The sequence below is a fragment of the Electrona antarctica genome, assembly GCF_951216825.1.
Source record: "Electrona antarctica genome assembly, chromosome: 8".
NCBI lineage: Eukaryota > Metazoa > Chordata > Actinopteri > Myctophiformes > Myctophidae > Electrona > Electrona antarctica.
In genome coordinates, this window is record NC_136789.1 from 2,717,612 (window position 1) to 2,836,297 (window position 118,686).

Here is a 118,686-nt window from a genome sequence, read left to right on the forward strand (position 1 = left end):
CTTCAAAAATGATGCAAAACGGCATGCTATAGTATGCCGTTCGAGACCATGGGCTATAGCCCATCGCCATGGTCATAAATGATGAAAAACAATGGCGATGGGCTATAGCCCATGGTCATCAAAACGGCATGCTATAGTATGCAGTTCGAGACCATGGGCTATAGCCCATCGCCATGGTCATAAATGATGAAAAACGAGGATTTGAAAAAAAGACGAAAATGACTCCGAGACGATGGGCTATAGCCCATGGTCTCGGGGTGATTTTCGTATTTTTTTCAAATCCTCAAAAATTATGGGAAACGGCATGCTATAGTATGCCGTTCGAGACCATGGGCTATAGCCCATCGCCATGGTCATAAATGATGAAAAACAAGGATTTGAAAAAAAGACGAAAATGACTCCGAGACGATGGGCTATAGCCCATGGTCTCGGAGTGATTTTCGTCTTTTTTTCAAATCCTCAAAAATGATGGAAAACGGCATGCTATAGTATGCCGTTCGAGACCATGGGCTATAGCCCATCGCCATGGTCATACATTATGAAAAACAACGATTTGAAAAAAAGACGAAAATGACTCCGAGACGATGGGCTATAGCCCATGGTCTCGAAGTGATTTTCGTCTTTTTTTCAAATCCTCAAAAATGATGCAAAACGGCATGCTATAGTATGCCGTTCGAGACCATGGGCTATAGCCCATCGCCATGGTCATAAATGATGAAAAACAAGGATTTGAAAATGACTCCGAGACGATGGGCTATAGCCCATGGTCTCGGAGTGATTTTCGTCTTTTTTTCAAATCCTCAAAAATGATGCAAAACGGCATGCTATAGTATGCTTTTCGAGACCATGGGCTATAGCCCATCGCCATGGTCATGAATGATGAAAAACAAGGATTTGAAAAAAAGACGAAAATGACTCTGAGACGATGGGCTATAGCCCATGGTCTCGGAGGGATTTTCGTCTTTTTTTCAAATCCTCAAAAATGATGGAAAACGGCATGCTATAGTATGCCGTTCGAGACCATGGGCTATAGCCCATCGCCATGGTGATAAATGATGAAAAACGAGGATTTGAAAAAAATACGAAAATGACTCCGAGACGATGGGCTATAGCCCATGGTCTCGGAGTGATTTTCGTATTTTTTTCAAATCCTCAAAAATGATGCAAATCGGCATGCTATAGTATGCCGTTCGAGACCATGGGCTATAGCCCATCGCCATGGTCATGAATGATGAAAAACAAGGATTTGAAAAAAAGACGAAAATGACTCTGAGACGATGGGCTATAGCCCATGGTCTTGGGGTGATTTTCGTGTTTTTTTCAAATCCTCAGAAATTATGGAAAACGGCATGCTATAGTATGCCGTTCGAGACCATGGGCTATAGCCCAACGCCATGGTCATAAATGATGAAAAACAAGGATTTGAAAAAAAGACGAAAATGACTCCGAGACGATGGGCTATAGCCCATGGTCTCGGAGTGATTTTCGTCTTTTTTTCAAATCCTCAAAAATGATGCAAAACGGCATGCTATAGTATGCCGTTCGAGACCATGGGCTATAGCCCATCGCCATGGTCATAAATTATGAAAAACAAGGATTTGAAAAAAAGACGAAAATGACTCCGAGACCATGGGCTATATAGCCCATGGTCTCGGAGTGATTTTCGTCTTTTTTTCAAATCCTCAAAAATGATGCAAAACGGCATGCTATAGTATGCCGTTCGAGACCATGGGCTATAGCCCATCGCCATGGTCATAAATGATGAAAAACAAGGATTTGAAAAAAAGACGAAAATGACTCCGAGACGATGGGCTATAGCCCATGGTCTCGGAGTGATTTTCGTCTTTTTTTCAAATCCTCAAAAATGATGCAAAACGGCATGCTATAGTATGCCGTTCGAGACCATGGGCTATAGCCCATCGCCATGGTCATGAATGATGAAAAACAAGGATTTGAAAATGACTCCGAGACGATGGGCTATAGCCCATGGTCTCGGAGTGATTTTCGTCTTTTTTTCAAATCCTCAAAAATGATGGAAAACGGCATGCTATAGTATGCCGTTCGAGACCATGGGCTATAGCCCAACGCCATGGTCATAAATGATGAAAAACGAGGATTTGAAAAAAAGACGAAAATGACTCCGAGACGATGGGCTATAGCCCATGGTCTCGGAGTGATTTTCGTCTTTTTTTCAAATCCTCAAAAATGATGGAAAACGGCATGCTGTAGTATGCCGTTCGAGACCATGGGCTATAGCCCATCGCCATGGTCATAAATGATGAAAAACGAGGATTTGAAAAAAAGACGAAAATGACTCCGAGACGATGGGCTATAGCCCATGGTCTCGGAGTGATTTTCGTCTTTTTTTCAAATCCTCAAAAATGATGGAAAACGGCATGCTATAGTATGCCGTTCGAGACCATGGGCTATAGCCCATCGCCATGGTCATAAATGATGAAAAACGAGGATTTTGTGAAAAATGGCACCCTATAGCATGCGCTCCGAGACCATGGAATCTAGCTTGTCGCTTTTCCGATATTTTCACCTTTTTTTAAATCCTCTGAAATGTGAAAAATGGCAGCCTATAGCATGCGATCCGTGACGATGGACTATAGCCTTTCGCTTTCTGTGATTTTCACCTATTTTTCAAATCCTCTGAAATCGTGAAAAATGGCACCCTATAGCATGCGCTCCGAGACGATGGACTATAGCCTGTCGCTTTTCCGATATTTTCACCTTTTTCTTAATCCTCTGAAATCGTGAAAAATGGCACCCTATAGCATGCGCTCTGAGACCATGGACTATAGCCTGTCGCTTTTCCGATATTTTCACCTTTTTTTAAATCCTCTGAAATGTGAAAAAATGGCACCCTATAGCATGCGCTCCGAGGCGATGGACTATAGCCTGTCGCTTTTCCGATATTTTCACCTTTTTTTTAATCCTCTGAAATGTGAAAAAATGGCACCCTATAGCATGCGCTCCGAGACGATTGACTATAGCCTGTCGCTTTTCCGATATTTTCACCTTTTTTTTAATCCTCTGAAATGTGAAAAAATGGCACCCTATAGCATGCGCTCCGAGACGATGGACTATAGCCTGTCGCTTTCCGTGATTTTCACCTTTTTTTCAAATCCTCCGAAATGTGAAAAAATGGCACCCTATAGCATGCGCTCCGAGACGATGGACTATAGCCTGTCGCTTTCCGTGATTTTCACCTTTTTTTTCATAAGACTAGTAAATGACCTTGACCAATATCAATGACCTTGAGCAGTATGAAAATATCAATGACCTTGAGCAGTATAAATGACCTTCATAAGACTAGTAAATGACCTTGACCAGTATAAATGACCTTGACAAGTATAATTTACGTCACGCTTTTTCGTCACGCTTCTTCGTCACGTTTTTTCGTCACGCTTTTTTTTCAAATCCTTGTTTTTCATCATTTTTGACCATGGGCTGTAGCCCTAGCCTGGCTAATAAGCCAGACTCAAATCACACTGTCGTGTGGTATTTGAGTCTGGAGATGCTGTGTATGGATCTTGTTTCCCGGGGGGCGGGTTCAAACATTTTCTCTTTGACGCAATTGGTAAGAGCTACTGTCAGTCAAAGGTCTCAAGCATTGAACGTCGCTGTACCAAAGCCCGCCCATATTGCATACCGTGTCCCGATTGGCCACACCAGTTCTCTGGTGTAGGAAATGGGCGTACAATTGAGCCTCTCCAGACCAAAATCCGCCGGCAGGCAATTCTTTTTTTGCCAACGGCTGTTTGGTCTGGCTTATTAGCCAGGCTACTGTAGCCCATCTCAGACAGCATACTATAGCATGCAGTTTTTCATCATTTTTGAGGATTTGAAAAAATTATGTAAATCACTCGAGACAATGGACTATAGCCCATGGTCTCGGAGTGATTTTTGTCTTTTTTTCAAATCCTCGTTTTTCATATTTTTTGACGGCGCCGCTCAATGACCTTGACCAATATCAATGACCTTGAGCAGTATAAATGACCTTCATAAGACTAGTAAATGACCATGACCAGTATAAATGACCATGACAAGTATAAATGACCTTGACCAGTATAAATGACCTTCACCAGTATAAATGACCTTGACCAGTATAAATTACCTTCATACGACTAGTAAATGACCTTCACCAGTATGCGGTCCGTGACCATGGACTATAACCTTTCGCTTTCCCGCGATTTTCACCTTTTTTTCAAATCCTCCGAAATCGTAAAAAACGACATACTATTGTATGCCCTCTGAGACCATGGATTATAGCCTTTCGCTTTTCCACAATTTTCACCTTTTTTTCCTCAACAATGATGAAGAATCACGCACTATAGCGCGCCGCTCAATGACCTTGACCAATATCAATGACCTTGAGCAGTATAAATGACCTTCATAAGACTAGTAAATTACCTTGACCAGTATAAATGACCTTGACCAGTATAAATGACCTTCATAAGACTCGTACATGACCTTCACTGGTATAAATGACCTTGACCAGTATAAATGACCTTCACCAGTATAGATTACCTTGACCAGTATAAATTACCTTGACCAGAATAGATGACCTTCATAAGACTAGTAAATGACCTTCACCAGTATCAGTGGATTTGTATGAAACAAACACTTTGCAGATAGTAAGATGATAATTCAAGCTTTTCGTACAGCTGCAATGTTGGTGAATTAAATAGGACTTCTGTTTGGATGAATGGGCTGTCTATGGGAAGTTGCACCTAGGTAGCACCTTGCTGGCAAGATGGCAGCCGTGTGCATATCATCAATTGGTTCTAGTTCTAGTGAACAGAAATAATAAATAAATAGACTTGGTAACCTAACTGTAGGGAGTACAAACACAGTAAAGAACCTGGGAGCTATCTATGAAAATGCAACACAATGAGCAGAAAATAAAAATGAACCATGTAAATACAACAAATTAAGCAGAGCACTGCAGGGAGTTGAACCCCATTCCGGTAAACCAGAAGTACCACACCAGTGCCTTAGTTTTTGTTTTGTTGTACAGGTCCATTGGTTGAAATGTAAATTTTACATTTCAATGGTAAAGTAATTTCACAATTTACATTGTAGGCAATAATGAATAAGAAAAACACAAAACGAACATTTTTTAATTATTGTCTCCACCAGGCCAAACGCATGGGGAGAGAGTATGTTTTGCACTCCGTCCGTGTGTGTGTGTGTGTGTGTGTGTGTCTGTTTGTTAACAGCTAATCTCCGGCACCATTAACCCGGTCGATGCCAAATTTTGCACACACACTCCCTGGATGCCAACGATGAACCTCTGCCCCACATTTTCCAGAACGGCCTGTTATAGCACCACCAGGAGGCCGACTTTTGAAAAACACATTCTTGGATATTACTCCTCCAGATTGTGTCCAAAAATCCCACAAATCGTTTCATGTGTTCAAGAGAGATCTGTCCCATATTTCTTATTCCATCCTAATTGGCTAACATTGGCTTTCAAAGTTTAAAGGATTTGCCCGTTTTGAACAAAAAGCCTCAAATCATGAACGCAGCGTGCAATTTACGTGAAATCTTTCACAGACTTTCCTACTAGGCTGAGGAATATATCCCACCCTTTTCACATTGGCCTGTTATAGCACCACCAACAGGTGGATTTTTGCAAAACACATTTTTGGAACAAAATGCCTCAAATCATCCAATTGGCATCCAAGGCGTAAGAAGAAATGGCACCCTTTTCACATTGGCCTATAATAGAGCTCAACCTCACCCAACACATTGAGGATGGGTTTGAGGGCAAACAAATAACTGGAGCAGCATTCAGAGATCTCTCTGCTGCCTATGACACTGTCCAACACAGCACAATGGTCAGGAAAAGCCTCCTCAACAACAGGCGCTTCTATGTCCAGTTAAATGACCAGAGGAGTAAATGGAAAGCCCAAAAGAACGGCCTCACACAAGGTAGCGTGCTCACCCCCCTCCTTTTCAATATCTACAAAAACGACCAGCCACTACCCACAGAATGCCAGCGCTTCATCTACGCCGGCGACCTCTGCATTACCACTCAACAAGCAGACTTCCAGATGATTGAGTCTGTCCTTGAAAGTGCCCTCCAAGAAATATCAAGCTACTACAATACAACCACCTGAAACCCAACGCATCAAAAACCCAACTATGCAGCTTCCACCTGAGGAACCGAGACGCAAAAAAAGAACTGAGCGTCACTTGGGATGGTCACAAACTCTCCAACCATACACACACCATGTAACTTGGAGTTACACTGGACAAGACTCTCCTTCAAAAAACACCTGGAGAACACAAAAGCCAAGGTCAACACCCATACCTGTGAAATAAATGTTTACACACCTCATTCAAGTTGCAGGCAGGCAGGCAGGCAGGCAGGCAGGCAGGCAGGCAGGCAGGCAGATCCATCCCAAAGCTTCCCTCAGGGAGCCCAGCTAGCCAGCAAGCCCGCCCAGTCAGCCAACACAGCCAGCCAGCCCCGCCAGTCAGCCAGTGTAGAAAGTCAGGCTGCCAAGCCAGCGCACATCAGCCCTTGCAACCAGCCATTGCAGCCAGCCTTGCTCAGTCAGCTCAGCCAGGCCTCTCTCACAGCCTGGCTCTCTGTCTGCCTGGCCCGGTCTGACCCCCCTGGCCTTGCAGCAACAGAACCAGCCGGCCTGGCAAGCCAGCCAGCTCAGAATGCGAGCCCAGAGAACGCAGGCAGGCAAGCACGCAGTCAGGCGAGCCAGTTTCAGACAGGCAGGCCAGGACAGACAGTTTGTGGCAGACCGAGGCAAGCAGGCAAGGCACAGTTAAGCAACAAAGTGCAGACAGGGGGACTATCCGGCCTAAGGCTGCGCTGCAAGGGTTGGATCCTGGCTTGCTGCAAATGCTGGTCTGGGCTGGCTGGCTGTTGGCTGCACAGTATGTCTGGGCACCCTGAGTCTGGGCTTGTAAAGGTTTTCGCTGCGCTGGCTTGCTGGGCTCGCATTCTGAGCTGGCTGGCTTGCCAGGCCGGCTGGTTCTGTTGCTGCAAGGCAAGGCGGGGCAGACCGGGCCAGGCAGACAGAGAGCCAGGCCGCGAGAGAGGCCTGGCTGAGCTGACTGAGCAAGGCTGGCTGCAATGGCTGGTTGCAAGGGCTGATGTGCACTGGCTTGGCAGCCTGACTTTCTACACTGGCTGATTGGCGGGGCTGGCTGGCTGCGTTGGCTGACTGGGCGGGCTTGCTGGTCGGTGGTGAACACTAACCTATGGATATGCATTCAGACGACTCAATGTCACTCAATCTACCAAAGAAGGGGTTAAAGATTTCACATATTAATATCTGCAGTCTACGCAACAAAGTATATGAAATTGAGAGTCTGCTGATGTCTAACAATGTTCACATACTTGCCATATCTGAGACACATTTAGATGAAACATGTGATAAGGAATTAATGGTACATGGGTATAATATCTACAGGCGAGACAGAAATATTCATGGTGGGGGTGTGGCTTTTTATATTTTAAATGATATTCCAGTAAAGAGGAGAGATGACCTTATGGCAGATCTACTGTAAATCAAGAAAAAGAAATGTTATTATCAAACAAGGATAAATGAAATAAAATCGGACAGTAAGATGCTGTGGAAAACATTGAACAATGCTCTGGGTAGGGGCTCTAATAGGGCTTCCTCCTTCATTGAGGTGGATGGGGCTTTTATCACTAAGCCATATGACATAGCTCAATACTTTAACAACTTCTTCACCAGTAAAGTAGAAAGGTTAAGAAAGGATATGTCTTGTAATGATGTGCATTGTGTTTCCTCTATATTAGACACAATTATGAATAATAAGTCCTGTATGTTTAGTTTTGAACCCATCAGCTCTGAGGTGGTGGAGAAACTGTTACTTTCAATACACAGTGAGAAGTCTGCAGGCCTGGATAACCTTGATGGCAAGTTACTGAAGCTCGCTGTACACCTGGTAACTAATCCAATTACTCACATTTTTAACCAAAGCTTGATGTGGGGGGTGTGTCCACAAATATGGAAGGAAGCTAAAGTTATTCCAATACCAAAAGATTCTAAAACAAACATCACAGGGGTTAACAGCCGCCCTATTAGCATTCTGCCAGTTCTTGCTAAATTAATGGAAAAATATGTCTTTAACCAAATTCAATCATATTTCTCTGAGATTGTATTGAATACTGACTTTCAACACGCCTATAGAGATGGGCTTTCTACATGTACAGCAATGACACAGTTAATAGATGACTGTCTAATGAATGTGGATTCCAAGAGACTAGTGGGGTCTGTATTGTTAGATTGTAGTGCCGCGTTCGACATTATTGATCACAATCTATTGCTTGACAAACTTTCATGTTATGGTTTTACCTTATCTGCACTAAGGTGGATAAAAAGCTATTTATCCAGCAGATCACAGAGAGTATACTATAATGGGAGTCTCTCAGACACTAAACATATTCACTGTGGAATTCCACAAGGAAGTTGCTTAGGTCCTTTGTTGTTCACTATATTTACAAATGACATGCCACTGGTCTTAGACAGGGCCAATATAGCCATGTATTCTGATGACACTACTTTGTATATGTCTGCCACTAATGTGGAAGATCTGTCTGTAGCTCTCAACAAGGAACTACAGAACATATCAGAGTGGGTGGTGAACAATAGGATGGTCCTGAACATCTCAAAGACTAAATCCATTGTATTTGGATCACAGCATATGCTCAAGTCAAAACCCAAATTGAATCTGAATCTGAGCGATTTAGCAATTGAGCAGGTAGATGAAACAAAACTACTTGGGGTTACATTAGACAGTCATCTAACATGGTCTACTCATATTCAAAACATAACTAAGAAAATGGGAGGGGGTTTGTCCATGATTAGGAGATGTGCTGAGTTTTTAACTCCAACATCTGCTGTCCAGGTCATCCAGGCACTAGTGATATCCCACCTTGACTATTGTCCAGTTGTGTGGTCCAATGCAGCTAAAAAGGATCTGTGTAAATTACAAATAGCCCAGAATAAGGCAGCTCGCCTTGCCCTGAACTGCAATACTAGATCTAGTACACTGTTAAATCATCAGAAGCTGTCATGGCTGTTGGTGGAGCAGAGATTAGCTGCTAGTCTGGCTGGATTTTTTAGGAACATTTGTTCAAATAAAAAACCAAAATGCTTATATAAAAATATTCATTATACCAGTGATAGACACAGACATAATACCAGACATGTTGCAATGGGTCGATTCACAGTGCCTAAGCCAAGAACTGATGCAATGAAGAATACAGTCATGTACAGGGCAATGACTTTCTGGAACTCTCTACCAGTATGCATCACAGAAATTAAGGGTAAAAGGCACTTTAAGAAAAGACTGAAGGATTTTCTTATATATATGGCGAAATTGTAATTCTGTTTATGTCAATATACCAGTTAATGTAATCTAGAGTGAATGCACTAACCGTAGTTATGCTTTAATGTATTTATTTTTTTGTTTTCTTTCTTTTTTTTGGTGATATCTGTAATGTTGTAATGTTTTTTTGTATGTATATTATTCTGTGAGGACCCCAGGAAGAATAGCTGTTGCCAGGTGCAACAGCTAATGGGGATCCTAAATAAACTAAACTAAACTAAACTAGCTGGGCTCCCTGAGGGAAGCTTTGGGATGGATCTCTAGGGGCCTCGGCTTGTGTTGAGCCTTCCAACGGCGTCTACCTTGATCTCCGTCCTAAGAAAGAAAGACAGAAAAAGAAAGACACACACAAACCCAACTATGCAGCTTCCACATGAGGAACCGAGACGCGAAAAAAGAACTGAGCGTCACTTGGGATGGTCACAAACTCTCCAACCATACCCACCCCATGTATCTTGGAGTTACACTGGACAGGACACTCCTTCAAAAAACACCTGGAGAACACAAAAGCCACGGTCAACACCCACAATAACATCCTGTGAAAACTAGTGAACTCCAAGTGGGGCGCAGACCCACAAACAATCCGTGCAACTGCCATGGCCCTGTCTTTCTCTACAGCAGAGTATGCCTGCTCAAGCTGGAGCCGATCATGTCACACCAAATTGGTCGACACAGCCCTAAATGACACCTGTCGCATCATCACGGGATGGGTCAAGACAACACCTGTCCCGTGACTTTATGCGCTAGCCGGCACCTCCCCCCGCACATCAGACGACTGTGTATCGCTCAAGATGAATGGAGAATACAGGAGATAGACAGTGAAGTTGGGGATGAACGAAGGAAAGTCTGGAATTAAATGATAGAGAACACCTCACACACAGTTTTCCTTTCGTGGCTGTTTACATTCGAGGGTCGCCAGTCCTCTCGAACGGAACAGTTTAACGTCATGCCCAGGACGAAAAGATATAGAGAACACCAACATGACAAATAACAGCAGGAAGGCATGGGCCACAATCCACCGTCTTGGCAAAGACCACACAACCCATAATTCACAACGGTCACAGCAAACTCTGTTGCATCACAACTGGTGGCCAACAGTCATAACCAACACCGCCGCCGACCCACAGGAGAATACCATCACACAGTGGTATTAGACGAACCACAATCAGCCAGCCCTCAAACCAAACCCTTCGACCTAGAAGAACTCGAAACTGCAATGGGAAAGTTGAAACCCGGAAAAGCAGCAGGGATTGATGACATACTGGCAGACATTATACAGCACCTGGGACCTAATGCAAAGACCTGGCTCGTGGGGATGCTGAACACATGCATGGCATAGAAAACCATGCCTTCTGTCTGGAGAAAGCCACAAACCTGGCAAAGACCCATCATCCCCAAAGAGCTACCGACCCATTTCCCTCCTCTGCATCACCTACACGCTCTATGAGAGGCTGCTACTCCAACGCCTCATGCCACTCAGACAACAAACTGACTAAAGACCAAGCTGGTTTCCGTCCCGGCCGCTCCTGTGCTGGACAGAGCTCAACCTCACCCAACACATTGAGGATGGGTTTGAGGGAAAACAAATAACTGGAGCAGCATTCAGAGATCTCTCTGCTGCCTATGACACTGTCCAACACAGCACAATGGTCAGGAAAAGCCTCCTCAACAACAGGCGCTTCTATGTCCAGTTAAATGAGCAGAGGAGTAAATGGAAAGCCCAAAAGAACGGCCTCACACAAGGTAGCGTGCTCGCCCCCCTCCTTTTCAATATCTACACAAACGACCAGCCACTACCCACAGAATGCCAGCGCTTCATCTACGCCGGCGACCTCTGCATTACCACTCAACAAGCAGACTTCCAGATGATTGAGTCTGTCCTTGAAAGTGCCCTCCAAGAAATGTCAAGCTACTACAATACAACCACCTGAAACCCAACCCATCAAAAACCCAACTATGCAGCTTCCACCAAAACCGAGATGCGAAAAAAGAACTGAGCGTCACTTGGGATGGTCACAAACACTCCAACCATACACACACCATGTAACTTGGAGTTACACTGGACAGGACTCTCCTTCAAAAAACACCTGGAGAACACAAAAGCCAAGGTCAACACCCATACCTGTGAAATAAATGTTTACACACCTCATTCAAGTTGCAGGCAGGCAGGCAGGCAGGCAGGCAGGCAGATCCATCCCAAAGTTTCCCTCAGGGAGCCCAGCTAGCCTGCAGCAAGCCCGCCCAGTCAGCCAACACAGCCAGCCAGCCCCGCCAGCCAGTCTACCTTGATCTCCGTCCTAAGAAAGAAAGACAGAAAAAGAAACGCACATAAATTCAGAACGACTTAAACCCTCTATATTTAATAAAACAATTCTGGACAGGAATCCTGTATTGCAGGGGTGCCCAAAAGGTACATCGTGATCTACCAGTAGATCACAAAGGCTGTGCAGGTAGACCACATGGCATGCCCCTGTATATAATCTATCACTTGAATTAAGGTGACTTGATGGATTGACATAAAAAAGGCCTGTGAGCTCAAATGTTGCACACAAACATCAGTAGCATTACAAAGTTATTGAGACAGTAATAATTGCTATAGTGTGTGTTCAGCAACAGTGTTAAATAGTTCTATATTGTGCAGTAATGATTGCTATAGAGTATAGTGTGTGTTCAGTAACAGTGTTAAATAGTTCTATATTGTGACAGTAATCATTGCTATAGAGTGTGTGTTCAGTAACAGGAATATTCCTGTCTCTCCAGCTCTTTAATAAATAGAAAAGGGTTTTAAAAAATAATTTTCGGGTAGGTGACACATTTTCAGCCAATCAGGAGAAAGTAGCTATTTATGAGCTTAATTAAGGGACCAAGAAGTCACGCAGTGACTTTGGTCACTTATTGTTTTTGTGTTTATTTTTCTTCTCCTTCTTCTTCTTCAACTTCCGCCAAAAATTGCAGTTCTGACTGACCAGTGCAAACGCGGTAATCTGGTAGAGGACCATGCCAAACGGTGACTATGCAAAGCCCATGACAATTGGCCAAAGGGTGGCGCTATAGCACTCAATTGAAAATGCAAACTTTGAACGTGCATATCTCATGAACCGTTTGACCGTGTCTCCTCATGCTGAACAACTTTCGTGTTCTGGCTTTTGACCTCTGACCTTTAGATCACCCGCCATTTTGAATGATATGAAAAACATTTAAAATGTATCACCTCCCAGGATCTTTGATCAATATGTACGAAAACTTCTACACATGCACTTTGGACCTATACGGACAAAAATTCGTAGTACATTTTATTTAAGTGAAAAAATGAAGTTTTTATGAGCCAATGAAAATTGCTGGTTTGTGAAGATTCTTCTCCTGCCTCTAATTCATACATGCAGCGTCATATGCTTATGTCACTTTACAGTATAGTAGAGGGTCATGCCAAATAGCACTGAAAGCAGTCTTACTCCAATTGGCCAAAGGGGGGCGCTATAGCATTTTTTTGAAAATGAAACCTTTGAACAGTCATAAATCATGCTTTGTTTGGTCAAAATGCATGGCACTTGTTTCCACATGTTCCTTGACTCATGGGGAACACACCTGTCACATTGACAAGTAAGGTCCGCCATCAGATTTTCCGCCATTTTGAGCAGTTTGAAAAATGCTTATACCCGACTTCCTGCCTGTTTTTTTTTAGCAATTTGCGTGAAACGTTTTACACACAATGTATGGACCATTATCTGAAATACCAGTTGAAGAGAAGTTTGTACGTGAAAAGAATTGCAGCAAAACACACTGTAGTAATGGATAATGACATGCCCAAAATGAGGACACACACTTTACGTTATACCAAAACACTGAATGATGTTACAGTTATGATGAAACAACTGACTGTCCAGATAGCTCAGTCGGTTGAGCTCTCACCTTCAGACCACAAGGTTGTGTGTTCAAATCCGGGTAACGACAACTCAGCTTGTGATTCTTATTTGTGCATATTGTTCTTATTGCGTATCGTCTTCTTTCTTGGTCCCGCCTTATCGCTGCTTGCAGCTATATTGTTCCAGTTCTACTTGTGTCTGTTACATTACAATCTCAGTTGTTTAATCTGTATCCTGACTGTGTTCCTGATACAATATTTTGAGGACAACTGCTTTGAATTGCTATTATTGTTCAAACACAACAGAAACCAATGGATTATATATTTCAAGGGCGAGAGATCACAATAAAAATCCTAATCATTCTTCCTCCACACTGGGAGAAAAACAGCATCTGAAAGTTTGATGGTGCATTTTGTACACTAAGTGCAGTTACAACTTTTCTATTGCATCTTATGAGAGGCACGGTTCTTCTTGTGCTGCTGGTATGCGCTTGCATGCTGTTGCTTATCAGTGTGACGTTGTCTGTTAAGGCGTCTATACAACATCCACACAGTACAACATCCACACAGTACAACATCCACACAGTACAACATCCACACAGTACAACATGCACACAGTACAACATGCACACAGTACAACATCCACACAGTACAACATGCACACAGTACAACATGCACACAGTACAACAACATCCACACAGTACAACATGCCTCAACACAGTACACCATCCACACAGTACAACATGCACACAGTACAACATGCCTCAACACAGTACACCATCCACACAGTACAACATCCACACAGTACAACATCCACACAGTACAACATCCACACAGTACAACATGCCTCAACACAGTACACCATCCACACAGTACACCATCCACACAGTACAACATCCACACAGTACTACATCCACACAGTACAACATCCACACAGTACAACATCCACACAGTACAACACCCACACAGTACAACATCCACACAGTACAACATGCCTCAACACAGTACACCATCCACACAGTACAACATCCACACAGTACAACATGCCTCAACACAGTACACCATCCACACAGTACACCATCCACACAGTACAACATCCACAGAGTACAACATCCACACAGTACAACATGCCTCAACACAGTACAACATCCACACAGTACAACATCCACACAGTAGGCTACAACATCCACACAGTACAGCATCCACACAGTACACCATCCACACAGTACAACATCCACACAGTACAACATCCACACAGTACAACATCCACACAGTACACCATCCACACAGTACAACATGCACACAGTACAACATGCACAGAGTACAACATCCACACAGTACAACATCCACACAGTACAACATCCACACAGTACACCATCCACACAGTACACCATCCACACAGTACAACATCCACACAGTACAACATGCCTCAACACAGTACACCATCCACACAGTACAACATCCACACAGTACAACATCCACATGGTTTTAAAAAGTAGTAGTAACATATATAAACATTATAACAAGTAAGCGAACATGTTTGAACAAAAACAACAGCGTTAAGCATGAAATAACATTTCCTTCTTTACCTGCTGCCTGCCTGCAGACGACGACGGACACGATGTGTGACGTGGCACTCTCAAACAAACACTGACCAAACCTACCTCAACGCTTCTGCGCTGTATTTGAGGGGGCGTCACTTCCTTCCGGTGTGAGGCCACGCCCGCGAGTTTTTTCCCGCGAGTTTCTTGTAGTCATATTGTAGTGGAAACCCCGTGCAGCTGGGCTTTAACATTGAGCGCTCGGTTGCACTTCCGCATTTGACCACCAAAATTTGGTGGTCAAATGCGGAAGTAGACGTTCTGAGACGGTACTTCCGGCAGTCTTCCGGGTGCTTCAAAACGCCACTGAGCAACTTCCACTGACATGAATAGCTGGGGGGGCGGAGCTTCGCGCCAGTTCAGTCTCTATCCTTTTATATACTCTATGTATTGTAGTCCTCCTCCGTTACATCCGGGTACTAGTAGGCACCAGCTCCGGTCCTCTTCTCATTGTAAACAACAACGCTTGAATCTTTTTACAATGACGTAATTTTTCAGAATGGAAGCCATTGAGGGTTAAAATGGGCCTTAATGCTTCCAACACGAGTAGAATTATTAACGTAACTGTACAAGTGTCTATGACAAAGAAAAGATATGATGTGGAAGCGTCCTTAAGAAAGACCCGGAAGTGGCTCTGGAAAAGCGGGTTACGTCACGGCTTAAATAGTCAATACAGACACTGATCCTTACAGTGTCCTCAGTGGTCTAGTGGGTTAGATATCCGACTTTCAGTCCTAACTTCATAACTTAGTTGGTTCGAACCATACTAATGTTTTTCCAACAACCACGGATTAGCCTACTTGTTTTTGTGAGGTTACGGTTAGGGCGAATTTGACATGAATTAGTCCACGGTCCACGGACCCCCATTTAATGGCATTTCTATCTCTGGGACCCCCAATTTATATTGTGAAATCAAGGTTAATTTAACTCTGAGGGTGTACAAATGGAACATTCTGGCGGATTCTTTAGCTCAACGGCTCAACTGCTGATGAACCACTACGGATCAATGATATTTCTCAACGCGCTGTGGCGCTGTTCTGTATTTCACTGCCAACTGACTTTTGTGTTTTTTTCCTCTGCTGTTCTTCTTCGTCACCTTTTAGTTCCTTTATCACAGCGAACAATCAAACCATTAAATACATTAACTGACTTTAAACAACATTAAATTCACTTCGTCATTAACTTTGCCACTCGATCTGCCATTCACTTTATGCATGCGCATAACGTCTATACAGACATAGATGCGTGTTATGGTAGCTATTTCAGTGGCATAGTGGACTGAACATTAGCCTTGAAAACCATGCTAGATACCAGTCCCGCTCATATGAATATTTTTTTTTCTCCAAACAACTCCAGATTACTTTTTTGTGAGAGTTAGGGTTAGTTTGACATTTATTCTATACGGACTCCCCATTTAATGGAGTTGGAACAATAGATGTTCAGGAGGTGGAGGAACACACCTTGACCATACCTCCACGCCAATCTACCTGAGCTACTTATACCTGCCCAATACAACCCAGAATCCTCTATGCTTTTCGTATGTTCCACGTACACGCCAAACACGCACGTACAGTACAATACCTAAAGCCAAAGAAACCTACCGTCTTACCGTCCCCATGGACTCCGACTCCGTCGACCTGTTCGACCTGTTCAACGAACTATCTCCCGGGAGCACCCAGGCGAGCCAGACGCCCGCCGGCGCCGGGAGCTCGCCCACCATCTTCTCCGACACTTCCAGTGCTGCCGTCGCCGCCAACCCAGCCACCGCCGCCCGGGTTCGAAGCGTCGTCACGCGCGCCACTAACGCCGACCGCTCAACCACCGCCGCCCGGGTCCGAAGCATCATCACCACCGCTTCCCAGGCCGGCGCCGTCCCGCTATCCAACGCTTCCCACCACTCGGACTCCAGCTGCTCCACCACCTCCAGCAGATTTTCAGCCATCGGCGCTTCATCAGGTCGGTCCAGTACCCACCATCAAAGCAGCAGCAGCAGCACTTCGCGCTCCCACCACCACCGCCATTCCAAGAGGAAGAAACGCCACCATTCACCCACCACCCAGCACTCCAGGCGCAAGCACCACGCTCCTCACGATCACAGCCCCGTCGCCTCGCGCCTCCGCACCAGTCCCAGCCAGCCACAACCCGCCATCGCAGACTGGACCGTAGCGGGTCTCCACAAACAACTCAGCGCTCTCAACGTCCCTTTCGCTCGCTCCACCAACAAGGCTGGCCTCTTCACGCTGCTCTGCAACACCACCGCGACGACGACAACAACAACAACACCGGGGCCTTCCTCGAGCCCGGCGCCTGCCGATGACGTCACGAGGCGTGCTACCGCCGCGGCAACCGCCGATGACGTCACCCGCCGTTCCAGGCGGTCCAGATTCAGCCAGCTCATGCCCGACCAAAACAACCCAGCTTCTCTCCCTCCCCCCCCCTCTACCTCCTCTTTCCCCCCCTCTACCTCCTCTTTCCCCCCCACTTCTGCCACATTTCTTTCCAGCTTTCTTCCACCTAACAGCTCAATTCTTTCAAACAGCACAATCCCTCCAACCAGTGCCATCCCTCCAAACCCCCCCACCTCCGTGCCTGCCCCCCACACCCTCTCGTCCCTCATGTCCCTTGTCCTCCCTTGTCCCGCAGGCTGCTACCACCCCCACCCCCCCCCCCCCCCCTCCGGCACTCGCCGCCCTCGTGGCTGCACTGACCACCGGCACCTCCCAGGCTCTGCCCGCCTTCTCTCAGGCCCCGCCCACATTCCATCAGGCCCCGCCCACTTTCCCTCAGGCCCCGCCCACTTTCCCTCAGGCGCTGTCCGCCTTCCCTCAGGCTCCGTCCGCCTTCCCTCAGGCTCTGTCCGCCTTCCCTCAGGCTCTGTCCGCCTTCCCTCAGGCTCTGTCCGCCTTCCCTCAGGCTCTGTCCGCCTTCCCTCAGGCTCTGTCCGCCTTCCCTCAGGCTCCGTCCGCCTTCCCTCAGGCTCTGTCCGCCTTCCCTCAGGCTCTGCCCGCCTCCGCCCCCTCCCACCCAACGCTGGCGCTCCCCAGCGTCCTTTCTGACCCCTCCTACCCCCTTCCCCCCCGTCCCCCCTCCTTCTCTTTTTCCACAGCTACCCCGGCCGTCGCCCCGCCGAACGCCCCCGCCAGGAACCCTCAGAACATCAGCGCCGCCCTCCGCAACCAGATCCTCCTAGGCAACTACATCGACCTCGCCACCCTCCTCCGCCCCTCCACCACCAACTCCGACTCCCGCTTCATCGAATGCGGAGACATCTCCATACAGCTCCGCAACCCCACCCCCACCCCCTCACGCTCCGCCATCCTAACCGTCGCCGAGTTCGGCCTGGCGTTCTCCATATATCGTGACGTCATATGCTCCGCCTACCCAGCTCGGCGCCAGGAGCTGGACGACTACTTCACGGTAATACTCGACCTAGCCGTGAGGTTCGGCGGCTCCCTCTTCCAGGAGTACCACCGCCAATTCGCCAACACAGCCGCAGCCAGACTCCATCAGCTCAACACTGCCACTTACTGGGGCCAACTGGACCTCGAGCTCTACTGCCGCATTTTTGCAGGAAGGCTAGCCACCGCCTGCAACTTATGCGGCAACCCCGCCCACCCCGCCAGCTTGTGCGTCCACGCCGCCCCCCGCACCCCCGATGCCAAACCCATCACCAACCAACCCACCCCCTCCCTCATCGGCACCGCCCGCTTGCCCCCGCCACGCCCCCAACCCTACCCAACTTCCCAAAATCCCACCGACAGACGTGGCCGCCCCGTCCTGTACTGCGGATCCTCGGCCATCTGCAACAACTTTAATGAAATAGGTTGCGCCATGGCCACCTGCACTTTTTTACATGTCTGCACCCACTGCGGGGGCGCCCATGCCCGCTCCACCTGCCCCCAACACCCCACCAAAGCAGCACCCCCTTCCCCCCGCAGTACACCACTCTAGACGGCACCACCAACTCCATCCGTCTCGCCGGCGAAGGCCCTCCCCCTCCACCCTGACTGCCGGCTCTTCTTTGGGGTCTCCGCCAGCTCCTCCTCAACCTCCGCCAATTCCCCGGCCACTCCTTCCGCCTCCACCGCCGCCAGCCGAGGCCTCCAGGACCACCCGACCTACTTCCACTCCTCCTTCCACGACATCAACAGTCCCAACTCCCTAGCCTAGTGGTCGTAACCCGTTCTTCCTTTTGGGGATTCATTCTTCGCGTGTGCCGCGGACTGACCGCCACACGACCCCTTCCCCAAAGACTCCAGGGTCGGCGACCCCCCCGGAACCCACACTCCTCCCCTTCATTCATTCATTCATTCATTCAATAAAATCTTTAAACCCTCCACAATGGTGTGTTCATTCCAACTAGTGAAATGGAGTTGGAACAATAGATGTTCAGGAGGTGGAGGAACACACCTTGACCATACCTCCACGCCAATCTACCTGAGCTACTTATACCTGCCCAATACAACCCAGAATCCTCTATGCTTTTCGTATCCCGCCTCCAGCCCCATCACCACCTCAGGCCAGCAGCATCTCCACTGCTCCACCTCCTCCCTTCCTCGCAGTTCCCGGGGGGGGATTCATTCTTCGCGTGTGCCGCGGACTGACCGCCACACGACCCCTTCCCCAAAGACTCCAGGGTCGGCGACCCCCCCGGAACCCACACTCCTCCCCTTCATTCATTCATTCATTCATTCAATAAAATCTTTAAACCCTCCACAATGGTGTGTTCATTCCAACTAGTGAAATGGCATTTCTGTTTCTGGGGACCCCCAATTAATATTGTAAAATCAATGTTAATTTAACTCTGAGAGGGTACAAAGAGTGTACAAATGGAACAGATCAACAAATGGAACAAATTGTACATTTGTACACTCTCAGAGTTACAGACCCATAAGGGTTGGTTCCCAACTATCATTTAGCTGGGGACCCCCTGGAACTCCCGGCCTAAAGGGCCCCTGGGGGTCCCCGGACCCCTTTTTGGGAGCCACTGCATTATTATGCCATATGAAACGGAACCACGGTGAAACTTTTAGCAGTGCACATTTTTGTTGATTTTATATTGAATCAACGTTAGGAATCAACTTGTATTCAATCGTCAACCTGTAACCATCTAAATGGTAATTTACATCATGTACATTTTACATTAAAATATCCAACTTTTCTGAACACATTTATTACTATGAGAAGTCCACTAGAAAAGGTTAGTTTTTCCACCAATGAGTAGGTCAGGGGCGTCCACACTTTTTTGACTTGAGAGCTGATTGATTGATTGATTGAAATATTTATTAACAGTTTGCAGAATTACAGTAGGTACATTTCAAGCACAAACTCAATACAAAGACAAAGCTACCTTCAAAATGCCCAGCTAAATGAGATCTACCCACCCAAAAAAATGCTATCTTGCTGAAAATAGTTTAAAACAAAATGTACCTTTGGAATAGTTGCGTGGCGTTGATATAATAGAAGGGTGAAAATGGTAGGCCTATATAACTTTGTAATGCTACTGAGGTAGCCTACTGCTACAGGCCCTTTTTGATGTCAAAAGTCAAGTCGCCTTAATTCAAGTGGCAGATGCCTATTTTAAATTCAAATTATATATTTTTAGGGGCATCATGATTGTGATCTACCTGCACAGCCTTTGTGATCTACTACCTTTTGGGCACCCCTGCTGTAGGTCTACACCTAACATCATCTTAGCATTATTACAAGTTTCTTGATTCAGTTCCGATTCTGTTAAAACACACCACCAAATTATTGTTGACAGACGATCGGTATTAGCTGTTCAAAATTCTTCCATCTTCAACCGCTTATCCGTATTCTGGTCACGGGGGCAACAGCTCCACCAGAGTGTTCCAGACTCCCCTCTCCAGAGCAACATTAATTCAGAATTCAAAAGTTCAAAATTCTTACATTACCATATTTCCCCAAATGTGTGAAAAACAAACTTAACGCATGGTATTCCCGAGACACAAACCAAGTAGAGAAAAACAATGACACCATTTATCATCATGAATTATTATAGACTTTAGAGCGGACCAATTATATGAAGATAGGTATAATAACATAATGAAAATAAGCACATCAGCTAAGGATCAACATGGCATCATATCATATCCTAATTCTAATTGGCTAATGGGAGGATCGGCCAGCTGGTGGACCACATCACTATAGAGCAGTGGTTCCCAAACCTTTTTCATGTCAAGGACCCCCAGATTGACACTAATTAGCCCACGGACCCCCATTTGAAAATAATATGCCAGGGAACCCCCCCATAAGAGAAGATTTGTACGGCTCTAGCAGTGATTCTCAACCCCGGGGCAGCTGTGGCTCAGGAGGTAGAGCAGGTCGGCGGTTCGAATCCCGGCTCCTCCTCCTGTCTACATGTCGAAGTGTCCTTGGGCAAGACACTGAACCCCAAATTGCTCCCGGTGTGCTGGTTGGTACCTTGCATGGCTTCCGCCGCAATCGGTGTATGAATGTGTGTGCGAATGGGTGAATGTAATGCACAATCTATGTAAAGCGCCTTGGATAAAGGCGCTATATAAATGCACCATTTACCGTTTAATTTCAAGGACCCCCCACCCCCAGTTTGACATGCATTAGTCTACGGTTGCCTCCCTCGCTCTCTGGCGGTTCCTTGGGATGCCTCCCTCGCACATAACAGAGCCACACTTCTTTACAGTTTGTCTAAAGTCCGTGTGGGTCAGTTTGCAGTCCAACAGTCGAGCAGCAGCTGAAAGACAGATCACACAAACAACAGTGAGGAAGATAGAGTGTATATCCCTTATCCCATACAATTTATTGTTTTTGTATTTATTATAATCACTAACTAACTCTATAGACCAATTATTTGTTTACAAACATTGGGACTGGGCACACGGGTGACTGTTTCATGTAATCAATTCCCAACAGATCTCCAAACCTGTTGTTTTGGGGAGTGCTGGTTTCAGTCCATTCAACCTCCTCTTGTGTGTTGGCTAGTGAGGTGCACCCTAGGAGACATTTATACTTCATTGTGTGTTGGCTAGTGAGATGCACCCTAGGAGACATTTATACTTCATTGTGTGTTGGCTAGTGAGGTGCACCCTAGGAGACATTTATACTTCATTGTGTGTTGGCTAGTGAGATGCACCCTAGGAGACATTTATACTTCATTGTGTGTTGGCTAGTGAGATGCACCCTAGGAGACATTTATACTTCATTGTGTGTTGGCTAGTGAGATGCACCCTAGGAGACATTTATACTTCTATGGTCCTCATTCACAACGGGGTTTACGCTCATACCGTTACGTAACGTGAGCGGAGCGTGAGCGGACAGGCATTTACGTCGATTCCCACATTACGTGGGAATTCATGAACTTCAACGTGAACTTGACGGTGACGTCGGATGGTCGGAATCTCCGCTATAAACTGCGCCACCTCAGAGGGTCGTGTACTGCTTGCGTAGATTTATTCAGAAGGCTTTAGTCTTCATTCTGAATCAATTAAAAGTCCCCAAATCTCAGATAAAATATGTAGGCATGTGTCCAAAGAATTGGTCAGCACATAAAAAAATGATAGCTTATATAAAAGTCAAGTATCACTTGGATGCCTAAATGCATGCATTCTAGAGGCAGGTTAGCCTAGAGTCCCATACAGAAACTGCCCCTGCAAACCCGACACCTTTTTATTTATTTATTAGGATATTTCTAGCATGCGCGATTGCGCTGCACTTGACAGCTTTCTATTCGCAGTGCAACGCGTTGTGAGCTTGTAGATCGGCTCTCGCGGACTCGCGCTGCATGTTAAAAAACAAACTCACAATTATAATAAGAACATACACTTATCTGCATTCTGCACTGTACGAATTCATTGGAAAATGAATATAACGGTGCGGTGAGCCCGGCCCGGACAGAACAGATTATTTCTATGGTTCACAGACATGCCGGTCTGACAGACAGACAGCAGTCACAAGGGCTAATTAGCCCTATAAAAAAATAGAAGTCCACATTATTGCATCAGCGCGTGCAATTCGGCCAGTCATAGTTTTAAGCCAGTGCACCTTAATTAATTATAATATGGGGAACTTATAGCTAGGCTGTAGGCTACTACATTGATCAATCAAGTTTGGTGCCAAATGTCCCGCGAAATTCGCGAATCATTTTAATATGACGAAATCATCATAAATGAACCTGCACTTAGATCTGACAAAGAGGAGGCTACCCGCCGTATATGGTTGAAAATTTAAATAGCTATAGGCCTATGCCTACGTGTCCATGATCAGAACAAATCCATTCTCCACATGGCATTCAGACAGATGACAGTGAGATGATATTAATCTATTCCCCGCATGAATCAATGCAGCTCTGATAAAAATATCGGATATATGTTTTACCTCTGCAAAGGTGTGAGTGAGCAATTGTTCAATAGAAAAGAAAAGGCTTTATAATATAATTGCCAAGCTAGCTTGCTGCCTTGGTCCCGAACTTAAATAAATAAATGACCAAGCTGCATTTTATACCGTAAATCAGCTTGACATTGCTGCAGCGGTGCGGAGCAGCGTTCACCGTTTTGTAAGCTTGGGAAAATGATTTATATAGTTTAATGGTACGCTATAGACAATATAAAGAATCACGCACACATGTAATGGTATATGGATGTAAAAAAAGAGACTGCAGGTGGTGGTCGTCGCTCCGGCGCTTGACATGGTCAGATCATTTTCTTTTAATTTCCTAATATAGCCTAATTTCTTTCCAGCAATCATTTTTATTTTAATTTGTGAAGCCACTATACTGGAAAATATCATTATTTTGTTGCATTCCGTCAGGAGGACCTCTATTTCGTTTGAGCTGTAAGGCCTATAGTTTTTTTTTTTTTTTTTACTGCTGTCTGCTGAGTCATGCTTGACGCCTTTTATGGTGTGAAATGGGGCGTGGATCAATGCAAATGAAGTTATCCGCTGATTTTCCGATCATTTGGCACCCGCTCGCATTCACCTGCGTACCTCACAACATACACCTGCGTACCTGTGGTACACACCGCTCTTTGAATTGCACGGCAAAACAACGTTGCGTGATCGGAAGGAATTTCCCGCATCTGTTTACGCTTCCGTTACGCTTCCGTTACACTCTTGCGTATTTCTCCTTTGTGAATGAGGACCATTGTGTGTTGGCTAGTGAGATGCACCCTATAGACATTTATACTGCATTGTGTGTTGGCTAGTGAGATGCACCCTAGGAGACATTTATACTTAATTGTGTGTTGGCTAGTGAGATGCACCCTAGGAGACATTTATACTTCATTGCGTGTTGGCTAGTGAGGTGCACCCTAGGAGACATTTATACTTCATTGTGTGTTGGCTAGTGAGATGCACCCTAGGAGACATTTATACTTCATTGTGTGTTGGCTAGTGAGATGCACCCTAGGAGACATTTATACTTCATTGTGTGTTGGCTAGTGAGATGCACCCTAGGAGACATTTATACTTCATTGTGTGTTGGCTAGTGAGATGCACCCTAGGAGACATTTATACTTCATTGTGTGTTGGCTAGTGAGATGCACCCTAGGATACATTTATACTTCATTGTGTGTTGGCTAGTGAGATGCACCCTAGGAGACATTTATACTTCATTGTGTGTTGGCTAGTGAGATGCACCCTAGGAGACATTTATACTTCATTGTGTGTTGGCTAGTGAGATGCACCCTAGGAGACATTTATACTTCATTGTGTGTTGGCTAGTGAGATGCACCCTAGGAGACATTTATACTTCATTGTGTGTTGGCTAGTGAGATGCACCCTAGGAGACATTTATACTTCATTGTGTGTTGGCTAGTGAGATGCACCCTAGGAGACATTTATACTTCATTGTGTGTTGGCTAGTGAGATGCACCCTAGGAGACATTTATACTTCATTGTGTGTTGGCTAGTGAGATGCACCCTAGGAGACATTTATACTTCATTGTGTGTTGGCTAGTGAGATGCACCCTAGGAGACATTTATACTTCATTGTGTGTTGGCTAGTGAGATGCACCCTAGGAGACATTTATACTTCATTGTGTGTTGGCTAGTCAGATGCACCCTAGGAGACATTTATACTTCATTGTGTGTTGGCTAGTGAGATGCACCCTAGGAGACATTTATACTTCATTGTGTGTTGGCTAGTGAGATGCACCCTAGGAGACATTTATACTTCATTGTGTGTTGGCTAGTGAGATGCACCCTAGGAGACATTTATACTTCATTGTGTGTTGGCTAGTGAGATGCACCCTAGGAGACATTTATACTTCATTGTGTGTTGGCTAGTGAGATGCACCCTAGGAGACATTTATACTTCATTGTTTGTTGGCTAGTGAGATGCACCCTAGGAGACATTTATACTTCATTGTGTGTTGGCTAGTGAGATGCACCCTAGGAGACATTTATACTTCATTGTGTGTTGGCTAGTGAGATGCACCCTAGGAGACATTTATACTGCATTGTGTGTTGGCTAGTGAGATGCACCCTAGGAGACATTTATACTTCATTGTGTGTTGGCTAGTGAGATGCACCCTAGGAGACATTTGCCCACTTTTTGAAACCGCCTCCTCGCCACTCGCCCTACACACTTGCCCTCGATATGCGCGTTCACGCGAGGCTGCGCCCTATTAAATGTCGTCCGAAACCAAGCAGCCTTGAGTGGAAGTGGCTTATAAAGCCCCCAAGAGCGAGTCTGCGCCGATCTAGACTCCATTGCCTTGTGCTGATAAATAAACTGCTCCTAAACAATCTTCATCTGATGCAGAATAGACAACACTCCAACTGATGTTCGCAAGGGCACTTTATTTACCCCACTGTGAAAAACTATAAATGAAACCACACAAACAAAACAACTTTTAACACAATGATTTATAAACACCATGGATGTATATGACATGTCCTTTTTGACAGTCACGCTGTATTTCCTTTTAAATGTCCATATTAATGAAATCCACATGACACACAATCATACACGATGCAATGCAATATAACTGTACAAACAAAATAACAGGTACAATTGCATGAAAAAAAAAAAACCCTTACGGTCCTTATTTACTCAGTGCTTAGAGGTAACAGTGAAAAGGTGTAGGCTGAAGCGAAGGCTTTATTATGCCAACCCAAGAGTAACTTTCTTACTTACAAAACAAAACCAGGGGGTCCCTATATAGCCAAGATTGGTGGGAACCAAATGGACCCTTAATGTTAATACATTTGAATTGAATTGAATTGAATTGAAACTCAGCGTACAAAAGGAACCCATATGCTGGCATATATGCACACATGGCATCAATGCATGGTGTTGTGTGCTGGCACACTATACACTCTGTCTTTCTTTTATCTGTATTGTATTACTTACTTACTTATGCCTATCGCTCCTTTTCATGGAGCATAGGCCGTTGACTACAGTTCGCCAGACTCCTCTATCCTGGGCCTTCTTTTCCAGCTGTTTCCATGTCAGTCCACACTGCTTGATGTCAGTCTCAAGGTCCCTGCGCCAGGTGTTCTTCGGCCTCCCTCTCTTTCTTGTGCCTTGCGGGTTCCATCTAAGGGATTGTCTTGTGATGCTGGTATTGGGCTTGTGTGTGGCCGATCCATCCCCACCTTCTTCTCTTAATCTCCTCTTCCACTGGTGGTAGCCTCGCTCTCTGCCAGAGGTCCTTATTGCTGATGGTGTCTGGCCAGCGGATGCTCAGAATTCTCCTCAGGCAGCTGTTGATGAAAGTTTGCACCTTCATTGTTGCCTTTGTTGTCCTCCACGTCTCTGATCCGTACAATAGTACTGGCTTGACGTTTGAGCTGAAGAGTCTGAGCTTTGTCCGCTGGCTGATTTGTTTCGAGCTCCAAATGGTCTTGAGTTGGATGAATGCGGCTCTTGCCTTGCCGATTCTGGCTCTGACGTCTGCATCCGTGCCGCCCTGACTGTCTATGACACTGCCTAAGTATGTGAAGGCTTTTACTTCCTCAAGCGCTGTTCCCTCTAGTGTCACTGGATCTCTGTGTGTTGTGTTGACCTTGAGGACTTTTGTCTTTCCTTTATGGATGGTAAGGCCAATTTGTGATGAGGTGTCTGCCAGCACTCTTGTCTTCTCTTGCATCTGCTTTTGAGTATGTGAGAGCAGAGCGATGTCGTCCGCAAAATCTAGGTCATCGAGCTGTGATGTCATGGTCCACTGGATCCCGTTTCTCCTGTGTGTTGTTGTGACCTTCATTATCCAATCGATGGATAGGAGGAAGAGGAAAGGGGACAGTAGACAGCCCTGTCTGACTCCAGTCTTCACGTGGAAGCTTCGAGTGAGCTGACCTCCATGGATGACTCTGCATGTCGTCCCTTCGTAGGAGTTCCTTATCAGGTTGACCAGTTTTTCTGGGATGCCATAGTGTCTGAGCAGTTTCCAGAGGGTGTCTCTGTCAACACTATCAAACGCCTTCTCATAATCTATAAAGTTTATGTAGAGTGGAGAGTTCCATTCCACTGCTTGCTCAACTATGATACGGAGAGTTGTAATTTGGTCAACACAGGATCTATTCTGCCGGAAGCCTGCTTGATGGTCTCTTAGTAGCGGGTCCGCCGCTTTCTTTATTCGGTCCAGGAGAATCCTGTTAAAGATCTTTCCTGGCACTGACAGCAGCATGATTCCTCTGTAGTTATGGCACTGACTGAGGTCTCCTTTCTTGGGGAGCTTGACCAGGTATCCTTCCTTCCAGTCTGTTGGAATTTCCCCTTTCTCCCAGATCTCCTTGAACAGTGGGTGTAACATCTCTACAGAAGCATGCATCTGTGTCCGCCCTCAGTGCCTCTGCTGGGATGTTGTCTGGTCCTGTCGCCTTCCCGTTCTTCAGTTGAGTGATGGCCTTCTTTATTTCCAGCTTGGTTGGGATTCCACAGTTGATGAGGAGGTTTGTCTCTGCTGCTTGTATATCCGGAGGGTTAGGTGGTGTCGGTCGATTTAGAAGCTCCTCAAAGTACTCTGCCCATCTTTCCTGTTGTTGTTGTGGTTCTTTGCTTGTATTTCCCTCCTTGTCTTTCACTGGTCGCTCTGGTTGGCTCCTCTTTCCTGACAGTTTCTTGGTGGTGTTGTACAGCTCCGCCATGTTTCCTTTCGCAGCTGCCTCTTCAGCTTCTTTTGCCAGGCTGTCGATGTAGACCCTCTTGTCTTTTCTGGCACTTTTCTTCACCTGTTTGTTGGTCTCCGTGTACTCTTTCTGGGCTTTCGTCTTGCTTGACCGTGTTCGGCAGTTGTTGATGTCGGACTTCTTCTGTCTCCTCTCCAGGACCTTTAGTAGTGTTTCTGGTGATATCCATTCTTTCTGCTGGTTCTTCTTTGGTCCAAGCACTTCCTGGCAGGTTGATGTTATGGCCTCTTTTATCTTTCCCCATCTATCTAGTGGTGTATGCTCTTCACTGTTCAGTTCTTGTAGGGCTTGAAATCTGTTATTTAGAGTCAGTGTGTACTCCAACCTTTTCTCCGTGTCTTTCAAGAGGCAGATGTTGTACTTCTTTCGCGTTGTTGTCGTTTGTGTCCAGTGTTTCTTCAGTTTCAGCTTTAGTGTGGCAACTACAAGGTGGTGATCTGATGCTACATCTGCTCCCCTCCTTGTTCGCACGTCCTGCAGTGATCTTCTGAATTTCCTGTTTATGCAGAAGTGGTCAATCTGGTTCTCGGTCACTCCGTCTGGAGAAACCCAGGTGGCCTTGTGTATCCTCTTGTGGGGAAAGACACTTCCTCCAATTACTTGGTTGTTTAGGGCACAGGTGTCCAGGAACCTCTCTCCATTTTTACTCATCTCTCCTAATCCTTGCTTTCCCATCACCTCTTCGTATCCTGTGTTGTCTCCTCCAATTTTCGCATTGAAGTCTCCCATGAGTATGTTGATGTCTGTAAGTTTAAGTTGTTCCAGGATGCTTTGCAGTCTGTTGTAGTTGTCCTTATGCTCGTCGTCGCTGTCATTTGTTGGCGCATAGCACTGTACCACATTCATCTGGATCTTCTTTTGCTTGGTTCTGAAGGAGGCTGTTATAATTCGTGATCCATGTGGTTCCCATCCCATCAGTGCCCCCTGAGCTGTTTTGGATAGCAGCAGACCTACCCCCTCTGTATGCGGGGATTTTTCTTCTTCGTGTCCTGAGTATAGCAAGAGTTCTCCTGTCGTCAGTCTTTGTTGTCCGGATTGGGTCCACCGTGTTTCGCTGATTCCTAGCAGATCTAAGCTATATCTCCTCATTTCTCCTGCTACTTGCATGGTCTTACCTGTCTCGTGCATGGTCCGAACATTCCATGTTCCTATTCTAATACTTTCTCTGTTTAAGAGAAGGGGTTTCGGCTCTGTGGCTTCCTTGCGGCTTTCATCACACAGCGTCATGATTCTTCTTGATGAAGAACCTTCCTCCACCAGGGTTTGGGTCTGTCTTTCTGTATTCAACGTTTCTGTAGCATATGTGGGTTTTTTACAGTTTGGGGTTGCTGGCCCCAAGCCCAACCTTCCCCCATTTCTGGGTTCAGGATTGTTTGGGGTCAGTTTGTTAGTCCTCTTCCCTAACCTGTTGTCTTCCAGGCAATGGATTACAGTCTCATACCACGTGAGACCAGACAGGCTTTGGGTCGTGTACAAGCTGTCTCGGCACGGCAAGCCCAACCAACCCCAGCTACTGTGTAATGAAAGCCTGCGTCCATGCAGGCATTTCATACCAGCAGCACGAGACATGTATTGTATTGCATTGTATTATACTGTATGTGTCATTGTATGTTTAGTTTTACTACCTTTTTAAGAGCCTGCTCAGGGACTACAGATGAAAATTAGCTTATGGCTAACTCTGGCACATTTACATGGAAGTGAAAACTGAAATGTTGATTAATGAGCATTGTCCCTGTCAAATAAATAAATAAATAAAAATAAAAAACCAAATGGACCGGAGTTACGGGTCCATTTGGTTTCTGTTTGCACACTCGATACTACAGCATACATCATGTAGGGGGTCTTCGAAATCAAAACGGTATCAAATGAGGGTCCGTGGGCGCCACAGCCTATGGCCTGACTCACACCTTCGCATCTAGCATACAACATTGTTGGCATGAGACTTGTTTACTGATGCAAGCTCGCAATGCATTTCCAATGGAAGTCACATGGTTTGACCCAACATTTGTGTTGTACGGCTTTCGGCTGTGTTTCGACTTCCCCTCATACAACACAAATGTTGTGTCAAACCATGTGACTCCCATTGGAAATGCATTGTGAGCTTGCATCAGTCAATAAGTCTCATGCATCAGCTATACATCAATCTGTTGCGAAGGTGTGAGTCAGGCCTATGGCCTCTGTCTGTCTGTCTGTCTGTCTGTCTGTCTGTCTGTCTGTCTGTCTGTCTGTCTTAATGCCCTCATTTTAATGCAAACAAAAGTGAAAAGACAGAACCCATCTTAAAAGATAAAAAAATAGAAAAAGTGCCCTTCTGGGCACAGGTCTCCACCAGGAGGATAGGACTGTGTGAGATGTTTGGCAAAATGTTTAGGAGTAATATAAACATGTTTGCCTTTGATGGCAATTGGATGACTTGAGGCATTTTGTTCCAAAAATGTGTTTTCAAAAATCAACCTGTTGGTGGCGCTATAACAGGCCAATGTGAAAAGGGTGGGATATATTCCTCAGCCTAGTAAGAAAATGTGTGAAAGATTTCAAGTAAATTGCATGCTGCATTCATGATTTGAGGCTTTTGTTCAAAACGGGGCAATCATGCAAACTGTGAAAGCCAATTATAGCCAATTAGGATGGAATATGAAATATGGGACAGATCCGACTTCAGCACATGACCATAGAGATACTGTGTAACGATTTGTGAGATTTTTGGACAGAATCTGGAGGAGTAATATCAAAAAAATTGTTTTACAAAAGTCGGCCTCCTGGTGGCGCTATAAAAGGCAGATGCGGAAAATGCAGGTCAAAGGTTTGTCCTTGGCCTCTAGGGAGTGTGCATGCAACGTTTCACGCAGATCGGTGCAGTTTTAGGTAAAACATTTGAAAAGCTGCCTCATGGTGGCGCTATAACAGGCCGTTCTGGAAAATGTGGGGCAGAGGTTCATCGTTGGCATCCAGGGAGTGTGTGTGCAAAGTTTGGCATCGACCAGGTTAACGGTGCCGGAGATTAGCTGGTAACAGACGGACGGAAGGACGGACACACACGGACGGACACACACACACGGACGGAGTGCAAAACATACTCTCTCCCCATGCCTTCGGCCTGGTGGAGACAATAAAGAACAGCATACATAGTATGTCAAAAAGTGGAGTGATAGAATATTGTGTGCAGAGTAGCCGCATGGCCTCTAGGTGGTGCTATAGTGAGGGATTTTACACAAACATTGAAGCCCCAATTAAATAGCCCCAAGCCCAAAGCATCAGGCTTTACAGAACCCGTTATCTCTGCATTGGAACGGCGAAATCATCTGTTATCAGCACGTTTGAATGGTGCCAAAATGTCCATACTGGCATCCTCACCACATAGCCTGGTCAAGGTTTCCCCCTGGTGGACGTGTCATTTCCAACTATTGTTGGTGCATGGAACTAGGAGCTACTATACTATTCTCTGCCTATCAGGACGTAACTCGGACGGCGCTGAGTCGGGTCTGGTGGCCTTCGCAACGCTCGGCACGGCGACTCGCTCGGCTAGCGCCTCGCTCGGCGGTGCCTCACGTAGCTCATGGCCACCAGACACGGCGCGCCTCCGTCAGGACATCAGTGATAATGACAATGCTACAATCGCAGATAATGACATACTGAACAGTGAGGATGCCAGTATGGACATTTTGGCACCATTCAAACGTGCTGATAACGGATGATTTCGCCGATTCAATACATGATACCAGTCGAATGGGGTGGGCAGACAGACATGCAGACATACAAATAGGCAGACATAAAGACAAGCAACTAGTAGGCAGGACAGGGTAACTAGGAGGGCTAGTAGACTGGGCAAAGTGAGAGCTAGCAACTTTAGTAACAGGGGGACTGACAAATGGAGGAACACCAAAGAGAACACCAGGGCTAGGCACTGGGTTAACATGAGGGCTAGGAACAGATTGTGGGTCAGGGAAAACGAACAGACCTCTGTGGTGCGACCTGTGGCGGTTCAGAATGTTCCAGAAGGGTGCCAGCAAATAAAGCTGACCGCCATGGCGTCGCTCTGTGGCGGCGGCAACGTGTCGCTGTATGGCGGCGGCAGCATCTGGGCGTCACTGTGCGGCAGCATCTCAGCGTCGCTATACTGCGGCGGCGGTGGCCGCATCTCTGCGTCGCTGGCCGCATCTCTGCGGGTCTCTGAGGCGGGACCTGCTCTTGCAGGCGGGGTTCGAGATATTCCACCCATACCGACGGAACCTGGACCTGTGGGCCTGGCCCGTGAGAGGTTGAACCTTCATGCTGAAGGGCTGCCCGCGAATGTGTTTGCCACAATTCAGGGCGCTAGGGCCCCGTCCACCAGGAAGGTGTACGACGTTGCATGGGCGGTGTTTGAGCGGTGGTGTGCCGAACAGCCTGGTCAGGTGGTGCCATTCCAGGCCTCGAAAAGAAGAGAAAGCTCAGACCCAACATGCTGATTGGCCACTGCTACAGAGCACAGGAGTGCTGTTCTGTCCATGTATACACATGTGTTATTGGTCTGTTGTTTCTATTTTATATGCATACAGTATAATGTGCTTTTTGTGTTCATGTCGACACTTCCCTACATATATTGCATTTCTTGCTTCGATTGGTCAACCTCGGTTGTTTTAAATGTGCTCTATATAAATAAAGTTTGATTTGATTGGTTGTATGAAAAATAAAACATAAACTATTAGCCTATTGGAACAAGTGGGTCGTGCATCACTAGGGGGCACTGTTAGTATGGCTTGGGGTCCAGCATTATCAACATACACATGATACAGTATAAGTCTGCATGATCAGAATAGATGATACAGTAGCAAGTGACATGAGAAGAGAAGGAAGTGAGAAATTAATAATTGAAATTCATGAGGTTCATAATTCTTTCTTTAAATGATGGATGACCAACTATTTATGTTATAATGTAGACATATCGGAGGGTTTTTGTTTTTAAGTTATTATTATTATTATTATTATTATTATTATTATTGCAAGAGATTGAGAGAGAATAAGAGAGAGAAGAGAGAGAGAGAGAGAGACAGAGAGAGGGGGGGAGCTGAGAGAGAGAGACCAAGACAGAGGGAGAGGGAGGGGGAAGGGGGAGAGAGAGAGAGAGAGGGGGGGGGGGAGCTGAGAGAGAGAGAGACCAAGACAGAGGGAGAGGGAGGGGGAAGGGGGAGAGAGAGAGAGAGAGACAGAGAGACAGAGAGAGGTAGAGCGGTAGAGAAAGAAAAGAGAGAAAATGAGACATGCTATTGGCTGGCTCATTAGAACATCTGGCGTGACAGAACATATTGGTGCTGGAGTCAGAGAAAAAAGGGGAACAGGCAGAGATAGACAGAGTCCCCTTTCGAAATCCCCTTTTCCCTTTTTGAAATCCCTGCTGTGCTTTCTTTTTCTTTTTCTTTTTTTTCTTTTCTTTTTAAGAGCGAGAGACCCAAAATAAGGCGAAGGATGTTTGGAAGATAAAGGAGGAGAGAAGGGACGAGAGATACAGTATACAGTAGGTGCATTTGTTGGAACTTCAACACGTTGTGGAGATTTCATTTCAGAGAACACATCCCTTGTCAGTATGTAGACAATTTCCTACATCCAGCGAAGAATATATTTAGTTGTATTAAAATCTTGGGTAGAGGTAAAAACAATAACTAAAACAAACAGCAAGCGATACGGCTGAGGGAGAGAGGGGGAGAGAGATGTAAATCAGAGCGATCAGACATGGTGTCGACCCAGATTGACAGAGCCAGAGTTTGGCAGGAAGAGCGTGGAATATCTGATTTGAATGACACATTTACAACCAAATGCAAGTATTCTCTCCTTGTTATTAAGGTCAGCTGAAATATTGATCCATACTATTGGAGACGTTGTTAAGATGACTATAGTCTGTGTAAAATACGATTTAATTTAATTTAATGTAAATTGAATATTTTACTCCTTGGCAATCTATACTTTGCTTGTTTAGTTGCACAATTGGGTGTCAGTGACTTGGTAAATACCAAGTTGTTATACCAAGTTGTTTACCGGTATACAAAATCAGCTGTCAATGTCTAGAATTCTTTATTATTGTTTAATAGAAGTGCAATCATATGTGCACAGTCTTGATGCTCATTCTTTGCATACTGAAACCTACATAAATAACCACATAGTAGAAACCTATAATCATAATGCAAATGCTTTTCACCAAAAGATGGAAAGGGAAACAATGCCATTTCCTCTTATTTCTAAAATAGGTCTTGCAATAGCTATAATATAATAGTGCGTTTTATAAGTATTGCATATGTCTTAACAGACTTCTTAACAGACCTCACATAGGCATACTCAATTGTACAACAAAATAAGTAAATTAAAAAGCCATAAACACAACTCGACCACCGATATACGTAAAAGACAACATCACGGATTGTGACGTTTTGGGAAGAGGAATGCCGTTGAATCCCACTGAGAGAGAGAGCATTAGAGGAAGCTCTGTTTTGGTTTTTGTCAGGGTGTCAGTGAGACACCTTTGGTTGTTGTGTCCCTGTGAAGAAAGATGTGTTGGCTTTGTGTAGAGAGAAACTCTAGGGAGGGGGAAGAGGAGGGGACAGACATTAAACCTGTCAGAAATTGAAAAAAGGTGTGCATCTCCAGAGCTGTAGCTGTGAAGGCAGAGCCTTCAAAAGCTTTCTGTACAGCCTTTTCTTCGTTTACTTTTTTTTTTGAGGGAGAGAGAAATGCCCCCGCTTCCCCCCCACCCCCTTCCTCCCAACTGATACGTGAAAAGGGGAGGATGTGACAATCGTAAAATGTAGATCAAAATCAAGATCAAGACATTGAGCATACAATAATGCAGAATACGTTGTCATGTTGAGGATTCTCTGGCTTTTTCTCAGCGGCTGATTCACCATTGGCCAGACACTACAGACTCTCATCACAACCTGTCCTATACAGTATGTCTGGGTCAGGGTGAGGAGAAAGAGGACAAAGCAAGATATTGGGGCAAGGTGGGAGAACAAGCTATATCAGGAGAGAGAGGGAGAGATCCCCCAGACAGTAGAGAGAGGGAGAGTGGGGCAAAGTTCCCTCTCTCTCTCTTTCGCTCATCCCGTCTTCAAGCTGGCTAGCTCCGCCATGGCGTTCACCTTTGCGGCCTTTTGCTACATGCTGACCCTGGTACTGTGCGCCGCACTCATCTTCTTCGTCATCTGGCAGGTGAGTTCTGCACACACACACACACACACACACACACACACACACACACACACACACACACACACACACACACCTAGAAATTAAACAGGTGTGCCTGTACTTTAATAGTCCGGAAAAGTTTATTTATTTCAGAGTGGCTCTGAACCCGAGCAGTATCTTACCTTTACGATGCATTGAATAGCCTAAGGCGAGTGGAGACAATCTAAGTTTGGGGTATAATGTTCAAATATATAGATTCACTTTATACCTTCCTCGGGGGCACAGGTCTCCACCAGGCCAGGTCAGGTTGTGGCCTCCTGGTGGCGCTATAATAGGCCAATGTGAAAAGGGTGCCATCGGTTCATCGTTGGCATCCAGAATTTGGCATCGACCAGGTTAACGGTGCCGGAGATTAGCTGTTCACAGACGGACGGACACACGGACGGACGGACACACAGACGGACGGACGGAGTGCAAAACATACTCTCTCCCCATGCCTTCGGCCTGGTGGAGACAAATATCAGTGTTGAGAGACATTAAATTACAGATGAAGGTATATAAGGTATATTATGATAGTACAGTATAAGGTATAAGGTCAAAAGTGGTTGTGTCTAACCATTTTATGCGAGAGATGCTGTAGGGCAGAGGACAGGGTTCCCAAACTGTGGTGCGTGCATCCCTTATAGTGCGCGAACGCCCTCTAGGGGGGGTGTGGCATAAAAAGGGTAATGGCGGTTTTATGGTGTTATTTAACACAAACGGCAAAATCTAGTAAAACACTGTTGTAAGGAGATGTATAGAGAAGCTGTGGGAGTATAGAGCGTCGCAGTCCCGCCCCCTACCATGGACCATTATCGGATTCTCCGTTCATTTTCCTCATAGACATTTCAGAAAGTATTTATTTAAAGACGTTTACGCCACGGACAAAGTCAACTCGAGTCGTGACAAACGACTTTTGGGGCCGAAAAAATAATTAGAAAGAAGAAAAAAACGGCAGGTTACAACACTTTTTTTGTTGTTTTTCTTCTTTGTAATTATTTGTTTGGTCCAAAATATTGTTTGTGTTGTCATGAGTTGTCACGACTCGAGTTGGCTTTGTCCGCGGCGTAACCGTCTTTAAATAAATACTTTTTGAAATGTCTATGGGAAAAATGCATTGGGTTTCATTTCCTGGTCCATGGTAGGGGGCGGGACTGCGACGCTCTATACAGCAGCTGCATGTCTCAGTGCAGTGACATTCTGTGATTATTTGCCATAATCATATTTAAAAAATCACACCCGTGTGAAGTGAGGGGCACTCTTATCATCATTCAGGCCAATCACAATTTGCGTCCTCACTTTTGTTTTTGTCTTCAATGTTTGTGTTTACACACACCCGGAAAGCTGGGCATAGGAGTGCCCCTCAAAACTGTATCATTTTCGGGACTGAGCGTTGGGGGATGCGTCAGCTAGGTCAGGAGGTAACAGGGGGGTGCACGGCCAAAAACGTTTGCGGACCGCTGCTGTAGGGAGTGATCTGGGATGTGGTAGGGTGGTTTGCCAACGAGATTCAGTTACCTCAATCTCCAACAACCTTTTTAGTTTTAGGCATTTAGGCTGATTACAATTTAACCCAGAGCGACAAATGCAACCGTTATAAGCTTCAGTTCATTCAACAACATTACAAGCATTTGCTGGTAAACAGCACAATGTCAGACTCACAGGGGCCGGCCGAGACAGGTTTCTTTGATGCTAAAGGATGAGAGGGAAGTGCCAATATGAGATTTTCTTTTATTATTGTATTATTTCTTATATATTTGTTACTGTGCACTCTGGCACAAACATGCAAAAATGAGGTGCATTCTAGCCCTGCAAGAGTTCTGCATGTTCTCTCTTGAACACAGGGAAATGAACCCACGCATTTGCAATTGAAAGGTACAGAAGAGCTGGCCAAAAATCTGATTTAAAGATGCAACATTGGTTGATTTTCTGACCCTGATTCCTCTTATGCCAAGATGCTTGCGTGCGCCCTTTCAAATGTAAAGCCATGACAGCCATGCTGTAACTGTATATTTGTGTGATAATGAATCACAGATTGAGACATACAGTACAGTAGGCCTATATGCTTTCACCGCCAGTGTTGGGTAACTAACACTACGTAACTTAATATATTACGTAATATATTACCGGAATACGGTAACTTGTAATATAATACATTACTTAACAAAAGAATTGTAATATATTCTAAAAATCTTTCTGTATTACTGCATTACTTTCTGTATTACTTTCTGTCTGTCTGTCTCGTTGCCCGTGGCTCTGTCTTGTGACATTATGTGACAACTGCAGAAGTTAAAGAATTACGTATTTCCGCTCCCCACTAATAGTTCTCAGGTCTGGTGTTTGTCCTCTTTTTTTTTTGTTTTCAAATGGATTTGGCTAGGCGGCCGTTTGGCCTCGCCTTATTGTAGATACGCCACTGGTCTACGTAATGTATAATTTATAATTATACTAAATATTTAATTGTTCGATTTGAGCATTTAAAAAAAGTAATATGTAATAGTAATATTAATATATTACTCTTGCTCAGACAGTAATATGTAATACAATATATTACTTGACAAATTAAGGTAATAAGTAATAAGAAATATATTCCAAATATAAAGTAATATACCCAACACTGTTCACCGCACACATGAATCATGGCAACACAGTGGTGCAGGTATTACTGGAAGTGCTGGGGCTATACTATAATTACTTGTCTAATGAATTCTCATCTGACAAGAAGGGCGAGCTGAGACAGCATCAAGCCCACTTTTTTGTGTGAAAGAATTGTGAGAAACCGTGTACAGTACAGCAGGCATGTCCAAAGTCCAGCCCAGGAAGCAATTGTGGCCCACGGGTACATTTTATATGACCCGCCTTCCTAAAATGCATTACGGTATTTATGACCGACCAGAGCATATGGGAAAGTGTGTGGGAAATGCATACATTTAAATGTCTGTGTTTTTAAATTAACCTGCACAGATAGGCCATTTCTATTTTATTTAACTTTTGAAGAGAGACGTTTTATTTGAACAAAATACGATTTATTCCTACTGTTCATATAATAGCAATACAGTGTAATAAAAAATAAAAAAGCAGAATTGTTTTTGTTTTGTTCACTGGCTTACATTTTGGTATGCTGTCAACAAATATATATAGCATACATACATATATAGTATACACGCAGTGTAAGGTGGCAACCCATTTACCCATTAACATGTTATAAGAAGGGATATACCGATCTCAGGGACAGAGTATATGCACCTGTCAGTCTGTCTGCAGGACTGGAATTTGCACAGGCGTCACTGGAGATATGCACGTTCAGTATTCAATACACAACCCTCACCTCCACACAGGCAGTTCCTACAAATGCCAAATGCCACACAACTCCAGCATCAGCTGTCAATACGATGAGACGCTGTTAGTGTGAAACACAAATGAACACAAAAAGTAACAGCCTTGAAATGACTAGATGCTTTGACTCATGAATCGAGCGAGTGGGTTAGACTGAGTATGAGTCAGTCACCGTGAGAGAGATGCTAACGAGACTGCATGTGTGGGCGTGTCTCGGCAATGAACCATGTGATTGAAAAAGCTTATCAAACTATGTGGTCTAAACCCCCCCCACACACACACACACACACACACACACACACACACACACACACACACACACACACACACACACACACACACACACACACACACACACACACACACACACACACACACACACACACACACACACACACACACCACCTGCTTTCATCCATAGTTAGAGCTCCCCCTTTTCCATGTGGGGTATCGACCAATACCATCGCTTGTTCACTGCTATAGTAACCATGGTGCCAGTTGAGGGGTCTGACCATGTCACCATGGAAACTGCATCTGTTTACAACAGAGACGAGTGTGAAATAGACCACTATATATTCATGCTATTAGGGGTAAGACCCTTCCTCAGAGCAGTGGTTCACACATTGGGGGTCTGGAGACCCTCAGGGGTCCTTGGGGGGGTCCCCGGCAAAATGTGTTAATATAGCATCACAATCAGATGAACCACTTTAAACCTATATACCGTTGACTCTTTGAAAATAGAAGATCTACAAGCTCACAACACGGTACGATGCGATGCATTGTGAGCTTGTAGATCTGCTATTTTCTAAATAAGAACAAAATTGACTATTTTGGAAACATTTTAACTACATAAATATTGTGTGATTTCAGATGGCTGTCTGTGGCCAGATTCATATTAATTTGGGGGTCGTTTTTGAGAACCACTGGCTTAGAGATAGGGTTTGTTGCTCACATCAGACATTGCTGATGTAATACAGACACATATTATCTTGTTGTAGTGCACATACTGTACAATCAGTGTCTGCCTCTGGTTATGGGTAGGCGGGCGGTCCCCTCACTCTTGTATGTTATTTACGCGCCATAGAAAACTGGGAGGGAGATGGTGAGTGGGAGGCAAATGGCTGATCCTAGACCTGCCGGGGAGCACTTGTGTAGGGGTCCAGAGGCAGAGGAGGCTTAATCACTTAATCTGTCGATCGTCACCTTTTCATCAGCTCATTCTGCTCTTCAGCAAAGCGTAAACATTAAGCTCCATTGTTTGAAAGTTGAACTGACAACTGGTGAACAGCAGTGAATAATTAGGATTCAATTTAGAGCTTCACTGGCAGATGAAGTACTACTGATGAAAAGAGAGGAGAAAAAAAGTATAACGATAAAGAAAGCTAACATTTTGTGATTAAATTGCTGGCAGATCAAAGCACCTTGAATGTTTCTATTGCGCTTCATCACAGACCTGCAAACAGTCCTGTCTGATGCTCACCTCACCTTACATGGAGCAGCCAATTATACATCAATTTCAGAGGACTTACTGTATCTCCCTGACATAAAACAATACCTTCCTTTGCTTTAACCACTTCAATGCCCTTTCCGGGCATGTCATAATTATGCTAACATTCAGGGCAAATAGGCAAACATTTAATACAGTGCACAATGTGCCATGTTGTGAGCTTTTAGATTGTCTGTTTACAGTGCAGATATTTCGCCTAGAGGGGGAAAATGGAGGGCTAGGGGCCCTCCATTAGAGATCTGGGGGGACTCCAGTCAACTAAGGATATAGAGTTTTACTGTTTTTCTGTCCTCACCTCAATATCTCCTCAGACATTTCAATAAAGGACCACAGAGAACAGCACGCACACACACACTCACACTCACACACACACACACACACACTCACACTCACACTCACACTCACACACACACACACACACACACACACACACACACACACACACACACACACACACACACACACACACACACACACACACACACACACACACACACACACACACACACACAGGTATATATATATTATTCAAATTGACAATTATCTTACACAAAAGCTCAGAAGCATCCATTTGTCCTTCATACTGTCCAGATAACAATCTGTTATTCTGAGCATGTATATGGCAAGCTCGGATATCGATTATTGTTCATACTGCAGGACTGAAGAATGCTGCTGTGGTCTCTAGACATACAGTATGTCTAGACGGCTTATGTCTTCCATATTTGCATCTGTATAATACAAACATAAATATATACAAGAGTACTGTACTGTACTGTACCATACCAGTTACTTGTATTTTTAAAGGTCAGTCATTCAAAGCGTATCCATGTCACCTTGTTTCAGATCACTGCATTTGATGAGCTCTGCACGGACTTCAAGAACCCCATTGATCAGAGTAACCCCACAAGAGCAGTAAGAAATCCTTTTGACAAATATAATTGAAGATTACTCACTCATCTAACTTTGGTGTAACATTATAAATATTGTTATTAGAATTATCACTACTTCTATACTTCTAATAGTAAGAATGATAACTATAACTATGGTGATTGAATGTGAAGAAAAATATATAAATAGAGGGAACGTCCTACATGTGAACACTTGAATATTCCACTGTGGATATTCAAGAATGGATATTCCAGAGAGGTCATTCCAGAGGTAATTGAAATAGTGTGGTGAACATGCAATTATTTAGCTTGCTTGTTTGTTTTGTCCACAGACTGACTGGCCATGTTGCCAGTGTCTAGAGCCAAAAACATTGGCTATAGATCATGGAATTAATTTATTATTCGCAAGAACATTTCTGTTTGTTGTGTGACACCCCATTATTGTGCCCGATTGTGTGCTAATAAATAATTCTAATGTAATTTGATGATTTATATTCTGTGTTCCTCAGAGGGAGAGAATTCTCAACATTGAGAGAATCTGCAACCTGCTTCGAAAGGTGAGTACCGTAATTATACCTGGGGTGAGAGGTGGTGGGAGTGACATAAGAGCACTCTAATCTTGCTAACATTTGCCTCTCTATGATGAATCAGAGCAACACTATATACTGTATACAATATAGCTGAACTCCCTTTTCCATGCTATTTGCAAAACCTGATGATTTACTTTATCTTTCAAACTATATTGCATTCTTGCTTGTTTTGTGCCATAATAACCCAAAACCTTCTCTCAGTGCAGTGTTTAGTTCAAAATGTACTGTGATAGTCACAATAACTAATAACTAATAACATTCATCGACTCACACACATTGTTACATGAAATCTTTCAATTATGCATGTGTGTGGTCACAGACAGACAGACAGACAGACAGACAGACGGACGGACGGACGGACGGACGGACGGACGGACGGACGGACGGACGATAAAGAGAAAGAAAGATCATTGTCTATATTTTAGCACCTGACATCCTGTGTGCTCTCAGTTGGTGGTACCAGAGTATTCCATACACGGGCTCTTCTGCCTAATGTTCATGTGCGCTGGAGAGTGGGTCACACTGGGCCTAAACATCCCCCTGCTGTTCTACCATCTGTGGAGGTACGCACACAAGCTCCACACAGCTCTAATGCTTCATTTATATATATATATATATATATATATATATATATATATATATATATATATATATTTATATGTACTTACTGGTGGCACACAGGTGTTGCTTGACCAAAATGACTCATTTCAAGTGTTTTTCTGTTTGAACATGAAAAATAAGAATACCTATTATTTTATTTGTATTTGGTTATAACTTTTTGTAATTGATTATTTTCTCCTTCAGGCCAGAATGTGCTAAATACAATAAATGTCACTGTTTCGTGCAAAAACATAATCACCAGTGAGCATCAAATAAATATTCCATACTGTAGTTACTTTCCAATTACAGGCAAACATTTCTAACAAAATACGGTATACATATATGATGAACGCAACACATTGGACTCACATGAGGGGCTTCTATACAGTGAGTGCACTAGTTGCCAAAGAGGCTTTCACTCCTGCCGATAGGAGGTGCCACAAATGTGAAAACTATATGTCGTAGAACAGCCATTTCCCCCCATAGCTTCATAGGGTTCTGACGGCCGCAACCCATTACTTGTGTTTGAACCAAAGATGGAAACAAACAAAAAAGATAAAATAAGTTCCGTAGTAGCTCTCTTACTTTCGGTGCAGGTGGTGGACCTTCCTTTGTCTTTTATCGACCGAGTAATAAAAACCTAACTATAGACTATCCTGTGTCTCTTGAAGATATTTCCATCGGCCAGCAGATGGTTCAGAGGTGATGTATGATCCTGTCAGTGTGATGAATGCAGATATTCTCAACTACTGCCAGAAGGAGTCCTGGTGTAAGCTGGGTTTCTACCTGGTGTCTTTCTTCTACTATCTATACAGGTACGTATTAGACAAGACTAAGGAACTGATAGCAAATCATTTAAAGTTAAATTGACATTTTATACTATTATAAATTAAATCAATGAAAACTGTTAGTCTGATACATGTACAGTATGTTATCCTAACGAATAATGTTTTAGAATTATTATCTTCCCGTTTTATTTTCCTTATTTTTTCTTCTAGTATGGTGTACAACTTGGTGAGCTTCTAACAGCAGAGAGAAGACCAAGAGACAAACACAATATGGCCTAAAAGAGATGACAAAAGAACCACTCTTGCCTCATCCTGTGTCTTAGATGCATCATTGGCCCTGGTTCAGCCCATAATGAACGCAGAAAGTTAACCAGGGAGGACATTTGATGCTGTGAATGTAAACTCTTTTGTACAGCTGTAGCCATTGAATACGCCCCACTTCTTAACACTCTGACCTGCAGAACCCTACGGACTACGCACTTCTTACCACTCTGACCTGCAGAACCCTACGGACTACGCACTTCTTACCACTCTGACCTGCAGAACCCTACGGACTACGCACTTCTTAACACTCTGACCTGCAGAACCCTACGGACTACGCACTTCTTAACACTCTGACCTGCAGAACCCTACGGCCTACGCACTTCTTACCACTCTGACCTGCAGAACCCTACAGCCTACGCACTTCTTACCACTCTGACCTGCAGAACCCTACGGACTACGCACTTCTTAACACTCTGACCTGAAGAACCCTACGGACTACGCACTTCTTACCACTCTGACCTGCAGAACCCTACGGCCTACGCACTTCTTACCACTCTGACCTGCAGAACCCTACGGACTACGCACTTCTTACCACTCTGACCTGCAGAACCCTCCGGCCTAAGCACTTCTTAACACTCTGACCTGAAGAACCCTACGGACTACGCACTTCTTACCACTCTGACCTTCAGAACCCTACGGATTACGCACTTCTTACCACTCTGACCTGCAGAACCCTCCGGCCTACGCACTTCTTAACACTCTGACCTGAAGAACCCTACGGACTACGCACTTCTTACCACTCTGACCTTCAGAACCCTACGGACTACGCACTTCTTAACACTCTGACCTGCAGAACCCTACGGACTACGCACTTCTTAACACTCTGACCTGCAGAACCCTACGGACTACGCACTTCTTAACACTCTGACCTGCAGAACCCTACGGACTACGCACTTCTTACCACTCTGACCTGCAGAACCCTACGGCCTACGCACTTCTTACCACTCTGACCTGCAGAACCCTACAGCCTACGCACTTCTTACCACTCTGACCTGCAGAACCCTACGGACTACGCACTTCTTAACACTCTGACCTGCAGAACCCTACGGACTACGCACTTCTTAACACTCTGACCTGCAGAACCCTACGGACTACGCACTTCTTACCACTCTGACCTGCAGAACCCTACGGCCTACGCACTTCTTACCACTCTGACCTGCAGAACCCTACGGACTACGCACTTCTTACCACTCTGACCTGCAGAACCCTCCGGCCTACGCACTTCTTAACACTCTGACCTGCAGAACCCTACGGACTACGCACTTCTTAACACTCTGACCTGCAGAACCCTACGGACTACGCACTTCTTAACACTCTGACCTGCAGAACCCTACGGACTACGCACTTCTTAACACTCTGACCTGCAGAACCCTACGGACTACGCACTACTTACCACTCTGACCTGCAGAACCCTACGGACTACGCACTTCTTACCACTCTGACCTGCAGAACCCTACGGCCTACGCACTTCTTACCACTCTGACCTGCAGAACCCTACGGACTACGCACTTCTTACCACTCTGACCTGCAGAACCCTACGGACTACGCACTTCTTAACACTCTGACCTGCAGAACCCTACGGCCTACGCACTTCTTACCACTCTGACCTGCAGAACCCTACGGCCTACGCACTTCTTACCACTCTGACCTGCAGAACCCTACGGACTACGCACTTCTTACCACTCTGACCTGCAGAACCCTACGGACTACGCACTTCTTACCACTCTGACCTGCAGAACCCTACGGACTACGCACTTCTTACCACTCTGACCTGCAGAACCCTATACGGCCTACGCACTTCTTACCACTCTGACCTGCAGAACCCTACGGCATACGCACTTCTTACCACTCTGACCTGCAGAACCCTACGGACTACGCACTTCTTAACACTCTGACCTGCAGAACCCTACGGACTACGCACTTCTTACCACTCTGACCTGCAGAACCCTACAGCCTACGCACTTCTTACCACTCTGACCTGCAGAACCCTACGGACTACGCACTTCTTACCACTCTGACCTGCAGAACCCTACGGCCTACGCACTTCTTACCACTCTGACCTGCAGAACCCTACGGACTACGCACTTTGGCACCCCTATGAGGAATCACGTGGATGGATCTTTTGTAATGTTTTCCAGAAGTTACAAGGATTGATCCGGTCAGTAGAAGTCATCGTAGAACGATAGGTATACAAGTGCTTTGTGTGTAGAAATATACTGTGTGTCATTGTGTACCATTCAAGAATAGATGAATCCTGCCGAATTGCAGAACAAAGCAGGAACGTTGCACAGAGGGGGACATTACAATGTCTATTGTTGTGTTGCTTTAGACCAGACACTGCCACCGGATGGCAGGATGTGTGATGTTTTGAAGGTGTGAAATGTAAAAAGAAAAAAAAAGGGAAAAGGAGAAAAAAGTGCTTGTGTTGCCTTTGACCCATTATATGATTTGACAATATTTCTGAAGGGCTGAAGTTTATCCCACACTGCTCTCAGATCTAGTGCGGTCACGTATTCACTGTGAGTCTCCAAACTTGTACAGTACAGTAAACATTAGGGGCAATAATGAACGTAATCAAAAGACTAATAGTAGTATTCATTGGTTAAAAACAGGCAAGATGATTTTGCCATACTTCCATATTGGGAAGGGGGAAATCATAAAATAATATAATAATATATATTCATAAGTTAAATGTGATTGAATTTCAAAGTGTTTTTAGACAATAGACATCTATAAAATCAAATGGTGGTGGATTTTTTAATTGTAGGTATCAAGCATTTAGGAGCTTTTACGAATCAAGTCAGTATCATTACAGAACATCTCTGTTTGGGCACCTTTGAGAAGAGTCTACAAATCGAAGTCAAGGCACTGATGCCCTGGCACCAAACTGTTCTGATGCCCTGGCACCAAACTGTTCTGATGCCCTGGCACCAAACTGCTCTGATGCCCTGGCACCAAAATGTTCTGATGCTCTGGCACCAAACTGTTCTGATGCCCTGGCACCAAACTGTTCTGATGCCCTGGCACCAAACTGTTCTCATGCCCTGGCACCAAACTGTTCTGATGCCCTGGCACCAAACTGTTCTGATGCCCTGGCACCAAACTGTTCTGATGCCCTGGCACCAAACTGTTCTGATGCTCTGACACCAAACTGTTCTGATGCCCTGGCACCAAACTGTTCTGATGCCCTGGCACCAAACTGTTCTGATGCCCTGGCACCAAACTGTTCGGCAGGAAGAACTTATAGTATAGCTGGACTATTGTAGCCAAAATTGATCAATTTGTGTAAAAAACATAATAATTGAGTGCTAAATGACAAGGCGGATTTCTAGCTACATGGGGCTTCGTGGACTTGTTTACATTTTGTAAAAAAAAAAAAAAAAAAAGAAAGAAAAACGTTTTTGAATTTTTTTTTTGAAAAGTTATCCCATTTGTCATTTTTTCAAATGTATTTTTTTATTCGCAATATAAAATAAAAAATAGGTGAGAAAGGAACCCATATAGGTTAATACAGGTACAAGGTTCTCACCTAAAATAATTAGTACTAAGTTAAACATAGTAATCAAACATAAGGCATGACAAACAACAAATACCTGTTGTGCAGTTGAATGGGTGTCTGTGTGTGAGTGTGCGTGTGTGTGTGTGTGTGTGTGTGTGTGTGTGTGTGTGTGTGTGTGTGTGTGTGTGTGTGTGTGTGTGTGTGTGTGTGTGTGTGTACGCCACGTGTCTTCATATGTGTGTCTTGTGTATGTTTATGCAGAAGTAAGGCTAGTGTGCAAAGAACGCCTTATTCACTTTTTCAGTAACGTTTACTGAGCACACCTGTCTGTAACTATAATCATATGAGTACAGCAGCCTTTTTCTGATCAGTTATACCAGATTATACTTAGTTGTGGTCGGTGTGGTGCATCAGAAATAGCAGATCTGAGAGCTCACAAATTGCAGCACGATGCGTTGTGAACATGTACTGTAGATGCATCTCTAAGTATAAATCAGGCCTTAGAATATATAAGTCTTGTCATGCAGGAAAAGCAATGTAATGCCACTCATAAGTCATATCACATTATTATCCAGTATATGTAATAAGTCAGTGTGCGTGCGTGCGTGCGTGCGTGCGTGCGTGCGTGCGTGCGTGCGTGCGTGCGTGCGTGCGTGCGGCATACCAGACCAGTTTTAAAGACAGTCTTTCAATAATAGAATTATGTCTATAGGGCCAGGGTATGTTTACTAAACTGGGAAGAGTGAAGTTAAACAGCAGAAACACATGTGATTGTCCAATTGAGAAACATTGGGAAGTGATGAACTAACTCAATCTTCCAATGTTGACCTCAAGATATTAGCTAAAAGCTAAATCAATTTGCTCATGCTGGTTTTGGATTTGCTATCTGTTCCATATAGTCTGATCTATGTGTAGCTAAAGTGATGGTTCAAATGTGCTATTCAGTAGAAACAGCGGTTACACTGTTATTACATGTCTATTATATAAAGCTGGTTCCATGAAGCTATTTATACATTGTTACATGAGCCTTTGAGAGAGATACAGTACTGTAAATGAGAGAAAGTGTTGCGTGACAAAGTATGAATTATCTTTATGGTAACTGATGATATCTCATATTGAAAATAATCATATGTGATTATTGCCAGCCTAGCCTAATGAATAAGTGTGTTGTCTTTTAAAATGTTTTAGGGTTGGATTGTCCATTCATCATTTGTATGGTTAATTGAGAACCCCAGTAGGAAAGTTGAGAATGGAGACACTGAGTAGCGAATACTCTTAAGGTAGAGACAGTTTAAGAGTTTAGAGAATTTAAGTTGGCTTTGGGGATTTTTGAATGAATTAAATTGTGGAATTTTCTTCCAGCAGCTTTTATGGTCTGTCAGTATTCTTTATATATGTATTTGTACCATAGGCTACTTAGACCAGGGGTTCTCAACGTTTTTGACTGGGGACCCCCAAAAATGCTTTGGCCATGTCTCCCCACCACCAATACAAATTGGCCGCTACAATAACCTTAATAATAGAGATAATACATCATACATTAATACTGAAACCAGATATAATCATTAAGGAAAGTTTATAAATGTTTTCTTTTTGTTTGTTTTGAAAATAATTTCGGGACCCCCCGTGGGGTCGCGACCCCCAGGTTGAGAACCCCTGACTTAGACAGTGTGTGTTGTGCTAAAAGATGTTCCCATGAAAGTAGTCACAGTCACTGAAACCTCATAATGCTGCCAACAATGTTAAGTGTGTTCTGGACAATCACTTCTTTAAGCACAGAAACCGTGAACGCGGAGGAGAAACTACAGTACAGCTGAGGTTGAACGCCATTATAGTTGATCAAAATAAGAGTTTTAGAAAATAAATATAATATTTAAATATGTCTATTTGTATCTTGTCTTTTATACATTGATCATCTCTGTATGCTAAATGGTCTATTTGGTGGATTATTTTATATGAATTTCTACACTGCTGTATAGTTCACAATTCATTCTGTATTCTAATAAAATAGCAATGCCAAAATGAGTGTTTCCTATGTTCCACTGGATACCATATGTACCTCTTCAACTCATTCTAACCAGTGTTAAATAACAGCAACTCCAAGGACCCTAAATCGGTCCATTTTGTACAGTAGGTTAATTCAACACTATGGTTCTCACTGTGCCTTATTTTGAATAATAATAATACAAAACATTTCCTTCATTATTAATGTATAAGTCTTTGTCCAGGGGTCCTAAAAGGCTAAAACATAGCTGTAGCCTGTAGTCACTGGTAACTGGTAATTTATTTGAAAAGTATTTCCCATAGTGCTTCTCAGTGACGCTTTAGGGCAGCCCTTTTCAAACTTTTCAGGCCACGACCCCACAAAATGAATCATACTGAAACTGGGGACTGAAATATGTAGTACATTTTGCAATACATTTCTGGTTCCACAGATAAATATTGTGAACAACGTCATATATTTTCTTATATTAGTTGAGAATTTGGCCAATGTTTGACCAGTTTTTATATTCTTTTGTTGATTACTTTTTTATGCAATATGGTCTCTTTTTTCTCTTTTGTTAAGTATTTAAAATGTCCTAAAAGTAATCTGGGGACCCCCAAAAAATCATGCGGGACCCGACCCGCGCAGGTTGAAAACCATTGCGTTAGGGTACATGCACATTCAACATTAATTCACACTACACAAAACACATGCCCTCCAGACTAACACCCCAGAGAGGACAAATTAAAAGTCACTGACTGTGGGAAAAAACTGATCATAGTTTTGGTGAGATTACACAGGCGCTTATTAGGTGTACATAAATTAGATTTGTAACTGATGAAAGCAAACTAAATTCATAAATATTTCATCAGTGTTATAGCAGCACAGTTACGCATCACTGAGTCACTCCAGCTGAATTACTTGACTTTCAGCCTATGAAACTGAAATTGAACGATTGAACTATATGATCATAATCAGCCATGTTGTGTTGCCTTGGTTTGTGTGGAAAAAGTGTGAAACAATATAACAAGTTCAAGAATTCAGGTCACATACCAGTGAAACCAGTGGGCATCATGCCTGCTTCGTGACATGGCACTGCAAAATGCAGTGCGAGGCGTTGTGAGCTTGTAGATCGGCTAACTTCACGATATTTATCTGTGGAACTGAGTGAAACTAAATGTAATGCTGCAACGGAGGTCCTCTTAATCTCTGTTATGTTACAGGACTTTGGAAAGATATATACATAGTCATCATGTGCAATATCATATAATGTGTTATGGTGTATCCCTATCCCCCTAGCTGACGTAAGTATGAGACAAGTAATTGTTTATCATGATGGTCTCTCTTTGGCATGTAGGTGGGTTCCAGACGTCGAGGGAAGGGGAGAAGTGGAAACACCACCTGTGAAAGACAAACATCTGAGTTTGGAGAGCTGAGTTAAGCTATGGGTTTGTTTTGTGTCACTTTACTGACAGAGTGGAAGAGTGACACAAAGTGAAACACGTGAATATGGCAGTTGTAGTTATGAATGATAATGGTAACCTAAGTTCTAAGAATGTAAATTTCATGGATATGTTTCTCAACACTTACTTGTTCTGAATGTTCTCTCCTGTCTGGCTGTCTCCTACTCCCAGGGCGCTATGTGAAATAATAATGTATGTGATAGAGCACCGCTGTTGCTGGTAGCACCTGAGGGTGGGGAGTATAAAAGGCTACCTACTATCTATGCCAGTCTGTAACGAGAGTTGGTCGTTGGTCAGGGTAACATGTGCCTTGAAGGCATGCTTTTATTGTTCGGATATTATATTATGGACCCAGTTTTGTGGAATAAAGGGATTAAAGGCCCACCAGTGGGATTTAATATATCTACTGCCTCTGCCTCCTCACTTCACTTTTGGTCGTGACCGCTCGGTCAATCCAACAAATGCCTACAATTCCAAGTGCTTGTCAGGGTGGGAGGGTCCCCAATTCAAATATGATTGAAAAGTTTGGGAACTCTTGATCTAGACCACAAACAAAAAGGTATACAGCTTCCAGCTGGCTCGCTTCCTTTTGTTTGAACAGGGCTGATATGGATGACATACAGTACCATTCCCCACTGTCACCACGGCAACACAATTGTGTTCGAGGTTTCCCAGCCGCTGTCTCACCCGAACGCTCTCACTCAAAAACGCATCAGTATGAAATACATGGACAGAGCAGCACTCCTGTGCTCTATAGCAGTGGCCAATCAGCACGTAATTGGGTCCGAGCCTTTCTATTCTTTTGCAAGACAGATACAGTGTATGTATGATTGACAGATAGACAGACCTAGATGGTGTATAAATGGCAATCGTGTGACATTAAAAGGCTGCTGCTCCTGCCACTGTTTGACATCTAAATGTGAATGCAATTCTCTCTCTCTCTCTCTCTCTCTCTCTCTCTCGCACACACACACACCTCTTGCTCTTATCCTGTGTCATCCCACAGTCTTTCGCACCAACCGTGCTGTCTTTTTCCTTTCCAGCAAACCTCCATAATTGTCTCCTCTCATTGCCCCTCCCTCCTACGCCTGTGCTTTCAGAGCGACGTTGCCATGGAAACTGGTAAAAGTTACAACTGATGGATTTGGAACCTTGGAATTGCATGCTCAATTGGCACGCGCGCGCGCACGCACATGCACATGCGCACTCGCGCGCACACGCACACACACACACACACACACACACACACACACACACACACACACACACACACACACACACACACACGTACATTTGAACATTGGTATTCAATGGATCAACAAGTGCAATTTGTGTAGGTTTAGGTTCACAGAATGCAATGACAAAGGCACTTAGCAGCAAAATCCCCAGGCTGTATGTATGATAAGGGACAGAAAAGGGAGAGCGTATAATACATATTTCAACATACGCATTAAAATCAATAATACAAAGCACTATGCAGATGCTAATATGCACAGCTACTAAGACAAAAAATAAGACTGTGCTAAATATTATTAGCCCAGTAATGTGATATGTTGCCTGGCTACTTAAACAGAGCGGACATAGAATATCTATAATCTTGTGACATGTTGTGAGCCTCTAGATCTGCTCTGCTATTTTGGGGGGAAATTGATTTTCTTTGCCAGGAGACCGTTTTCTCTCCTGTCCGTCCATCCATGTGTGTCTGTGAACAGCTAATCTCCAGCAACGTTGGACCGATCAGCGTGAAAAGTTGCTAGAACAGTTCCAGTATATGATAACTCTTGATTCACACTGTACAATCAGAATCGTAATTTGCTTAGATCTTAGATATAACGTTCCCATATAAGCCCTGGCCATTTGTGCCATACTAGATTTTCTGTGTTTTATTCTAAACACACTTTTTGCTACTCCACATCCAAATTTGGTCCAAAACTAACACAAATTGGTATGAGAAAATGTGACTTCAGACAACCGGGACAGAAATTGTATATCAGTTCACAACTCATATTTCTCGCATCGGAGTTATGGCAATGACCCATAAATGGTCAAACAAGCCAGGCAACTGTCAGTATACTGGTCAGTATAGAGGGTATGCGCGTGACATCATCATCAAACCAGGAAGTTATGCAGGAATGCCTACTGAGTGGCAAAAAACGACTTTCTGGCCTTGACAGCCCATTCATCCACACAGAAAAGTCCTATCTGATTGCATTAAACAACGTTAAACAATGTTAAACTCACTTTGCATGTTGCTTTGCCACTCGATGTGCCATTCACTTTAAGCATGCGCATACCCTCTATTCTAGTGTCAGTATCCTGGTGTCATTATTCTGGTGTTAGTATCCTGGTGTGGTGTCAGTACCTGGTAACATTACATTACATTACATTACAGTCATTTAGCAGACGCTTTTATCCAAAGCGACTTACAATAAGTGTATTCAACATAGGTAGGGAACAAAAACTACTAATCACCAGAAGTCTTTAGTGCATTTTCTGCAAAAACAAGCAACCAAGAGTATACCTAGTGCTAAGGTAAAAGTGCAATATATCAGCTACCTATTTCCTTAAACAGATGAGACAAAATAGCTAAATCAAATGAGCATGAGCTAAAACAATTAAGTGTATCGACTAAACAAGATCCAATAAACAATACAACAATAGAAAACAAGCGTTCGTACAACTAGTTAACAACAAGTTAAGTATTCTGGTCAGTATCCTGCTGTCCATATGCTGGTAAGTTAAAGTATCCTGGTCAGTATGCTGGTGTCGTCAGTATACTCATCAGTATCTTGGTGTCAGTACCTGGTCAGTATGCTGGTGTTGTCAGTATCCTGTGGTCATAATACAGCACTGTTTGAGAAATTAGTTGAAAACTTTATAGCCACCTTTTTGTAAGCAAAAGTACTCGAAACATCGAACATCCATGGTTTTGAACTACAAACCTTCACATTAGTTCCTTAAGGTGGTTAACAATTAGGATCTACAAGCACATAGATAGCACAGCACGAAATGACGCACTATGAGCTTGTATATCTGCTACTTTTGAATAGCCAAAGTATTACATAATGCTTTTTAGCTCAAATCTAAAATGACAGATGCTTTGGGTTAAAAAAAAGAGAAATCTTGATATATGTTATGACATATCTGTCTTTCTCTTCTATTCAGTCCAGGTGTCTTCCAGAATGACAGTATTTAGAAAGTATGGTGCTTTCTATACGAGTTGGATTTTATAACCTAATGTAGCCATTAGATCTGATGAACGTATTAAATGCCACCTGAAACAATCATTTTTTTAACAGCAATATATCACCATACCATCTTGAGGGTCTGTGATGAGCCACAGGTAATGTTGAATTGAAAAGGTTTGGCTGACAAGCAGACTTCTTCCTTCTTATGAACATTGCAAAATTGCTGAATAACCTTTTTAACAGAAGTACATTGTTGTTGCAGGCAGCTAATATTAGCTGCACGTTATGCAAGCTACTGACGTCTGAACTGAACGAACCACCGCAGTGACATCACTTAGGTTAAATTATCTTTTACAACATTTCAATACAATACAGCTGTTGCTACAGCAACAGGTCTTCATTTCCCAGGGTATCCATGGATAGATCAAAACCTTATGGTTGCTACCTTTTCTGTACCGTATACTGTACATTCTCAGGATTTCCCAAAGTGTTTCAGCTCGAGACCCAAAAGAGAAATTTGTCTCCCAATATTACAAAAATGCATTACGGAATTAATAACTTAGCCTTATTCATTAATTCCCCCCCCCCCCCCCACCTACCCCTGTATTCCCCTATCAAAATATTATTTACTTTTTGCATGACCCAAAATTAGGTCCCGACCCAGTGTTTGGGAAACTGTTCTATGTGTCCAGGTTTATTTTTTGTATCAGTTTGTGAATATCAGTAGCTGACAGGAAATGAACTTGGACCCAAGCTGTTCCCTAGCAACACAATTCCACTGGCAAGGTATATTGCAGTGCCTATTACAGTACATGCCAATTTTCTTTGAGATAACTTTTACGTCTTGTACTGTTGCCACTAACTTAACATTTTTCCTTCCCTTTTTTTATTTATTTTTAGCTCTGTACTTGTTGTTTGTTGAATGTTTTGTTGAATGTTTTAATTGCTGCACAGGGTATTTATGAATGTAAAAATTGATTGAACTGAGACTTTGAGAATGTATCAAACCATGTTTATTCTAAGTGCATTCGACAGGATTACAGTACAGTACACTTTACAAAATGGAATATAACAATAGTTCTTAAGTATTGCAAAAAATATTTACCGATAGTTTCCGGTAAAACAATGATATTCTAACTTGACCCTTAAGTATAATTTCCTAGTACAACTTCCCAGGAACTAATATTGATTTACTTGATGGCTGCTGATAAACTGTTTCAAATTTACCAATGTTTGAATGTGCTTTTTTTTCTGCAGAATGAAGCTTATAGTGATTCTGGCTGAACTAAGGTTGAGAATGCGGAGTCCCTATAATACCCAGTGGACTTGGCTAAAGTACATTCAAACAGGGTCTGTCAAAGCACAGTATCAAGTTCACACACCAGGATTTATCAGAAATTAGACACAAGTGAAGAAATGGCCAAGAAGTAATAAACATATTTGTGTGGCATGTATGTTATAATAGAGGTATGTATCCAGTATACCATTGTCTCCTGTAGAGGATCAGAGATGTCCAGTCCTACTGAAACCTCTGGTGACATACATTCAGTTAAAACAATGCAAAGCCTTTAGGGGAGTCCTGGTATCAGGATTGATTTTTAAAGCCCACTGATAGATCAATTATTGTGTGAAAACATTTAGACTGCATGAGCTTGCACACTAGTTCTGTGTAACTGTTAAGTGATTCCCAACAGATTTCCACACCTGTTGTTTTGAGAAGCTGCTTGTTTCGGGCCACTCAACATCCTGTGTATGAGGCTCGTTAGATGCACCCTAGTCTCTGGAGTCAGAGTGTTGACTCACACACAGATCTCAAATGCTTCCGTCATATATTCTATGCAACGGAAGCGCTGAAAATGATTCAGGGCTAAAATGGTTATGACTAAAAGTTAAAGTCATACTGTGTAACATTTTCAATTAAACAAAAGTTATCATGTTCATGTTTTGTATCCCTCTGGATCCAGGAGCACCACCGATAGTTTAACTTTTAAATCACTTTTTTCACCATGAGCACCTGGTAATTCTGCTTTTATAGTAAACTAAAGTTAGATTTGATATAACTGGTATATTTCTCCCAGTAACCATTTCACATAAATGTGTTTCTTGCCAACATCACTAAACACTATTTGTAGTCACACCATAATGATGCAGGCACCGTAAATATATTTTTATAAAAGTGAATAAATACCATTTCTGACAATATTGTTGTTCTGGGAATCCCAGTTCTAGCATAACACTTCTGTGTTATCAAAAGGACTGCTAATGGATGTTACACACAGTATGACTTTAACTTACTGTATCTTTATGGTGTCACCTTATGTACATTATTATCCATTAACCACTTAAACCCGTTGACATGGGGTCCTCCAGTGGTCTTGCTCTTGGCCCTGTCATTTTTGCCCTGTATACTAAATATTTTAGCTAAAACTAGCAGATAAAGCTCACAATATTGTAAGTTGTAGGCCTGCTATTTTCACAGAATGTTAGCATATTATTATTAAATGAGGCTGGTTAAAAGCTGGACTTGGACAGGGTCAAAACAACAATAAATGAAGATAGGCATTGTTTACTGTATATCCTGTTACCCAACAAGGTTTGGGTAACAGGTTTATTGTACTAGCAGCACTGAAGCCATGAAATGTCTTGGCTTGGACTAACGTAGGCTTTTATTTGATTTCATGAATGAATAAAAACAAAAACAAATATCTAAAAGTACCATAAACAGATTTAAAACAAGATTAAGTGTAAATAGTGATGCATCGTGAATAATCCTATGAATGAACCTTAATCTTAACGCCCTGACACTGAACGCAGCAGGCATCAACCACACTCACTGAACGCAGCAGGCATCAACCACACTCACTTTTAACAACAGCTGTAGCCACACTGGAGGTGTCAAGTGGATGATTCAAAGCACAATTCTATTTTGGAGCATCAATGCAGGGCACAGGCCACCTTGTCTGTTAAAGTACAGTTGATCAAATTGAATGATGAGTGAATCATGACTCGCACAAAATGCTGTTACTTACATTACTTATGATTGAAAATTGAGTAACTTTCAGGTTATTGTCGTTGTTTAAATTGCTTCAGGAAGTCACAGTTTCGCTCCCTGAATTTGGTCTTATGATTTAGTTCAACTCAGAATTGACTGAGCACTTACTTTCCTCCTCAGTATATGTAAGGGAAGATCCTGTAAGGTACACGTCCACAGTATGTCTCCCACGCCAGACCATATTTGGTCCGACATTGTCTTTCATCCCGTGCTTCTCGGTGGATCAGCAAGATGGTAAAATACACAACGTAAAAGTAAGGCAGAAGATGGGAGAATCCTACAAACCAAATCAGAGAATCAGTGAACAGGGATTAATGGTTTATGGAAACGGCACAGTGGGTTAAAATTCAGGGACAATAAAATAGATACAATATAATGGATTATTTTTTAAATGCGATCTTTGAAATAATATATTATAGGATAACATAGCCCATGTTATCCTATAATATAATATTCTAGTGTCAAGTTCTAGCTCTAGTTTCAGAGCTAAATTAAGCCTAAACATGTGCAAGTATTGATACATTCAAATAGGTATATGCATGTGTGATGGACAAAATGTGATTTTTGAATTGTTATCTAGGCCTGTCAAAATTATTACATAATCACCTAAATCACAATTATTTGAGATTTGTTTAAGTAAAGGTATTACTTTAAGTATAAAGTAATGTTATTTGTCATATCTGACCTGTGCAAGTTTTGTTTACAAAGCCTAAGAGCCAAACAATCTTTATTTGTAATGTTCCAATGTTCAATGACAGAAACACAATTAAATCATTAATCGCAATTATTTAAGTGACAATCAATCATCAAGTAAATTTGTGTCACATGCTTGTACAGTAGCAAATCTATGTAGTGTCCCTGCAGCATGGTTTTGTGCTGACTCACCACAGGGTAGAGTCCACGCCAAGGCCATCAGAAGGTCACCCAGGTAGTTAGGATGACGAACCAGGCCCCACCAGCCAGACACCAACAGTCTCTTCCCTGTTGCCGTGGCGATTGTTTCCAACTCTACAAGGACAACATTGAGAGGCTGACCATCTGAATCGCAATCCGTGTACCAGGAGCTACTGTACACTTGGCGGTGTACAGTAAGCACAAATTGCACAATATCTGCTCACAGAAACCTCCTGTCTCTACGTTTTAACTTGTTTTGTTTTTTTGTTAAGTTAAGGCCCTACTTGATCATACTACAGCGTCACAAAAGCATCAAAAGTAGCAGATATGCAAGGCTCGAAACGCAGTGCGAAGCGGCATGTTTTGAGGTTGTAGATCTTCTGATTTTGATTTTAAATTTTACTCCTCATCTTCTTTATATAGTATAATTTTTTTGTAATTTATTTTGTACAGTTTTAACAAACTGTAAATGCATTTTCTACCATGCTACCATGCATCTTTCTACCATGTTTGATTCCCAGCCCCACCAATGTGTCTAGGTAGGTTTGAACAGTTTGAACAGTTTATAGAATGGGTACGGTTCAACGAAAGTACAGATCAATACAAAATCTTCTAAGAGGATAAAACCAGAAAAAGCACTAAGACCTGTTTACATAAGGGTCCTCTATGTTCAACACATCAGCACATTTAAAGACATACAAATAAAATATAAACTTCTATGTGAAAAAAAGAAAAGAAAAAGCATCACATTTATGTGAAACTTTATGTGAAAGAACCTATAGCGCGCGTGACATCATCATACCCGGAAGTTATGTGGGGACACCTGAGTGGCAAAAAAAAACTACTTTCTCGCCTTGACTGGCCATACATCCAAACAGAAAAGTCCTATCTGATTGACAGCCCATACAGTACGTCCAAACAGGAAAGTCTCTGAATAGCAGAGGATCCGCATCTGAATATGTTCAGTGTGAATGTATGAATGTGGATTCAAAACCTGCATAAAGCAGTCTTCATGTAGAGAGGAAAGAAAAGAGGCATTGAGAAAGAGACTATAAAGATTCACTCACTAGAAACACTCGGGTGTGTGGGGTCCCGACGAAATTGGTTCTTCTGCGAGTTGGATTTTCTGAAAATATAATACCCGACACCTAGCAACAGGAAGGAAATATACTGAACGTTAACATGATTCTAATTTATGTATAAAAAAAGAAATGCTGTCATGATAAAATGGTAGACCACTCACTGATTACCATTCAAACCAATTATGACTGCGGCTCCAAGTGCGCTGAGGGACTGCGGGTGCACGACTAGAAAAGCAGCCTGGAGGCTGTAGGTAAAGGGAACCCAAGCCAAGTCCCCAAAGGCCAGCATGAAGCCAAAGCCATCGTGTACAATGTCCATGGTAGTGAGAACAGCTTCCTGTTGAACACAGAGGTGCATGAGAGTGGAGCATGTCCTACATGTACCTGTATCAACACTGCAATGTAGAAATACTCGGTTACAATTAAAAGTCTGGTATTACAAATGTTTGAGTAAAAGGTATAAAACTATTGGCATCAAAATATAATTCAAGTACTAAAAGTAGAAGTACTACTCATTATGCAGAATGTCCCATTTCACAAAATGTATAAAAATCATTTGAAAATAGTAGATCTACAAGCTCAGGTATTTTCAAATAGCCAAAGCCATCATGTGCCCAATTGGCCATGTCATTATAGGTGAAAATGTTGTGAGCTTGTAGATCAGCTATTTTCAAATAGCCAAAGTATTAAATAGCTGTTAAAGGAAAACATAAATTAGACTTGGATGGGCCTCTCACCTCATTCCATAAAGCATCAGCCACATACAGCAGCTGGAACAAATTTATCAGTATCATGGCCAGGGAGGGGGAATCCCTTAGCTCAACCTCCTTCATCAGCATCCCGAAGTTTACGACCACCTGATTGGAATAAAGTACAAGAGAATACTGTTCAATAGAAGTTAAGTTAATCAAACTTATCGATATTCAAAAATAGCAAACCTTCAAGCTCACAATGTGCCGCATCGCAATGAGAAATATACAAAAAAGTAAAAAAAAATAGGGCATAAATGATTAAGCATACTATGTTTTTGCATTGATTTGCACTGGTTGATTATTTGATTGATCAAAAAAGTAATTGATAGAATTATTGCAAGAAAATAATCGATAGTTGCAGCCTTACGAACAGTAAGGCTGCAACTATCGATTATTTTCTTGTAGGAAAAAAAAACAATACATAGACTTGATTGACAAGTGGACTTCTCTAGAAGACTGGTGGACAAAATGTTTGGAATACTTTTCAAAACTACAACAAGCGATTGCACCGTTTTAAAGTGGATTTTCATGACAAGCAACTCAGCGGTCGGTGCAGTGGCTGTTCAAAGGTAACGTTAAACATAGGCAGGCAAGCCTGAAAGACCATCCGACCATCTCGGCGATGAACCTGTTAATAGCAGTTAAACGGAGAAGCACTACTTGATGCTATCCAGTGGTGGACAAAGTACAAAGATAAAGGTAGATACTCCTGGTCAAATATTACTCCACTGTCTACAAGTGAAGGTTGCTCAATCAAATTAAAGTACAGGAATATTTGTATTTTTCATGTGACGATCACAGTCTGTCACAGTCACCAAGAGTTCAGGCTAGTTGAGGAGCTTGGGACCATTCAGGTATCACACTTCTTGATTGTCTGATAGGTTGGCCATTCTTTCTTCATGTTCTATTATCTCTGTTGATGGCAGGACATCTTTATTGCGACCATAGGTCGCAGATTACTATGAAAAACCGCAAAAACGAAAATTAAGGCCCGGCCCTAAGACACTGCCCCCCGCTGCCACCCTTAGATCTCCATATATGGCGCTGACCTGTTCTGACATTCCATATGTTGATCTGACCTCATCAAACCCTGTGCACTCAAGACACACTCCATAAATGGCAAGAACAGAATTCATTCTATATGTTGATCTGACCTCAGATGCCAAAGCGCCAGCGCTCGCCAAGCAGTCTGCCGTCACCCAGGCTGATGCATGCACGCGACCTTGCCCTTTAGGGCGAGTTCGCTTCTCGCCCTCAGGGCTGGTTAAAAGAAGAGATTTAGAGTACATAATATTCACGCTCTTAACACCTTCCTGGCAATAGACAGATGGAACTAGCCCAGGCAGGGGTGAAGAGCTGGCCATCAAACTCTATGATGACATGGTCAAGAAAAGGCCAGACTAGGCATTTGTGTCTGAAATACTATTCTACAGTTTCTACAGGAGCACTTGTCCTTCGCATGTACTGTATCTCCCAGGTACCCTCAAGGGCAACATGGAAGAATCCACATATTCATTATTGTCTTCAGCAGAAAGCAGAACTATTTGCTGGTAGATTCTGCCATCAGCAGGGATTCCTGAACAGGAGCAGATGTCACAGGAAGAAAGGCCAAGCTCACAAGCAACCAAGAAGTGTGATCCTTGAATGTTCACAAGCTTCTCAATTAGCCTGAATAATATCAGTTAATAGTCTGATGTATAATAGTATGTACATTAATATACATTATATAAACCAAGACATGGGATGTGTGGAATTGGTCATTAAGACATTATTCATTTCCGAGTTAGTACGGGGAAGACAACCGTGAAACAGGGAATGACATGCATCATGAATCTTGCTCGCGTTTCAAACCAAGCGCCACATTTAAGGTCAACACACTAATAAAGGCTTGCTTCAGGCTGCAGGCAAATCTGATTTGCTTCTCAAATCTTATCTTTAGGACTGAATATTCAGTTATTTGCAATTGATTAGGACTGAATATCCACAGTTATTTGCAATTGAGCAGATTTTTGTATTCAGGCATCATTGACCTATCTGCTACGGTTGCTGTGGTAACGAAGTAACGACAGGCGTGAGTAAGGCTTAACTTATACCCTGCAGCACAACTGTGTGGCTCGCTGGAAATATCAATCTACAACCAGCTTCATCTGCCATGTTCAGAAAGCGACAGATTTTCAGCATTTCAGAATTTCCTGCATTTTTACTCACCCAGCCAATCAGACCAGGTCTTAGCTCACAGAAGTATTTAAGGTCAAAGTTTCCAATGCGGGGGTTTAGCTCTCGTCCCATAAAGAAATCATACAAGGGGTTTCCTAGACAGGACAGGACACGACACAGGGAATAGGAACAACAACAGAGAAGCCACATGCTGTAAATAACTAGTAATTTCCATTCTATATTTCCAAACCATTACTTTCAAGACATATATAGTATTAATTTAAAACACCTCAAAAATGATTAGTCTGCTATCAACTTGCATGAATGTTTGCCTTTATTTAACCCATTTAGACCATATAGAAGAAATTATCAGCAATTATCATTGCTGTCGGCAGAAACCTCTTATCATATGTTTTTATATGTTTTAACTTTTCATAAATTAACGACCTACTTGATGATAAAACCTATTCACACAAAAGTATCCAAAGTAGCAGATCTACAAACTCGAAACGCAGCATGCTGCGTTTTGAGCTTGTCGATCAGCTACTTTTGCTATTTTTTTATTTGAATCCCGAAAAGGTCTCCACCCGACACAGACGATATATACATATACTGTATACTGTATATATTCAACTAAAATGACACAGAGGCTTGAAGGTACAACAACGTATAGGTGTAAGTGTAACAGGCCTAAATGGAATAAGTGTGTGGTCAGTGGTTTTCAAAGTATTCTCACCTGTGTTTCCACCAACAGCGAGTGCATGGTTAGGTGCCCAAAAGGAACGTATGTAGAGGTAGAAGGAGAGAAGGTAGGATGTTCCAATTGAACACACTGCCAGGGGCACCAGAAGCTCAAATAGATAACCCAGAGGTGCTCCCAACGACAGCAACAGCATCAGCAACAACACAGTGATGCACAGGGCATGGAAGCCTGAGGGAGAGAGACAACATGTAACGCTAATGTCTATTATATTAAACAAATGCTAACGTCCTTATATATGGTGTATTACATACCCTGAAAATGACACTGAAGACGACTGTCAAAATGTTGGTGTTTAATAAACCCTCATTGCATTGTGGCTACGAGTTGTGCGACTGATTTTTTTTTTTAATGTTTTTTTTTGTTGTGGCTTTCGCCTTTATTTTATATTTTTAATGGAGGGACAGACAGTAGGCTGACAGGAAATAGGGAGCGAGATGGTGGGGTGACATGCAGTAAAGGCCGTCGGGATCGGGAGTCGAACCCGCGGCACACTGCCAGACTGGATTACCAGCCAAGGTGCCTGGACCGCTGAGCCACGGCCCAGGCCTGTGCGACTGATTTTTGGCTTAAGAATAGTACTTAAAGGACCACTTCACCACTTTTCAACTCCTTCCTATAATTGGTCCTCACTAATGTTCATGATAAAATACCACAATATTTTTCTACTCAGTCTGTGTCTCATAGGAGGGCTGTGGGCAGTTCAGAAACCTGTCCACCAGTGACATCATCAATGGGGAATCCATGCTAATAGAAACTGCAGGATTTCTTTTCCTGAAAAGTTGCAAAACAAATCTTGTTTAAAAAAAAAACTGCCTAACGATGATGTCACTGGTGGACGGGTGTCTGAACTGCCCACAGCCCTCCTATGAGACACAGACTGAGTAGAAAACTAGAAAAAGTGCCCTTCCGGGCACAGGTCTCCACCAGGAGGATAGGAGTGTGTGTGATGTTTGGCAAAATGTTTAGGAGGATGTTTTTTTGTATTTGTTTTTGCAACAATTTGCTTCATTTTGTTGAGGAAATGCAGAGCCAGATCACTCATAGCATCTCTGAGGATAGAATTCTGGATGAGCAAGACATGTGCAGCATTTTGTACAAAACGGGCCACTCCTGAAAACTTTGGAAGGCAATCTTAGCCAATCAGTGTACAATCTGAGAAATCCAACAGACTCGTCTTGATCACATGACTACAGAGATCATGTGTACCGATTGCCATTTCTTCATACGCCTTTGATGGCAATTGGATGATTTGAGGCATTTTGTCCAAAAATGTGTTTTGCAAAAATCAACCTGTTGGTGGCGCTATAACAGGCCAATGTGAAAAGGGTGGGATATATTCCTCAGCCTAGTAAGAAAATGTGTGAAAGATTTCACGTAAATTGCATGCTGCGTTCATGATTTGAGGCTATTGTTCAAAACGGGGCAATCTTGCAAACTGTGAAAGCCAATTATAGCCAATTAGGATGGAATATGAAATATCAGACAGATCCGACTTGAGCACATGACCATAGAGATACTGTGTAACGATTTGTGAGATTTTTGGACAGAATCTGGAGGAGTAATATCAAAAAATGTGTTTTACAAAAGTCGGCCTCCTGGTGGCGCTATAAAAGGCAGATGCGGAAAATGCAGGTCAAAGGTTTGTCCTTGGCCTCTAGGGAGTGTGCATGCAACGTTTCACGCAGATCTGTGCAGTTTTAGGTAAAAAATGTGAAAAGCTGCCTCATGGTGGCGCTATAACAGGCCGTTCTGGAAAATGTGGGGCAGAGGTTCATCGTTGGCATCCAGGGAGTGTGTGTGCAAAGTTTGGCATCGACCGGGTTAACGGTGCCGGAGATTAGCTGTACACAGACGGACGGAAGGAAGGACGGACGGACGGACACACGGACGGAGTGCAAAACATACTCTCTCCCCATGCCTTCGGCCTGGTGGAGACAAAAATGGTTGTGTTTTATCATGAACATTAGTGAGGACCAATTATATGAAGAGATGTTGAAAAGTGGTGAAGTGGTCCTTTAATACTTAAGAATAGTAAACAATACATAAGGGTGTATATAGACATAACAAAACATGTTATATAAAACTTTAAGAAAACCTCCAGTGAATAGCATAGAAATTCTGTTGAAAGGAACCATGAGGAATTTATATTTGGCTATAAATGTTTCTTAAAATACGTTTACAGTATTTCACTCCAAAGTTTAAAAGCATTACAAATATAATTAAAGCAGATCATAACAAACATCATAAAAGCACAATATCACTCCAAAACCCCACCATACCATTTATGGGATACTTGAGGCGTGTTCCATCCCTCAGTACTAAGCCCTCAGATACCTACAAATCAAATCATTGCATATATTACACTACAGTAATAATATACACATTAGTTAATACACCACATGCAAAATATGACCAAACAAATATTTTACACAAAGAACTATATATATTGGTAAATTACAAACTGTAATTTACAAATTAAATACTGCTAGCGTTAATTTGTGGGTTGTGATTTTAAGCAGAAACAACTTTATCTTAAGTAAATAAATGTAATCTCAACTTTTTATACCTTTCCCACTGGTAGCATATACAGGAAGGCATGCAGGGCCACCCAGCCCAGCAGTAGTTTGAATGCTGTCGGATCCCAGAGGTAACTGGGAAGGACAGGGGGCCACTTAAGCACACTAGCCTCCGGTGATCGACATACGCTGAGCAGGTAGAGAACAGTCAGTGGGAGGAAGATAGGAATGCACGTTGCACCTGAGAAAGAACACAAGAGATGAATATGGGGGGAAGTTCAATACGAGAATTCTGTCCTTCATCTCTCCCTCTTCGTCACACACACACACACACACACACACACACACACACACACACACACACACACACACACACACACACACACACACACACACACACACACACACACACACACACACACACACACACACACACACTAAAGCAGTGGTTCTCAAACTTTAATTTTCAAGCACCTGCATAATTCTGAGAGTTACAGACCTGTACCGGGTTGCCTCTCAAGGAACCCTGAGGGTCCCTGGCCTGGACCCTACTTTGAGAGCCACTGTCTTCTAGACTCTAGAGCAAAGATGTTGGTACTATAAAGCTGACATGTACAGAATCTGAGGAAGCATCTTGTAGACTCACCTAAAGTGCCTCCGAATTCCTTCTCTGTGGCATGAGAGGATCTGTGTTTGACCGATTGACTGTTCCTCATTATTGGTTCTCTGGGAAAATGACAGATTTCAAGCAACAAAATGAAGAAAATTAAGGAAATAATGAACTAATGAAAATAAATAGATCATATTTCACTATAGTTACAATTTGTTACATCAGTGATAGTGCAGTGAAAACTAGTGCACTTCAGTTCTGAACAATCACCTCCTTCAAATACATGTTTGATATATTAGGCAATGACCCTATCTTAATTCTAAAGAGATAAGGCAAGATACTGTGCGTTCAGTTTATTCCATTGATATAGAACCCTGCCCTGATCATTAAAGAGCCCACAAAGAAATACCGTAGTCTTGGTTCCAACGCAACGTTATGTGACTTAGTCACTGCCTTATAGTTTAATACATTTTACTTTTCGTATAAATCTATCAATTTTGAACGCAAGGAGGCGATGTGAAGAATTCACTACCTCTACCTGTGAGTTGAGCCGCTCTTTTTACAACGGTGTCCATGGACACCGACACTTTAATAAATACAGTTGTGGGTAAAAAGCATACTCTAAGGTAAAAAGCCATATAGGCCTACTCACTGTACATAATGCAATTATGGCATTATTGGTATTCCCTATAAGATCACAACAGTAACGATTACGCACAAAACCACAATCCAAATGTGTCCCATCCGGCATAAGTGCATCCTCACGCATTTAATCAAAAATATTGCTTTCACAAGGACACTGCAATGGTGTCGTTGTCATTATTATCGATATACCGGTAATAATATCCACTGTCTGGACGTCAATATTATGCAACATAATCAGATGTAGCTCGATCCATCACTTGAATGACGATACAGAAATGATCTCAGACAGAGATGAGATATAAGCGTGTAGCGAGCGATTGCGCTGCTTCCATACAGTCAAATACATTTCACTCACTGGAATAATCAGTAATGTGTGATTTTTAATAAAGCAAGAAGTGTTGATGTCTTACCGGTGTAATGCATGCAACCATGCATGGACCTGTGATCAGAGAGGAACTTGTGCAATGATGAAAACGCCCCCAAACAGACGTTGTCAGCATTGAATGGCCCTGTAAGCCAATGAAATGCTTCCATGGTCATCAGAAGAGCGTGGAGAGGAGAACCTTTGGCCAATCATGTATGCAGGTAGGATGACTGGCGAGGCTCGGAGGCTGTTTCACAACTCATGCTTCATAAATGTATTTTAAATCCTGTAACGCTGCGATCTGGAACTTATTTTGCTGAATACAATCTTATTTCAACCACTATGTACGCCAATTGATAAAGTATGTGTTAATACAATTTAAAATAAGCACATCTGCAGACTGCAGTAGGCTGGATGGTCGCCCATACACTTCCATTGAGAAATGTATAGCCTTGTGTCGACACCTACTGGTTGACAAGTAGTATTGCCTGAAATATTAAAATTACGTATTGCCACTTTAACTCTGTAAGGAAAATAAAGACGCCAGGAAATAATTCAGAATGTTGCATCACTGTATTATTAATATAGATTCATTGCACATGTTAACATTACTCCTTAAGGTATATATGTGCAAGAGATTTAAGGAATAGAGAATGCAATTATGCTCATGAGAGCACAGAATAAAGTGTGCAGAAATACAATACATAGTCTTGGAATAGTATATCACATCATTCAACAGCAGGACTCACCCAATAATTCATTAACAATTTCACTTCCTTTAAGGTGGAGTGTACAACTTCATTTCAGCTTTTCAATAGGTTTACCGGTTCAAAAAGACAGTTCAGTCTGTATTCATACACAACTTCTAAGTGAAAGGAATTGATGGACATGGTGACTAAAATGATGACATAATGCATTAAAGCTTGTAAAACAACAAAACTGCACTGAGATGTAAGTCCAAACAAAAACTGGACCTTTTCCCAATGTTGGGCTTCCATTTGTTGCCACTGAAGATGCACTGGTTGAACAAATCCAACATTCAAAATTAAAGTTCATAAGGTGCCTGCTGATAAAAGCATGAATTAAATAAAATGCTGCCAAACTTCTAGCTCTCGCAAGCCTCCCAAACATTAGAACAAGAATAGTTCCCCCTTCTGCCTTACTTGAAGGTGAGATACAGCATATACCCCATTGGGCTGAATATAAGACTACATTTCTTTCCAATGGAAATATCCTAACAAACGGCTCGCATTATAATCGGGGACTAGACTATTTGACATTCAATGTTATTTTTCCACAAATGAGTCTTGAAAATGGGGGTCGTCTTATAATCAGAATAGTCTTATATTCGGAACAATACGGGTACTATTTATTTTCACATATCGGCGACAATATTCTTCGATAATAGACTTCGCTTCTTCAGTCAAAGCGTTCAACCTCTCTCACAGATAACTTCGATCACACTCTGCTCCATGGGGGCGGGGTCTAAACAGCGATGGGCAGTGCTTCCCACGATCTCGTCCAGCAGGAAGTGCACAAGGTTCTCGTCAGAGACGAAGCGCCACAGGTACATTTGTAGATAATGGCAGTCCACCTGGATCTGCTGCAGGCCGTAGCGTCCAAAGGTGCGCAGGCGAACACACTCAAGGAATGTCTTCAGACTGATTTTTATGATTCCTGTGATCACGGAGACCTGATCGGAGGAGAGAGAGAGAGAGAGAGAGAGAGAGAGAGAGAAAGAAAAAAAGCCAGGTGTGCATTGTGTCAAAAGAAAAGATATTCCATTTTGTCCTGCCTAGCAGTTCAGACAGGAAATGATGAATAAATGTGTCGGTTTGTGTTGTTTTCGGTTGTTATCGGTGTGTATCGGTGTGTATACCTGCCTCTGTGTGTGTGTGTGTGTGTGTGTGTGTGTGTGTGATAAAAAAATACAAAAAAATAAATACAGACAGGGAGTAAAAAGACGTGGGAAGATACAGACAAGTATTATTAAAGCACTTTGTTGTCTCTATTGCAAAGGTTAGTCGTTACAAAGTTCTGAGAGTGCTCGAGATGGTGTGTGTGTGTGTGTGTGTGTGTGTCTCTACGGTCTACCTATACAGACAGATTCAGCAAAGGGTTGCTATCGTAGGCGTTGTTACTGTGTCTTTAGCTTACTTGATTGAAGGACTCTTCAGAAAAGCATAAATCGCATCCCACATCAGCACTCACCTTGTTGAACTCCACCGAGCTGAAGATGTCAATCCTCTCAGAGAAGAGCTTATGGATGTTATTTAAGAGGTTGGTATCCATGGGAGCACTGTCAACAGACAAATCAAATACCACTGGTTCAAATGACAATCACCGAAATAAACAAGACTAAAAGCCCTGCCAGCAGACCCTAGATAGTAGATTCTATTCTTTGGCCGAAGAGTGGTGCTAGAGGAAAGGCTATGGGGCCACATAGATGGCTTCACCCTGCAAACTCCCCTTTAGATTATGAGATATTCTAATCTGGTGACATTTTGGCACTAGAGAAAATGTCATGGGGTCACTCCAGGGAGCATTAATGTACTCAGCAAGTTTCCTCGCAAACTGCCCATTAGATTTTGATATCTTGTGTGCAAGTGGAAAGTTTGGCCTAAGGGCAGCACTAGAGGAAAGGCCACAGGGTCACCAAAATCAGTAGGGTTCATTCATCCTTGCTGAGGGAAGTACGTTTCATGTGAATCTGCCCATTACATTTTGAGATAGTGTGCAACTGGAAAGCTTGGCCTCAGGGTGGCACTCAAACTAGGGAATTTGGTCACCAAATGAATGTGCTCAGCAAGTTTAATGCCAAGTTGCCAACCTTGTGATATTGCGTTTGCAAGTAGAAGTTTTGGCCCAATAGTGGTAATAGGCACTGTGGGCCCTATCTTGTGCCACCACTTACCCCTTATCCCTAAGGTTATTTGCATTATTTACTATTCTGAAAAACATTTTAAAATCTTGTAATTCGTCTATTTTAAAAGGTTTCTCGAAATAGTAAAAAGTGGCAAATCATTTTAGGGATAAGGGGTAAAGGGGTGGCATATTAGCCTGGCTAATAAGCCAGACTCAAATCACACTGTCGTGTGGTATTTGAGTCTGGAGATGCTGTGTATGGATCTTGTTTCTCGGGGGGCGGGTTCAAACATTTTCTCTTTGATGCAATTGGTCAGAGCTACTGTCAGTCAAAGGTCTCAAGCATTGAACGTCACTGTACCAAAGCCCGCCCATATTGCATACCGTGTCCCGATTGGCCACACCAGTTCTCTGGTGTAGGAAATGGGCGTACAATTGAGCCTCTCCAGACCGTAATTTTTTTTGCCAACGGCTGATTCGGTCTGGCTTATTAGCCAGGCTAGTGGCAGCCCTGGGTCACCAAAATATGTGGGGGTAATCCTAGGAATCATGAAAGTGTACAGCAAATTCCATGCCTATCCAGCCAATAGTTTTCAATTCAAGATTATCTTGGACCAAAATGGTGGGTGGATGGAATGATGGATCAATCTGGGAACCTTTTTAGTATAATCTGTCTTGAGAGAGGATGGAATCGATCTTGTGCGTAAGGGGCACATTTTAATATTTCCAAAATTATTATATGTCAAAACCCACATCAAAACCGTTCCTGTGTGTGGGGAGGAAGGGGAGGATGTTGCCTGTCACAAAGATGAAAAGTGATATTATACTACAGTATATATCTGAATGAGATTTATACCACTTAAATATAAGTGGTATATTTACCACTTAAAAATATCGGTTTCTCCAGAATTTGCCGATCACAGATAAATTGCCAATCGGTGGCTGATTATCGGAGCATCTCTAATTGGCACCCTCATAGGTTGCCATAACATCCACATTTCTCCATTTTCATTTTATATGATCAAAACTTCAATAGATGGATGTTGCATTGCTTTAAAGACTACTACTTTTGGATTTGTTGATGCAGTGTATTAAGGCAAAAAACTGAACTGAAACTGAACTTGCAATTGCAACATGCGACAATGCAACATTCTAATCTAGAAGACAGCGCACAATCAAGGTATACCACATAAGCCATGAGTTGCATACTGTATAGCATACTGTATGTACCTTGGAGTGTAGCTGGCTGCATAACGTGGTTGCTGTCTTGAGCAGACAGAAAAGGTTCTCTTGCTAGAGTCACTACTGTGTGCCTTTCTCACACCTTCCTCATACAAAAGACCAACCTATAAGGGAAGCACAATCAAGTTAATAAAGGATTTATTCACTTCAGTTCTATAGAGCAAAGCTGTAAGATGCGAAAAGTAGGATTTGCAACTTGCCTTGGACTTGTCTACGGTGTGACTTTGCTTACTATACAGTACTTGCTATTTCACTTGGTTGATTGATTGATTGTACTTTATAAATGATTTTTAAAGGTACAGGCAGTACAACAATTTAAAAACACGTAAAATGGATGACAAAAAGCCAGAGGCTGGCCTGGGCCGTGGCTGAGCAGTCCAGGCACCTAAGCTGCCTTTGCTGCATGTCTTCCCCACATCTCTCTCCCCCTTTCCTGTCTAATTACTGTACCCTATCAATAAAGGCAAAAACGCCAAACATAATAATAATAATAATAATAATCTTTAAAAAAAGAAGCCAGAGGCTTTTTTCTATTATGGTCCACTGTGGACTGCAGAGTTGAATGCAAAAACTCAATCAGATTTGACCCGGTAGAAACACAAAGCAATAATTTAAGCAAACAATGCACTTTTAAAATGTTCACTCTCCCAGGCCTAGTTTAGCTTTCTGCTTTGCATTCAGTTATGCCTTTCTGTACTGTTTGTAATTGGTATAAAGTAAGAGTGAGCTTGGTAACTGGCTGGGTACTGCCAAACTGTGTGTATATCAGGGGTTGATTCCCATCCTTTGTGAAACAGAGCAGATGAGGAGAGATAATTACACTATAGTAAATGACAGCAATGCATTACAGTAGCGAAATCTTTTTATAAGCATTTGTTTCAAGAGTCAAAATAAAATGTCAGTTAATTATGAAACAGTGGCAGAAATATTATGGCGGACTACCACAGTCTAGTTAATTAATGGGAAACACTGCTCTATATACAAAGTGTCTTGAGACAACTTGTTGTGATGTGGCACTAAATCAATAAAATGGGTTGCAGTTATTGAAATTGATTAAAACATTTATTTTACAGAGGAAATGCTACCCTGTAGGAAGAGTCTCTAGATTTTATGAGGGAGGGAGGTGGTATAAGTCTTTCCTTCAAAGCTATTAGATTAGAAACACATTCAGTGTCAAGCCTTCTCCTGAAATGTTGACAGTCACATAAAAACGGTAAAGAAAGAATTCACATCACAGCTGACGGCAGATAAGATCAATACACATAAAAGATCACCTGCACATCGATTGAAGTAGTATCTTCCACCACTCTCTTCATCACAGCACGGACATTTCGAGGCTCAATGGTGTTGACCCAGTCTCGAGTTTCCACGCTCTTTCTCAGCATCTGGGAGATGATAAGGCCCTGGACCTGCAGTAAAGGCAGGAAAAACATTACCAACATGATTGTGTACTAGATATCAAATCCTGGCAAATCCTTTTTTAGGCTTTATTGGACAGATCAGTGAGTGGAGAGATAAAGAAACGGGGGGATGTACGTTTATAGAAGGGTGATAACATCTGGACCTGTAAACAGAATGTTGTGTTGTGTTTTAAAGCTGTAATCCATAAGATTTATGTCCTACCCTGGATTCAAAGTCAAACCCATGCGAGCACCAAAATGTCTACTGCTAAGACAGAAGGTTTAGGCTGGGGAGATATTTCACTTTGAGCTTCAGGGAATACCTCTTTTCAACCAATACAAGAGTTAATTGTCTTGGTGACACTTTGTGAGCCATTCGTTGTACAGTATGATGATGAAGTATATATTGCATGGCTTAAGTGATTAAAGCAGGATGTTGCTGATTATGTAGCAGGGCACTAATTAGTTCAGCCACCTGGCTGTGTTCTTTTAGCATTTCAATTTGATCTTTAACCATACACCCTAGCACCTATATATTCTGGGCATATAATAGTATTCGAATATTTGGTGAGAATAGCAGATCGACAAGCCCACATTGCGGCGATGGTGTAGAGGGGGAAAACGATGTGGCATAGTATAGACCCTTGGGGAACGCCAGTCAACCAAGTGTATGGTTTAAGCATGGTTACAATCGTATATCTATATATATATTTTTAAATTATAATTTTGTAACCCATTTTTCACCCCTTTGTCAATTATCTAATGTGATCCTGGGCTCTACACACCCTCCGCCAACCTGGGGAGAGCAACGGACTTGAACTCATGCTTCCTTCATGCATGAGTGTCCAAGTTGCTCCTTTACACCTGACAGGGGGGAGTTTCCCTGGTTGGACATAGCGTGTGGAAGGAACACGTTATTCCAACCAGTTCCATTCCCCTCCATCAGGCGCCCCGGCTGGCCAGGGGAGGCAGTTTAGAGACCAGGATTACTGCATGTTTTTGTGAGGGTACCTACCCTAGGGGACACGGGGAGAACATGCAAACTCCACACAGAAAGGCCCTTTCGATATCTATATATTTTATATGGTTTGCATTCCTTTGAATAAGACCTACAGTACAGTACCTTGACATAATGGTTCAGTAGTTTCTGTGCTGCTTCTCTGGCCTCAGTGCATAATGTTGTGACTGCAGTCACAGGGCTGTGGTGCTGGTAAACAAAAAGAAAATATAAAAAGTCTACATTGGTATTGTCAGTCACCACCATGACAATGACGTAGAACATATATATAACAATATAAAATAGAATAGAATGTTGTGAAAATATCTCAACAGATTGTAGGTCCCTGTACCTACTCTACAGCATTAAGTGCAATGACAGAATAAGCATAAATTCCTCTAGCGATGCTCCTGTAATCCTAGAAGACCAAGTAGACCTAACTGGAAAGTGATGATATAAGAATAGGGGTAGAGGCTAAGAACGTTTTAATTAATAATGCCAAACTAAGCCAAAGATATTAGATTGACGACTAGAGCGAAATGTGAGTAACTGACCTCTTAACTAATTGACAGGGCTTGCTTTACCAGTATAAATACAACCCCTTATGCATGCTTCTAAATTTATTCCGTTCTTTACATATAAAATCTATGGAGGAGTGAAAGGTACATTCATGTTTGGATTTCATCTAGGCAAAAAAAAAACATTATCTTTGGGCATTAATCCATTAAAACCAGGAAAGCATTCGTGTCATTTTAGATTTTTGCATTGGCTATTAAAAACGTGTTGAACATGAACAACTACTAATTTAGAAGGCCTTTGTAGAATTAAATCTGTAGAAAAATAATCTTAATGGGTTAAAGACAGCAACAGTAAATTATAATTTTTGTACTGTATTGTATGGTAATGCATTGTATTGTGTATGTATGCTGCTGGTCTGTGTTTCCAAGACAAGATTTCTCCCAAGGGAGACAAATTAAAGTAACCTTGAAATTGAACAGCAAGAACTGTACCTGAACGAGGAACTGTTCGTCTGTGAGTGTGAGTATGTAGGAGATGGTAGAGGTCTCATAGTCCAGGCAAAGAACTGTACCTGAACGAGGAACTGTTCGTCTGTGAGTGTGAGTATGTAGGAGATGGTAGAGGTCTCATAGTCCAGGCAAAGCCGAGACAGCAGCAACAGAAGAGCCGGTGGTGTAGAACCTCCCTTTTCTCCGGCGCTCTCACAAAACTGCCGTGAAGACTGGCATACAAACTTTATGAAGCTCACCACCAGATTCTCACGGACACCCTGGCTACAGAATTCTCCCTGTGAGGGCAAAGGGGGACACAAATAAAAGGCCTATTTTTAGGACTGGTTTTAATTAACATACTCAAGGCAAAAGAACAGTGCATTGAACTTCCTAGAACATAAAGCAAAAAAACAGTGCATTGAACTTCCTAGAACATAAAACCACTGTTGAGCAATCAAATATATCCAGTGATTAAATATTACACAAATTGATCAAATTTAAAGAACAACAACAAAAAAAGAAACTTAGCTTCCTGCTTCTGGGAGGGAAATAAAACAACATTATCATTATACTGCATATTGTTTATCATTATATAAATTCATAAATATAATATTCACTGACCTTAAAGTAAGGCTTGTTGGAGAACGTAATGTCTTTAGCTGTGAAGAGATGCACCGAGGCCAACACCGACTTAATCTGATTGAGGATGGATGCCGACAGAGAGGAGAGAAGCTCCGGTAGGCTATTCGGGCCGTCTCTTCCAGAAGCTGCGCCCCCTAGGAGAGACCCACCTGCGGTAGCCGAGGTGCCGGCCACCGCGAGGCGCGGTGCGGCCAGGGCCTGCCTCACGTCTGTCAAGCTGTCCAGGTAGAACCTCTGGAGAGCCGCGAGGTACTGCTTGAGCCTCTCTGTGGCCGCGCGCACCACAATCTCAGTCCCCTTGTGTGGCACAGTGGAACCTGGCAACAGTTTGGACACGGCCTGGAGCCTGCGGTGGAAGCGGTCCAATGCACGGACCAGGAGGGAGTTATCTCCAACCCCTTTCTCTTCCTGTATCCTCCGCTCCACTAGGGAGAAGTAACGAGCAGCCAGGTCATCTACGAAGGCATTGAGCTTGCCGTTAGCCATCTGAGGGATGTTCTTGGACGCCAGCTCTCCGGTCTGAGCGTGATTGATGAACAGCTCTTGATAAGACGTAATCACCAAGCATAAGCTGCTGACGAATTCATTGCAACCCCTGTCAATGAATTCCAGAATATCAGTCTTTGAGCTTGGAGAGGTGCTGGCTTTGGGGGACGAATCAGAGGGAGTTTCAGGAGCTGCAGCAGAAGATAGGGTGCCAGCGGTTGATGTGTCTGAAGCTGATGGATACGGTCTTATCTCTGCTTCCAGGCCCTGGAGGTCCAGCTCCAAGCGGCTCTGAGCATGGCTCAGGAACTTATCACACAGTTCCTCGGCTGGTTCATCCAACTGTAATAGCAGCTCCACACACTCTGACAGGTCCCTGGCACTTGTCCCACCATCCCTATGATCAGAAAGGGTGATCTGAATGAGTGATCTGTAGGAGAACAGCACGCTGTATGGTTGTGGATATTACTATTGCACGTTAGCTCCATGCTCACAAGGAACCGTTTAGAAAAATTACATTTCTCTCTCATTCAGCTACAGTATCTCATCGGGACCGGATTGGTGAAAATAAGCACTGAAAACTCGACAGTAAACAAAATTTCTGATTTGCTTGTGTATTTTCCTTCATTTAGACAATTTATTTCAACTAATGTTGAAAAACTGCTAAGCACGGCTCCATCTGGTGCACAATTGAAACAGTGCCTTCGAGAGAAGAGACAAAATCATGCATCTATTAAAACTGATTTCATGAGATACATAAAAGACATCCAAAATTGGAATACAAGTTTGCAATATTGTCTCAGTCGGGTGGAAATGTCATATCTCCAACACAGTTACTTTTCAGGATTCAAAAGATCGAAAAGCTCAGTTTCAAGCTCATAGATCTACTACTTTTGTAGGAGAAAAATGTGGAGATGGGGGTAGGGTGTATAACTCAACAACACATTTCTAAAAAGTAAGGAAATGTGCTCCTAAGCCAGCAAGGTAACATGTGACCACTATGACCACTACAACCACATCATCACTGGGTGTCATTTTTTTGTTTGGTCAAATTATTAACCCATTTAGACCCATTACATATATACGTTGTTATACTTTTCAAGCGCCTCTGTGTCACTTTAGTTGTTGCTATACATTGCTGTTGTGGGGCAGAAACATCTTATCTCTAAAATGGTAAATGTAAATGGTGCATTTATATAGCGCCTTTATCCAAGGCGCTTTACAGAGATTGTGCATTACATTCACCCATTCACACACCGATGGCGACGGAAACCATGCAAGGTACCAACCAGCACATCAGGAACAATTAGGGGTTCAGTGTCTTGCTCAAGGACACTTCGACACCAACTTTGGGGGAGCCCGGGTTCGAACTGGCAACCTTGCGGCTACCATCCAGCCACTCTACCCCTGAGCCACCGCCGCCCCCATCTCTCCCTCTACTTGATCATACTGCAGCAGCGTCATACAAAAGTAGCAGATCCACAAGCTGGAAACACGGCGAGAAGTGACACATTGAGCTTGTAAATCTGCTATTTTTTTATTTGAATCTTGAAAAGTAACCGGTTTTCGTCATAGGAGACTTTCTTTTCACTTGACAGAGACGATATATACATTTTCTTTTTTTTCCTTTTAGTTTTTCAGAAAACATATGATTTAGAACACATTTTTAGAATCAGCCACAGGTCTAAATGGGTTCACATGCAAATTGAGATGAAGATTAAGATTTACCCTCAAATTTGAATAAAGCCCCCATGTGCGTCCATTCCTTCACTGAAGATGGCATTATTTACAGTAGGGCCATAGTTCATTACCACAATACACACCTGAACTTCTGCCGAAGCTCCTGTGCCAGCTTGTCCATGATGGCATGGCAATCATCTTGAATGCCCTTGAAGGAGGGTAAGTGGCTGTACTGTTGCAGCACACAGCGGGCGCGGCGATGGGAGCTCACAGCCTGGGCATAGGCCTGCAGCTCCAGACACTTATTCAGTCTCGCAGGCAGCTCAAACAGAAACTGCAGCTTACGAAGGAGAGTGTGTACGCCTGGAATAGAGCAGGGCAGAGAAGAGGAGAATTACAAATGGAGCTGAAGGTAATAATACTTACAATTATTGTAACCAAGGCATTTGGAAATTGTGTTATAACATGAATGATGGAGTAGAGTCTCTCTGCTGTATATTGCACATGGATACAAGAATAAATCAATTTGACAGCAAGGGAGACACAAATATATATATTGGAGCAGAAGAAATAGGACAACTACCTCTATGAAATACCAAACTAGAAAGGCAAATTGCCCTTGGTCTCCCTCACCTGACAGTTTTGTTATCTGTGTGTGCTGGTCCTGAAGAGTTCCACTGATGCAAGCACTGAACTCTGTGATAGCAGCCATGTTCGCAGAGAGGCAGTCCATTTCATCTTCCATCTTCTTGAAGTCGTTCTTCATCTTTCTTATCGTGTCTAGCGATGGAGACGTCAGGGTTTAATAATCACCCCTTAATAAAAGTCAGTGCCTTTGGTGTTTTACCAAAGGCAAAGTACCAAAATATAGAGGGCAAACCAGAGGCACAGTAATAACACAAAGGATAGCTTAGAACAAGGGATAGGACAGCTACATAAAGACTGTGGTGTGATGTGAGCACATCAGAGACACGTTCGTTTTATATTAACATTGCTGGATTTTGGGGTGCCTGCTGGCCTAGCGGTCACAATATCAAGGAAACAGGAGGGGGAAAAAAGAACAAAAAACATTGCTGGATTTTTGGACAAGCGCATGTCACCAGCACACAAAATAGTAATACTATTCTCACAATGTTTACAGTGGAAAGAGTTTTCTCCCTTAACATAAATCATTATCAGCTAATAAGGAGCCCCAGAGCCAGACAGCTCAAATCTTTGATATGAGAAAACATTCCAAGGAACACTTCAAGAAAACCCTGTTTATTGCAAACGCTTGTGGCAAACAATGAGGTGCATTAAAAAGCATTGTGTCCCACACAAAAAAAAACATGTTCTTGGAACTTAAAGGATGACTTCACTCATTTTAAAGTTATCTTCATATAATTGGTCGGTCCTAAGGCCTCTTTTAGACGGCAACGGTCTCCATATAAAACGGCAAAGTCCCGTTGCGTTCACATTTTTTATTGACCCTTTACACATAGGGTACACACACCTTATGAAAACGCTATAATGTCGCTAGGTGGCGGTAACGGGCTGCCAAATAGACCAGTCACCCACGTACAAGAAGAACCAGGTAGCTTCCCCTTCACGCAAGCCTATCAGGGTTTTCAATGACGCTTCCAGACCACAACAGGGTTGCTTTCGACTAACGCATCAAGTGACACACAGGCTGACAGGCAGCCCAGAGCATGCAGGCAGAGCGCGCCACGGGATGGTTATATAATTTATAATAGCCTACATTAGGCTATATATAAACGCTGCTGCCGCCTATCACAGGCTTTTTATTTACATCATGGTTTTACATTCACCATCGCTGATGAGCAGCGCTTTGTAGGCGAGGAGGGAGGCTTGTTCATTGTAGGAACTCCATCTACTGTATATGGCTGGCTCTGCATCAATGTAATAAACATATGCGTTGTGAGCCATGATGTCATACGTTTTACGGAGTCACCGTTTTGCCCGTTTACATGGAGACGGGAGGAAACGGCGTTCTCAAAGATTTCCACTCTGGAATTTGTTTTCACTTTGTTGCGTTTTCACCTCCTGAAAACACCGTTCTCGTCTAAAGGGACATCAGGAAACGATTTTCTATGAACACCGTACACCCAATACTCATAATATGGTACCATTTCTGTCTACCCTGTCTGTCTGTCTCTCAGAGGAGGGCTGTGGACAAACCTGCCTACTAGTGACATCATCAATGGAGAATCCAAGCTAATAGAAACTGCATGCCATCAAGTTGGCCGAGCTACACAGATCGATTTTGTGTGCATTTGTGGGCGTCTGTACGTATGCGTTTACGGCGTGCGTACAACGCGTTTGAATAAATCCAATATATGTCAATGATGTCAGCTACACCAGACCAGACGCACAGATAGTCAGATACCGCGGGCCACGGATACGCATGCTAAAAAAATATGATTGGTTCTATTTTTTTACAAGCGTATGCCCTCATGCGCGTGTATATTGTCTCCCAATGTGTATTTTCCATTGGGGTCCTCTTGTACTCATTTCATCAAAATAGTACAAAACTAAATCTGAATATCTATAAAATATGAAGTAGGATCCCAATAGAAACAATAGAAGAACACACGCACACTCATCTGCTCCAATAGAATTTATAAAATATAACAGTTTTGGTTGTACATGCCATGTTATAACGTATGCACCCACTCACTGGAAATATTTTGATATCAAGAGCACTATAACATCCACAACCAAAAATGTTGTATAAAAAAATGCCTGTGCATGTGGTGATTGCGGTCTAGGTTATGTTGGTAAGACCAACAGGCTTTAAAGACACGCATTTCTGAACACAGAAGCAGCATCTAGTATCCAGCATCCATTTCTGATTAATTGAAAATGGCAGACCCTGTTGTAAACAAGTGCTTTATGATGGTGTCATCCACAGTAACAGTTTTTGTATTGACTTGTCCTTTCGTTTGGAATGTACGTATATGCATACTGTTAATAAATCAATCAATCCAAAGAGCCCCATTGCAATGCACTTCATGTCCGCTAAACATATGTGGCATATGTAAAATGCCCTAGAGAGGAGGAGATCTCAACAGATTGCTGCGGTTGTGATTTAATGGCAACCATCTATGAGGCATCTATTAGTCTCCATATAAACCTTGGGGTGGTGGCGGGTGAGGATCCGTCGGGTCGCAGGCGCGGAGAACATATGCCAAATTGCCACCACACAGTGATGTATTACACATATCTTCTGGAGACACAGTCTCTCACACACACACACACACACACACACACACACACACACACACACACACACACACACACACACACACACACACACACACACACACACACACACACACACACACACACACACACACACACACACACACACACACACACACACACACACACACACACACACACACACACACACACACACACACACACACACACACACACACACACACACACACACACACACACACACACACACACACACACACACACACACACACACACACACACACACACAATATGACATCCCTAGTAGTAGATTATATGGACGATAAGAACAGAATGAGCAGGAACACACATGCATCTCATATTGCACATAGCCAGTCCCTCTGCAGTAGTAGACAATCATTATGTCATGGTTATCAATATGCTTATGCAGATAAATGTTATGTCACTGAGTCAGGCATTTATGTCTGACTCATTGCACAAGACGAAGTATAGGCTAGCTGATTATTTAAATTATTTTTCCTAGATTTTATTAATCATGATGTCCATTTGTGCTTTTTACCCCCACTGTTGTGGATATGTAAAATGTTGAACACTGTAGCCTATAAGCCTATGTATTTGATTATTTGACCTGATTACCATGTTGCGTTTGTTCCAGCCACTGATTGTGACCTGTGGGTGTATTATTTAAGTGGGTGAGAGACTCACTCACATCTCGAGTTTGACGAGAGATGTGGCTGAAGAGCCGTGGCTTGAAACGATCGTCAATAAATTGTATTGGAGCAGATGAGTGTGCGTGTTTATTCTTCTTTTTCTGATGTCACTTTCCAACCCAGGACCAAAACTATAAGTGATGTGCATATTCTATTAGTTTACCAGGTAAACTAATAGAAAAAGTTTGGGAGCCGCTGGTTTACCCCAATGGAAACAGTTTTCCCCAATGGAAACAATTAAGCCACAAGCTTTCTTGGGATTTAAATCCTCAGACCTTGTATATAGGCCTATTGAACTGTAGACTACTTTCATGTGCGATTATATAAAATTCCAGCCGACTGACTGTCTTCCCACACAGATCTCCACACGCCAACAGCTCTGGTGAAGCCAGAGCGTTTCGCACACGCATTATTTTCACGGACTGTGCATACGTCACACGCACCCGCTCGGTGTAGCTCGGCCGATTCTTGGAAAGTTAGCATGCTATAATTTAAGCCATTGTTCTCACATAAACCCATTCAAGACGGAAAACCTGTTCTTGGTGCCATGTACAGTAGTAGTATGTATAGCAGCATAACATTTCTGTAATTTTTTCATAAATAAATGTTTTTCAGAAGGGTTTTTTTTAGAATCAGATCAGTCCTAAATGGTTTAATAAAAAAATAATAATAATAACTGATGACGCAGAGGAGAGAACACGCCCCTAGCGCCCACAGCGTCCCCAGCGGGAATCAAACCCAGGACCTTCTAGCTGTGAGGGGACAGGCGACAGCACTACCGACTGTGCCACCGTGACCCCCTGTTGAAGTCATCCTTTAAGCATCTCTGGTTATTTTTTTAGGAGTGGATGAATGGAACTTAGGAGTGGATGAATGACAGTCTTTCTGACAGGTTCTTAAACTATGGGTCAGGAACCTAGTGGGGTCGCAGGAAGGTGATGGTGGTTTTTAAAATCGAGTTAGTTCTTTAAGTCATTCATTTTTGTGAAGAAACGGCAGGTGAGGTGGGCTTAAAGGACCACTTCACCACTTTTCAACCAATATGAAGAAGAATTTCTTCATATAATTGGTCCTCACTAATGTTCATGATAAAATACCACAATTTGATTTCTTCTCCGTCTGTGTCTCATAGGAGGGCTGTGGGCAGTTCAGAAACCCGTCCACCAGTGACATCATCATTAGGCAGATTTTTGAGTGGTGCAACCACTCCATTACGGAGCTATGTTTGTCCCTGGGTCCGTCTGTCCGAGCACGAAAATCCCCCACACAGTAACTCTGTCATTTCTCAACCGTTTCGGACACGGGGCGGCTCGCCGGAACTGGCCCTACCCCCTGGGCACGTTCCTGGGGGTCTGGATGTTCCGAGGACTCCCCGGGGGGCCCCCTCTGGAGCGGCTCGCTGGAACCAGGCTGGCACCCTGGGAGCGTTCTTTGGGGTCTGGATGTTCCGGGGACCCCCACACGCTAACTGTCATTTCTCAACCGTTTCGGACACGGGGCGGCTCGCCGGAACTGGCCCTACCCCCTGGGCACGTTCCTGGGGGTCTGGATGTTCCGAGGACTCCCCGGGGGGCCCCCTCTGGAGCGGCTCGCTGGAACCAGGCTGGCACCCTGGGAGCGTTCTTTGGGGTCTGGATGTTCCGAGGACTCCCCGGGGGGCCGCCTCTGGAGCGGCTCGCCAGAACCGGGCCGGCACCCTGGGCTCTTTCCTGTGGGTCTGGAAGTTCCGTTGCACCACTCACTTCACACGGGTGTGATTTTCTTTTTAATATTTCGATTTTTATTATCGTGAGAACAATGGCTTCCATTATCGCATTGCAACTTTTCAGGAATAGAAAGCCTGCAGTTTCAATTAGCTTGGATTCCCCATCGATGATGGGTGAACGGGTTTCTGAACTGTCCACAGCACTCCCATGAGACACAGAACGAGTAGAAAAAAATTCTGGCATTTTATCATGAACATTAGTGAGGACCAATTATATGAAGGTATTTGAAAAGTGGTGAAGTGGTCCTTTAAAGCTCAAGTGATAAACAGTAAACCACTAGAAGTCATGTCACCTGTAGCAGATATGAACTTGTTGTAGTTTTCGTACACCAGTGTCTGCATGTCACTGTCCAAGGCTCGGATCTGCTTGACCATGCAGCTCTCCTGGTCCATGAGCTCTCCAAGGGAACACTCTCTTCTAAGCTGTGAGGCAGGCAAGCAGGCACACACATGCATTAAATATAGTCACTTTTTAACATTTGCAACAAGAGTGCAAATGTGTACAACTATGGACCATGTATTTAAAGCTCAGTCAGAAATGAATATACCGTCCTGCACATTTTATTATCACTGTACATTTGTAGTAACATAATAATCAGGTATTGAGGATTTCTGTATTGAGAAAACAATCAAGCTCAGCTGACAACTGTAACTGACATGATTCCACCATAAAAAGCTAAATGCAATCTTTTGGATTTAAATGTAATTGTTTTCTATATAAAATATATAGCACACAATGGGTGCCACTGTCCCTAATGGCTGGTATTCCATAATGGAATATGAGCCATTTTAGGGCTATATAGGTGGCACCCCCAGGTGACATCGACACTGGTAGAAACGCCATTTAGTAATGCAAGTGCAACTTACCTGTATACAGGTAACCTGTATACCTGTCTGTATACATATAACCTTATAACTCTATGATGCAACCGCCATACTTGATATAGCCCCTCTCGGGACCCTCTGTAAAGTGTGTTTACACTGGACTTTACATAGGGTCCCTCCCCATCGGTCCCACGCTAACTGGCTAACTGCCGGAACTGGCTAACTGCGACAGAGCAGATCAGAGGCAGGAACGTAGGGACGCGCAGCCAGCCAGCCAACCTGGTGCTGGAGGCAGTACAATGGGATGTCAATAAGGAAGTCAAGGAAGGAAGGAAGAGAGAATTTCAGAGTTGCCAAAACGGTCAAACAAAGATACTTAACGGCTTCTGCGCCAAAGGAAAATTCGTTGAGGTTTCCGTTGTCTCCTATAGCTCCTATATGCTTCTTTTGAAACATATCACGACTACTCAAACAGCGCAGCACGGACGTTTACGACGGAAAGTCCGTCTGTATACCATTTAGCTTGGGACCGATGGGGAGGGACCCTATGTAAAGTCCAGTGTAAACACAGTTTACAGAGGGTCCCGAGAGTGGCTATACTTGATACTACTTTCAACATTTAGCCATTAATAACATTACCTTATTTAGCCCTGGTCCAGTGGGTCAGCGAGTCTCGCCCTTAGTCGAGTAGACAATTGTACAGACTATATTATACACTACTAAACATTTATGTTGGCTACATTGTAGATATCAGCTGGTAGGCTACCTTATTGAGATAAACATCAGGGTCGAAGTGCGGCCCGTTGATATCACAGGGATCCAGGGACTCTGGTTGATCCGCGGCCTTTCCTTCCTCGTTCAGTCCGTAGTAGAGCTTCAGCATTCCGTGAACTCTACGCTTTCGTGATTCGGCCTCGACTTCTGTCTCCATCGTGATCTAAGTGAATGAACTGAATGTAGCTGGCTGGGTTAGCTACTGTATTCCACACAGCAGATGACAAAATTGTCAGCCAAAAAACTGCGAATTTAACGTAAAAGGCTAGTTGGCTTTAGATAACTATAGAAAATCTACAAAAACTGCTTGACATTCAAACACGTCTACTAACCGCTACCAGGACGTTTCAATACACATCATTTAAAAAGATGTAAGCAACATCTTGCATCTTAGCCTGTCTGCTGACCTGCAGGATGTTACTTCCGGGTTTGTCACGCATGGCAGCGTCACCATGTCATCACAAAGAGGGTGTATTATGTAGATCGAGTCGACTGACTGTCTGGTACTGTAAATTCTGAAACACTTGTAGTTCTACTTAGGCAAAGGGCTAATCTGTAAATCTCTGATCGATACATGATACATAAACACAAACATGCAATCATGCATCTGATCAGGGCATATCAAACACAAACAAAATCACTGGATGGCTAAAATCCTTGGTTCATGATACCACGTTCATTAATATAAATTAATTTCTTATAAACAAACCACAGCACATCATTTTTACCAGTCAGTTTTAATAGACAAGGATATTAAATATCAGCAACAAGAGTTCATTGCAAAGAAATGTAAAAGTTCAGTATTGCCTTGAGAGTCCAAATGTCAATGAAGGAAGTTTTTTTTATGGAAATTAATCCCGTTCAGGTTTATTTCATTGTACTTTTTTTTTAAATACAATTTTTAATACAATGTTCCATCGAGAAATAAAACTCAACACAAAAAGCATTGCATCTGTCTTGTCAGCTAAAATAACCAGCCCACCGGTCAGTTTTATTTCAACAAAAGGTTTAGTATACTACTACGTAGCCTACATTTTATAATGTTGCAGTAGTTTTGCAGTTTTTCAACCAAGGTTCATGTTTTAGGTTATTAGAGAAAGTAAAAGGTTAGTGTGAATTTTTTCTTTTTAATTTTAATGATTTTAGCTAAATATGTTTACAATATTTTACAGTGATTTCTTTATTATAATTTACTATAGTCCTACTAGACCCCAGGAAATTACATCAGACCACAAAATATTGCGGGGTCTATTGAATGTGAAGGAAGGTGACAAACTTGAGCCTATGACACGGTATGGCAGCCCCCTAGGTTCCAGGTGTTCAAACACAGAAAAAAAAACGACTGCGGCCAGATGTAATTTCCTGGGGTCTAGTATAGGACTATAGTAAATAACAATAAAGAAATCTCCCTACATTTTTGTACAAAGACACATATTTAGCCACTTATTCGAATGCCCCCGGCCCGTCAAAAATAGCTAAAAAGTAAAAACGCTAAAACGAAAGAAAGCAGCAAATGAAAAAAAATAACTCAACTTTTACTTTCTCCAATAAGCGAACCATGAACCTTGGTTGGAAAAAGAACAAAGTTGTCATTTAACTACAGTAGCTGTTTAAGTTAACCGAAGTATTTGGGTTATTTGAGAGGATTTGGTATCCCTTTCTCTCCTACCCAAAAGGGTTAAATACATTCGCTAGATAATATAATTAGAATGATAAGCCAGCACTTGTGTGATGAATATTGTGGTTTAATGTGTGGAGTGGACTATTTTATTTTGATATTCTCCTATGTATCAAATATTTTTTCCTGCCCGATAACTTGGGGGGAATTGATTGCCTTATGTGATGTATACAATACAATAGCTTTACAATAGGAATTTGAAACAAAGTAGTGTCCTTGAATCAGTTTGAGAAGATCGATGCATCATTTGATTGAATATGTATGGCAGGTAACGGCTAAATCTATTTCCAGTACCTAGCACCTGCGAAGATAATCCCTGGTTCGTGGCCATGAAAACAGTCCCATGTCAGCCAGAATTGGTACAAATAAAAAGGCACTTTTTTATATTTCTGTAAAGTGACAGCTTTTAGAAAAGGATCCATAAAATGACCATTTTATGAGTAAGAACACTGGCATATATGAAAGAAAACAGTAAAAACATATTCTCATGAAAGCTAGCAAACAATACAAAGAATTAGCAGATGTACAACCATTATATACAGCGTTAGTATTAATAGTGCAGTATCATATCACGTGATGTGCAGTGTGTTGGAATGCCTATTCTACAATGTAACATGCGTAATGTTGGGATTCATTTAGGAGCAGTACATCAGACTGTGGCTTTTACATCAGTAAGGTTACAAAACTTGAGTAAGTGAACAGACACAAAAAACCTGCTTGCATAAACAAGGAACTGGGGCCAGCTACATTTAAAGATTCCTTCATCTTGTAAGAGCACATACAGTTTAAGTGGAATAGGCAGCACTGTAAAGTTATAGGATATGCATCTGTGCATATCAGTGGAAGGAAGCTCCCTTAAGGCTCATGTTGTAAGTGACACACTGTACGAGCAACAATGTGATTTCAAGGAGGGTGTCACCCAACCATTTCCAAAACAATGAGATTTAGTTTGCCATGATGTTGACATCCCTTAAATTGTTCTGGTATTATTTTTTTTTCCATTGCATTTTTGTCATAGATTTATGTAGCTAATGTTGTCCTTTGTATTTATCAGTACAACAGCATCAGGACCCAAAAGTTTGTCAATATGTTTCAAACTTTCAATAGGGTCACAAGTGAAAATGAGAAGACCAAGTATAGAGCCCTGATCAACAAAGTACTGAATATGTTTAAGAGAAGGGGGAAAAAAACCCTTTCACTGTACACATTGTGAGAAGAGTTTCATTGACGAGGGATTCGACAAGGGGAATCAGTAACACTGATATGTACAAACGTAGATGAGCTCGAGTCAGTTTCTCAAGTGCTTCAGATGTCATGCATTGCAGCATGAGTATGTTTGTTTTGGTAAACAGACTGAGGTTTGAACGGCATACACTCACAAGTCCTTGGATGGTTAGTGTGGGTCATATTACATTTCTGCGCCTCCTCGTTCACAGTGGTGTGACACTGAAGTAAGCCATTTACATTCATTTTTCAGATATTTTGAGCTGGCCGTAGCAGATTTCACACTCTCCTAAATAAAATGATTTGAACTTTACATGGACATTATATGCATGTTATAGCTAGTTATGCAAACTAGCGTGCTAGTCTTTGGTATGAAAATTACCTCCAGTTCAATTTCATTTATGGATTGTTAGCCTGCATATTAGTTTAGTAACAGGATAAAAAGTAATGAAACAGAAAATGGACTCAAAATAATGCAAAACTAAACTGGGTGACATGTTCCTTTAAAACATGTTGAGCAACATTAGTCCCCTTTTCCTTTTTCACTTCTGATTACATTTCCTCAGTGTTGCACAAGTACACATACTTTCCCCCACTGAAAAATGTCCTCATGTGGTGTATTTACTTTTACCATCCTTTGAGTTTAAGGTCAGTACATAAGCCTCAGTTATATATAATTTTATTAGGAGTTATTTTATTTTGTAAATATTTTTGATAGTCTATTCTGCGCTGCTGCTTCACGTGGTGTTTCTATTGCTTGTTGCTTGTAACTCGGGCGTTTGGAAGCATTTTTAGGCGAGTGACTTGCATTTTTAACTGGGAAGAAGCACTTTGAGGACACAGCCTTAACCTTTTTCCTTAATGTAAAGACTTGTTTTCTTAAGCTTTTTCTAGTGTCTGCTGTGCTGAATGATTGTTCTGTATTTTTTATTTGACCCCAAAACAGTGTTTTATTTTTGTGTGTGAAGTGAGTCATTTTCAATTTTCAAGTCCAGTATACCTGTAGAGGGCTATGTGATAATAAGTGGCTGTGCGAGCACCTCACTTATTATCTCTATGACTGAAGTCTGCACAAATAGGATTGCATAAAGAGGGAATATCTGTGTAGTTCTCTGTAATCTGTGCCCTTGCCTGCTCTCATTTTCAATTAAGCCAACAGCCACAACATACTGCTTCAAAAAGGCTATGTATATCATATTTCATCCGTTTCATTGGGACCATAAAGTAGTCATGTTACCTCAACCTCTGAAGCATAATTGCTTCTTAGATAATAACTTTTTTCACATTGCTCTATTCTCTTAATATACACACAACTTTAAACAAATTATTTCCATTCACACCTAGATCCCTCTCTTGGTCCGTTGCATTTTCGTATTGTTATGAGTTGCTAACCCAACCTTCTGCAATGTCTCTGGTCTTTGAGTAGCTTGGAGCTGGATCTCATGGCTAACCCTGTTCCAAACTCTCTGCCACCTGCACGGCAGAGTATGAGGTTGCAGGTGCCTGTCGAGTGAAGAAGGAAGCAGCTCTTTTAGGCTTCAGGCGTTTTATTTCCTTACCTGGAAGACAAGAGTTTTTTTTAATGAATGTGATAAATATATTACTATCCCAAGCTCAGCTCAGCTGCCAACATGGTGCTTCATGCTTGGTGGAATTATCCACCGGGAACAAGATACAGTAAGTCTGCCTGGAATGTCTTGTACGGGTCTACGGGATGAGGAGTGTAGAAATCTGAGATGGGAGATGACTTCAAGAGATGGCTCTTTGTGGCTACAGTAGAAAATCAGTACTGCTGTACAGTGCAGGAGTTGACAGGACTAGAGATATTAGATGGTAGGAGTATAAATGAGATGAATGGACTGATGAGATGAGTTGGTACAACTAGTGAAACAAGATATGACAGGTGAAATGACATGTTAGGACTAGTGAAATGATAGGACAAGAGAAGATGAGAAGCAGAGAAGATGAAGAAGAGAATGATGAGCAGCAGAACTATAGAAATCTCATCATTATCAGGACTAGGAAAATAGGAGTTTTGGTTAGACTAATACACAAAATACTGTATCTATGAGGCTGAAGAAATGTACGCCTGATTCTTCATAGCCTGGCAGTCACTCAACAGCACGTGACTCACCGTTATCCACATAGCTAATGGTGTTGAGTGAATGGACCCGGCTGCACACCACACTGTTTTGGCGTTGCAACTTCCCACGACGCCCACGTCCTTTCGGGACGCCACCGCCATCCTGCGCTGCAGCCTGATGGGAGGGGCTAAGATCGCCGTCATTTTCTGCTGCTGCGGCTGCGTCTCCGCCACTTTCAGATGCAGTCCTCAACTCCACACAGAACTCAATAAGGCCACTCATGAGCTCAGCCTGGAGACATAATACAAACACGACAATTAAATCTAGTCCTTCACAATTTTATTTTGCAAGTAATTTATTTCACAGTCGGCTGTCAACTGTGTTGTCCTGTTGCCAGGAAATTAACATAATTTAACGTTGTAGGGGTGTCAAAATAACTGACTTAACTGAGTTAATTAATTTGATAATACATTTTTTTATAACTCAATTAATGCATGCCTGCCCCATCCACCCATAATCCCATCCACTCTGCACTAGTTATCGCTCTGATATCTGATAGCTTCAAACGAGATGGAAAGAGAAGCCCTATCTGGATGGGGGGAAAAAGTTACATACATACTTTAAATGTATATCCGCCTCCTGTCATTTATCTTTCTATTCCCACAACATACAGAAAAACATGGCTATTTTGGACATAGTTCGAATGGTGATTTGATTAATAATGATTAATACATTTTACAGCTGTGATTAATCTGATTAACATTCTTTATTGTTTGACAGCCCTAGATTATTGCCACATAACAATGACATTGTAAATAAATGCCATTTAATTGCAAGAATAGTGTCAAGACACTCACCATTTTTAACAGACACTTTTGACTAGATTTAATGTGGGCTCTATTTATCCATTTTTGGTAATTTATGTAATTTCAATCTGGTGTCCCAATTTATGTGCCATGTTTGAAAGAAATTACTTGTTTTGAGTAGATCTTCAGTAACTTGTTGACAGGTGTGCCTTCTTCCTCTCCATCAAATTCTAGCCACAGAATATGAGAATCCCCCTCGTCCTCAGGGTAGCTGTGGTCCCAGGACAGCTCACTGAAACGAAGGCCAAGGAGCACATGCTGCAAGGAGAAAAGAACAATCTTCTGAATAGATTTTGTGGTACTATGAATATCCAAGCATACATAAAAGGAGAAGCATATAGAAATCTTGCGTGTTGATTTAACTGCAATGCCACACAAAAGCAAAGAGCAATAATGTTTGTGTGTTTTAAAGTAAATCGATTTGTGATTAACCACTTCAGCCCTACTTTATACATTGTATTGTACAACAGTGTTGTAAATAAAGAAATTAAAATGATTTTATTAAAATCGATATGTTCGATTAACTGTTGCACCAATATACTACAGTAAGTGCCCACCTTCTCTTTGATATCCATCACGTAAACTCCATCCAGACTGATCCCAACATTGACCGCTTTGCGCCGTCCTCTTTGCAGGATTCCTTGGACAGGCTTGTCAATCTCTCCATAGAAGAATGCACACCTGTTTAGGTTAAGTTGAAAACTTAACAAGTTAAGACACGCCAGATTGTAGAAGTCGCTGAACCTATCTTTTGTGTCGTAAATCTTTATCTTCTACATTGTTACCATCATTTTTCATGAATTTGTTATCAAGGTGGCCATCAACTGTTTTATGTACAACATTGAGAGTTTGTACAAAAAAGGACTTTTAGGTCTTTTAGACCAGCAAACTTGCCATGTGATCTTCAAGTTTGCTAAATCTTTTCATTATGACACTGGGTTTTTAAATCCCATGATATTGCTTTGTATTCTATTAGGGTGTAATGGGACTTCATACCCGTAGTAAGGCAGAGAGTGGCATTTGCTGAGGTACTGGCGAAGGTGCTGTAAGGACTCTGGTGAGTTGCTGGCAGATGTGCAGAGCTTTTTGTATTCTTCCAGCAGGTTGTGCTCCATGCCTGCATGACGGCTCCCTTTCCCTCGCAGAGCAGAGAGAAGTCCCCCCGACCCTGGGGTAACGTGTGCAGGCAGGAAAGATGACAGCTTCTTCTCCCTTTGACAGGTAGATGGCAGCCAATAAGTCCACAAAAAATAAATAGACTGTATCCACAAGTTGGTCAGTTAACACCGAATTCAAAACAAATTCTGCTGACAACCTTCAAGTGCAAGATTGTACCAGGTCATGCTTAATTGGTAGCAAGCATATAAAGAGCTTCTGTGAGAGAAATCCAGCACCATGCACTTGTGTTTATACCCTCAAATTCAGGGATTTAAAACCAGTGACTGAATTTATTGTTTACCCGTTTCCAAAAGTCATTCACACCTAAAACAATCCAGAGCTGTTGAGAGTTGGAACACGAGATTAGCTCCAGACTCTGACAGACACACATACCGGTACACACACAGAGCCTGTCATAGATGGCCAGGCTATTGCAACGCCATGCAGTAAAAAGAGTTGGATAGAGCTAAAACATACATACATAGGAGCATAAAGGTGGAGTGGCTTATGGCTTTAACCTACTTCAAAATAGCAGTTAGTTTCTGGTTGTCCAGACCAGATCCCTCATCGAGAGCAAGAGAGAGCGCTCCAAGGCCTGTCCAGTGCTCTGGGTCACACGGGTAGCGACCAGAGAGAATGTTGCTCCTGGCTTCATCATACAAAAGTCTCAACACTCCCTCATCATCCATCTGTTAAACAGTGACAGTAACAAACAAGAGACATTTAGAAGGAGAATTATCGCAGTGCTACCAGTCAGCTTGTTATATCAATTGATTGTGGGCGTTATGTAATTTATTGTAAATTATAAGACAGAGAGAAACGGTTTCTGAATGAATAGAAACAATTTCCTTTCATTGGCATTTATGAACAATAACTAAGTGCGAATAACTATTATAAAGAATATTTTATACCAAAACATTTTCCCCTTTAAACATTTTAAAGGGGGGGAAAAAGTGTTAATTGTACCTGTAACTCTTTAGATTTGGGATAAAACACATTCCGCCTGTATTGTAGACATGGTTCATCTGGAGGGAAATAACAGAGGTGTATTTTATATTTTAATCAAGAAAATATGTAAATCATGTACTGTATGTGTATACATAGGCCTATGTATGTGCACTGTGTTTTTATTCCTGCACTCTGTAAAGTACTGTACGGTACAAACTTGGTGTGCCTTTTAAAGTTCTCTATAAAAAAAATAAACATTCAGATTGATGTACTGGGGTCTGGGGTAGATTAAGATTTCTCAATCAAGTGTGGAAGATTTTCAAGTATTTCTAAAGGTTCATGTCAATACCGTTTGAAACAGTTGGGTGTTGACTGTTCTGGATTCACATACACAAGCTTCAACACCGTCCGTCGGAAACCACTAGCAGAACCAGGCCCTCTGACACAGACACACCCTCACCTTGTGATATGTCTTCTTCTGAGGCCTCAGTGAAGCGATATAACAAGTCTTGCCACTGTCGACACAGTTTGTACGGTTGGTGTCTCGGTTTTAATTGCAACTCTGAGAATATGGGAAAAACAAAAAAAATCATAATAGCCCAATTAAGCAAAATGTTTGGTTACCTTGCAAGATCATCATGTCTACGCAAATAAAACAATATTCAGTAGACAAGAGTTGGGAGGATGGCTAAAGATGTTATAAAAAAAATACTGTAGTTAAGAAAATAGCACTGTAGATGGTTACATATGGGCCTCTGGAACCACGCCATTATGTCTTTAGACCATAATGATTTACTGTGACCACTGTGGGTCCTGTCTGTCCATAAATGAAAGGATATCCTTGTCTATCAGCAACCCCAACAAAACAGTTAATATTACAAATGCTGTATTTTAATCGATCAGTGATTTCCGCCATCTGGTGACATTTAATTAAATGTATGGGCCTGAACTGGGTGTTAACAGTTCAGAGGTTTAAAAAATAACAGGCTTGTTGGTTTTCAAAGCAGTTGCAGCAGATTTGTTAGCGGCTGTTCTCGCCCCTACATTGATAGTAGTAGGTGGCGATCTCTCATCGTCTGGCTACGCGAGGCTAGCGTATAAAACATGTTAAACACAAATACATTTCATGAATACTAATTGCTGCCACAATGTTTCCTTGATGCTGATGCATAAATTAGGCAAACAAGAAAAGAAAAAAAGCGTATTACCAAGCAGGGGAGAGCAGAGCCAGAAGGCGAAAGCATCCTGTGCTGAGTCAGGTATGCGGAGAGCCTCACGGACACTACGGCCCAATTCCTGCACAGTCACACCACCTACCCCTTCTACACACAGGTGCACTGCACTGTCACCCACCAGGTAGATAAACACATCTTGAGCTGTGTGACAGACAGACAGACTTTTAAGCCCTATTTTCAAACATTTTTGCCTGTACGGACATGCCCAAAATAAAGAAATCTGGGTGAAAAGGCTATCTTCAAAATTCTAAGTCAATGTGAAAAGTAAAGGAAAATCATACTGAGCTTAAACGTGCTTACAACAAAGTCAATTTCAAAACAATGCAGTGAGGACTGGAGGGCAGCTTTGTCCCTCTAGTAATAACATTATTATTATTTGCAGTGCTGTACCACGAGTAAGTGTTGCAGAGGAAGCAATGCTTCCTCTCTGTGACTGATCATCTGATGCTTCTGGTGGAAACCCACATTCATCGCCTTCCATCTCTAGCCTGAAACACAAAGAGCCACATTCAAAAATGTGTCACACAATATAGTATTGTTGTGGAGCACTCGCTCTCGAACAGTCCTTGACCACAGCATTACTCATGCTTGCAATTAGTTTGTCGAACAGATGAAATTGTATGCACAGAAGAGGTGTATTATTATCTCACGTCGCCCATTACTTGCCATTGATTGAATAGTAATAATAATAAACTTGCTGTGTCAGTTACTGATAATTATTTAGAGATAATCTAAACTAATTTTAAAAGTAGCAATACATAATGCCACCCTCACAGGAAAAACTGCAGCACCACATAAAAGTGCAGTTGTTGTTTACCACACTTCCTGATGAGCACAGCACAAATATGTAAGCACTTTGCAGAAGTTCGCACTGGAATTTTGCGTTTATAATTAAGTTACTTTTTGGCATTTTCAGTTGCTCCGTTTCAACACTGGGTCAACATGGAGCCTGCAAATCTTAAACAGGCTCAGAAGATTGAATTTAAGAATACAAACTACATCCACCAGATCCAGTATTAATCAAATACATAGACTGAGCAGTGAGTAGGGCATTTAGCATGCCCAAGGTATTCCCAAGCAAGAGAAATGCTGCAACTCTAATGTTGGTACTGCGTTCTAAAAATCATTGCGTGCCATTGATGCTGAGCGGACTGACTGGGCCTTGATTTAAGTTTTCTTTGAAGTAGAATTGGCAGAGTCCACTCCACTCTACTTGATATTAGATAGTGATATTGAAAGACTGTATAAGGGAGGAACAGAAATGTAAATGTGCATGTGGCTTTGGAGACAGTAGTCTTAAAATCCTGACTGAGCATATTAAATTGTCAGTGAGAATGAGAAGAACCACTTTGTTCAATTCATCATAACATTTAGAGACGTACAAATAATATACACTTCTATATAGCCAAAAACAGGAAATCATCATAGAGGGGGTAAAAATATAATTAAAAAAAAAAGATAATGCTGCCGTTAGAATAGAATTACTGGTATGACCAGAACGTGAGACAATCTCTGCTGCTATCGAACATATTTTATTTTCAGAAACCTCAAATCAGACCCAAAATGATATTTAGCTTAGCTTGTCATTAGAGTAATGCATTGGACATAGTCTTACAATCCAGTGGCTTGATCTTAAAAAAAATTACAATAAAAGTTACATGATGGCTTATGAATATGATTCAAACTAAGAAGGTGTAAATGACTCAGACTTATTACATTTGACTTGCCCTTTACTCTTTAATAGTGTGACTTGTTTAAGCAGGGTTTAGGACTATTTCACTCAGTTTAGAGTAGACTGGATTTTCCAGACAACCAACAAAACCACAAGACTCTACGGTTAACTACATACGCCTTACTTCAGCTATTCCAAGGAGATCTACAAGCTTTGAACAGTTTTGAAAAATGTTGAAGAATAGAATGAATTCACCATTGATTGACATGCCTAGCCTTGGAATAAGACTATAATATATGTATTTTATCAAGTCTTAGTTTCATATAAAATATATTAATGATATGCTTGCAAATGTCAAAATCGATTACATCTATGATTGATGATACATACATAATACATACAATACATCTATGATAGTCTTATACAATTAAGGCCCATGATACATGCCCATGATGTGGTATTCAGATAATCTCTGAATAATTTTAATTTAATCTACCCATTTTATCCAGATTGGGTTGCAGTGAAAACAAAAAGAACAAAGGTTAACGTTAGGTTCAATCAATAACACAGGAAGTCAGGAACTAAACACTGAAGTCTGAGCGCCCTGCAAGAGGACGGTCTGCTACTGCTACATTTTAGTCATGATTTATGAACTATTATTTTTTGACAATTTTAAGCCTGTGTAAAATCAAGCAAGTCGTTGTCAACAAGGACCAATAAGAAATAATAACGATCTACCCGGCCATTATAAAAAAGACATTATAACAACACAATTAGGAAAAAGGGAATGTTGTGGCATTCCACATTCTGGATTGTGTTATTGTGGGAAGCTGTTCATTAGCAAGTAACGTACAAGCCAAGGTACAAAATGTTTTTCAGCGCCTACTAACCCTTTAGTAACTGTGAAATGATCTCCTCTCACCGCTTGTTTAGGTCCGATGCAGCCAGTATGACAGAAACTTCAAACTTACATAAATAAATAAAGAGGTATTTTAAGTTAGCTGCTGCTCGTTAGCCAGTTGGCTGCTAGCTTTCCCTATGAGCTTTCCTTCCGGGCAACTGCAACAGTTACGATGATGTGTGACTCACGGTCGATTCGTCTATTTTGATCCAAACCTTTTGGGGGCGTGACAATCACCACATTCTATCAATAATAATAATAACGCAGGGGGGGGTCATATTATTAAACAAATTTAAGGTATATTTTAAAGAGCTGACTGCGAACAACATGGGATGTGTACACAGTAGTAATATTGTCAAATATTGTTTTCTTCAGAAACACGAATATGATAAGAACTACACGAAATGATGAATGAAAACGTGTCTTTGCCAAAATTGGGTCGAAAGAGCCTGATCCAGAAAAATTATCAGATTTTTCAGTTGAAATGCAGAGTAGTTTGCAGACACGTCATCAAGTCACGTGATCAAAGCAGGGAAAACAACGCCTCCTCCTCGTCTATTTAGCACCACCTCCAATAGCCAGTGGTCGGCAGTGTGGTTCTCCCCAACATGATATGTAGGCCTGTAGGATTTGTATTGAAAATATTTGGTGCCAGCTGCCAGCCAGGGACAAACATTTTGCTAATTTTTATTCATTTAATTATTTAAAAAAAATATATTTTTAATAGCAGATCTACAAAATCTTAATATGAGTCTTTATGAGACCATCTATTTAAAGTCATTAAACTGTATGAACAAAATCAAATGAATGAACAATTATTTTAGTGTCATGCCACTTTGGTCCATCCCATATGGGATTATATGACACATTTAAAGGACCACTTCACCACTTTTCAACCTCTCTTCATGTATATAATATAATAGTGCGCCGAAGTCCTGACGTCACTCACTAAGTAAAGTAAGTAAAGTAATTTCTCTATGGAGAATAACATGGTGTCATCTTAATATCGTCTACTACAAGCTGTCTCTGCGTTATTGTCAGAGGGGTGTCTGTATCGTTTGCGACTGTCAGTCACTCATATAATTACAGTCCGTTTCTAGCGAAAATGTAACTAATTTAGCAGCAGTAACATTAGCATATGAGTGAAGCGGCCTGGATGATTTGTTTATTTTTCAAACACAATTCTTATATGAGGCGATCTAAAATCCCCCTATGGGGATTACAATGCAAATACCAAGTACATGAACCCGTGGATTTGCGCCCTCTACCGATATTGACGTCAGACTTCGGTGCTCTATTGGTCCTCACTAATGTTCATGATAAATTACCACAATTTCTTTCTACTCAGTCTGTGTCTCATAGGAGGGCTGTGGGCAGTTCAGAAACCCGTCCCCCAGTGACATCATCGTTAGGCAGATATTTTTTTAAACAAGATTATTTTCAAAAAATATTTAGATTTGTATTATCGTGAGAACGATGGCTTCCATTAACGCATTGCAACTTTTCAAGGAATAGAAAGCCTGCAGTTTATATTGGCTTGGATTCCCCATCGATGATGTCACTGGTGGACGGGTTTTTGAACTGCCCACAGCCCTCCCAAAGATTGTGGCATTTTATCATGAACATTAGTGAGGACCAATTATATGAAGATAGGTTGAAAAGTGGTGAAGTGGTCCTTTAACAGAATTAATTAAAAACAACTATTCCTGTTCTTATATAGACAGCACAATTAAGGGTCATTGCGACGCGCTCTTTTATGAGCGTATAGCGTGAAAGTTGTTTGGGGATCGGAAAAGCGATGTCTCTTTCGCAATGTCAATTTGTGTATGTAAGTACACAGCATAAATTAATATACGTACAGTATTTGAACAAAATGAAAACAAATAAGACAATGCTACTTGTAAATGGCCCTCCTCCTCATTGACCAGGCCTTTTCAAGGAATGAGGCAAAAAAATGTAATTTTTAAAGAGACTTTCAATTTATCAGAATCATCTAATCTAACCACACAAATTCATAATTTGGATCTACCATATTAAAAAGTATATAGTCATCATTCATTTTCAATTTCCTTGATCACATAAACTACATATCTAGCCTACTACATGTATTTTTATATAATTGCAGTGGGCCCAGGTGGGAACCCCATCAAGGTCAAGGACCCATTGTGTTCCTCGAACCATGCACTACACTATATTTACTTTCATATTTGTACAAATTAAATTAGGAATTTATATTTGCATTAGAAGCTGAATATTTTACAAGGAAGTTGGCAGCCCTTTGCTGCCATTGCAGCAATTAGGGCATTAGGGCTATGGGCCAGAGCTAGGGAAAGAAAGAGCCATTTGACTTGAGCCACCATATTGTTTCTAGGTTTCATTGTCAATTTACCAATCAAGGTTGCCATGGTTACAGGGAGAGAGGCTAAGCCTGCCCCTAATCAGGCTCAGGTGTTGATCGTTGAAAGTGGCAGAGGTAAACTAGTTTTGACTGTGAACTTGTTCTGTATCCTGTGCGTTTGATGGTTTATGTTTATTTATTTTGTATCTCGAACAAAAGTATAGGACTTGAACTCAGCGAACGTTTGGATTGCAGTTATTTTGATCACACACCTCGGCAGCCAGTACAATATGTGTTATGTAGCCTACAACTGTATCATACTAGAGCGGACATTGGGACAACAAAACTCTTACTGAGATACAAAATTGTGCTGGCTCATGGTGACAGATGAATAGACTTGAGGAAAATATAATTTTAGGTTTGACAACACACTTATGTTAGTGTTAGTTCAAAGTCGTAAGATTTGTCACACACGTTACCACAGTGAAATTTGTTCTCCGCATTTGACGCATCTCTTGATGGATTTAAGGATTTAACAAACTTAAAAAATCTATGTTCTATTTCTTCTTATTGGATATGAGACAGTATTCAATGATTATTTATACATATCAAAGTGCATCCATCCATCCATATAAGAGCTTACCTGCTATTTGGGCTGTATTCTTTAGTGACATCTCAATGTCACTAAAAACTATAAGCTTCAGACCTCCTAAAACAAACTGATATGACTACGTCTCGGTCTCATGACCCACCTAATTCCAACACACTTTGTTAGTTTGGGATGGCTCAGGCCAGGGTAGAAGACAAGGTTGAGCAAATATCAATGGGATTGGTATTTAAGAGGGACAATGCCCTCAATACCCTCATACAGTAGGCCTACCTGTCAAACTACTTCTCCAAAGTGAGTGACACCCACAGCCACAACACTAGAGGGAGCGGTCATGGTCTGGTAAGGTTAGGTACCAACCAAATTTCTGAACAAATCCTCATTCTATACTGAACTCTGCCACCAAAATGTGGAATGCTCTGACATCATGCATTAAGAATGTGTAACACTGGTTTCTTTCAAAATTGGCCTGAAAAACATCTGACCACAAGGGGAGGTAAATGTAATTTTCCATCTGTTTTGTACATATAGCCCTAATTTCTTCAATGCCTAACTTAACCCTTATCCCTAAACTTCTTAGCTTTTTTTTTTTTTTTTAGGGGCGCTATAGTTTTATTGTTCTTGTGCTTGTTCTTGTGCTTGTGTTCGGCTATTTTAACTACTCAAAAATGTTTTTCAAAATAGTAAAAAAAATTGGGGGAAAAAAGGCAAAGAAGTTTATGGATAAGTGGTAAGGGACTGATGACAATAGGACCCATAGTGTTTGTATTTAAATTGTGTTTAGTGTGTTATCCTTTTAGTCTTACTTAGTTTACAATTCTGACTAATAAAGTATTCAATCAATATAGATACAGTATAGAATCAGAAATTGCATAGTTGGCTACCACATATTTGGCATGTATTTTATGTTTTATCTCTACAAGTTAAAACATCACTGAACTTGTCTGAACTTCTCCAGGGACTATTTTCAGCTAGACGTTTGAAATCAGTCCTGGCTTATTATCTTTTTTTTATGGATTTAAAACACAAAGATATTGTTAATTACACAAAGAATAGCCACACAATTAAATGAATTGTGTTGGATTGGAAGTCCCTGTAGCCTACTAAAATGAATGGTGGCTTCTTAAAAAAATAAAATAACTTGTGTGAAGTGAGGGCCGAGGGTGCTCTTATCATCATACATAAGCCAATCAAATCATGACATTCCGTGCCACAAACACATTCCGTGCTCAAACACATTCCGTGAAACACATTCAAAAACAGTAATGCTTTGGAAAATGGTCAGTAGCGATGTCAAGAACAGAGAGTCATAGTCAATGGCCTATGCTCCTTTAAATTGTACAATATCGATAGTACATCACACTTGACATGTACTGTAGTGTAGCAGTGTATAGGATTGCTAGGCCAGCAGGTTGAGTATTAACCTATGGGATTAGCATCGTTTTGAAAGGTGTCAGGGATAGAGGACACTCACAGCTTTCACTGCATTACTGACACATGTCATCAATCCTTTTAATCCTTGTCCAGGTGAATTAGGGTGAAGTAGCAGACAGAATGTAGGGTGTCATGGGAGCTATGGAACTCTGGGCCCACTGGCCGAATTCCACACAGGACCCCCAGAATGTATCAAACAATAAAACATCTTATATCTACCTATATATACCTGTCAACCTTGCACTCCTGGAATGTTCCTACGGTTTCACTCCTTGAATGTGTTCTCACGCAAAATGTGTGTTTTGGATCAACCAAAAGAAGAAAAGTGACACCACCCCACAAGGCAATTAGAAAGTTAATATTTTAATACATATACAATGTTTCTTTATTACAATGTCATACAGTACTCCTGCTTTGCAGTAGAGCGGTGTGCCTCATGTCTCAAGAATTAAAGATATATACATCAATATAATTTATCTGAAACAATTATTGTGTAATTTGCCAAGAGATTTGTGATTGATTTTAAAGAGGCTTTATTAGAAATTGTGATAAAGACGGTACTGCAGTTTGATATATATACTCTACAATACAATACAATATAGTATATTGACAATTAATATACTCAATGTGAATCCTGAATCTGAATATACCCCAACACTAATTATTTTATTTTTCTCCCCCATTTCCCTAGCCTGACTAGTCTGAATTTTCATTTTGTTCGCCAGGACATATTTTTTTAATGGAATCGATTCAGGGCTGGAACCAGGCTACCATTTACCCCCATTTTTCATATTTCTCCCAATTTAGTCTTTATGCCGATATACCCAAACACAACACACTATCCCTCCCATTTCTGCTCCCTGCCAAGCATGCACCCTAACCAATTTGTAGGCGGCGGTTCTGCAGCTACAGAGAATGCCATCCCCACCTGGCTTTCCACCCACGAACGAACATGGCCAATTGTGTTCGTTGGAGCACCTGGCCAAGCCAGAGGCATCGCGGAGGATTCAAACCCCAGTCTCCACGGTGGTGGACAGGAACTTTACCCCTGCTCCACCCAGACACCCCGTAACACTAACTCTGTGTGTTTCTCAAGTCATTAAACAAATTAATGTGCATCATCATAATAATAATATTAATACTATTATTATTATTATTATGAAGATGATGATTCTTTTTTTATTTTTACAGATACAATAATGTGATCTTGCGTCTGGTCATCATAGGGTAGGCTACACATTTCTCACCATTGGATTTTATTGTCCATGGTGGAAAAAAGGAAAAAACATTCAGCCTTCATCCACCTCGTTCAACATGAAGAGTGTCAGGACAGGCTTGAGATATTCCTTGACAGTCTCCTTTAAGTCTTTCTCCAGCAAGTAGCCCTCTGTCGTAGACTCTGCGTTACTCGCTGTTACTGACTCCATGGAAGTCTGCAGGTACCGTACACTCACCAGCACAGATCCCTGGGAATGGCAAGGTGGAGAAAAGTGGGATCCAGTTAAACATAGCTTTTTTATAAACTGGGTGCAGCACACCCAATAGGACAATTGTGTCTCTGATTGGTAAATCATAGCCTTCTGTAATGTCTTAAAAGTATAATAATACATCCACTGTATATTACAGTAAAAATGAATAAAAACTTCAAATTTTCATTTGAAGGTTCCAGGATCATGGCAGTTTAATATGTTGACACTGACCAACATTCTAATTTCCCTCTAAATTATGTCCAGCCTTTAGAGCTACTTTAGAATCATCTGGGAACGTTTTAAAGGACAGTGGGGTGTCCATTATCTCCCTCTAGGAGTCATTGCCATGCTGGCTTGCTAATGAGCGGACAATAATATTACCAGAAACACATAAAGAGCTAGCCCTAAATGATCAGTGCATGTCTGAACCACATGGACTGTACAGGACCATGTGTACAGAGTTATTATGGGATACCTTGAAAATAAAAAAGTTTATGAACCACTCTACAGTACTGGACTGCTAATGTGTCATAGTGTCACATACATATTCTGAAGAAAACCTGGAGACAGGTCAGTAATTGGGTCTTATGATCAAACATTATGATGTTATGTAAAAATTAAATCTAATCAGAGAAGGCCAAGTCTTGCCACGGACACACATTATGTCCGTGTACGGATATATTGATGACCCCTGCTCCCCTCCAGTAAGAAAGGTACTGGAGGGAAAACTCAGGAGTCCAGATTAGAGAGGCAACGAAAGGAAGGCATTGTCAAAACGTTTTATTTTATTAGACACATTTTCCTACCAAACCCAGGGTGAAAGAATGTTTTGATTAAAAAAATATAATCGAATATCTACTGTAGTGTTGAAGCTTTTTCCCATGCACAATGAGCTCAGAGACACACAATTATGCGGATTGACATAAATCACTCATGTATAGTGGAGTGGTTCTCAACCTATTCTGGCCGTAACCCCACACAATAATCATATTTGAAATGGGGACCCCTCCCACCCTGATAAGCACTTGGAATGTAGGAGTTGAGGCATTCAATTTAGTTTGACTATAAGGTTCCACAGATAAATAGGTTGAGAACCACTGATGTAGTGCAAGTACAGTACCTGTATCAGGAAGACAGAAAGTACTCCAGCAGAGATGGTGGTCATCAGGTTCCCGTAGTAGCTGAGTAGTGCTTCTCTGCAGCCTCGCGAATAGATGTTGAGCTCCTCAGTCTTGTACTCGTAGTTGTAGTGAGCAGAGTTGTTGGTGAGTTGGTTCTGGATGCACGGCCGTGGGGAGGCTGGGTTACAGCAGCTGAAGGGGACTGCGTCCATCAAGTAACGGCCTTCGATGTTGTTCTTAACGCGTCTGGAAGGGACAAGACAAAAGTGGATTTCGTATGTTTTGTTCATTTTGAGATGAGAGCCATACATCTCAATGCTGTTTACCCATGTCTTTGTCCATGACTTTGTCATCTGCACAATTATTTGTTATTTTCATTTCATGTACATGAAATGTCATACATAGATAGTCATGTGGTTCTAATGCACTACTGACTACTGTGTACTATTTGCTGACCAAACTACTAGGCCTATTACCTTGAGACCAGATAACAACTCTGATGCAACTTCAAATTATTTTCTGTATACATAGCTTTCAGAACTTGCCACATATAGACTTTGAACCTGGCGAACCAAGATACTTAGGGACAACTTGATGGACTTAGTTACTCACCTTTTCACTTCCTCAGAGTTGAAGTCAAGAAAACGGTTACTGATCCACTGGACTTCGAACCAGTCCTTGTGGTCATTGTTTCCGCAGCAACGGAAATCCATCTGCACTCGATCTACGCTCTGTTTCAGGAAGCAGCGGCCAGGGGTGTCCGTATCCTTGTAGAAGCGGATGCCGTTCTTCAGACCAATCCTCAGGGAACTTGACAGGCTGAACCTCATGACAAAGCTCAGGACCACAGACAGCAACATGAGGACGGTGAAGAAGCAAGAGATGCCAAAGTAGGGCTTCAGGAACTTTTTCCAACTAGGGAATCTGCCAACATCTAGGGCATCCTGACTGATACGGCCGGCAAAGTAGTTGATGCCCATTGATACCAAACCGACAACGATGAGGGTGTTGGGAACAATATTAATATCAGAGTTGGCCATCACCTGTAAGTCAGACAGAAGGCAAAGGCAACTTGTTAATTTATCTTTTCATCTTCAATGTTTCTTGAGGCGCCTTTAAACTGTTTATTTTTCTTGAAATGTAAGGCCATGCATGTCAGTGAAGACGGAACACAATGAAAAAGGTGCATGGGTGATGCATTGGTCATCTGATGTCTTATGGCCAATTTATTTAACCCAAAGTAGTGGATATGACTAAAGCTCACTCACTGAGTTGAGTCATACAAGTTAGCATTAAAGGACTACTTCACCCATTTTCAACCTAAAACCTAACCACAATGTCGTGGGTAATCTCAGACACTCAAAAAATATAGGGCTTAAATAGTATAAACAAAATGTACATCTCGATTTGATGAATCACAAAGTAATCTGTGGAATAATCACTGTGAAAATAATGAATAGTTGCAGCACTAGGGAAGATTGACACATTTAAGAGCAGAAGTGTATACCTGAAGAGAACATAATAATAGCTTGGCTCTACGATGAAACAGAAACAGGGCCTGGAGCCTGGTTTCCAGGGCAATTTTGATTTTGATTTGGGACCAAAAATAATGGGGACCATGGTTGTGGAGAATAGGTGTGATGACTTTAGATTTTCCATGACCTTGTGTCTCAAATTCAGACAAATGTCTGTAGGCAGATTGACCACAATTAATTAAATTGTGTATATATAGCTATTAGGCTTACTGACAATTAGGAGAATTAGTACATGATGTTGTATTGTCTAATTTGTCTTACAACTCTCAATGTACTGGTCCCTTTACGGACCAGCAGGTATTTTATTATACCATAGGTATTTTATTATACCATTTAGTGGTGTTTGTAACGCAAAATCTTTATTATCATCTTCAATCTTTATTAACCTATTCTAGTTTATTTTGCATATCACCTGCTTGGAAAGGGCCTTGCTGGCCAGTTCAAAGTCTTACGAGTGAGGGCCACCAGGGTATTGATATCTGGACTCCAAGGATTTGGAACAATCTGCCTGAGAAGCTTAAGTCTAATTTATACTCCATCGCACAACAATGTCGCTAGCAAGCAGACCAGAACTGATTTCCAGCTTGTAAATCAGTATGATCAGTATCATATTCTCTTCAATAGTTAGTTTAAATGTATTGTCCACATGCCTGTTTTATTTGTGGATCAATTGATGCATTTAACATTTAGTTTAAGTTCAACTATAACTATATCTACATAGTCTAAAGACATTTAATGGGGGAGCCCTGGTTCGAACTAGCAAACTTGCGGTTTCCATCCAGTCACTCTACCCCCCCTGCCACTGCTGCCCTTATTTGCCTGTAAACTGTTTAAAAAAGGTGTTACAAATAAAGTTGAATATAACACATATAGTTTTAGGACATTGAATATAGTTTATAACGTCATTATAACCTACATTCACTATTGCATCAAGGGATAGGGCTAGGCCTATTTTTATTATATTTATGACTGGCGACCCTAACTCCCCCAGAGTTACTCCCCCAGAGTTATAGGGTCGAAGTGTCCTTGAGAAAGACTCTGAACCCCTAATTGCACGTTGGTGCCTTGCATGGTTTCCTCCACCATTGGTGTATGAATGTGTGTGTGAATAGGTGGCTGTAATGCACATCTAAGCTCCTTGGATGAAAATATATATAAATATATATATAAATGCACCATTTACCATTTATTATGTATTATGTAATTATGTAAAAGAAACACACAATATTTGTTACAAAGTAGCCTATATAATCTTTAGTTAAATCTAAAATTCAATAAGAAATAAAAAACATAAAAACAAAATATAATATATGGTATATTATATTTTGTTTTTGTTTTGTTTTTAACAGCAACATTAAGATACAAAAACGTAACACTACAGGTACTGTACCTGTTCTCTTTTGCGGATCTCCGTCTTGAGGATGCAGCCCAGGGTAAATGTGAAAACCGCAGCCAATGTGGCCACCCACGACAGCATCCACAGGCCCTGGGCCAGCTTCACCCTCTTCTCAAAGGGGAACTTCATCGGCTTGTACACCATGGTTGCAGCAAGGGGTTTCCCTATGGGTTTCAACAGAAGGAAAAGGGGTGAATGTGACAAACAATAAAGGATGAAGGCGCTGCCTATGTGACACTTCGTCCTATCTGTGGGGAAATGGACGTGACTGCAGAGACTAATGCACTAATACAAAATGCTACAGGAGAATTCATTCAAATTAAGATCCACAAGCAGAATGTGTTGGGGGAAGAATTAACTGCTAGTCTTGGGAGTGCTTTAAAAAGAAATTAAAAATAAAATCAAGAAGGAATTGAGAATATCCACACAAGAAACAAGTAGCCATAATCCCAAATGTAATCGATGTTAATCCTCAGAGAAGTCTGTGAACCAGAAAATCTTGGATCTTGGATACATTAGGTGATAGTGTTGAAGTTCACCTGCTTGGTGGCCCCAAAAATTGCTGAAAAAAGTCCAGATGTCGCCTTAGACCACTGTTCACTATCCGGTGTTGCCACACTGGATTTGGCAAAACTGAATGGCTGGAACGATTTAACACTAATCCATAATGATCCTATTAAACTTGTCTGTGAATCCAGGCCATTGTCTGCTCAGCACACCTATTCACTTTCAGATTGCAGAGGGGGTGTGAGTGACAAAACAAATTCTCCATGACAGGCAGGTACATGATAGGGAGATATTATTAAGTCTGATATGAGGAGCATTATATACTGGAGCTGCTTGTGACTGGTGGAGAGCTGCTTGGATTTGTGCCCCAATAACATATCCACACCAGATCCACAATGTATTCATTAACCAATACAATCTATAGAACACAGAATTTGTTGGGGCCCATATTCACTTAAGCCTAATTTATATTTAGTCGTTTGGCAGTGTCACATGGCAAAAATAGCTGATATACAATCTCATGACACGTCGAGAATGATGCGTCACATTGTGAGCTTGTAGATCAGCTATTTTCTCCCCAGAGGTTTTGAGGTCACACTTGTAATGATTTTGATTTGGGACCAAAAATAATGGGGACCATGGTTGTGGAGAATAGGTGTGATGACTTTAGATTTTCCATGACCTTGTGTCTCAAATTCAGACAAATGTCTGTAGGCAGATTGACCACAATTAATTAAATTAAACAAAAACACTTTTCAAATTCCAAGTGTATATATAGCTATTAGGCTTACTGAAAATTAGGAAAATTAGTACATGATGTTGTATTGTCTAATTTGTCTTACAACTCTCAATGTACTGGTCCCTTTACGGACCAGCAGGTATGATGTGCCCAAAATTGGTTGAAAGTGGTTAAGTTTTCATCCCTATTTGGCACTCCTAACTTTGTGATATTACAACTTCCACTGACATGCACAATGCACATGCATCCATCTGCACCGACATCCATCTGTGCAAGTGATGCAAGTGCAAGTAAGAAAACATTTCTGTACTCACAATCCGGAAGTGAGTTTGCAGATGTAATTAGTGTTCACTGGTCCAGTTCCAATTTTGTCAACATGTTTTGTTTTAATCACTTCAAATCTCACTTGTTTATATTGTATCCTGTATGAGTTCTCTCATACAGGATACAGTTGGGAGTTCCCCGTAATTTATGTTCTGTTCCGAGATTGCCAGACCCATTTGAACAAGCACTCTAATGATAGCTGTCAGAAAATAGCAATTTAACATAAATTTGTTGATTACATACTTGAAACTTATGTAAAAAATCACACCCGTGTGAAGTAAGTGGTGCAACTCCGTGTGGGGGTCCCGGGGGGGGGGGGGGGTTCCAGACCAACAGGAATGCACCCAGGGTGCCGGCCCGATTCCGGCGAGCCGCCCCGCGTCCGAAACGGTTGAGAAATGACAGAGTTACCGTGTGGGGGTCCCTCTACTGTACTGTACTGTACTGTACTGTCACTGTACTGTACTGGCACACCCAAAATCACCATATATACAGTTAATATGTGCGTGTGTGTTTGTGTGTGTGTTAGGTTGCGGTGGTGAAAAACAACCATGCTGTTTTCGTGCTCAGACGCACCCACCCACCCAGCCACACACATAGTCACTTAAGGAAGTGGTTGCACCACTTCAAAAATACTTCAATAACTTAAATAGGCTACATGTGTGCTTGTGAGAAGTGTGTTTATTTGTTGATATTATGTGTGTGAGCACAGCTTTCAGGGAGGCCTACAAGAAGCTGTCATCCCTGTAACAATCTAACAAATTATTGTCCATCCACAGTAGTAGTCCTCATTGGCTTTGGAGAAGGGAAGGTAGATTTGTAAAGAGAGCAAGTGTTGATTATCCTTTCTAATACCTACTCTATAAGAGGCTCAGTAGCTCATTCTACGACTCTGTTTACATACAACATCCTAGTTAGTGATTGCAATTGCACACTCAAGTAATAATATTTGGCTTTTAATTAATGGTCAAAGCCATTGTGGGTTTGCTATTATTTCACAACTACTATTACACTACTGTAATTACACAATTACTACTACTATACACCAGTAAGACGCCTGAGGGCGAGAAGCATGCACGCATCTGCCTCGTTGACATTGTAATTGGCTAGCAAAATTAGTGGGAGGGGCCTATGTAAGCGATTGCGACAATCACACTGCAATTTTTCAAAATTGCTACTTTTCTAGTTGTAAATTGTAATTGAAGTGATGTGGTTGATGTAGGCAGGGGCAGGGCACAATACTCTATAGGTTTATCCAACACTGAGTAGAGAACTAAATACTAAAGGGACCTTAAATACAAACAGACAAAGAAAGAACAGAACACAGGCAAACAAGGTGTAACTAACCATGCACACATGTGATAATTAAAGTGCTGTGTGACTATGTGATTATGTATTGTAACATAATATACTGTATAGTAGTTGTGGCTTGTTGAGGATTGTACATTTGAAGCATATTGCAGTATGGTGCATTCGTTGAACTGTAGCTGCCTGACATCAGCTTGTGACTGCAACTTGTTCCTGAAGGCTGATGACTTCTTGATTAGAGTGGGTGACAATATTATCACACGAAAAGATGAAATTACCTACCTAGGTTCCATCCTGGAGGCTAATCTTTCCGGTGATAAAATGGCCACCAACGTAATCAGAAAAGTCAACCAAAGAACAAGATTCCTATACAGGATCTCCTCACTGGTCAACAAAAACACCTTGAAGACCCTAACAGGAGCCCTCGTACAAGGTTTCTTCGACTATGCATGCACCTCCTGGTACCACAGCACCTCTAAGGCCCTTAAAACAAGGCTCCAGACATCCCAAAACAAACTGGTCCGGCTACTACTTGGCCTCATCCCTGCCCACTTTGACAGGCTAGAATGGCTTAGGGTTGACGACATATTGCATATTGCAATGGGTCCACAAGATTCGCTATACACCACCAAGATACCCATGTACCTGTCTAAATACTTCCTTAATGTCAACAAAGTCCACACCCACAACACCAGAGGGAGTTCAACAAACCATGTGCAACCCAGATTCGGAACAAACAAGGGACTAAATTAATTTCGCTCCTATGCCACCAAAATGTGGAACGCCCTACCAACAGTCATTAAGACATGCAAATCCCTTGACTCCTTCAAAATCGCTCTCAAAGGGCACCTACGGACGGCTGCAATTCGAAACTGGCCCCCGTCAAATCTGAATCCCCCACCCACCCCTTTTCCCCCTCACTGTATGTTTTTTTCCCCTTTTTACCTCCTATGATGATTTTCTGTTTTGACTATATAGTTGTGTATATTCGTACGTCTCTAAATGTTTTGATGAATTGAAAATGGTGGGCCCTATTGTAAACAAGTGTAATGCTTTATGGTGTCGTCCACTCACAGTTAACAGTTTTTGTATTGAGTTGTACTTGAAATGTACTGTAATTCTGCAAACTGTTAATAAATCAATCAATCAATCAATCAATCAATGCGCCTGGACAGCTAAGCCAGCGGGCGCCAAATTTTACACTGTTGCATGTTTAGTGGAATACATTCATAGATGAGTTATTAAGACAGTTGGAGATGGAAACCCTTTTCCATCTCATGATGAAATATACAGTACAGTACATAGGATGAAACACTAACACTTGACTGGAGACTCATGGTAAAAAAAAATGTTGTAAAATTGTAAAATAACTATGACTTATTTATTAATTATAGGGTGCATAGGCCGTTGACAAATGTCCATTTCACTCGTTTCTTCTTCTTTTGAGTGGTGCAACCACTCCTATAGAAACAGCAATGTCTGTCCCTCCCTACTGTATGTCTGTCTGTATATATGTCTGAATGTATGTTTAGGGTACCAACAGGGGGCGCTGTTGCACCACTCACTCAGGTCTGATTTTTGTAAATATAGTCAAATTATATTTTTGAAAATGTGTTATTTGTCAATACATTGATGACAATGCTTTATTGTCTTAATGTTTATACATTATGTGACACAAGTGAACCAGTTGGAATATGTACTGAGTCAGGTTTATTTACATACACACCTGTGTGGTCATGCTTGAAACCCATGGCAGAAGCCTGCAATAGAATGAGCGGTAGATGCTTGATTTATCCTGCGGGAAGCCTGGGTTCAAAAGTACAGTAGGTGGTTACACTGGGAGTTCATCCAAGGTTTTCCCAGTGGGGTGATTTGGCCAGGGAAGATTTCCCTTTGGCTGACCAGTACTGTAGAGGTCTAGTGTTTTCATGCGGGAGACAGGGTTCACATCCATGTGGTTACACAACGTATAAGTTAGGAACTTGGCTTCGTATTTGGTATTTTATTTGAATCGGTTACATATGGGAGGAATGAAGATAAATACTCTGCAGAAGGTAAATAACGAAATGTAGACATGTACTCATTCACATCTATGCTATGTATTCGTAAGTATGATAACATGATTTACACACCAAGCTACAATTTTGAAATTAAGGAGAGAAAGAGCTTACAGGAGAAAACAAAAAACAAATTTTTGCATTTGTTTTACAGTGCATTGCAGTTGTACATAAAATATGTAGAACTTCATAATTGTAATAACATAAATATATACAAGATGAATTGTCATGCAAGAAGGTGAATAAATACAAAGAAGATATATGTTTTCTACTCAAATTATTCATAGTACACTGCTTCAAAGAATAACTGCCTGCATCTGCAAGAGTGAACTAGACAGATCATTTATCACTTAACGGCTAATGTAAGCTCTCTAGATACTTCAAATACCACACACACACACACACACACACACACACACACACACACACACACACACACACACACACACACACACACACACACACACACACACACACACACACACACACACACACACCACCCCCCCCCCCCCCCCCCCCCCCCCCCCCCCCCCCCCCCCCCCCCCCCCCGCCTGGGTGACAGCAGACTGCTGGGCGAGTGCTGGCGCTTTGGCATGGGGGTCAGATCAACATATGGAATTAATTCTGTACTGACCATATATGGAGCATGTCTTGAGTGTACAGGGTTTGATGAGGTCAGATCAACATTATGGAATGTGAGGCCTTAATTTTCGGGCCTGTTGAGAACTCTAGTTTTCGCCGGGGCAGACCCGTCTAGAGTTTGAATGGACAGGTATCTGTCAAAAGGGGACATCGAAGAGGAAGGATGGATGGGGAAGGATCAACATATGGAATGTCAGAACAGGTCAGCTCCATATATGGAGATCTAAGGGTTTGAGGTCAGATGTAGAGTTGCTGGCCAATATTGATGCCATCAGGGATCTCCATATATGGGCTTAATATTGATGACATCAGGGATCTCCATCCCTGATGATGTCACAAAGCATGACCATATATGCTCATGACTGGGGTGACAGACTGACTAACGGGAAATGCTCGTTTTCATCATTGTAAATGCGAGCTGCGGTCGCAATTACAGAATTCAACTCAACATGTATGCTTCTTCCTTTAGAGTATATTTATACAACAGCCTGACACGTGGATGGAATAGTGCCCATAGAAAGTGATTGGGTCCAGAAGTAAAGTACTGTAGGTGGTGTTGAACACAGATGTAGGGTGCTTATGACCTATCTTTACTATTTTAGATTTATGCGCCGTCCCTTTAATCCACGTCTTAAGAAAATGCATTATTAACATTGTATTATGCTACGTATCGAGAATTGTACTTTATAGGAGGCAGAACAGGTGAGATTCAGGCACGCAGTGAGAAAGGAGCCTGAAGCAGGGGAGACAATTGAAATTGTGGGTCCCATAAAAATACATCACATCATGGTAAATGGTGATTCCAGTAGTGTACTGTATATCGTGCACAGGTTTTACCGTCAGAGCTTTGTTCGCCCTCCTTCTAGACGTATCTCCACCACCTTGTCTCGTCTGTCACCCTCACTGGGCAGCATGTCATAGATGAAGTCATCTAGCATCTTCTGGGCCGACTGCAGGCCGGCCAGGCTGCTCCCTGGTTCTGACTGACAGCCGCCCGTCATTCTCCATCGGTGAACGGTCTCGTGGTCTGAGTCTTCAGCAGCTTCTCTCTCTGCACGTTGGAGGTCCTCGAGGCTACCATACCGGACACTGCAGCCGCCTTCGTCTGTCACAGCCGTCTCGGGGAGAGCACCCGGAGCGTTCTCGGGGTACACGCTGAGCTGGATGCGAGGTACCTGCAGTGCAGGTTGAGCATGTCGGCCGATAATACCCTCTCCACCTGACCCTGTGTCTGCATCCCCCTCTCCACCTGACCCTGTGTCTGCATCCCCCTCTCCCTGCCTCACCCAGAGCCCATGGTTTTTAGCAGTCTGTTCATGGGGACCCCTGTCTGACCCCGCCAATACAAATATTGGAATGCACTCGCCGATCTCCGAATAATCAGATTCCTCTTCCTCTGGAACTGACCCCAGTGGTTGGTCCTGCTGTCCACTTACAGCCTTTCCAAGATTATTACTGTCCATAATCTGCCCTGGAGGCAGAGCGACGGGCACAACACATTGACTGATGGAAATATCTGACTTGTAATGGTGGTCAAAGCCTCCGTGTTGCATCGATGTTACCTAAGCAAGAGGCCATTGGGGAGAAAACGAATGATTTATAAAAATGGATTGGCCTTAACCACTTAAGCCCTTATACTTCATTGTATTATAAACAGCAAAAATATCTACCCGCTCACAATAATGATGTGGGAAAAAAAGAAAAAGAAAGGTTTTCACATATAATGGTGTGTGTGTGTGTGTGTGTGTGTGTGTGTGTGTGTGTGTGTGTGTGTGTGTGTGTGTGTGTGTGTGTGTGTGTGTACAGTTTGCCTTTCTTACTCTGCTCATATGTTTTGGTAAAGCTCTTACTTTAAGTGTCTCCATTGTCGTGGAAGTTCTTGCATTGCCAAGCTGTTCTGTTGGTACTGAAATGCATTGATTCAATACGCCTCCTTCCACAGTCTGGAGAAAAAAATAAGGCATGAAGGCAAGTTATAGGTTATGTCCTTTTTAGTTTCACATGGAAGACATGAAATAAAATGTAGTGCGGCTCTCACCACGGAATGAAGTTTCTGATCTGGGAGATTATTGGTGTGTGGTGTGGAAATAAAGCTACCATGAAATCTATAGAAAGAGAGAGAGAGCAACATGATTTTCTTTACACAAAAAAGAAGGCAAAGATAGAGTGGAAACTCAAATGTTCTGTCAAAATGTATACGGTATGTAGTTTTAAAAGCAAAACATTCTGACATCCTCCATGGACATCCTGCTGAATTATAAGTAACAGACTTAATTATTCACATAATTAGGGCTATGTAGCTGTTTATCAGCATTTAATTAACCACAACTGAGAGTTTTGAGAAAATTACTTTATTTTAACCTTTTAAACTTTTCTGTGAGACTGCTAAGCTCCTTTCGTGTCCTCTGAAGTTCTAGCTCCAAGAGCTGGTGGCTGCTCAGAAATTCTTCACCCAAACAATCCATTTTCTCTGCTGTCTGGAGCAAGCTGTGGTGCAGAACTTCATTCTGCTCCTGCAGGGTCCTTTGAGCACCAGCAAACAAAAATACATACGCTATGAAAACTAAATGGAATGAGTGAGAATGTATGATCTCTATTGAGTTTATGTTGAAGTGACACATACTATACAGCAGTGGTTCTCAAACCTATTAATTCATTTCAAGAATTCACCCCTATAATTCTCAGGGTTACAGACCAGTAAGGGTCCATTTAGAACACCATCAAGGAACGTTGAGGGTGCCTGGACCCCACTGCTGTACAGTACACACTGTTCTGAAAAGTGTCTCACTTTGAGTGAGTGTGGTGGCGTTAACGTTTCAATAAATTAATCTCTATAAGAACAATGAATTAGCATTTTAAAATCCATGCTAAATACCAAAGTAATGTGAGAAATATCTATGAATACAGTATCATGTCTCATATACTTTTTTCTCCATTAGAAAGAAGGATAGATTCATTCAACTTACATTATTTTGCAGAAATCCTGTGCCGTACCCTGTGTTGAAAATGCACACATATTTATTTTAGGGTTTTACAGTTTATTTTAGACTTTTAAGTGAGAATGGCAATTGATTTTTAAAGCTCCAACATGATCGACTGGGGAAACCAATAGAGAAACGTGTGTGTGTGTGTGTGTGTGTGTGTGTGTGTGTGTGTGTGTGTGTGTGTGTGTGTGTGTGTGTGTTCTATTGTTCTTACATAATGAGAAGCATGCTTGATTACAAATCAATAGGAAACCAAATGAGTGGAACAATCTTACATAAGAACTCAATCAAAAACATCGAAATCGAAAATGACAGTGGTAGTAATTTAACAGTGGATGTACTGTGACATTGGACAAGTGGACATTGTTAGGCCTGTCACAATGTATTAATTACATAATCGCCTGATCGCAATCATTTGGGATAATCGCAATTATTTTTGAATAATTGTCGTTTCTATGGTTTTGGCCATGGTATAATATTTATTTATTTTAAGTATTGGTACCGCTTTGTCATATCTGACCCATGGTCAATGGTAATAAATCATTAATGGCAATTATTTGTACTTGTCAAACCAAACTTCATGTAAAAATGATATTGACGACATTCACAGTGGCAAATTTGCTCTTCTAGTAAGTCCTACTCGGGGCGTGGGAAACCCCATCCTAGTCAAAGGGGTAATTCAGAACAAAGATTCTTCTCCACAATGTTCTAATGCTTATTTACGCTCCGAAATATGACGCTTTTGCATGCCAAGAATAGCAGATGTACAAACTCAGAACGCATCGTATCCGTGGCACGTTGCGAGCTTGTAGATTGGCTATTTTTGGAACGTGATACCATCATACACCAGTATAAATCAGGCTTAAAAGGGTTTTGTCTAGTCTGAACTAGGCTTAATCACTTAAACCCTATTTAGGGACAGGAGTTGTCTCTGTATTTGATGTGAAAGCCCTCTATACTAAATTTCTTTACCAAAAATAGGCGATCTACAAGCTCATGATTTGTTGTGATTTGTTGTGAGCTTATAGATCAGCTATTTTTGGCCCCTGAATCACGATGCTACGGTTCAAGTGGTTAAGAGTAAAATGGCTGCTGAATGAATAGGGTAAACTGTACTTATCGCTACTGTACCTCATCCTGACCGCAGGGACTGCAAGTAGTTGTTGAGGAATCTGTCTTGCAGGAATGACACTCAAGATTCCCTTCGAATGCTGGAGAATGACCCTTAGATTGGCTATGGTGGCTGTGGAAATGACCCGTTTGTGCATTCAGGGCATGGTGACGGGGCTCGGTGTGACTGGAGTGATGGTGACCGTCTGATGGTTGGGGAGAGGACTGGTGGCCGTGTTCAGAACCTGAGAGAGTCGAGGGGTGGACGTCTGACTGAGAGGTGCGATGCTGATGATGAGGCTCACCACGATGGAGCTGCAGCTGGGAGTCTGAATGAGCAGAGTGGTGATGGACGTCTGACACGGCAGGGTTATGAGACTCACAATGGTTGTTCTGGGAATGTAAAGGACTGGGATGTGATTCACGACCATGACCGAGATACTGAGCTGGGCTGTGGTGGTCGCCATGGTGATGGGTTGGGCTGTGGTCTCCATGGTGATGGGTTGGGCTGTGGTCTCCATGGTGATGGGTTGGGCTGTGGTCTCCATGGTGATGGGTTGGGCTGTGGTCGTCTCCATGGTGATGGGTTGGGCTGTGGTGGTCTCCATGGTGATGGGTTGGGCTGTGGTGGTCTCCATGGTGATGTGTTGGGCTGTGGTCGTCTCCATGGTGATGGGTTGGGCTGTGGTGGTCTCCATGGTGATGGGTTGGGCTGTGGTGGTCTCCATGGTGATGGGTTGAGCTGTGGTCGTCTCCATGGTGATGGGTTGGGCTGTGGTCGTCTCCATGGTGATGGGTTGGGCTGTGGTCGTCTCCATGGTGATGGGTTGGGCTGTGGTGGTCTGCATGGGTATGGTGGTCTGCATGGGGGTGGTGGTCTGCATGGGGGTGGTGGTCTCCATGGGGGTGGTGGTCTGCATGGGGGTGGTGGTCTGCATGGGGGTAGGGGTCTGCATGGGGGTGGTGGTCTGCATGGGGATGGTGGTCTGCATGGGGATGGTGGTCTGCATGGGGGTGGTGGTCTGCATGGGGGTGGTGGTCTGCATGGGGGTGGTGGTAGGTGGGGCTGTGATCTCCATGGCGATGAAGAGAAGTTTGAAACAGGTGCTCTGTAGTGTGATGAGTTTTACCGCCGACATGGTGATGATGTTGCCATTGGTCTCCAGGGTGACGGTGATGTGAACTTTGAATAGAGGTATCCCCATGGTGATGGGGATGAGATGGGCTACAGTGATCTCCATGACAGCTAGTATTGAGGTGGTGTCTTTGGTGATGATGTACAGTTTGTACACTATGAATGTGATGGGGCGAGTCTCTCCTAGAGTGTTGGTGCCTATGGTGGCGGTGCAAGAGTTTGTCATCTTTATGAGTTTGACAACTAGAAAGGGAATGTATGCTAGTGCAACTGCTGGAGTCAATGGAGTCTGTACTGGCAGGCCGGTTCATCTGGGGTCTGGGCGTCTCCATTCTTCTGTCCATCTTAGGTGACGCCTGGCCTGAACTGCTTGGTCTATGAGTGTCTGTAACACCAAGGGTGGTGAGCCTCTGCGGGCTGAGAACCTGTCGAGTAATCTCATTCAGAAATTCAGAGAACTTAAGTTTCTTCGTTACCAAGTCTTTCCTGGCTTCATTCTTTCTCCTCAGAATGTCATCTTCATTGTCAGCTTCCTCTTCTTCACGGCTGATGAGGGCCTCCATTGACTTAGCTTTGCGAACACTTCCCTCTTTTCCTGTTACTGTACCTCTTGAAATCCTCTGCTTGTTCTTGCCGTTGCTCCTGGCGTTGCTGAGGTGAGACACTGACCCTGTAGCTCTGGCAGGGATTTTCAAATGACCTTCGTCGTCTACCAAGGGCGTTGTGTCATCCGCTTCGTCAAAGATGTCAATGCATGACTGTGAATGCTGGGGCTTATTTCTCTGTGGATGTTTGCAAAAAGACTCAATGTAGCCGTCTGAAGACAGCGAACGGGAAGAGGATGAACTGCTGGAGGAAGATGAAGAAGAGGAGGAGCCAGTTGAGGAGGTTGCTTTAACTGGAGTGTGGGAGAACCCATCAGCAATGTGTTTTTGTTGACAACCGTGGTGATGACAATTTTCAGTCTCGTCAGGGTGATGGTGGAGGTCATGCTGGTGCTGGAAAGGACAATCCTCTGCTGTTGAATGGGTGCTATTGCAAGAAACCAGGGTGAGAGTGTTATCTTAAGGGGTAATTAAATGCTAGGCTGATTTTGTAGTTTGTTTTCCAATTAAGGTTCAAAACTAGGGCAGATTAAAAACATCCCCCTTTAATTCTATTAATTAAAATTACTTGACACAAACTCCCATAATGTGGCTCCCTGCTATTTTAATAATCAAGAATAATATTAAATACTGTAATTGAATGAGCCCGTTATCACAATTAAGCACAGCTAGGTCGGATGTATTAATTAGAAGCTTATTATTCATGTTCATACTTACCCATGATCTTCGTTATCTTCTGAATGATGGTGGTAATTAGGATGATGATGATAATGACCTCTGTTCTGTTGGTGGGGAAGGAGATTCTTGCCCTGAGATCTTGGGCTATTCATCTTCCCACGTCCATGGTCCACCTCATGGTAGTCATCCTGATCAGGCTTGCTGCACACGTTGCCTCTGTTGTCCTTGTGAGGCAGTACAGGTGTAAAATACTTCTCCATAACCCTGGTGTTGTCTCTGACCGGAGGTCCAAGAAACCAGGGCAACAGGGGAGCCTAAACAAACATATCATTGCTGTCAGGTGGAAACCTAGCTTGTACTGCATCATCCAAAACGGTTACTTTTCAGGAAATGGAAAGAAGACTATCTGAGTTCCCTGAGGTTTTCGCCAGCTCTTGCATACGGGAGAGCTATCATTTAGTCAAAAACGATTGTTAATACTTCTCTTTGGTTCAATATTTATAAAACCCACACACACAAAACCACTTTCACTTACATTTTAAGTAATAGCAATCTGCAAGCTTCTTGTATATTTTTGTATGATGAAGTAGGACATCATTTACAAAATATAATAAAAAGATGAAATATGGATACAGGTTTTTGCTCAACAGCAACGATATTCTCTTCAGTGATTTTGTTTTTGCAGAATTGCTTCTGGTGTGCCAAATGTTAAGTCTATCAGTCTTTTGACATTCTTCTCATGACTCGGATGCAATATTCAGATTTTTTCATATTAACGTTGTGATTAATTAGTACAGATGAGAATCTAATTAATCATAAGGCAATTAATTAAAATTACTTTCTAAAATAAATCAAATTAATTAGTTTGACCTGAGATTAGTTCACTCCTAAATTGCAGTAGAGAAAACACAAGAAATCTACAACTTAATTGATCCCCGAGGGAAAATGTGTTTCTTCCAGCAATCAGTAGCAGGATAAAGATAGTATTCATAACATTACTGCCACCCCATTAGGGGCCAGTAAATCATCTACTGTATGGCAAATGGTAATTACAGTCCCGTCTGTCAAAACACAGTCAAGTCAGCAACAATGTGATGAAATGTTTTAATAACAAGCCAACATCTGTTT

The 118,686-nt window shown here is 42.3% G+C and overlaps 5 protein-coding genes across 7 annotated transcripts; 1 reads left to right on the forward strand and 4 right to left on the reverse strand.

Moving 5' to 3' along the window:
• Positions 1-35,076: 35,076 nt before the first annotated feature.
• Positions 35,077-43,130, forward strand: cnih2 (cornichon family AMPA receptor auxiliary protein 2; the record flags this gene model as incomplete). Its single annotated transcript, XM_079508320.1, has 6 exons — positions 35,077-35,166; positions 40,871-40,939; positions 41,424-41,471; positions 41,955-42,067; positions 42,776-42,919; positions 43,103-43,130. Exons 1-6 carry the CDS (start codon positions 35,086-35,088, stop codon positions 43,128-43,130), a joined length of 483 nt encoding a protein of 160 aa, XP_079364446.1. The 5' UTR covers positions 35,077-35,085.
• An 11,227-nt stretch (positions 43,131-54,357) lies between these two features.
• On the reverse strand, positions 54,358-66,305 carry tm7sf2 (transmembrane 7 superfamily member 2). Its single transcript, XM_079507823.1, has 11 exons — positions 66,232-66,305; positions 65,213-65,292; positions 64,617-64,807; positions 64,330-64,384; positions 62,024-62,218; positions 61,339-61,442; positions 59,116-59,235; positions 58,547-58,715; positions 58,364-58,444; positions 57,288-57,410; positions 54,358-56,679 (listed from the first exon to the last, which is right to left on the reverse strand). Exons 2-11 carry the CDS (start codon positions 65,280-65,282, stop codon positions 56,519-56,521), a joined length of 1,269 nt encoding a protein of 422 aa, XP_079363949.1. The 5' UTR covers positions 65,283-65,292; positions 66,232-66,305; the 3' UTR covers positions 54,358-56,518.
• Positions 66,306-66,739: 434 nt separating this feature from the next.
• vps51 (VPS51 subunit of GARP complex) lies at positions 66,740-84,244 on the reverse strand. The gene is made up of 11 exons (XM_079508232.1): positions 83,796-84,244; positions 82,498-82,627; positions 77,141-77,287; positions 76,651-76,870; positions 74,321-75,224; positions 73,780-73,995; positions 72,816-72,899; positions 71,567-71,701; positions 70,281-70,396; positions 68,397-68,484; positions 66,740-67,878 (listed from the first exon to the last, which is right to left on the reverse strand). The coding sequence occupies exons 1-11, from the start codon at positions 83,958-83,960 to the stop codon at positions 67,618-67,620; spliced, it is 2,466 nt and encodes an 821-aa protein (XP_079364358.1). The 5' UTR covers positions 83,961-84,244; the 3' UTR covers positions 66,740-67,617.
• Positions 84,245-84,521: 277 nt separating this feature from the next.
• On the reverse strand, positions 84,522-96,025 carry frmd8 (FERM domain containing 8). Of its 3 annotated transcripts, none has more exons than XM_079508201.1 (11): positions 95,591-96,023; positions 93,387-93,484; positions 92,970-93,137; positions 92,222-92,323; positions 91,780-91,838; positions 91,336-91,502; positions 90,652-90,867; positions 90,213-90,336; positions 89,764-89,913; positions 88,840-89,080; positions 84,522-88,264 (listed from the first exon to the last, which is right to left on the reverse strand). In XM_079508201.1, the coding sequence occupies exons 2-11, from the start codon at positions 93,475-93,477 to the stop codon at positions 88,152-88,154; spliced, it is 1,431 nt and encodes a 476-aa protein (XP_079364327.1). In that variant the 5' UTR covers positions 93,478-93,484; positions 95,591-96,023; the 3' UTR covers positions 84,522-88,151. The 3 variants fall into 3 exon arrangements, with proteins under 3 accessions (XP_079364327.1, XP_079364326.1, XP_079364328.1); XM_079508200.1 differs by having other exon boundaries at positions 95,559-96,023; XM_079508202.1 differs by lacking the exon at positions 84,522-88,264 and adding an exon at positions 88,367-88,522 and having other exon boundaries at positions 95,559-96,025.
• Positions 96,026-101,192: 5,167 nt separating this feature from the next.
• On the reverse strand, positions 101,193-106,130 carry rom1a (retinal outer segment membrane protein 1a). The gene is made up of 5 exons (XM_079508572.1): positions 106,009-106,130; positions 105,464-105,633; positions 103,151-103,581; positions 102,538-102,784; positions 101,193-101,414 (listed from the first exon to the last, which is right to left on the reverse strand). The coding sequence occupies exons 2-5, from the start codon at positions 105,611-105,613 to the stop codon at positions 101,238-101,240; spliced, it is 1,005 nt and encodes a 334-aa protein (XP_079364698.1). The 5' UTR covers positions 105,614-105,633; positions 106,009-106,130; the 3' UTR covers positions 101,193-101,237.
• Between the last annotated feature and the right edge of the window lie 12,556 nt (positions 106,131-118,686).

Bases quoted from the DNA above. Each gene is read 5' to 3' on its own strand.
- tm7sf2 (XM_079507823.1), bottom strand. From the start codon at position 65,282: ATGAGGAACAGTCAATCGGTCAAACACAGATCCTCTCATGCCACAGAG. The intron at 58,445-58,546 runs GTAATCAGTGAG...TCCTGTTGCTAG, and splicing joins AGTCATAATTGGTTTGAATG to GTGTCGGGTATTATATTTTC. The intron at 57,411-58,363 runs GTGAGTGAATCT...TTGTCCTTGTAG, and splicing joins CACACACCCGAGTGTTTCTA to AGTTGGAAACAATCGCCACG.
- vps51 (XM_079508232.1), bottom strand. From the start codon at position 83,960: ATGGAGACAGAAGTCGAGGCCGAATCACGAAAGCGTAGAGTTCACGGA. The intron at 77,288-82,497 runs GTGACATGACTT...CTCCATCGCTAG, and splicing joins CAAGTTCATATCTGCTACAG to ACACGATAAGAAAGATGAAG. The intron at 67,879-68,396 runs GTGAGTGCTGAT...TCCTCCGATCAG, and splicing joins GCTCGGTGGAGTTCAACAAG to GTCTCCGTGATCACAGGAAT.
- frmd8 (XM_079508201.1), bottom strand. From the start codon at position 93,477: ATGGAAGGCGATGAATGTGGGTTTCCACCAGAAGCATCAGATGATCAG. The intron at 90,868-91,335 runs GTAGGTTAAAGC...TACCTGTCAAAG, and splicing joins AAACTAACTGCTATTTTGAA to GGAGAAGAAGCTGTCATCTT. The intron at 88,265-88,839 runs GTGAGTCACGTG...CTTGTCTTCCAG, and splicing joins CATTAGCTATGTGGATAACG to GTAAGGAAATAAAACGCCTG.
- rom1a (XM_079508572.1), bottom strand. From the start codon at position 105,613: ATGGTGTACAAGCCGATGAAGTTCCCCTTTGAGAAGAGGGTGAAGCTG. The intron at 102,785-103,150 runs GTGAGTAACTAA...TGTCCCTTCCAG, and splicing joins AACTCTGAGGAAGTGAAAAG to ACGCGTTAAGAACAACATCG. The intron at 101,415-102,537 runs GTACTGTACTTG...TGCCATTCCCAG, and splicing joins TTTCTGTCTTCCTGATACAG to GGATCTGTGCTGGTGAGTGT.